Here is a 144,179-nt window from a genome sequence, read left to right on the forward strand (position 1 = left end):
TGTTCAGATTGACTTCCGTGGTGTCAGGGTCGTTGTTTCTAATTTTTTCCAAAGCATCCTCGATCACCGTGGGGTTTCCGCAAGGGTGGATGGCCGCCGGCGACTCTGCGTTCCTTCCGCTGTGGCCATTGGTCAAACTTATGTTTTCTATTTGGCTTTTAAAGGTCTTTGGCCTGGAATTGTCAGAATTGACACTTTCATAATTTACAGTTCCATTAATACCTTTCTCGTTGTCGATGGCTCTTTCCTCTTCATCGCTGTCCTCGTCCTCGTCCTCGTCCTCGTCCTCCTCCTCCTGCTCGTCCTCGTGCTCGTCCTCCCCCTCCTCTTCCGTGTACACCTCCTCAGAAACCTCACTGTTACTTTCCGTAAAGATCAGCTCTTCCTCACTCTCCTCTTTGTCTTCTTCTGCAACCTAAAGAGCATACCATCATCATTAAGTTTCTCACATATATATGTACACATCACATCATTATGTTGTATACCTGAAGCTAATACAGTGTTATATGTCAATTATAATCTCAATAAACTTTTAAAAAAAGAAAACATTAAACATTTTGTATGGCAAGCAATACAAAACTTTATAAGGAAAATAGAGAATCTGCTGTGTAACCAAAGTTAACATTTCACGGCGAAACTTTCAACAGCTTTTTCTACAAACATTTCTCTGGTATTCTGCAGAATACATATCCAGAATTCAATTGATTGAGTTAAAATTTCCTATCATTTTGCCACTTTGGATAAGCAAGTTAAACCTTCAACTTTGGAAAACTTTGATAAATTTTTAGTCTCTTAACTATCGAGTCAGAATGACTTGCCTCCCAGTGTACTTACAATTCAGCAAATTCAACCCTCCCTTCTAGAATCACCCCTCTGACCTGCTTAATTCTCCATCCCAAACAAGGGCAACTAACATGTACATGTTAACAGGTTCCCTTCTTTAATGTTCCAAACTCTTCCCCAAATTTGTCTCCTGTAGCAGATGTGACAGGGGCCAAGTGCTCTCAGCTTCACCTGTCTCAGTGTAGACAGAGGGAGGAGAATTATTTGCTCCTCCAGCATTTATCTACCTCTACCGGTAGAGCCCGGCTCGGGGTCTGGGAGAGCCCACACCACCTGGGAGCCGCTGCTGCCCCTGCCCTGGCTCTGGGGAAGGAAGTTGAGTGGCAGGGCTGCTGTTCAGGGTGCAACAGATGAATGCCCAGCTCCAGGCAGGAAAACATTGAGTCGCCCTTTGCAGCAAATCAGCTTGAAATCTCACTCTAGCATAGGGTTAAATGAGACGGACAAGGTGGGAAAGGTAATCGCCCTTGGCTCTACCTAGATTCTCAGCGTAATGTGGAACAGCAGAGAACAGTAGAAAATCTTGAAGGAAGACATTGCCTCAGCCTGATGGTCTTAAATTATTTAGCATGCATCAATTATGAAAGACTTTCAGGCAAACACAATTCCATTCTATCTCTGTCTTTCCTGTTTACTAAGACTCTATACTAAGGAACCCAACTGACCTCTTCTTTCTTTTTTTCCTTGCTATCTTATAAAAAAGCTTTTCTTTTTTTTTTTTTTTTTTGGAAATTTATGACAGTTAAATTTTCTCTAATGCTATCTTTTCTGTCCTTTATCTTCTCTAAAGCCAGTTGTCCCTCCCTCTCCTCAAAGCCTCTACACTGGCAACTTTTTATGTTTTTGTTGTTTTTGTTGTTGTTGTTGTTGTTTTTCACCCTGAGGGCTCCTGCTGCCTGAGGCATGTGGAATGAGCTTTGGAAAACAGTGTTTGTCTCCAGGTTTGTTTGCCCAGTTGCTATCACAAAATAGCCTCCAGTTATCCACTTGTTTGGAGTGGCAGGCACCAAGTGATGGCCTGGGGAAGGGGTCAGCCACTCCTGGGATGGCTTGTCCAGTCTTAATTTAATCACTTCTTCAGGATCAGGATGGTGTGTGTGTGTGTATGTGTGTGTGTGTGTGTGTGTGTGTGTGTGTGTGTTTAGCTGTTTCCATATTTGGAGGAAAGGGGCGTCTCAAAATCCAAGGTATACAGCCTGTGATGCCACCATTAAATTTTATCCCTTTTTATTTTTAAAAGACCTTTATGCTTTATCTGCAGGAGATGTTTTCCCCTCGGCATGTACCTGGAGAGATAATATGTGAAACTGTTGTCTAGCAATGAGTTATCATGTAATAACTAAGTGACACTTCTTCCAGAAAGCCCCCTCAAATTATCCTTTTGATGCATTTCCACATCTTGTACTTCCCCCAGTTAAGCACCTATTTTAATAACCTGTCATTTTCCCCAAAAGACTGTTAGCAGGGTGAGGACAGGGATGGTGTCTGTTTTGTTCACCTAGCACTGTGCTCAGCATGTAGCAGGAACTCAATATATATTCGTTTAGTGAATGGGCGGATGTAGAATGACCTTGGCTAAGAGTCACTGAGTCAGGACGACGCCCAGGAGAAAAGTACTGACTGGGCTGGGTGGGGGTAAGGTGACCAACTGTCCTGGTTTGCCTGAGACTGAAAGCTATCCCAGGAAGCAGGATTTTTAGTTCTAAAATCTGGATAGTCCCAGGTAATCTGAGATGGGTGGTCACCCTAGGTGGGGACATCTAGCAGAAGAATATCAGAAGGGAGAAAGGTGCCTAGAGAGGAGAAGGAGGCAGGAGGATGCGACACTCAATCTTCGTCTACTTTCTAAATTGCTCTGGCACCAGGATGCACTACACCTTTCCAGATGTCCTCTCTGCCACTGCTCTGGAGTTAACCCTAATCGCTGTGAGAACGGGGGGTGGGAAGGTGGGGATAGGGCCAGGCAGTGAGGTGTGCAGTGCTGAGGGGGCTACAGGAGAAGATGAATATTGGGACACTTAGAGAATAAATAAGGCCACAAGAAGGGGTGGCCATCCATTTCTCCTGATCACCTCCCTGGCATCATTCCCTGAACAACAAGGCCAGAGACTTGGTTTTTAGTTCTGGTTCTGGGTCTACCCATGAAGAGCTAGTTGACTTTAGACGAGTCCCCTCTGAGGGTTCTTAAAGACACTAGTGTAGTTGAGTGGTTCTAACACTGCAGAGTGTCATAATCACCCGTAGGCTTGTGAGACCACTGAATGCTGGGCCCCGCCCCCAGAATTCCTCATTCAGCAGGTCTGGGGGAGCCTAGAATGAGCAGTTCTAAGAAGCTCCCAGGTGATGATGGTGGGTGGGCACCCCCATTTTGAGAATCGTGGTCTTTGTGCCAACAGGGCTTAGTCTGAATTTCAGCTCTACTTTAAAACTATTCATCTCAAATGAGTTTCTTCATCTCTCCTAGTCTCCGTTCTCATGTGCAGAAGGTAAGAATTCAATGAAATAATGTGAGCGGCCCCTACGCCCAGGGCCCAGCAGAGATACAAGCTAGGGGAGCTAGAGCCTTGGTGTCCCAGGCCCCCTGGAACTATTTCGTGGAGCATAACTTTGTGTGAACCCACGGGGGCAGAGGCTGTCATTCAACAGGAGTGGAAGGTGATTTCCATAAGCCGTGACAGAGCCAGTAGCCTGATAACAGAGAGCCCATCTCCTTTTCATGGGCCACACTGGGCTACTCTTCACTTAACGCTGCCATCCCCCAGCCACCCCTCAGCTGCTTGAGTTTTTTTCCTGGGGTGGGAATGGATTTACACCCTTCACCAGCAAGCTTCTGCTCGGCACTCCTTGTGACTACAGAGACAGCTGGCCAGCGGGCAAAATGTAGTGAGAGAAATGTTAACCAGCCGAGAAAGGAATCAAAGTTCGTCAACACAGCAGCCTCTCTAATTGAGCTGATAAGCCACTGGCAGGGATCACCAGAACCTTTGGCAGGATCCGGTGGGTTTCATCAACAGCTGACAACAGGCTTTGCCCTTTGTTTCCCGCCCATCTCAAGACCTCATGACATTAAAATGCCTTTGTTGCATTATTGCTACAATGGCTGTCTGTCCTGGATCTTCTGAGACAATTTTAATCATTTTATGAAGGAAATTCTTTAATAACTGCAAAGAAAAAATGTCGTGTGTATTTTTAAATCAGATTTCTGACACATATTCCCACATCAAAAAAAAAAAACACAAAAAAAAATAAATAAAAAAACAAAACCTCTAAAAATCATGGTTGTGGAGGAATTGACCAGCCCAAATCCTGGCCTGTCATGCGTGTCCTTCCTTCTCAGCTCCCCTTCCAGTCCCTCAATTCAGGCAGCCACCGTGGCCTTGGCAGACCCTGGTCTGATCCCAGTGACCCTTCTCAATGATTGACATGGACAAAGCTCACACATGTCTTGCTGCAAATGTGGCCCACACACCCTACCACCGAGATCATCTAACAGAGCCTAGATTAGTACCTGGAACTCTTACCACTGGCTCCAGGCCATTTTGATTTTAGATGATTCCAGTGGAGCACAGAGGTTTTTCAACTCTTGCTCCTGACCTGTGTTCTTTCACAAATTCATAAATTTGTTATATTAACGTTCTATTTTCCCAGAGCATAGTCTTTTGAACTTCCTTTTGTTGATGATTCATTTGGCATATTTAGAGTAACTGTTTACTGGGCAGAGAACAAGCGCTTAATGGACCTGAGCTCTCATAGAAGTACATTTCCTGGCCTCAGTATCACCATTATAAGTAGGAAGGAACCTCAGAGATCATGTACACAGGTTTGCTTAACCTGGGTCCGCAGGTGGGTTCAGGACATGTATCGTCATTCTGACCTTCTATGTAAAAGTTTGTGTATATATGCACAGCGCACGGGCATTTTCTTAAGGTCCATAACTTACCAAAATCTCAAAGGGGTTTTTGATTCACATACACACACACAACAAACTAAACCCAAAAAAACAAACAAACAGAAAAACCACTGGCTCCCACTCCCTCCATGGACAGATGGGAAAGAGAACCATGCAGAAGTGACTGGTGAAAGTCTAACAACTTAGGGACAGAGCAGGGACTAGAAAGAAGCTCTCCTCATTGTCACTCCCATGTATCTCCTACCACCCCACACTCCTTGGAGTGGGAGGAAAGAATTGTTTTTACTGTAGCCACCATCACAATCAAAGCAACCAGAGTATGCACTTTTGCCTTTATAGACAAAAATAAATTTACTTAACTGCCATGTATATGTACAGATACTATGCCACATCATCCCCAACTTATAACTCAAATTGGACTTACATTTCACAAAATATCTAACCCCATGCCTTACTTGTGAATTATTTTCCTCTTGAAAATTCCATCATTAGTCAATCATAGAACCCCAGCCAATCATTTTACATATTATGATCCATTTGGTGGCCATAGAAGTTACAGGACTATCTCAACCCGAGTAATTTTTCAGTAGCAGATTATAAGAAAAGAAAAGAGATGAGTTCTGCAAAGTTAGAGAAAACAGGTTCCTGTTTTGGGGTGGGATGGTGGGGGCTGGGAGTAGCCAAGGAAAAGTTCCCAAAGCCTACCTTTCCACACTCCCCCAGCCTCTCCTTCTCCAGGAGTTTCTGGGACTCCTTTTCCCAATAGGCCATCAGTGCCTCTCTGCTGAATGTCCCAGTAGGGGTTTTCTCGGTCAGGCTCTTTTGCCTTAGCCCCACAGGAAGGTTGCGATCAGGTTCAATGTCTTCCAACTCCCTCTCTAGCTCCTTCAGCTCCTCAGCTGACAGGGAAGCGAGGAGTTCATCCTCATCGATGGATTCATATTTGCTAAGTCCTCTCCTGTAGCCGAAGGTAGACATGGTCCCTGCTTTGTCAGACCCCCAAGGAGCTTGAAGAACCAGGCATTCAAAGCAGCCAGACGCAGGCAGGGAGGTGCGTGGGAGGCTGGTCAGCAACTGGTGCTAGGAATGGCTGCGATAGCCTTTTAAGAGCGGTGATACAGGCTGTGACAATGCAGAGAAGAGTGAAAGCATAGGCTGTTTTAAGCATCAGACGTCAGCTAGACATTTGAACACAAAGAATGTCACATCGGTGGTGGATGGAGGTCTCAGAACCAGTGGGGATTATTAACATACTGGCCAGGGACAGATTTAGCCAAGCCTGATAGCTCGGCAGAGAGGACAGGCAGAGAGTGTTTCAGATAGGGAGGGACACTGTTTTTACTTTGTATTCAAGCAACAGGCGAATCAACTTTATTTTGAAAATGACTCGCTGCCACCACCATGGCCATTAAAAGTTTCTTTCATTATGATCTTGGAGGTTGAGAGCTGACTATACATCACTCTACAAGTAGTTATTCAGGTTCTTCTAAAAACATATTGTGGGTGGCATAGATGGAAACAGAAGGCTAGAATAATAGAGTACTTCATATTTTTGTTGTACTTTGCAGTTTACAAAGCACTTTGATATAATTTTCCTCATCATAACAAGTCCTGTGAAATGACTAACGTAATCCTCCTTTACAGATTTTGGCAACAAAGCTCTGAGAGATTAAGTGAAAAATTTGGAGTCCGACAGCCAGAAGTGCAGAAGTGCTTTCTCCACTGCACAAAATGGCTTCCTTCTCCTCAGTTGTTGTTAGTCAACAACTGGATTTACAAATAAAATGCCAAAAAAAAAATGAAAGTACTGGGTATGATTTATTAAGAAATGATACTGTGCCAGTCTAGTGCTAAGCATTTTATATATCATATCTCATTTAATCTTACAGTTCTGTAAGGTCTATAGCATTACCCTTATTTTACTAATATGGACTCAGAGAGGTCAAGTAACTAGCCTAGGACCACAACTAAGACGTGGTGGAGCCAGGGTTTGAACCCAGATTTGTGGCTGGATTGAAAACTGAAGAGGTGCTAAATTGAAATTATATGTGCTCGTATTCTTATGAATGTGATAAAATATACACATAGTTTACAGCGCTTCATAAATGTATAATTTTAGCATACAGATATATAAAAATCTGTTCAAATGTGTATGCATTGAAACATACATTTATCAATACCTGTATAATACTATATTTTGTTTATCCTTTCAGCAGCTGGCGAATATTTAGGTTGTTTTCAGGTTTGGGTTACTATAAGTAATGCTACTATGAACATTCACATGTAAGTCTTCGTGTGGCTATGTATTTTCATTTCTCTTAAGTAGATATGTTAGAGTGGAACTGCTGAGTTATATGGTAAACTTACATTTGACTTTTCAAGAAACTGACAAGCTATTTTCCAAAATGGCTGAACCAATTTGCAATCCCATCAACAATGATGAGATTTCCAGTTTCTCCACATCCTAATTTGTTATTGCTTGTGTTTCTAATTATAGACATTTTAGTGCATATGAATGGCATCTCGTTGGAGATTTAATTCTCATTCCTCTAATAATCAATGATATTGAGCATCATTTCATGTGTTTATTGGACATCTTTGATCTACGTTGGTAAAATATGTATTCAAATCTAATCTATGCTCATTTTTAAATTGGGTTGTCTTCTTGTTGTGTTGCAAAAATTCTTTATATATTCTGGACTTTATCAGCTATATGATTTGCAGATGTTTTCTCCCATTCTGTGGCTTGTCTATTGGTACCTTTTGAAGAGGGAATGTTTTTAATTGGATGAAGTCCAATTTATCAATTTTTGTCTTCTATTGCTTGAGCTTTCGGTTTATAACTAAGAAATTTTTTCTTAGCTCAAGGTCAGAGAAAATTACTTCTATGTTTTCTTCTAAGAGTTTCAGGTTTTTATATGTAGGTCTGTTACCCATTTTGACTTAATATTTGCATATGTGGAAGGTAAGAGTCTAAATTCATCTTTTTGCATGTAGGTATTCGATTGTCTTAGCACCTTTCTTTGAAAACACCATGGTTTTCCCTATTGAATTGTATTGTGCCTTTGTGGAAAACTAATTGTCCATAAACCTAAGAGTTTCTGGAGAGTCAAATCTGTTCTAAGGGTCTATGTGTCTATTTTCCTGTGCCAATACCATAAAGTCTTAATTACTATAGCTCTGTAGTATATTTTGAAATCAGAAAATGTAAGTCCTCCAACTTTTTTCTTTTGCAAGAATGTTTGGATAAGTATGTTTATCTTAACTCATTCTGGTATGAGTTACCGCCTCCAAAATAACTATGACTCTTTTCAATGATACCAATGAGTGAGATGATTATGAAATTAGAAATGATGAGTTCATTGTTTTTTTCTGGCCTGTCATATATATTTTGTGTAGCATCAGTGATAACACATCTTTTTTTAATGTGATTTGGAAATGATATCAAATCATTATAGCCAAATCTGGTGAATAAGTTATTCAGCAGTATAATGACATTTTAGGTAAAACAATGAACTATAGTTACAATTATATAAAAACCTATGTGTGTTTTGAAAAAAAACAAGATGAGAAGAAAATACATAAAAATGATAGCACAAGTTCATTTCTTCAACAATTATGTATTGACCCATATGATAAGTTGACCACTGTGCAAATTTTGGATATATAATTATGTACAAAAAAATAGTGGACCTGTGCTTTACTCTCCTCTATTTTTCTCCCTCATTTGTAATTTTTCTGTAACATTTTAATATTATTTTTATTTGACAATTTATTGAACACTACATGTCAGATTCTAATTTAGGTGCTGGGGTTAGAACAGTGAAGAAAACCAACAAAGTCCCTTCCTTCATGCTTACATTCTAGTTGAGGGAGACAAACAATATATACATGAACAGGTAAACAGCTCACATTCTAGTTGAGGGAGACAAACAATATATACATGAACAGGTAAATTTAGAACATATCAGATAGAAACTCTATGGAAAGAAATGGCGCAAGGTATGTTTCAGAAGATCTCTATAATAAGATTACATTGGAGCATAGACCTGGAGAAGTAAGTGCTTGATGAGTGCAGATTATAATACTACACATGTTGTGTGATTATTAAATAATTTCTCAGGTATTCTTGGAATCACAGATTCTCAGATTTCAAAAAGACTTTGAAAAACATTAACCCTCTTTTTATCAGTTCTGTAAGTGGTCACCTAGTGTGTTCGCTTGAACACTTTCAGTGAAAAATTTCCATTACCAAAAACTCATTTCATTGTTGGATGGCTCAAATCATTAGACAAAACTTCTTTTTATTGTGTTGAAACTGATCTCTTGCAAAACCAGCCCATATATTTTAGTTTTCTCATTGGAACAAACCAGAATATAGTGTCATGTGAGTTTCTTCTCACAAATCTTGGGTGGTCCTTGAATGATTCTTAAAATGACTCCAAAAGAGACATTAAAGAGTTTTGCCGTGTGGCAGTATCACTGGGGGGAAAATGACCTCTCAAGGATACTACCTTAAGAAGAGTGGTCAGTTAGATATCTTAATATATATGTTACAAATCATTGCGATTATGGTAATAATCACAACTCATAAGAGATCTCATCTCACTGGATCCCCTGTAAGTATTCTCCTTAAAATTGACGTCCATGGAGTGACCAAATACCACCACCTATTAGACTTAACTATAGTGAATAATTTACATTCCCCCACAACCTTGTCTACGTTGAAGGAAAAAAAATCTAATCATATCTTTTCCAAGCATCAGCATTTTCTATTTTGGGGATTTTTATTTGATCACATTGTGTTTTTAAGGAGAATTGCTTTTAGAGTCAACAACACTACAACCCTTTTCAAAATTAGCATCTTTTGTTAAAAAAAAAAAATCTCTACCCTGGGGAGATTATTTTTATGGTTCTTGATTGGGAATCAGATCCACACTCTTTCCCAGGATATTGGCAATTCCCTTTTTAGTGAAAACAGAGTTTCTTCTTTCAATCTTATTTTTGGTTTCCTTTGGTTGCCTCTTGAAAATGCTATTATTTCTTTGTTGAGCACACATTTACCAAGTACCTGCTGTGTGCAAGCTAGGATTACAACCAGAAAAATAGAAGTTGATCTAGTTCCTGCCCTCAGGAGCTCATACTCCTGGGAGAAAGGCAGGCAGCTGACAGTAACACAAGGCAGTGACAGCTCGGCCAGGGTGCCAACAAAAGAGCTGGGGACTGCAGATGAAGAGGCAAGGCATTCCACGTGGGTGGAGCCTGAGAAGGCCCAGAAGTCGATAAAGAGCTTTCCAGGCAGAGAGAGAAACCTCGAGCAAATGCACCAGAGTATGAAAACAAAAACAAAAATGGAATATTATTCGGGGTAGCAGTGGGGGGTAGGTGGAGATGGGCAGAAACTGACCCCGGTTCTTGTACTATTTCAAATAGAATTTTGGTATCTGGACCCCCATCACGCCTGGCACATGGTAGATGCATATAGATGTTGAATATTTTTGTCTGACGGGTCATGTCAAGGTGTTCTGGACTTTATTATCATCTACTGTTAAGTGGAAATCTCTAACGTTATCCTATAGCCACCATCCATAGCCATAGTTTGCCTTCTTAAATGTAGACAACTGTTATTCTCAGCAAGTGTCGGGATGGTAAGGGAGACTCAAGAAGAACAAAACTCATCGGCACCTCCAAAAATCAGCAGGACCAGCCTTCCCAGCAAATCTGGTATTTCAATAAATAGTATTTATAGGCAGCGATCAGAGGCCTCCTAACTCCACTTGTAATGACTTCCGCCGACCTAACTACCACTCGTTGGGTGGGAGACTCCCCCTGCCTTCAGGCTAAGAGTTACTTTGCTTGTGGCAGATGTATTTTAGATTATGTTTGTAAGTGTTACTAGGCCCTGCCAACTGTTTCTTTAATACCCCCAAATTTCAGGAAGAATTTGGTAATTTGGGGAATTGTTCATATTACATAATGTTGTATAGGGATTCCTATTGATAATCACAAAACAGAGTTAAATGAATTTTATTATATAAATGCATTCAATAAAAATCTCATTCCCCCTGACCCTCTGCTTTATTCTACAATAGGCCCTTGTTCACTCACAGATTTAATATGTGTCATTTCAATGATTGAAAGGACCCCAAAGGTCCAAGATTTACAATTACATGTCATTTCACTGAGCTAAAGTTCATATCCTCAAGCTCCAGAATGCTTCGTGAAAGTACCTGGAAAATCTCCACCTGGGTGTCTCACTAGCACCTAAAACCCATCCTGCTCCACGCCAGTGACTTGATTTACCTCTTTCTGCCCGCCACCCCCACCTCAATACTCAGGTGCTGGAGCTTGAGTGTTACCTTTGGCTCTTTCTCTCACCAGCATTGTCATATTCAATCACGAGCTCTTGAATACTACTTCATGTCTGACTACTCCCCCTTGTCTCAAAAATCTAAGCTGCTGATTTTTTGATTTTCTTCAGTGACGCCTTGATCCATTGTGGCTGGACACTTTCTCCTTTCCCACAACACAGCCAGAGTAACTTTTGGCAAATACACATCCCGTCGGGTCACTCCTTGCCTAAAACCCTTACAGGGCCTCCACTGTGCTTCACACGGACTTTGTCACCATGCCTTCCGGCCCCTCAGGGTCAGGCCCTGCTCACCTCTCAGCCTCTCCTTGGCTCACGTCCTCCAACGCTCCTACCAGAGCCGCACTGGGCTTCTGAGCCCCAGGCTTGCTCCATCCCGAAACCTCTGCACATGCTCCTCACTCGGCCTGGAATGCGCTCGCCTCTCCCTTTGCTCAGGTCTTCAGTCACAGTCCTGCAGGGAGGCCTCCGGGATTGCGAGGCTCCTAACAAACCCCCCTCTCCGTGGCCGCAGCCCGCTCGGGATCGCTTGTTTTGAGTTGGTTTTCACAGGAAAGGTGTTTTTGCCAAAAGTAAGGGTCACGTCTGGATCATTCACTGTCCCCAGGGCCTAGTACAGTGACTGGGTGTCCAGGAATTATGTTTTTTTAAAAAATATCAAAACCAGATGAATTGCAGTGTAGGCGGGGGTAGATCCAGGAGCCTGAAGATTACGTGGTGTTGGGACCTCTTTAAGAATAATAACACAAATTACAAATAAAAAAATGTTAAGAAAGGAAGATTGCATTTAAGACACTAATAGAACCACAACAGACTACGTACGAGGCCTGAGATGATTTGAGCTACTTTCTTCTGAGATCTTTCAAAGTTTACCAGAAATAATTATAGAGAAATGCTACCTAATTGTAATCTGTCTTCTCTCCCACCCCGCAACTGTCCACTACTCCTGGGAACCCCAACATTCACAGGGGCCCAGAAGCTCCTGCTTCACAGTCAGTCTTCCTCTGAGTGTGGCCCCAAAACTAATGAACGAGCCCAACTGGCCCCTGCGTGTTCATATCTCATGATGGCATTTTTGTTCTTTTCATGGATGCCTTTCTTATCTAAATTGTCCCCAATTTACTGATGAGGAAACATGGACAGCATACACTACAGTTTCATTTGCAAAGTGGGGGAACTGGAAATTCTCTTATTCTCACAAGTGTCAAGGCTCTATCACCTGTTAACAAGCTGGTCCCAACTTTTACCCTCCCTCTACCCCCGACTTTCCTTTTGTTTTAACGCTTGTATAATCTCTTTCACTAGTCAGGTTCAAGATTGCTTCCTGGTCTAGATCTACCACATTTCCCACTGACAGAAGGATTTGGGTTTTCAGCATTGCCTACGATGGTCTGGCAATAAGGCCGCTGAACTAAAGTAATGACCCCGAAGGAAGTTAAGCTTCCGACTTCACTCAGTCTATCTGAGGAGCTTCTCAGCTAGCTGGAGAGCGGCTCCCAGGGGGAATGTCAGGCTAAGGTCAGGCTCTGGACACACAACAACCGAGCAGGCCATGGGGATCAGATGAGAACTGGCAATAATACCCTTATCCAGTCTTCACCCTCAGGCTTGGCAGCCAAGCAAACCTCCCAGCTCTGCCAGCTTGTAGGGGTGAGCATGAGTCAAATTTAAAATTATTAGGGCTATTTATAACAATCATTTCTTGCAATTGTGTAACATTTGTAGCTTACAAAATGCTTTTGCTTACAATATGCCAAACAGCCTATCACAGTAATGTCGTCTCCATTTAATTATTGTGTGTAGGCACCACTGACTGCCTGTGAGGCAACACTTAATGTAACAGACAGTATTCCTTCCATTTTCCAAAGGACGTAATTGGGTTCTGAGAGTTTAAAAAAAATCTCTAACATTTTTGCTGCGACGTTCATCTGTAATCAAATGGTAGTTTCATGCCACCGACTGTGGCTCAACTTTACCCCACGAGCTCAGTGTTCCAGACAGGAAGTTTAGGAAAGCAGATGTATGTTTTTCTATATTTTTGTGTTTTTCAAGAATGAATAACAGTAGGAAATTTTTATACTTTAAAGTAGTTGTTTAGCAAAATGTAGCACCTTAACTGTATTTACTTAAAAATATAAATACTGTAATTATTTTCTGTGGATTTTTGACACAGTTTGGAGAACAAACTTGAAATCAACTAACGCAGTGAAAAGGTTATTAAGTCTGCCTAGCTAGTAAGCAGTAAACGGAGTCATGTCCCATAAGTCCAAGCTGCTTATGTTGAGATTTACTAGCTTATCATTTCAAAAATGTACCAAAATGAAAGATAAATGGGATGAAAGACAGACAATTTTAACAGAGCATCTAATGCTTTGCCTTATGTGTAGTGGATTCAGTTATCTTTTGTTGAGCTAATTCAACCATTTCCAAATGAGTCCCATGCAAGAAATGGAAAGATATACTGATAATGTTAAATCTATAAAGACCAAAAAAAAAAAAAAAATGATTTCCAGAAAAAATTCAAAAGTGAGGAAAGAAGAGCTGCATTTCACGCATCAGGTCTTTGATCGTATGCTGCAGAATTCCACACATGAAACAGGGAGCAGATCTGATATGTATCATATGAAGTCCTAATGAGGGAAATTTTCTTTGGGGTGTATGAAAGGTCTGAGGCGTTCATTCACTTCTGCAACTCATTTCCTTGTAACCCGACTGTTGGTATTACAGTTTGGGATAGATTAGCTCACTGTGGTTCTGGAGGAACGATGAGGGGGTCAGCACCCAAGACACGGCTCTTTCCCCGGGAACCCTCCCTCCTCAGGTGCAGCACAACTGTCACATTAGAAAACTCCAAGTCCGGCAAGGAGGTGGTAACTTAAAGGGCAGAAAAGCCGAGCCCCTGCGGTGAAGAGAGGCTGGAAAGGTAAACTTGGTGTCAAAGTACAGGAATGGGGGGACAGACTCGGTGTGCCCAATAATGGGACAGACAGTGCGTGAGAGCTGGTCTCTGGTTACCGAGCTTTTTCATTTGCAATTTTATCCTGAAAATCGAAGGGCCTGTCTTTTCACAGAGACAAAGTTCCTCACTGACCTTTACTGCCTTAGTTTCCCTGTGTTCTGGAAATCCGTAGCCTTTTGAATGTTTGCCTTCTCTGGTTTTCCCTTGGCACTCATTTCCGAATGCTGCCTCCCCACTTCTTGTTTTCCTTTCTACTGCACTCAGAGAATCAGAGCCAGTTGTCAAGGGGGTTACAAAAGACCCATCTGACTGGTAACATGACTCCTTGCCAATTCATGCCCTCAGTAGGACAGGAAAGCTTCATTTTCAGCTCTCCGTCTGTATGGTTTTGTGTATTTGTAAATAATAATAATAATAATAATAATAATAATAATAATAATAATACAGGAAAGTCATATTACAACCAGCATGAAAATGTCAGAGGTTGGCAGAGAAGGCTGCATTTGTCTGGGGTGGAGGCCAGTAAGACAGGTGAAAGCAACATGTGTGGTGCTGCCCTTGGAAGCTGTCTCATCATCTGCTTTTAAGGGTCCTATCAGCAGAGCAAAACCAGCACATCATGTGCTGCGAGCACCAGGACCAAGAGCTTTCCTCTGAGCCAGATGATTCCAGTGTTTAGTTGGGCTCCCTCAGTGAGGGTGTAAACATGACATTAGCGGTCAAGGAGAGACATACTCCTTCTCTTTTATTTTTTTAAAAAAGTGATGTTATTCGACGTAGTTTACATACCATCAAATTCACCCACCTCATGTGTAAGGTTCAAAGTTTTTTTTTCAGTACATTTACCAGTTTGTGCAACCAATCTCCACAAACCAATTTTACAACATTTCCAATACCCTCCAAAAATCCCTGTGCCCATTTGCAGTCAACTTTTGTTCCTTATTCCCCCAGTCCCAGGCAACCACTAAGCTGCTTTCTGTGTCTATATATGTGCTTTGTCTGGACATTTTGTGTACATGGAATTATAATGGTCTTTTGCATCTGGCTTCTTCCACTTAGCCTAATAACCTAATAATGAGATTCATCCATGTTGTTTGTTACTTAGAAAGGCTTTAGTATCATTCCACCTCTCTTAAATTTACTTGTATTCTAAACCTTACTTTTGATTGTCAAGTAAAAGGCTTTGCTTCCTGTTGAAGAGTGGGTCTTCAGATACCCTAGAACAGAGGTGTCCAGACTTTTTTCAATATTTACCAAGGGCCATCTGCGGTAAAATACACAAACAGCCGGGCCACTCACTCGAGGTGAAGTACGTATTGCCTCACCTGGTTTATTTAAGTAAACTAAATGTATTTTTGGAATTTGCTGCGGGCCAGTTAACAATGGATCGCGGGCTGCAGTTGGCCCACGGGCCGCAGTTTGAACACCCCAGCCCTAGAATCACTGTAGGAAGTCAGACTTAGTCCAGGTAAGTTCAGATTTAATCAGGGCATCTTTCAAACCCATAGGTTCAAGTTAGCCTCTTGGGTGCCTCAGGTGATTGTGAAGGGCAAAGAAGGGTCTGGGGGCAAAGTTGAGCCCAGATCCAGGAGCTTCCAATGAGTCAAACCTAAACAACTGTTAACATCGTCCAATCCAAGGTGATTAAACTTGTCACTTCATTGAAACAGTATTAAACCAATTGGGATTACTAGATCTTTAGGGATATTTAGACATTCACAAACATAGATTGTTGACCACTGAATGTCATGTCTAATTATCTGACTTCCAAGGAAGCATAAAAAATAGCTTCCTTGAGAAGCCAGTGCAGACTTCACTTCATATGAAAAGAACCTGATACTGGTATCTCACACCTGCTCAATCCCAGAGCAAGTATCACATTCAGCGCCCTGCACACCTGCTACCTCATCCAACACTGTGGGCTGCTTCCAAGTTTTACCTTAAATCTCACTGGGAGTCCTGGGATGGAAGAATTCCAAGGCAAGAGAAATGGCTGCTGCCAGTTTACCTGAATCTGAAGCACACAATGCTAGTGTCCATCCAGTGCCTCTGGTGGACTCACTGGCCAATCCAACCTTAGAACTCGGGTGCTCCCCGTGCCCAGATTCAAATTACTAGGCTGTCGCCTTCCAAAAACAGCAAATCCCCAGACGTCTCTAGCACTCTCAGAGGTTACAAAACACAGGCCACCGAGGTCAAGTAAGTCTATTCCTTCTACACATCTTCTCCCCTGAGAAGCCCTTGCGTCCCTTTTCAACAGTTGATGATTGGGGCTTTACGAAGCAAAAGTGAACGTGAGGGGTTACGTGCTAAGGATCATTCTCTGCTGTTTTTATTATGAAACTTATTTATAGATGAGAGTGAGTTTATATGATAGTGAGAATTATTTATAGATGATCTCTAACATTATTTTTCATATTTTCACATCTAAGCACGGCAGTCTGCAGACTCGTACCATGAGAGCAAGATTCTTTTGCATCTCTGGCATTGTCACTACGTAATAATAATGAGCGCTCATGTTTCACATGTACTTACTTACTCTATGTTAGACAATGTGTTTATACATTTATCATGTGTCTTATTCAAATTCAAGCAGCTAATAATTGTTGGAGGCTGGTTCAAACTCAAGTCTGTTTGACTACAAAGTATGTACCTATGGCACTATATTGCACTGCTAACATGCCATACTGTGATGCATGTATGTATGTGTATGTGTCTATGTCCTATATATGTAACTGTGTATGCATGATGGAGATATACCAGGGGTGCCAAAAAGATGTATACAAGTGGACACTTTGGTCAACATTGCTCAAGCAGTAGTTCGCTGTAATCAGAAGTGTCTGGACACTGATGGTAACCACTTTGAGCACCTCTTGTCATTGCAGAAGTCAAACGTGACTTGTATTCATCTTTTGTTATTGGTATATATTGAGTATTACACTTTTAACACAGTTTTCCTTTCTTAAAATGTGTATACATTTCATTTTGTCCCATAAATAACTTGACGCAGCTTAGAGTTTTTATATGTCCTAAATAATTTCTGATTTGGAAGGTGACAATATATATAAGAGTAATGTGACTTGAAACCAAAATTTGGATAGGAATGTCTGGTAAAAGGTCAACGAAGAGGCTTAAGTGTGTTCTCCGTGTCATAAAACCCTCTTTTTTTTCTTTGTAGTTTCCTTGCTGTCTGACCCATATGTACTGATTTTTCAAAAGCCTGCATCTAAGGGGGTGTTACCTATGAATATTTGCTGTTCAACATTTACACAATTGTTTTCACATCTTCTGCACTATTGCCTGGAAACATGTCCTGTGACTGACGAAAATGATTGAACCATATTCCTCCAGAGGCACTTGGTTTCAATGTGCTTCTGAAATTATTTTAGGTTGGAAATGGAAATGCTATTTAAAGATCACCTACTGAAAAGCTAAGCAAACTACATATAAGAGGTCAACCTCTAAACTCACATAAGAGGTCATAGCTGCTTCTTTCCACCCTGGCTTTCTGTACAACACAAAATAAAATCCATAGTCACCAAAACAGCCACGACATCGTGGCAGCATGGGAAGAAGTCATCAAAACTCTCTCATGTCGATTCCACAGTGGTTCAATAGGCAGCACTGCAGAGCGTTGGGCTTCTCCACAGGGTCACTGGGGAGAAGCAGCTGTTACCCTTTCCCAGATCAAGTTACATATTCCAGGAGAAACCGAATCCTAATTAGATAGAAATTCATTCCCCTTACCATCCAGCCCACTCAAAAACAAAAACAGTGCTAGGAAAGTTCAAAATGTGATAGGGAAAAAAATCAAATCCATTTTGGATACAGTGGTGGCGTCAGTTTCACAGAACACATTTCTTCCTGCTTTACAAACACCAAAAGAAGAATTTTCAAAACCTATAGCATGTGCAGTCATGCTTTGTATTCAAGTATTTCCTGAATATATTTGCATAAAATACATTAAAGAAAATGTTAAAGCGTAAGTTTATCTAATACCTGAAGTGTCATATGGCAAACTTACATCCTCATTCTTATTATTTTATTTATTTAGTGCACTATTTACAGGTAACAGTGCATTTTAGCCATAAGTAAGAGAGCAACAGAGGAATCATGAAATCCTACACCTACAACATTAGAGTTCTAAGGATGTTGCAGTTTAATTTATGTCAGAATATATCCTCTAGGGAATACAAGGAGTTAAAACTACAGCTCTAGTTGTACAGTTATTTTTAATACTTATCGTCTCACAAAGATAACTAAAGCTAAGTATAATTTCAAAAATTCACAAACCAGTGAGGCATTACTATTGAAAGAATACAGTAACTCTTAAGATACAAATAAATATGAGAAAAACACATTCAAATCTAAGAATAATACTTTTAAATAATTACATTGTTAAAGCTAAACAGCCAATTCAGATATTTAAAACTACCAATTTACTATGCAGTCACTAGTTATTTTTTTCTGGGTCTTGTATAACATTCATTCATTCAATATATTCAGCAAATAATTTTTGAACTCTCTGTGCTCTAGGGAATGTATTTGGCCTTAAGAAAACACTGGAAAACAAAGCAGATGTGGACCCTGCCCTCATAGAGCTTACAGTCTCATGGGGCAGACAAATGAGAACATAGGCACCTACGTAGAATACAGCATGAGAAGGCTGTGCTGGAGCGTCCCTTCCTAGAGGAAGCACCATTCAAGCTGAGACCTGTAGGATAAGGGGTGGAGAGGGACAGCAGGACGTGGAAAGAGGATTTCAGGCTGAGGAAGATGAAAATGCAAAGACCCCTTGGTGTAAGAGAGCCTGGTCTATTCTATAGCTTCCCAACAAAGAACCTCAGATACTTGTCGGGCCAGAATGAAATGTTCACCCATCGATGGGGAAATGAAGACAGTGTGCTAAGTCTTTTCAAAGCTAAAGTCATTGGATTTTTAATCATTGAACTTAAGGCCACCTTATTTTCTGGCATTAAAATGGTGCCTCTTTTATGAACTGATAGTGACAATAGATGATATATAGACATATATATTTAACAAATGACCCTATTTTAAAAATTAATAAAATAAAAGCTACCAGTGTATAGATTGCAATTAAGCCTGGGAATCACTATTCAAAGAATAAACTTCTAAAAGGTATTTAATATGGTTAAAAGGGAGGGGTGAGGGAGACGTCAAGAGATGAGGCTACGGAGGAAGGCATGGAGAGCCATGAAAAAATTTGGATTTTATCCTTAGAGCAAGGGGAATGATTTTAAGCAAGGGACTGGAACTCTACTTACCTTTGTAAAAAAGTCACTCCAGGAATTTGTGTGTAGAATGCATGTTGAATGGGGCAAGACAACAGGAAGGAAGGCCAGGTAGGTGGCATTACAGTATCCCAGGAAAAAGAGATAATAGCTGGCATGAGGACCAAATCAGTGAGCCTGAGTGGAAGATCACTTCCAGAGATACACTTACCAGGATTTGGCCGTCCGCTATATTGGGTAAGGAAAATGGGATGGCCAACGCTGATGTCCAGGTTTTTGACTTGGGAAAATGAATTGATAACTCTGCTAACTGTTGAGCTAGAGAATGTAAGAGAAGGAGTCTTTTTGCAGAGGAAGATGGTGTGTTCATTTAGAACAGGGTGAGTCTGAGGTCTTTGTGTTCAAATTCCATTTGGCCAGTGGTCTACACATGTCTCAAGCACATGAAAAAAGGAGCTGAACTTTGGATGTAAATTTTATAGTCAATAGCACATAGGTAGTAATTGAAACTGTGGACAGGGATGAAATTTCCCAGAGAACACAGCATAAGAAGAGGGCTTAAGGTATATTACTAAAGGGTTGGCAGGAGGTGAGCAACGCAGAAAGAAGCCAGAAACAGAGCAGTCTGGGAGGTGGGAGGAGAGCCAAGAGAGCAAGATATTGTGAAAACCAAGTGAAGACCTTCTCAAGGAGGGGGCAGGCAACAGTATCAGATGCTGCAGGAATCATTTTAGAGGACTGAAGAAGAATGCACATTGAAATTAGCAAGAGGAAGAGATTAAGGACCTTGAGAAGGGCAGTGGAGAAAGGAGAAGCCAGATTATAATGTGTGAATCTGTCGGCAGGAAGGACCTCTGTCACACAGCATAACTGTGAAAGAGAGGAGAGGAATAGGCCAGCAACTGGCTGAAGGTGTGCGTTTGAGAGAGTGGTTCTTTGTTTTATAAACATAGGCGAGACTTTCTCATGGATAGTGTAGAAGCACTTGATAGAGTTTGAAGACTTGTTGCAAGGGAAGATAATAGAAATTCAAATACAAAATAGTAACTTGCTCAAAAAAAAATCACAATGTAACCAAAGGGATGGTTACCAGAAGGGGGGAATGGATAAAAAAGGTGAAGGGAAATACAGTCAATAATATTGTGATCACTTTGCATGGTGACAGATGAGCACGAGAATTAGTGGATTGTAAGGCGTACAAATGTTGAATCACTATATTGCACACCGGAAACTAATACAACTAATGCAATATCATATATTAACTAAACTTAAATTTAAAAAATCACAATGTAAAGGTCTTTAAAGATGTAAAATGCAGTGTTCCCAGGAGAACACGGGATCCCATTATAAAACTGTCAATGGATTTAAATACACTGAAAGATGTAAGCCGATTCCAAGAAATTCTCTGAGGGAATCCCATTTTAAAATATTTTTAGATCAGGTTTAGCTCCTGTCCATAGAGATCATACTCTTTGAATAATATGTATCTTTGAATAATTGGTGGTAGAGGAAGCTTCTCCATTGAGGCGGGCTGGCAGAGTCGTTGGAGTCCCACAAGTCTTCGAATTTTTAATCGACACAAATGCTTTAGTGAGCAAGGGTTCTCTAAAATGAATGGGAAAAACAAGCAAAAAATAAAAACAGTATTAGTGGAGTGACCTGTAAGATACAGACTGTTTTAGAATAACATTAACTGGTGACTTGAAGCAAAATTCAAATTGCAATTAAATTTTCCAGACTGTGCCCCTAGAAGGGAAGCTCCAGGGAGGCAGACATTTAGTCTGTCTCTGTGTCTGGAGGAGTCTGGCTCACAATGGGTGTTCAGCTAGGATATGTTAAATGAAAGAATACACTTGATTTAAGAAAGCAAGAGCTCACATCTCTTACTTGTTTTTTAGAATTGAGTGTCACAGAGATATATTTCTTTACTTTCTCTCTCTTCTCCCGCTCTTTCTGATGAATAATTATCCAGGAAACATCTGATGCAAATGATTCCATATGTCCATTTTTCAATCTTAGGTTGATTTCAGTGAAATCTACTAAGGTTCCTTCAACAGCTGATTTAGTCTTTATTTGGAACTCTGACTTTATATTATAGTTACAGTACTGACACGTCATCCAGCAATATGAACAAGTGGAAGGGCAGCATAGCACAGGCTCAGCGATAGGCTCTGGACTCAGTCAGCTTGGGTTAAAATCTTGGCTCTGCCACTTAGTATTTGTGTGACCTTGGACGAGTTACTTAGCCTCTGTGAACTCAGTATTCTCACCTGTGAAATGTGGATGAGAATGGGACCTACCTCTTAGGGTTGCTTGAAGATCAAACACATTAATTCATGTAAAGTATTAGAAAAATACTTGGTACCTGGTAGCCTAACCATTTAATATGAACTATCACGCAATTAAAAGATATCATATTTCTGTTACATTTGCGATTATAAACATTCCAATTATCTTTTTTAAAAAAATAAAAACTATGTTTTTCAAAAACTATTGAGGCAAAATAATTGTTACCAAAATAGGCAGAATAAACCCATCTTAAAAAAAAAAAAAAAAGAAATCACCCTTTTCTTTTCTTCTCTAACAAATAGACTGCCTTACATATACCTGGAGGAATCCTGACATCCAGTGGTTAGCTGTACTCATAGCAATCAACTGACAGGTGAAATAATGGATGACTGAAAGAACAACAAAAAAACCTTCCTCATCTTATTCTTACTTGGATTTCCCTTCTAAAGTTATAATAATTGGTGATTGTTTTGTAAAACAAACACATGGACAATTAACTACCAATTAGACGCAAAATCTGTGCCATGCCACTCTGCGTGGCATTGGAGAAAGAGCCGGTGTTTTGATGTGACGCGGACAAAGGTTCAAATCATTGCTTTGTTCTTTTCTGTGTCTATAGCTTCGGGACATGAACTTATCTAAGCCTTAGGGTTTTTGTCCTTACAAGCTCAAAAAGGTTTTAACCTTTTTATTGTAAAATAAAATATAGATAGAGCAACTATACAAATGTATAGTTTCTTAAGTTATTATAAATGGTGATTAGGTGAACATCTTTGATCACCTCCCAGGTCATGAACAGAACTTCCTCAGTTACCCCAGAATTTCCTACACAGTCCATCCCACACTTCATTACGTCCTCCCCTATAAGGAACCACCATTCTGACTTTTTTATTAACCACTTCCTGTAGCGCTTCATCATCTCAGTGTGCTAACCATCATTGTAGTATCAATAATATAGTTTAAACTTTGATATGTCTATTTCTATTTTTTCTTATAATAAATTTGTGTGGGATTTGACTGTGATAATTTCCTGTTGCTCATTGTTATGTGAATTTAGTTTTCCTGAATTTCTAGAAGAATGCTAGGTTCAAGATAGCTCTTCTAAGTTTACAGAGCTTCCTATTCTGTTGTCTTCTTGCAATGACCCAAAATGTGGTGGCTTGATCCCCGAGTTTTCCTGGTTTTGTTTGGTCACACCCCCACTTTTATGTGGGCTCTCTCTTGTCTCTGTTTTGCTTGATTTTGATTTTACTCCCAATGTGGGCCTCAGTTCAGAAAGAGAGTGCTGACAGTCCAGTTTCATGAATTCCTAGGGTTCAGACCCTTTTGTAATTCCCCTTAGCTTTAGTTTCTTATTGATAAAAATTTGCATGATAACACCCAACTCTACAAGTTGTGAGGATTTTGTGACATGCTTTACATATACATTTCATATTTCACATAAACTTACCAAGTAATAAAAATAATATAAAACACTAGTATTTTAGTTTTTAAAATAGCTAAATTTATTGAGAGTTTTTAATGTGTTAGACAGTGCTAAGAACCTTGCACATACCATCTCTTTAAATTCCCACAACAAATGTATGAGGTAACTACTACCCTAGCCCCATTTTGCAGTGGGAAAACCTTGGCGTAAAAAGGGTAAGTAATTTTCTCAAAGTCACATAGCTAGTATTACTATCTTGGTCTTTTTGCAGGAAATAAAAAATTCTCCTCTCCTTAATGAAACAAAAATGATACAATAAATTGTTGCTTGTTTCCATGAAAACATCAGCCTTGAATAATACATACACTATATAGCCCAGCAATTCCACTCCTAGGTGAGGCCAGAATTCCATCCAACCTAGGTCCATCTCATACCAGAGGTCAATTTCTGGGCTCTAAGATTCCTGTTTTAGTTGCCACAAGTCTCTTCTATTGTAGAACTCTTTCCAGGAGAAGAGCCATTTGAGGAAAATCCAAGGTTCCCTCCAAATCTGCATTGGGTTGAACTATCACTCTTTCTAGCTAACCAGCCTCCATCTTTCTCACCAATCTACATCTCTTGTTGCCGTGGTCCAAATAGCCCAAATTCAGATGAATTAATTTAATGTAGAAGACTGAAACTAAATGCTTAAATGAAGACCACTATGTCACTTATATTTCTTTTTATAGAACTTTATACCTAACAAATTTGGTATGTGAATCAGCTCAACATTTCAGTTTCACCAGTTGGCTGTAAAATATAATCTAGCTAATTTTCATAAAATTTGCCTGATCCTAAAGAACAGGCTGTTGAGGTTTTGTTATCCCATTCAAGGCCTATTTGGTGTATTAAAAGGTGTATTAAAAGTGCCAGAATATTTCAATGTAATGTAAAGTTGTATCATGCTTCTTTAGACTCCATGAAATTGATGTCCAAGTAGGTTTGAAAGTTCATTTTTCCAAACTCATATTTTGAAAGAGAAAACCTCTCTAGTCTAATTTTTTCTGCTTTCTATTTGTATTTGGAGTAATTTAGATGCAATTTTATTGAAACTTTTGTGATATGATTCACTTTTATGATTATAACTAAACTTTAACCTGGATAATACAAAATAGCCTGACAATAATACAAACTTTTGATGGTAGGAATTTGTCAATGAAGACCTGAGAGAAAGCGTATCAAAAAGGATAATTCTAATTCACTTCATTTATTTATTTACTCAGTACTTACTGAGTATTTACCACTTAGTAGGCATTACGCTAAGTCTTGAGAATACAAAAAAATAAACAAAACAGATCCCTGCCCACGTGGAGATTAAGTCTACATACATTATATTATAGAAATCAAGTTAACTTTTAAAAAATGAGTTCTAGTCAGAATGTTAATATAGTTATAACATTACCCACTATACAATTAAAGATTTGGAAAATATCAAGAAAAGCAAGAAATTGGTATCTTACATTAGAGGAAGTATTAAGGATGATTTTAAAAAACAGGTAATTCTGAAAATAAGTAGCATTGAAAAAGTACCAAAGGTGACAATAAGAAACTTCCCCAGTATACATTCTTCATTAAAAATTTTTGTAGGCAAAATTTTTTTTTTACCTAGTATTCGGCGGATTTCTGGCCATTCTCTCTGTGCTTCCAGTGCAGACTTCAGTTTAGCACACAAAGGGACATAATCCATGTAATCTATTAATATGCGGATAACGCTGCCTACCAAGTGTTTCATCCAAGGAACTGTAATAAACTCACAGAACTGAGAGAATTGATAAAAAATTTAATTTAGTTGTACTTTTCATATATCATATAATTAAACATTTTTGTTATGACAATTACTATCTTTGTCTTTTTTACAGGCAATAAAAGATCCCTCCTTGTAATGAACAAAAAAGAAAAAAATCGTTTTCTTGTTTCTGTGAAAATATGAGCCCTGGAGTTACGTATGTGGCTCTGATGTGATTGTAGTCAACAAAACGTGGAAGAATCATGCTTCTTTCCATGATTCTTCTTTCCATGCTCCTAGCCCAAATATTCTACTGAATAAGCCTAAGTTATTAACTGCACACACCTTCACATTCTTCTACATTCAGTTTCCACTTCAAGAAAAACAGACACCATCTTTTTGCCTCATTTTACACTTACAGCCCCATATTATCGCCAACAAAAAATCCAAGAACGATAAAAATGTAAAAAGTAGAGTTGATTTCTCTTTTCCTGTTACATCTCTAAGTCAGGATGGTGACTCAACATGCAGAATAAAAGGATGTAACTCACCGGGTTATCTTTTATTACACAAGATGTCCATCCTGGCAGTACCTCTTCCTCTATCTCTGACCACACAAACGAATTTCCAAAGATGTCCCCATGCATGCACTCAAAGCACATCTCCACTTGGTAGCCGTTGTTCAGCAGCAGCCTCAGCATTGCCTCATCGTTTAGGGCATACTGAATGGCACTGGGGAACCGAGTATCATTTACATGCATGAAATAACAATTGACATTAGCTCCATGGGAGAGAAGCAGCCGGACAATTTCATGATTATTGGCCCGCACTGCCACAAGTAGACAGTTGAGGGGATCTAAGTTTGGGTCGGCACCTGCATTCAGAAGGACTTCTGTGCAATGGATGTCATTATTAGAAACCGCAAAATAGAGCGCAGTCTTCCTTTCGTCGTCATAGCTCTCGGAAATGTGGTCAGCAAGCAGAGAATTGACGTCAAACCCACTTTCAAGGAGCAGTTCTAGGCACTGTACGTTTTGTCCATCTGCTGCGGAGTGAATTGGTGTAAGTCCACTTTTCCATATTGCATTTTTGGATGTTACTGGGATAAGACATTTCAGTGCACTGAAACAAAAACAAACAAAACAAAACAGCCACCTGGCATGAAGAAAACCAAGAAATGAAATTAAACCAGCTTTCTCACTAGACAAATGAATGCTGTTTCCTTAGTTTCCTTTATTTTTGCTAGATAACCTTATAGGAAGACATTTAACCTTTGTCCATTGACTTACTATTTAATATAATTTAGTTTAGTTTTGATTTAGCTTCCCATTCCAAATAGTCCTGGGGATCATGCTGATCATCTTATATATTTGGTCCTCGAATTTTGGAATTCAGGAACCTTCCTCATCTTCCAGTTCTTTTCTGAACAACATAATATTTATCACTAACCAATGCTACTTAGTGAAAAAGATAAGAGTAAGCACATCTGATGCCATAGAGGAATGCTTCAGAGTCTTGACCATTAGAATCATGAAGTCACAGGAAGTTAGGGCTGGAAGTGACGTTGGATATCACTTAGTCCAACACCTCCATTTAACAGAAGAGCAATATGAAGTCTGCAGAAATGACTTGTCCAAGGTCAAATGGATATGGAGCAAGGACTAGAATTTAGGCCTCTTGAGTTCTCATTCATTACTCCTCTTTCTTCCTGAGCAATCTATGCTTTAATATTGGCCATGTCACTTCAATATATGGCATGTCTGCTTCAATATAACTTGAAATTGAATTGCTAGCCACAAGAAGGGTCTTTATGATTTTTATCATCCTTACATCAGTCCAATGGAGATAACTAACTGCAGCTTATGGTTCTAAGAACTTGAGATAGTTGTACATTTCACAGGTGACTACCAACCAGAAACATGTGAGAGCCACCAGCAAGTATAACTTGATCTCTTGTGCCTAATTCAGAGCTACCAAGTGTGAATTTATGAACACTGGGAATAAAGCCAGGTAAACTTTGACAACGTGTCACTTAGCGTCAATTACGTGTCATTGGCCACTTAACTTAGCTAATGTGGCCAATGAAAGTGATAAAGCCTAACTAGTTCAATCTTTTTGAACTTATAAAATATATTTAATTGCCTAAAACCACCCTCTCAGGGTGGGTAGTGTAGTATAGTGATTACAGACTTCTATTGATGAGTGAATTATGGCACATTTTGCGATTGAAAAACCTATCCAACCATTTTTTTCAGAATAAAGATATCTAAACTTATAATTAAACCGTTTTGCTCATATTTTATATTATATTTGTATAATATTGTATAATATTTTGCAATATTTTACATTATGCAATAATAGCCATATATGGTAATAAATAACCCAAGTAATAGTGAGAGTAGTTTTACAAATTTTAATTCTTTGCCAAGGGCAAAATTTTTAGAAAGTCTGTAGCCTTTTGTTAAACACTTAACAAACAAACAAAAAAACAGAAAGGCACATTTGGGTGGCTTGTGCAGAATTCTCACGTGTAACTTCTTTCTAAAAGAGAAACTCCTTTCATTATAAAAGTAGTGTACATTCAATGTGGAAATTTTATAAAGTACACTAATATATTTAAAAAAGAGGAAATCAGACAAATATTTAGAAAAACAGAACTCGTGAACATTTTGCCTATTTCTTTTTGGATTTGGGGTATTATTAAATAGAGACATGATTATACTATATGTGCACATTTGTATTTTTCAACTTAAAATGATCATCCTATGAGTCACTACTCACAGATAATGCCCCTCGTAAGCAGCTCGGTGTATCGGAAGATGCCCTGCTCTGTTAGGTATGTTTCCACTTCCTCCATATTCCAGGAGGAGGGAAATGCAGTCAGGATTGCCCCCTCCTGCTGCCTCAAACAACACTGACGCTCCATCATCCGCCAAAGCAAACACATCACCGCCTGGCCAAATAAAACACAAAATACGTGGCATAGTGGTAACTGGGTAGATTGCCAAGAGAGTCTCCTTAAAAATAACCCATTGTTTTCCTTTCTGGTTAAGACTTACAATTAAAAGCATAGAATTAAGAACATCTATGTTTTCGATGTTTTCAATAGGCAATCATGCAGCATGTTTCCTTTTATTAGTAAAATCTTTGCATCACAAGAACATCTGAGAAACCAACAAATCAATTTCTATGATAGACCAATGCTCCTAGGAAAAGGGATAGTTACACTTTGAAGTTTTCAGACAACAGTTAACACTATTTCATTTCAACAAATATTTATCAACTGCTCTCTGTGTGCAAACACTGTGTGTGATCTTTAACAGAAGATACTAAGATGAGTTGATCTGACTATTTTAAGAAGCTGAGAGGGACGATGAAACAAAATATCATCAAAGAACACAAACTGTAACATTCAGGTGACAATCAGGACTAGGAGGCCTGACATAGGGGAAAGAGTCTGTGTTTGAATGATGGCGCTGCCGTCGTCTGGGAGTTAGGGGCAAGCTCTGTACTTCTATGAACCTCCATCTCCTCATCTGTAAACGAGGGTGACACAGCTTATGGCATAGGGCCTATTTGATCATTGAATGAGGTTGCACTTTAGGGGCCCCCAAAATGTTAGTCTTTCCCCCATAGACGATTCTGGGGGGGATCAAGCCTTTATTTACAGATGAGGAAACTGAGGACCAGGTGTTTAGGTATCTAGGCTAGATTCAGACAACCCGTACGTGGCAGAAACCATTTTCAGAATTTGCCCTCTTCATGCCTCGTTTTGTAGTTGTATAAAGCACCTGAAGGTTTCCAAAGAGGGGCGACATCACAGTCTGTTGGGCAGAATGGGGGAAGGCTTCAGGGAGAAGTTGACTTTGAATTTTGTTGGCCAGGATTCCAAATGAGGGCAAAGACCTGGCCCAAACCCACACAGCGGGAACGTGAGGAACGTTTGGGAGCCCTGCTCCTGTGACCCGCCTGGAACACAGGATGCAAGTCGGGGGCAGGAGGGCTATACCTGCTGAAGCAGTCAGGATGGTGCAGAGGGTCCCGTGCGAGACTCAGGGCGGCAGGAAGCCACTGAGCGTCTGCAGCTTTGTAGCTGCTCTTTAGAAGGAGGAGCTGAGCTCAGCAGGTAGCGTGTATTCTTTGATGGGGAGACTGGAAGCCTGGAGAGCAGTTAAGAAATGATTGCATTGGTCCAGGGAAGATGTGAGTGGAATGACCAGGATGCAAACCAGAGGGACTGCCAAGGTGAGCACAGGTGAGGAAGACCCTGTCGCACGTGGCAACTGGCTAGATTTGGAAAAGGAGGTGACAGAAGAATCCGAGGTAAACCTATGCTTTCGGTCTTGGTTGAGAGAAGGGATTAAATCAAAAGCGTGAAAGAAGGGAAAGTCAGTTGAGGAGATGAGTGTGAAACCTTGGTGAGCCTTCTATGTGAAAATTGGGCTGTCTCTGGAGCGAGCAAGCGGGGATGGGCAGGCAGATATGCAGGGTGTCACCGAGAGGAGGACTAGAGGGCTATTGAGGTTATCCAGGACAGGGCACCAAAGTCCGGTGCCCAGTTACGTTCAGGAGAGGAGCAGGAGCCAGTGAGGAATGGAGGACAGGACATCCGAGAGGCAGGACAGAGTCAGGACCGCGCAATTGCCTTTCCCGTACCTTTGTGGATTAGGTGTTCCAACACCTCGCAGTGGCCGAACTCCGCAGCAACACCTAGCGGTGTGATGCCAAAGCCGTCCCGCAGGTGCACGTTGCCGCCGTGCTTCAGCAGCAGGGCTATGAGGTCGTTGCGGCCTTGTTTGGCGGCTTCGTGCATTGCCGACCAGCGCTTGGCACACGGCTGGTCAAGGATGGAGTTGTGTTTGAGGAGAGCAGACACCATATCGTAGGAGCCGTTTCTTACAGCTTGAAGATGGTTTTCCAAAGAACAATCGACAGGAGGCATATTAACACGGATATCTTAGATGGCATGAAACGAGTCACCCAATTTAATACCAAAGGAGATGTTAGCTATTCCCGCCTGCCAGAGGATATTGTGTTTTTCCTACGCCTTCTATTTCTTATACGCAGATTTCTCTTGTGGAGTGGAAGCATGCAAGATGAGACTGCCTTTTCTTAGAGAGCTTGACCTACTGAGAGATTCAAGAGTTTCATAGAAAACAGTGCCCATCACTAAGGCAGAGTGTTGTGTGTAATCCTTCCAAACCTTGCTTTCTTCATTAACAAAATGAAAACAGCATCCACTATTGGGTTGTATAAATTAAATAATGTATGCAAAAGCTTTAGTATACAGTAGGAGCTCAATAAGTGATAACTTATTATTAATATTATTTCGTTACTTCTAGGACCCTAAAGCCACATATGTAAGTAATTTTTATCAAGTTTGCCCCTCCTCTAGAAAGCGTCTTCCCCCGCCCTCCCGCCCCAACAAACAACAATATGGAACGAGCTTCTCTTTCCCATGCTCTTACTGGGAGATTAGCAACAGGAATGTTTAGAATCTAGGTAGGTCGGTTGTTCTGAACAGAAAAAGTGTGTGACAGCGAATGCACTACAGTTTCAGAGGTTGGCTGAATCAGATGTCTCTCTCCCCCTCTGCTGTTTCTCATAGCTGAAATTACACTATTTAAAAGTGTTTTCCCCCTTAGCTTATTAAGAGATTGTCCCAATTTAGACATATTTCTGAAAGATGCAATGCATTTTTCTCTTATCAGTAAGTAAAATCTTATTAAGAAACAGCAGGATGAATGATACTGTCTGCAAATGGAGATGAATACAGTTTCTTGCATTCATTCATTCATTCATTCATTCATTCATTCAATCTGTGCCGGCCATATGAAAGGTGCTAAATTAGGAAAAAGACAGAGGTGGTTCTCATGTGTGGAATTTACAGTCTAGGGAAGCCTATACTGTCTTCAGTTTGAAGAGAGACTCAGAGTCTGGGCTTTTGTTGAGAAAGGCAGGAGGAGATGTGGGGTCACGTACATCCCAGGCAGCCAGGAATCCCAGGAAGAATGCGAACAGGATGTCAGGTCACGGCAAGCGAGAGGGCTCCAGAAGTCATAAACAGAGGACAGAGACAAACTTTGCCTGCCACACTTGGAGGCAGGCAAGCCATCACTGCGGTGAGATTTCACTTTTTCCCTCCTCACTGTCTAAATTAGAGTCTGTGGACAAATGCCTTTCTCTGAATCACCCACCTGCCACTGGCAGCTCTAATTGCAGTGAATTACCTCATCCAGCTGGTGTTACTGCAGAGCAAACATCAAGTCGTTAAACAAACTGAGAGCTGTGTCCTCATTTATCTTCTTGCTCCTCCTATTGCATTTTTTTCTACTTAGAAATAATGTGTTAAATAATGAACCTCTTCTCTCATTACCTGTTTTCCTTTTGTTGGACTCAGAGAACATATCGATTAGAGATATTATTAGTCTTTCTTCATGAAAATCGCAACATATAGGTCATATTCAACTGAAAGTAATTTTAAAACTAGAACTACTGGAATTTTTTTTTGGAACTAAGAATATATTTTATTTCCCATAAATAATAATGCAAATTGCGGGGGAGCTCCTCTCATAACCCATAAAGCCATTCCTAACCAATACATGGCTGAAATAATGAAAACTAATAAGGCACAGTATTTGTGTAACATAACTAAGTAAAATACACGTTAAGTAATTTATGAAATAAAAAATACATCTATATATACCTTCAATAATAATGCTTGAAGAGAACCACGTTTCAGTTGAGGAGTTAGGGAATTAGAGATTTTTGTGTAGTTTATGGGCACTTTTGAACACTTCATAGTCTGCTGTCACTTTTCCTTTTTATTTTACATTTCTGTCATTTTCTTTCTGGGTATATGTGTTTTGTTCATGCAATTTACTAATCAGCAGTAGATTATTTTCTGAGTCATATGACATACGAATAGAGAAAGTTTTTCTGATGTATCTTGACGGATTGGAAGATTGAAAGAGGAGATGGTATATACAGGATATATATGAATTTGTGAGAAAGAAAATGTCTGAAGTAAAATTAATTGGCTTCTTCTGTGGCGTGGGCCACACTGGCCTGGACAATCCTGTGGCTATCTGACTGGACAAAGGTGACACCAACTTCAGAGGGGAGTCTGAGTGCAAAAACCCTTAATAAGTGTCATAAAATCACCAATCAGATACACACTACTCGCAAATCACTGTGTAACGTGACTGTACCACATCAAAGTACCATGGTCAGGTCAGATGGCTGATGGACAAGAGAGGTCTGGGAGGACAAAAGGTGTGATTTTTTTTTTTGGGGGGGCGGGTATCTAAGGATATTCCATAAAGAAAAAAGGATGATAGGATTGGGTTAAGAAAAATAAAAATGGCATTGCACCGAAAAATAAAAAGAACAGCACTTTTTTTTCTCTTAGCTCTCCTTTATAAGCTAATGGACTATGACTAGCAAATTTCAAAGTAGCCCATAGAATCAGGAAGAAAACTGAGGAAGTGTCATGGGTGATCCATTTTTCCATGACCCAAAAAGACCTAATGTGTTTTCCACAATGAAGGTCCTAAAGAAGGTAACCCAAGAAAACTTCTTATTCTCCAGAAATGTGGATGATGGGGACATAAGTGAATACCTCCTGAATATTTCCTTCATGAAACTTTTATCTTCTCCTTGCTATTACCATTTGGCTTTTAAAATTTATTATTTCCAAATGTTCACTTTATTTTGACTTTGCTAACTCAAGATCAAGTTCTTTTCCCACACTTCAGATACTGCTAGAATAGAGAAACCAACAAACAAAACTTTGAAATGCATATAAATGCTTAATGCTCTGTTGTGGGCATTAAGCATTAAAGAAAATTTTAAGTAAAGTAAAAAGAGACAAATGAGTGACAATCATGACTTATTTGTCCCTTAAGAAATAAGTGGGTTGAGAATAGAAGTAGAGCCTAATTCTAAATTTGCAATTTGAGATGGTATAAGAACTCTGGAGGAGTGACTTTTGTTTTCCTCTGTTTTGAAGAAATCAAAGACTATCTATAAAACAACAACAAATACATGGATGTCACTGCAGATACTCCATGGTATATGTCTTTACAAAAATAATATAAAAAATAATATAAAAAATATAATCACATTAATAGTGGCACAGCAACCTATAGGTGTAATTGCGGCTTGAAAGGTTAAAAATCATTGTAAAAACCCCAGTTATTTTTGCACCTACCTAATAGTTAGTGCCTGTAGTGCCAGCTCAAGAAAAGAGCTTTGGTTTATTTATGAAAATCACCATGTTATGGTGATATAAGGCTGGTTAACATGGAGAGACCACTATCTGTTCCCCTCTACTCATGTTTCCCCTTTTCCTTTTAGCAACAGAAGCCCCCAGGTTTTAGCTGGGCACAGTCAATCCAGGTAGAGACTACATCGCCAGGTCTGCCTTGCACCTAAGTGTGGCTACGTGACAAAATCTGCACTCACAGTGTAGAAATGAAAATGCTGGGGGCAATGCCCAGGTCATGTTCTTAAACGTGAAGATGTTTTTTCAAGGCTGCCTATTTCCTCCTTCCTGCTGGCTGGGAAATGGTGACATCTGAAACCCTGCCATCCTTGGGCCACTCGCTCTGAAATGTTGTGTGTGAGAGAAATGAACTTCTTTTTAAGTTGTTGTTTGTTGGTTTTTTTGTATCTGGGTTTGTTTTTTATTTGTTACAGAAGCTTTGCCAATACCCTAACTCTAATAATTAGATTGTTTGTCCCATCTAATCTGAATTCGGGAAGGCTGGAAGCTCTGACATGGGACAAGGGGAAGCAAGAAGAAATCATATCGGAATGACCGCAGGCTGTGGTGACACTATTCATTTAACAAGTTATGTCCAGAGGCAGAAGGCTGCCCAGCTCTCCCTCCCCTGTCTGCTGGTGACCTGTCTACACCCCAAGTCACAACTTAAGAGCAACTATCTCTTTGGAGGCGTCACAGATTCACTGCCTTCTTAGTTCCCTAATTTACTTTGAATACACACCTTTATTATAGTATTTCTATTTGCATCATATCGAGCTTTCCCACGAGATTCTTTGAGAGGAGGAAGATTATCCCACTCATCTTTGTATTCATTTGCCCATCACGGCATCTGGCTGACCATGAACCTCCAGAAATGTTAGTTGCACTGATGTTGAATTAATGTGGTCGAGTGTAAATATTTTACTCTTGTTCATGACTTGTCTAAGTTTTCTGTTAACAATATTCAGGTTGTTTTTAACATCAGCGATTTCTCTGTGAACAGGAACTGTGGTAGGTAAACTAGCTGTGACTACAACTCATTATGTTTTATTTTCTTTCTCTGTCAGTGCTGATAAAAAATCTTAGGTAATAATCCTCTTACACACACACACACACACCCACGGACACGCAATTTCATAATGGCTCTCTCTCCGGAGCATCTACCATGGGACAAGGGTTTAATATATTTATATTTTCTCTAATTTTATAACAATTCTGCATGGTAGGAGGTGTATTTCCATCTTACACATGAGGAAACTGAGGCCCATGATTGCAGTCTCATAGATAGGATTTAAATCTACATAACAGTACTGCTAAGAAAGATCTTAAAAGCTCTCAGCATAAGAAAAAAATTGTAGCTATGTGAAGTGAGGTAAGTTAACTACATGTATTGTAGTGATTATTGTGCAATATATACGCGTATCAATCACGTCCTATACCTTAAACTAACACAATGTTATATGTCAATTATATCTCAACAGAACTGGGAAAAAAATAAATCCACGAATCTCAGGTACCTAAGTCCAAATCCTTACTCCATTGACACTATCTCCTAAGAGAAAGGAAATGTTATCTCTGGTCATTTGGAGTTAATCTCATCTCTCTCTGCTTCTGCAAACAGACCTGCCAATTCTCATAGGTCACCAAATAGCAGGATACGCACGACTGAGAAGAAGCTGATAAATGACACCTTTAGGTTTATCATTACTTCTTTGTCGTGTCACAGTGGTGAACCGTTTGTAGGTGCTCGGTGCTGCATCTGAGTACTTGGAATCTGCTCCTCCTCTTCCTGTCCCTTTGGCTTCATTGTTCTTCTATAGACCTGGCATCTCTCTTTGGAATCCCATTTCTGCCTCTTTCCTCTGGCTCTGTACCACAATGCAGCCCTCCTTACAGCTGGGACCCGCCTAGAGAATATTCCTTTAGAACTAGCACTTCTGGGCTCATAAAACTCCTAATTCAGATCCCTCCCAGTCAGTTGGTGCTGAAGGGTTTGTCACATTTGATCTTTTTGTGGGACAGAAAGACGAAATCATCAGACAGATGAGATGGGGGTGAGGGGAGGAACTCAGGGAAAGGAAGGAGATGAGGTCACATAATTTTAGCCAAAACATAGTGGTTTCCAATAAATACGTATTAAATATTTATTTGTCTCAAACTATAATAGTTCTAGAAAAAAAAAGGTCACTTACCAATCAGAAGGGGCGTCTCTCCTTTGTCATTTTTGGTGTTTGGCCATACTCCCTTTTCTAGTAAAGTTCTTACATTTTCCACCAGCTCAGCTTTCACTGCCAAAGTCAAGGGTGTTTCTCCATCAGCGGTCTTGAACTCCCAGAGTGTCTTATAGGATGCTGAGATATGAAAGCATTGTGTAAAGTTAAAAATCTTTACTTAAAGATATCACATAAGTCAGAAGAATGCACTGTTATATACATTAGATTGAGCAAAGTCAATTGGTGAAAAAGGGAAGACCAAAAGGAGGTGTGAGTGACGTTGATCAAATGATGGTCAGTATAAATTGAGCGGGGACTTGCTAACCAAGTTAACAGCTAAAAAACCAACATCTAGTTTCAAGGTGCTCTTTTTTTTTTTTAATGGGTTGTGAATTCTCATTTCTTGGTAAATGGTAATCTAATTCCCTAATCCTTAGTATTACTATTTAAATTTTATCTGAAATTGGTTTTTGTCAAATGAAGTCTGTGAATGTGGAAATGAGGAAGCATTTGAATGAATGTATCCTGTCAGAAAGTGTTAGAAATACTATACTTAACACCATCTTCTCTATCAGTCTGTCTATCAGTCTAGCTCTCTATTTTCTTTAGCTGGCTAGCGCGCTGGATACTTAATTATCAAGTGTCTATCATTACCTCCCAGAACATAGAACCAGGGAGCAACACCGAAGGTTGAACGATAGGGCACTCACAACGTGTTCTGTAAGATGCCGAGATGTGAAAAATACTGTGTTAGAACATGGAAATTATTAATATTTAACCCTGGGTCAATTTACCATGATATTTATTCATGTTTACACTATGAAAAAATTAATATAATATGAGGAAAAATATAGGAAGTACTACTTGTACTACATAATTATTTTTGGAAACTGTTAAGAGATGTTCAAGATGAAAAATTAAAAACCAACTTCCAAAAGCAACAAGATTTATATTCTAATCAATTAATTCATGATATGTACAAACTTTTATCACTTTTAGGAGATAAGCACATCTTCCTGCCAACCTGTGTCCTTAGAAGGATGCAAAGGTGAACGCTGAATCTCATGAAATATGCTAATTTTTGTACCCTAAGTTTAAAACATGGGTATTGCCTTTTCCCAATTTCAATTAATCTTTTATTCCGTCTCTTCTTTTTCCTTGTTATGTTCATTGAGAACGCTCCCAACTTCTACATTCTTGTTTCAATGTGGTCTAAAGTATCTATGTTCTCTTACCATCCAGAACGATTTCAAGTACTTGCTGAACAGGCTGAACAACAGCTTCATGCAGGGGAAACCATCCTTTTTCATCGGCTTCATCTAACGCATATTTACATTTCACATATTCCTGGAGCTCTAGAATGTGACCTAAATGAAACACATGGGCTGGTAACAAATCTCTGCCATGGCAAGATGGACTCTCCAGTTCATCCCTGTGCAGGCAATACCCTCATTTACCTTGTTTTATGGCCTCCACGAGTTTTCTGTTTTGATCACTTAGTGGTACAAATCTGCCAAGGAAAGGAAAACAAGCCCTGTGTATAAAAGTGGTATACTTCAAGGAACCCCAAATTTTCATTTATATTGAGTTTTTGTACATAATCTTAATAATGAGGATCTATAGGAAATGTACTCAACTGATTTTCTCCACTGTAAACAGGAAGTGTCTAAGAGTCAGGTACACAGTGTATTTGTGATACACGAGACCTCAGGAATATTCATGAAGATGACAAAATACAAGAGTATAACGCTGTCTCTGAAATGAGTTCTTAGCAACGAAAAAGGAGTAAGCAACTGAAATCAGAGTGAGAAGAGCTGGGTTCAGATTTTGTGACTTTGTAATCCTGGGAAGGCCAGTTGGCTTCTCTAACTGGTGGTTTCTTCATCTGTAAAGTGATGGGTATAAGTAGGAAGATCTCTAAGGCTTCTTCCCAACTTAAAAACTCTGTGCTTAATAAATGTTTGTCACTTCGAACTTAATAATTGCTAATTAATGGTTGCTTACTTGAGAGTGTATGAGCCACACTGCATGTGAGTCTTAATCACCTCATCCACAAGTGCAAACAGGCTGAGCATTTACTGAACAAACTTCCAGTCACCGGTGCATTAGCTCATGATTTCAATCCTTATGACAATTCTCTGGTGTGTGTGTTTATTCAAAGGAAACAGGCATGTATTTCATGAGAAACTGATTTAACTCTATCAAGAAACATTTGCTGGCATTCTAGGGTTGTGAATGCCATCATGGAACTCTAAACATCTAAAATCTGTTGAAGATAATGGGAAAATTAAAGAGACAGGAAAAATTTTAAAAGCTCAAAAGCAATAATTTTATAGCACTGACTCTATTCAAAAGCACCACTGAATTTCAGAATACCAGATTGTAAATAATATAACAGAATGTAAAGGTAAACTGAAGTTTATTTTTGTCAGAAGAATAATGGATGTTGTTCGAGAGAGAAATTTACTTTTGCAGTCTCAGACTTTAGAACCACTGATAACATAAAACATCAATTTTCAGTATAATTTATTAACTTCTGTTATTTGAATAGTAGACAACGAAATAGGCTCTGGTTGATACATTACTTTGTCATATATGACAAAAGCACTCAACTCTTTTCCCATTCACCGAACTTTTGGGCTATGTGGGTTAGCATTATTCTTCATATTTTAAAGATGCGAAAATGGAATCCATTACTTACAAAGGTTGCCTGAGTCAGGGGAAGAATGGGAACATACAAAACAAACCTCTGCATATCTATGTATACGTCAGTTGTATAAACTGTACTTGCAAAGTTGTTAAAGTTTATTGTCCTTTTTGATTCCATATTGATTTAGAAAATAGGCAATCGTGTGCAACTGAATTCAACTAGGAATTTCGCCTCCAGGTGACTTCCATCTTGCACTGGAGATGGGGATTTGTGGCAGGTCAGACTGCTAAACGTGTGCACAGTGACCCTTGTGGAGCTGTTCAATTCTCTTCCAGAAAAAAAGGGTGGGCACTTCGCTAGAGGAGGAGTCAGGAAATGTCATTCATTTCACCTTATACCAAAATGAATGGCATGAAGAAATTTTGTTGAGGACAGTCACTTTGTTACCTTTCAGGGTAAAATGTAGTCTTGCTGGCTTCAATCGATTCTTGAATACTGAGCTGAATATCATAACTTGTAAGATGATCTTCATCGGGGTCATCATTAGTATCCATGACTGAATAGAATTTTGAAAGAATTAATTTCTTATTATCAGCAAATGGCAAAGAACACCATACAGTTAACATGAAAGATGCAAAATGAAAAATCAAAATGCATTCACTTTTCTCTATTTAACGAACACAAATGCAGTTAACATTTTAATCTGTATTATATGTGAAGCCCGTTGTAACTTTTGAAGTCTTTAAATACCTGCCCTTTGGTATTTTCTAATTTTGATTTTTGTCTTTTCAGTAACAACTACAGTTGGGCTTACAAGAATTCACTTTTTCCACACTTCTGAGTTACAATAATTTTGGCCCTTGAGTTGCCTCAAAACACTGTTCTACACAGCACATTAGAAGTTTAAAACTCTACCTGAGAAGAAGTAAGACAGTGGCAAGAATAAAGAACAGTGAGCCTTTCACATTCTTTAGTCTTTATTCTGTCTGCTGTGTTTGCTAATATGCTGATTAATCCCTCTTCTCACACCAGCAATGCTGTGAGTTGGCTGCCTTGAATTGCAGTTATTTCTGTATTTGTGTTCAACTTCTTGTAACAGACGCTATGCTTTTCAAGGTGAAGGGTGTACCACACTTATCTCTGCATCCCCTACTGCTCTAGAAGGCACTTGGCACAGGGAAGCTCTTCAATGACTATACCGGGGGTGCCAAAAAAATGTATCCAACTGGACACTTTGGTCAATGTTGCTCAAGCAGTAGTTCGTGGTACTCAGAAGTGTCTGGATGCTGATGGTAACCACTTGGAGCACCTCTTGTAACTGCCGAAGTCCAGCGTGACTTGTGTTCATTTTTTTGTTATTGGTATAGATTGAGTATTACAATTTTAACACAGTTTTCCTTTCTTAAAATGTGTATACATTTTTTTTGACACCTCCAGTATTTGTTGAATTAAAGTAGAGAGAATGGAAAGTCACAAATGTAGTGGCCTTGCCCTCAGGAAATCTGAAGATTTCCTGAAATCTGAAGATGGTCCTTGACATAAGGACCATCTTAACTCCATCCCCAGACCAGAGACCACTTTCCTGTTCCTGCTCCCTGCACAGTTATACCCATTATGAGCCACTGCTCTTGACTGGCCCATCTCTTCTGATAACGAGCAAAGATATAAATTATTTCTCATTGGCTTGTTTCTTCCAATGATCAGATTAGAAGAGTGAGTGGCTCTCATTACTATTGGATCCATTGTTTTATCTTAGAAAATTGCTTAAGTGTAGAAATGCAAATAGTTCTACATCTGGATTGACTGACCAAAATAAAATGATTTTTGACTACTGGTACTTTTCAAGCCAAATGCATTATCTGTCTGAAATTATACACTGTGGTGTGTCTTTTCAAGGGGAAATAAACAAAGAGTACTCTGTGGGCAATTTCCAAAACACAGTTGACACTTGCATTACTTTTTCTCATTGTCAAGGTTAAATAAACTCAAATTTTAAGGACAGTTCTTTATATGGTTATAGCCAAGGTCACTGACCTGCGCACAGACTGCACACAAACTCTATGGCATCCTTATACCTTTTATTGTTCACTGCTCTGCACGAGTGGCCTTACTGTCCCCTTGAGACAGAAAGGAGAGAAGAGGGATAAAGTTTGGAGACTGTTCGTGAGTCAGTAACAGCAATCCACTAAGCATGTTTTCTCACACCACGATATCTCAGTCTACTCAGAGGCCAACATGTGCCCCAGGGAGTCTGTTCAACAAACAGATTTAAGTGGTATTTTATTTTGTTTTTTTTTATTGGTTACTGGTTCATTGTCTCTCTCCTGCCCCGAGCATGTAATCCAATAAGAGCAGAGAATTCGTCTGTGTCAGCAGTACCTACAGAAGCACCATCTCATGGTTTGTGGTCTCTGTGTGTTGAATGAATGAGTTAATAAATGAAGCCTAACATCTTCTAAGCTCTGCTTTAGCCTCAGAGCTAACTGTTCCTCAGGTATGCAGCCTTTCTTCCAACTAAACGAATGTGATTGCCCACTCTGGGCGTGGCTTTATTTCTCTCACTCCTGTGCTTGTATATCTCATTCCTCTTCATTCGCAAGGCCCTTCCAGCTGTTCCACACACATGGCCCACGCTGCCTCAAGCCTGGCTCACGACTTCCTTCCTATGGAAGCCCTTGCTGAAAGTCTCCAATCCTCTCTCGCCTTATTTATCTATGAATATCTCCTCTTACATAATATTTTTTTCCAACATCCAGATTTCTACTCCTTTTGTTTGTTTTGCAAATTCTTCACATATTTGTGTTTCGTATTCCCACTTGGACTATTAGTTTTCTGAGTGAAAAAAAACAAAACACAAAAAACACTTTCTTTTTCCTTTATGTCTTCTCTCTCTACTTCCATTCCTAGTGAGCTCTAGCTCAGGGCTGTTTTCAGTGGTCACTGGAAAATATGTGTTGACTCATTAGTAGCGGAAAAGCACTGAGTCCTTCCGACAGCACAATTAGATGATGAAGTTAAGCTTGTGGCATCGCCAGCTGCCTTTCCCACTGATATCTCTGTGGCGACAGGGGATTGCGTGGCTCTGGGATTAGTAACGGGATACAGAGCCTTTCACCTAGTTAAATCACCAGCTTAACTCCAAACCTGTTTGAAACTTGGGCTTCTAGTACATGAGAGATCACAGACCGTTTAGAGAACTGAGTTGGTCTGTGGAAAGTTGTTTTTCTTTCTTTTTTTTTTTTTTTAATGTCCTTTTAACTATCCTCCAGAGAGAAGTTATCTAAAACTCTTAACTATTTTGTATCCCTAATGACAGCAGGGTAGAAATGGTGAGAAAACTCCTACTACATGGAACAACACCCACCTGACACAAGCTGTCTCCAACCTGTTACTGAAAGCTGGGGATGAAGTGAAGATCTGTGTGCCGGGGCAGTAGGGCATCCGACAGACATTCAGGGGAGCATCACCGGAATAGACCTAGAGGCATCAAGGTGCTATGAGAAGGGCAGGAAAAGAGTTATTTATCTGTTCCTCAAATTTAAAATGAACAGGACTCAATCCCAGCAGAAGGTCGGCAACCTATTGCCAGCCTTTATTAAAAATTATCTGTAAGCACCAATCAGCTAGCTGAGGAAAGGCTGTGGGGACAGAGCCCCAAAAAGCAGTTTCCAGGCTCTCGGCCTCACATAGAAAGGTGCTGGCTCAGGTATTAAATGGCTATCGACTGTGATCAAATGGCCATCAGCTGAGGCTAGTTGGCCGTCAGCTGTAACCAGTGAGCCATTGGGCACTAATATAACTGCTGTGGCTAGGCTAGCAGAAAAAGGGGGCTAGCAAGGAGATGGTGGCTGAGCCTGCAAGCGGCGCAGTGAGGGTTGAGAATTGTGTGGCCCCTGTTTCCTGTGTCTCCAACCCAGCCGCCAACGAGACTGTAGTGGTATGACTCCCCTACCTATGGCTCCATGGGTGTTCCTTTTTGGCCTCACCATATCCTGCGTTCTTATGTGGGGAGCGGGACCAGAGACCCTGCGTGACTCCCTGCACGACAAAGGCCAAATAACATTTTGACACCCTTTAAGACCTATTCGCTGGTACCCTGCTTCTCAGTCTAGAAAAATTAATCGACCCTTTCTAAACAAGAATTTGCCAGTCTTGTTCTGGAGAAGCCCACTAGTGAGATTTATTTATTCTCCATATGCTGCTAATTTACAAAGTAATTGGGACCATCACATTGAATGGTTAGCCTTTTCATTTAATGCACTGAGTAGTTAAACTTGCTTTGGGCCAGAAACACGTTTGATGACAGCAATGGATTCTCTCTCCAAAGCGATGCATTCCTACTCAAAATTCTGCCTATAATTTTAGAGAATTCATGGATCCTCTGAGGCCCTTTCATGTGCCCCAGTTAAAGAATTGTTAAATACAGGATTTTCAAATGCTACCTGTATTATTCAGGTATCAATAATTATTAGTTCAAATACAGGCTAAGTAACATCCTAGATTTAGGTAATGGGGAAAGGAAAGTTTGGTGATCATGTAAGTTTTAGATTATCTTTGGTAATTACAAAACCAGTGATTATAATAATAGCTGTAAGTTATTGAGCAATCGCTTTGTTTCCAAGGCCGTGCAAAGCACTTTGCATTCACTGACTTGCTTCAAATCCTCCAATTCTGCTTTCAGGTACTACAGAGTCATCGTGTGTAGATGGAAACAGGCTTCAGGAGGTTAAAAAACCCACCCAACGCCACAGAGCTAATAAGTAGTGTCTGGACAGAACGTGAGTACCTTCGTTTTTACCGTCTTTCCGAAGCCACTGGAAAACATCCCACAGTCTGTTGCCCTTAAAACACTCTGACCTTGCTCTTCACAGCCCGCTCTCGATGACAATAACTTCCAAAAATAAAAAATAGCTTCCAGGGGCATATAAATCTTTATCTTTGGCTCTGGGCAGTAAGGCTTTGTGTTGCTTAGAGTGGTCTCAGGTGTCCTAAACCTGCCTGCGTTCTGTACTTTTTGTTTTCGAGTGTAAACATTGCTGTCTAAAAAAAATAGGATCAACATGCCAGTGGGTGCCTGACTGAACTGGTCAGGAGATTGGGGCGATGTTGCAAGGAGTGACACAGCAGTGAACCTGGGTACATGACACGTGTCTGCATCAGACGCTCTGAACCATCTCCAGTCCGTGATCCGCGCTAAACACTGTACTATTGTAAGTGTGTGAGGTCCCTCGGAGCTCCCAGCCCAGGATCGGCCAGGGTCTGCTGTTCCCTGAACCAAGGCTATACGACTCTGTTCCCTGTGAATTGTTTGGTTGGCTTACTTCCAATGACACCCAAGTCTGTTTACCCCACTCACCCTTACACTCTGTCCCGGGCAAAACAAAATTGAAACCACGTCTGTGGGTCTTAAACAGAGCTGGCGTTAAGTGTTCTCAGACTGAACAGTTGCTTCCACGGTGCAAGGAACGGCTTTGTGTCCATAAATATCACACGGCCCCCAGCACCTGTCACACCAGTGTAATTCTGCTACATCAGTGAGAGAGTCTGTGCTTTCGGGCTTATTGTTTCATCTTTTAGCGTCCCTTTTAAAATGCCCATAGCACCATACTGGCCGCCAGCGTAGAACAGGATTTCTTGGAGTAGTTACTGAGGGGAACCTGGGGTGGGGAAGATGGCAAAGGGTCTGAGACTGAGTCCAGTGGGAGGTGACAGAGGGCGTAGGGAAAGAGCAATGCAGTAAAATTTGGTTCTAGTCACAGTTTTATATAAGGCCAGCCCAAATCCAAATTCTGAGCTTCTGAAGGAGGTGCGGATTCTGTGTGTGGAAGGGGAAGCCTGATACCCCAAAGAAATTTTCTTTTACCTTGAAACTGCTATGGCTTTTAGGTGATGAGCTCATCTGCTGGAGGTCCCAGAGAAAATCACCAGGATCAGTCCTGTTAGAGGAATAACAATAGATACAGGGCATTGTCATTTCTCAGTTTTGGGAAGAAAATACAGTTATTCTATACAAAACAATGCTCATTCTCATTTTTCTTCATTTGGACCATTCATAGGGATAATTTTAAAGATATATTGAAATCAATATAAATAAAATTTTGTTGTAACTCCAGTTTTTATTTGGTGGCTACACACTTTTGTTTTTTCAGAATCCTGTAGCACAAAATAGCAAATCAGAGAAGTGGCTTCATTTGGCTGATTTCAGTGACCGAGCTGACTAGTCCCCAAGAAATTTCAAAGAGAGGTAAAACGGTGTCAGAATTGGGTAACTTTTATTTATAAGTCATAAGTTATACCAATTCCCTCTTTGTCGTATTTGTTTTTTCTATGAGAGAGAAATCCTGTGGATGACAGTGAGAACTAGACCAGTTGAAACAGCATCTTCCTTAACAGCATAACTTGTTGTGTTGATAAATTTAAAACACACACACACACAATCTTACTTCAGACAACGAATGCTACTTTTATGTTGCCTTACAGAAACAAAACTCATATCTTTAGAAAATATATAAAAAGACAAAATGGACATATTGGTCTCTAGACACTAAATATTATGATATCTGGTATGTGATAAGAATTCACTAAGTATTCCCTGAATGAATGACTAAATGGATGATCAAATATACACTACTCTTAAAAATTAGCAAAAGAATAGAATAACCTTGTACTCATACATATGTTTTGGCCAAGTTCACTTCCAATTTTGGGACTGTACTAACTGAGGCTTGATTTCTAAGTAAATACGAGTACACTAGAGATAAAACTTGTCATACTAGTTTTGCTTATCTCTAGTTTTATGTTACAAAATTAGACATTTTTTATTCTCTATTACTGATTTCCAAGTCAAATTCAATTATGACAGAGATATAGGAAGATGCAGGCTAGCTTTTGAAAATGACACACAGAATGGAAAGGAACTTTAGGTTCACAAGTATGTGGATTTCTAGGGTAATGTAAACGCAGAATAGAGAAGACTAGAGCAACCATGGCCCACGAAAAGGCAACTTATTAATAAATGTACCCTTATCACAAACTAGTATGATGATATGATTTTTAAAAAGCCTTACCCTTTGCCTGTAATTCTAAATCTAGGAATCTATCTTATAAAAATAATCAGATGTATGGAAAATGATTTGCACGTGAAAATGTTCATCTTAGTCATATTTAAACTGCCAAAATATTAAAAACAATATAAAATGTCAAACAAGAGGGAATGTGTATAAGACATTATTGTACACCCAAGCAATGAAAAACTACACAATTATTAAAGTTCATGTCCTTGAACAATATTTCATGCCATGCATAGAAGGTAATGTATGTTCAATCACACATGACGAGCCACTTTGAAGGCACTAAGAATAACCTCATGGAACCCACACTTACAAAGGCTTCCAGAAAACTGGCCAGGCCTCTGACTCCCAGGCTGAGCCTTACGGGTGGTGAGACAGGTCACTTTCCGGCAAGCCGGGGACCTTGGTGACATTGAGAAGAGAAGAAATTGCTGAAATTTATAGTCAAACAGGTGAAACCTGGCGGAGAGAGTTTCTTGGCTTGGGGAAGAGCAGAAATCTGACAGATGGATCCATGTACCCAACTCATCCAAGCCATGGCTTCATTATCTAAGTTTCTGTGTCTGTCTGCACAAGACAGTTTATTTTCTACTAATTAGTGAATGGCAGCTGCTGAGGAAGGTGACGCCAATTACAGACAGTAAAATGGCTGCATTTGGTTTACACAACTGAGTTGTAGGGTGAGTAAAAAATGTTTTGACTACATTAATTAGCTGCAATAACAATAAAAATTAACTATCTCTAGACCTTAATAAAAAGATACACATGCACACACACACACACACACACACACACACATATTTATAGAGCGAGAACAAGCCAAAAAAAATATAAACACATTTTAAGAAAGGAAAAAACTATTAAAATTACACTGATGGTAACCACTTTGAACACCTCTTATAATTGTAGAAGTCAAACATGACTTGTGTTCATCTTTTGTTGTCAGTATCTATTCAGTATTACAAGTTTAATACAGTTTTTTCCTTTCTTAAAATGTGTATACATTTTTTTGGCACCCTCTGTATATATACATACATATATCCTCTCTCAAAAAAATACTTGTTCCTGGGCATGGTGTATTCTGTTTGACATGTCAAAAGTTCCTGTCTGTTGCTCAAGTCAAGTCTTTTTCCATTTGAAACTTACTCAGACAATAATGAGCCATTGCATTTCTTCACCTCTTACTTTGAAATCCTACGCGGGCCATTGTAGTTGAACCTTCATTCAAATCCTGCCCTCCTGGATTAGCTGCCTCATTCACTGTGTCTGACGTATTGCATGTAGTAAATAAACATTACCTGTTATTATTCTGTGATTGAACTCTTCTGGAATGGGGAAGTAGAATTTTAAAGATTGTTTGACTGTTCTAGCTCTATTTCTTACCTTTGAACATTCACCCTCTGACATATTCATTATTTCCTTCTCCTTCCTTTTCTGTAGAATCACCAGACTTAAGAGTTAAAGACAATTAGGTAGCCTCGCTGGTTAAAAAAAAAAAGAAAGAAAGAAAAGCCTAGTGTATTTCCTATCCCTCCAAGTATTGTTCTATTTCCGGGTCTATCTGCATGTCTTCTATATATCTGCTCCATTAATAATGATAAATGTTGAACAGAAATTGGCACAGGACAGAGGCCTTCAGGTTGATATTGATCTATGATTTAGCACCCTTCAAGAAAACATGTTTATCCAGCTACAAATTCTCCCAAAGACACCAATATCTAGTATTAATGTCTCCTCTTTGATCACAAGACCGTCATCGAGAGATTCTTTGAAATACCTTGTTGAAATACACACAGTACACTCCCCTTTTCTACTTAAGTCAAAAAGACAAAGGAGTTGTCTAGTTCTCAGTGATTTTTATTTTCTTCCTAAGGAGTTTCAGAAGGTCCTATTCACTCATTCAAGATAGGTGCCCAGTGTCTCCTATGTTCCAGTCACAGTAGAGACACAAGACAATCGGATCCATGCCTCAGGGAGCTTGCTACCTTTAAATAACACATGCTAGACATTTCCCCAGAACCTCCCTTCCAGGGTACCCTGCAGGTCCTCAATAAATATTTGTTGTATTGAATTTTAATAATTATTATAAGTAACATCTATTAAGTGCTTACCTGTGACACGCATTATGTTAAGTTTGTTAAATACATTATGTTATTTAATTTCTACTACACCCTTTTCCCCATTTTACAGATGAGGAAACTGAGGCCCAGAGCTGTGAGGTAATTTTTAGGTAATTTGCTGAAGTACATACATGTCGTGAGCGGTGCAGGTGTGGATATAAATCCAGTCATTTGACATTAGAACCACACGGCCTTAACCACTGTGGCATATACTCTAACTAATGACACAGCTACTCTCGTGGAATTAATGAAAAGAGGGCTACAGGTTCTAATCCTAGTATTCATAAGCCTCAGAAAAAGTTTTCTAAAAGAATTTATGCAAACGACCAGCAAACCCATCCAACAACTCTGGTGGGAATATAAATATTTTAGGTAAATTTCATTTGAAAACAAGGTATACCTATAAAAACAAGAGAGGTCTAAAGTTATATTTTATGTCAATAATATAATGTTCTCAGTACAGAGCAGTGTTAGGATGTCCTGGTCCGTATCATTTCGTTTTAGATACAGTATCATTTTAGACATAGGTTGGTGCAAAAGTCATTGCGATTTTTGCAACTATTTCTAACCTTTTAAACCACAATCACTTTTGCACCAACCTAATAGGTTCCTTAGAAGTTATCTTTTTATTTAAGAACCAGATGAGTGACAGTATCAGATAAATTCTAAGGACTTTTCAACGTTAAGAGTCTATGATTTAATTTTCAGAAGCAACTTTCCAGTTCTATTGAGTTCCTTTTCTTTATCTGATTTAAAGGAATTTAAAGGAATCTTTTTCTCTGAACATAAAGCATCCATCTTTTGTTATCCATGATAAAAAGGGCTTAATAGAAATTTATTTTAATTATTGACAAGAATCACTTAATTTTTTTTTTTTCTCTTACAAACCAGGGCAAGCTAAAACCCTTCTGGGATTCCATAGTGTATATATTGACATTTCCTATAAGATATTTATTGTTGATCTGTTTTTCTCATGATACTATTTTTTATTATGTTTACTAACTATACACTTGAGTTAATATTCTACAAACAAACAAAACAACCCTGGTTTTATTCTGTAATTAGAAAGGCCCACAGATGCAGGCAAACCCACAGATGATCAACTGTAAAGAGAGTAATGAGAAACTACCACAATACGTATTTCAATTTGTTTAAAATATTCCCAATCCTAAATGACTTAATAAGCTAGTTGGTGAGGTACAGATCAAATATTTCATAATCTCACCTTTTGGAATGATCATCTTGTCATTCTTATCCAGGGCCTTGCCTTCCTAAACCAGAGGAAGTACCTTGGAGCCAATGTGCTCTTCTGTGTATCTAAAATTAAATACCCAGTTGGTGGTTAAATTAAGATCTGACCTTGTACAACTGAAACATAAGTGGTTCCTGGCACACAGTAAAGTATTACCCATGACTTCTCTAGACTCTCTTCAAAAGAAACACAAGCCCACAGAGGTATAATAAGATTATCCGTGTCCTGATTGGTTCAAAGAGATCTCATGAAAACAAATGATCTGCCAACCCAGCTGCAAGGAGGGTTCCTGCTGAAGGAACAAAGCAAAACCACTTAAATACAATTAAAAAATATTTCTAAATTAGCTATTCAAGAGACAAATCTGTGAGTGCCTAAAACTGCAGATCCAAAGGCACTTGTCATGAATTTTAACACACACTGTTTCTCTTTATCTTTTAGACTTATGTCAAATCTCATTAAATATAATCTTCTTGTTATACGAAATTACTGTCTTTCATTTGATTGGTGTTTAGTAGCTGCCAATCCAATAAACAGATGGGGATATGACATTCAGTGACATCTAATCTGATCAAGAAACTTGAGGTCAAGTTACAGAAAATATATAGTATTAAAAAAGTGAGCAGCAGATGTAAAATGAAGCAAGCAGAAAATCAGGACTTTAATTGGGAGGATTGTTTGGTTTCCAGTTAAAAAACCCAACAAAGTTTAGAGTCTTACTGATTTTCTACTGAAAATAACCTGCCTTAAACTTGTTCTGACCTGGTAATCCTTGGATTAACTCGCGCCACTCCACTGTCAGCGTTCACAAAGCCATCTGGCTTCTGTCCCTACCACTCTACTAAAACAACTCTTCTTAAGGGTCTCAGTGACTTCCTAGTGTCTAAGGTTGACTGACAATTTTCGTTTCTTATTTTTCATGCCCTCTGTTGGATCTGCTACCGTTGTTCTCTTCCTTTTCCCTGAAACACTCTACACCCTAGGTTTCGAGGAGCATTGTAGGCTTTCATCATGTCTCTGATCCATTCTTTTTACTTGGTGTTAATGAATAAACACATGGACCATAGTGAATTTACCTGTCTTCTTTCAAAATTTGGAAAGCCTTAATCAGAGGACCTAACTCATCTTTGTAATAAAAGAGGTTGTACTTCCATGATTCTTGGAGCAAACCTTGAAAAACACTTTGTGTTTATACCACTATTAACTGTGTCTTGAAGTAGTCAAGGTAAAACTTTAGAACACTGTAAGCATTTAATAGTTTTGAATTTTTTGGTAAAGAATTCTTATAAAAAGCAACCAGCATTGTGAAACATTTTAATTTTCATACAATGCTTTTTTTAAACTTACAATATTAAAAATTCATATGAAGGTTTAGAGTATAATATAATTTATGGAAAAATCTATACCCAGCATTTTAAAATGTGGTTTGGGGCGGGGAGTGATGTCATAAAAATGGCGGTGTGAGGTGAGCCTCTTGAAATCTCCCCTGGAATTTACAACAAATTGAAAAACTATAACTCCACAAAGGACTCCCTGCGCAATAGACAGGCAAGACTAAGAGGCATACTACAGAAATAACCTAAAGGTGGGCGAATTGCGCGAGCGGGGGGAGGTGGGAAGGGAGAAGTGCAGAGACAGGGAGAGCGGGCGCAGGACGCAGACCTAGCTCAGTGCTCCGAGCTCGCTGCCTCCCGGAGCTACCGCGGCTGCGGGAGAGGGAAGGACTCGGACTGCTAGGGCTCCGCTTATGGCCCACAGGGCTGAGGGGGCAGCATATAATACGGCTGAACCCAATGCTCATGGCAGAGACCTCGGAGCAAAGACTGAGGGAAGAAGGCTGAAAACGGTGGTTTGTGTCCTCACTGCTGAGGAGAGAACGGAAGCCTCAGGCACTGAGACTAGCCGCCCCCTCCCTCCCCTCCCAGAACTCTCCCGCCACCTCCTGCCTGGTGCTAGAAGCAGAACAGTAGCAGTATCAGATCAAAAGAACAGAATATTTGCAGTTCTGAGAACTGTGGTCCGCAGACACAGATTCGCAGCCCAACTAATTCTGGCAAAGGGGAGGGAGCTGTGGAAGCAGGACTGGCTGTGGTGGTGGTCGCCGCCATTGCTCTGGGCCACCTCTCACCACCCACCCTGCTCCTGTCCCCCCAATCTGGGCAGATCCCTGCAGGAGTAAACAGAACTGCTGAAACACCCAGGCTCTGAATCTGGTGCAAGAAGAGCTTTGGAACTTCAAAAGCTCTCTGCATCCCCACACAGACATGGCATCCTATCACCCAGGTGAACTGTTAACAGAGGAGAAGCCCGCCTTCCAGGGAATCCCCTACATTGTGAGAGGAGCTGGAATAGTGCAGAGAAAACATAACACTACAGTGTGAGAGAGAAAAAAAGGTTGCAGTTGGAGAGAAAATAAAACATTCTACCAACATGTAATGGAAAACAAAAGAAAGACCTCTTCCTATCAACCTGTTGGAAAGACCTCTTCCTATCAACCTGTTAGAAAGACCTCTTCCTATCAACCTGTTGCAGAACCCACTCCTGTAGATGTCTAGGAAGAGAAACAATAAGTCATTAATTGCCATGAATAACCAAGGCAACAAGACAGCTCAGAAAGAAAGTGAAAAGTCTCCAGAAAATGAACTTAAAGATATGGAAATATGTGACTTAAACAACAGAGAATTCAAGATTGCAGTTCTGAAAAAACTCAACGAGATGCAAGAAAACACAGAAAGGCAGTTTAATGAACTCAAAAATACAATCAAAGAACAACATGAACATTTTACCAAAGAGATTGAAATTTTAAAAAAGAACCAAATAGAATTTCTGGAGATTAAGAACTCAATAGAAGAAATGAAGACTGAAAGAGCCAGCTAAGGTAGTAGAGTTGAACAGATGGAGGAAAGAATCAGGGACATCGAAGATAGAAACCTGGAAATGACACAGATGGAAGAAGAAAGATACTTGAGACTTAAAAGAAATGAAAGAACTCTACAAGAACTTTCTGACTCCATCAGAAAGCAATATAAGAATAATGGGCATACCAGAAGGAGAAGAGAGAAGGGAACAGAGAGTATATTCAAACAAATAGTCAATGAGAACTTCCCAAACTTGTGGAAAGAACTGGATCCTTGAATCCAAGAAGAAAATAGAACACCTAATTACCTCAACCCCAAAAGGCCTTCTCCAAGGCACATTGTATTGAAACTGTCAAAAATCAATGACAAAGAAAGAATCCTCAAGGCAGCCAGGGAAAGAAGACAGTAAGCAACAAAGGAAAGCCCATTAGATTATCATCAGATTTCTCAGCAGAAACTTTACAAGCCAGGAGGAAGTGGAACCAAATATTCAAACTATTGAAAGAGAGAAATTATGAGCCAAGAATAATATACCCAGCAAAGATATCCTTTAGATATGAAGGAGGAATAAAGACTTTTCCAGACATACAGAAGCTGAGGGAATTTTCTAATACACGACCTGCACTACAAGAAATACTAAAGGAGGCTATTCGACCACCATCAACAGGGACAATTTGTGGCAACCAAAACATAAAAAGGGGAGAGTAAAGGCCTGAACTGGAATATGAGAATGGAGAAAGTAAGCATGCTGAAGAAAATGGAATACTCTAAATACCAAACTTTCTTTTACATAAACTTAAGGGTAACCACTCAAAAAAATTCCAGAACTGAAATATATACTGTAATAAAAGAAGAAACAGAGGGAAACATCATAGAATACCACCACACAGAAATAATAGACAACAACAAAAAGGCAAAGAAACAATGGAGACACAGTCTTACTAGAAAACTAAAGATAGAATGATAGGAAATCCTCACATATCAATAATCACCCTAAATGTAAATTGACTGAACTCGCCAATAAAAAGGCACAGAGCAGCAGATTGGATAAAAAAACTAAACCCAACCGTATGCTGTCTCCAAGAGATGCATCTCAACTACAAGGACAAGCATAGACTCAAAGTGAAAGGGTGGAAATTGACACTCCAAGCAAATGGTATCCAGAGAAAATCAGGTGTAGCTATACTGACATCAGATGAAACAGACTTCAGGGTGAAAAAGGTAACAAGAGACAAAGGTGGACATTTCATAATGGTAAAGGGGACTATACAACAAGAAGACATAACAGTCATCGATAGTTATGCCCCAATCAGGGAGCACCGAAATATACCAAGCAACTACTAACAGAACTAAAGGGAGAAATTGACCAAAACACACTTATACTAGGAGACTTAAATACATCATTGACAGCTATGGATAGATCATCCAAACAGACAATAAATAAAGAAATAGCAGCCCTAACTGACACCTTAGATGAAATGGATATAATTGACATTTATAGAGCACTTCATTCTAAAACATCAGACTATACATTTTTTTCTAGTGTACGTGGAACATTATCAAGGATAGACCATATACTGGATTATAAAACTAGCCTCAGCAAATTTAAGAAGATTGAAATCATACCAAGCATATTCTCTGATCACAAGGCTTTGAAATTGGATATCAACTGCAAAAAGAAAGCAGGAAAAACCACAAATACGTGGGGATTAAACAACATACTATTAAAGAACGACAGGGTCAAAGAAGAAATCAGAGGAGAGATCAAAAGATACATAGAAACAAATGAGAATGAAAACACATCCTACCAAAATTTTTGGGATGCAGTGAAAGCAGTTTTAAGGGGAAATTTATATCATTACAGGCCTACCTGAAGAAACAAGAAAAATCCCAAATAAATAACCTCATGTTACACCTTAAAAAACTAGAAAAAGAAGAACAAATGAAACCCAAGGTCAGCAGAAGAAAGGAAATAATAAAAATCAGAGCAGAACTAAATGAAATAGAGAACAAAAAGACAATAGAAAAAAATTAATGTGACAAAGAGGTGGTTCTTTGAAAAGATTAACAAACTTGACACACCCTTGGCTAGACTCACTAAGATACAAAGAGAAAAGACACTAATAAACAAAATCAGAAATGAAAAAGGGGAAGTTATCATGGATGCCACAGAAATACAAAGAATACTACGAAGGACTATATGCCACCAAATTCAATAACCTAGAAGAAATGAACAAGTTTTTAGAAACATATAGCCTTCCTAGGCTGAACCTTGAAGAACTGGAAAATCTAAATAGATCACCAGTAATGAAATTGAATCAGTCATACAAAACCTTCCCCAAAGCAAAAATCCAGTAACAGATGGCTTCACTAGTGAATTCTACCAAACCTTCTAAGAGGATCTAACACCAGTCCTGCTCAAACTCTTCCAAAAAATTGAAGAAGAGACAGTACTCCCTAACTCATTTTATAAGGCCAACATTACCTTGATACCAAAACCTGGTAAGGATAACACAAAAAAAGAAAACTACAGACCAATATCTCTGATGCATACAGATGCAAAAATCCTAAAAAAAAATTCTAGCAAATTGAATGCAGCGATACATTAAAAAGATTATTCATCACGACCAAGTGGGGTTTATACCAGGGGCACAAGGATGGTTCAACGTATGCAAATCCATCAATGTGATACATCACATAAACAAAATAAAGGACAAAAATCATACGATTATATCAATTGATGCAGAAAAAGCATTTGACAAGATACAACATCCATTTACGATTAAAACACTTAATAAAATAGGTATAGAAGGAAAATATCTTAACATAATAAAGGCCATATATGACAAACCCTCAGCTAATCTCATAATTAACAGTGAAAAACTGAAGCCCTTTGCTCTACGTTCAGGAACACAACAGGGCTGTCCCCTAACACCTCTGCTTGTCAACATAGTGTTGGAAGTCCTCACCAGAGCAATCAGGCAAGAGAAAGAAATAAAAGGCATCCAAATTGGGAATGGAGAATTTAAATTGTCACTCTTTGCAGATGACATGATGCTATACATTGAAAACCCTAAAGACTCCACCAAAAAGCTATTAGAAATGATCAACGAATACAGTAAAGTTGCCAGCTACAAAATCAACGTACAAAAGTCCATTGCATTCCTATATACTAACAATGAAATCTCAGAAAAAGAAATGAAAAAAACAATTCCTTTTGTAATTGCAGCAAAAAGAATAAAATACCTAGGAATAAACTTAACCAAGGATGTGAAAGACCTATATGCTGACAACTATAAGGACATTTTTAAAAGAAATTGAAGAAGACACAAAGAAATGGAAAGACATTCCATGCTCATGGATTGGAAGAATCAACAGAGGTAAAATGGCCATATTACCCAAAGCAGTATACAGATTTAATGCAATCCCCATCAAAATCCCAATGATATTTTTTAAAGAGATAGAAGAAAAATCATCAGATTTGTTTGGAAACACAGAAGACCCTGAATAGCCAAAGCAATCTTAAGAAAAAAGAACAATGCTGGAGGTATCACACTCTCTGACTTTAGCTTGTCCTACAAGGCCACAATATTCAAAACAGCATGGTATTAGCAGAAAAACAGACACGTAGACCAATGGAATAGAATTGAGAACCCAGAAATAAAACCACATAAATATGGACAGACAATTTTTGACAAAGAAGCAAAAAACATGCAATGGAGAAAAGACAACCTCTTCAATAAATGGTGCTGGCAGAATTGGAAAGCCACGTGCAAAAGAATGAAACTGGACTGCTATCAGTCACCACGTACCAAAATTAATTCAAAATGGATCAAAGACAAGCATAAGACCTGAAACAATAAACTGCATAGAAGAAAACATTGGTACTAAACTTATGGATCTTGGGTTCAAAGAGCATTTTATGAATTTGACTCCAAAGGCAAGGGAAGTAAAAGCTAAAATAAATTAATGGGACTATATCAAACTTAAAAGCTTCTGCACAGCAAAAGAAACCATCAACAAAATAAAGAGGCAACCAACTGAATAGGAGAAGATTTTTGCAAACAGTGTCTCCGATAAGGGGCTAATATCCAAAATATACAAAGAACTCATACAAGTCAGTAACAAAAAAGCAAACAACCCAATTGAAAAATGGGCAGACGACCTGAAGTGACATTTCTCCAAAAAGGACATACAAATGTCAAATAGACATACGAAAAAATGCTCAACATCACTAATCATCAGAGAAATGCAAATAAAAACTACAATGCGATATCACCTCACCCGAGTCAGAATGGCTATCATCAACAAGACAAACAGTAACAAATGTTGGAGAGTCTGTGGGAATGCAGATTGGTGCAGCCGCTATGGAAGGCAGTGTGGAGGTTCCTCAAAAAATTGCAAATAGAATTACCGTATGTCCCAGCAATCCTACTCCTAGGTGTCTACCCAAAAAATCTGAAAACATTTATACATAAAGACACGTGTGCTCCAATGTTCATTGCAGCTTTGTTTACGGTGGCCAAGACATGGAAACAACCAAAATGTCCTTCGAAGGATGAATGGATAAAGAAGTTGTGGTATGTATACACAATGGAATACTATTCGGCGGTAAGAAAAGATGAAACAGGACCGTTTGTGACAACGTGGATGGATCTTGAGATTATAATGCTAAGCGAAATAAGTCAGATTGAAAAAGCAGAGAACAATATGATTTCACTGATAGGGGGTATATAAAACAAAAACAACAAAAGAACAGGACAAACAAATGAGAAACAAAAACTCATAGACACAGACAATAGTTTAGTGGTTACCAGAGGGTAAGGGGGGAGGGAGGTGGTAGATGAGGGTAAAGGGGATCAAATATATGGTGATGGAAGGAGAACTGACTCTGGGTGGTGAACACACAATGGGATTTATAGATGATGTATTACAGAATTGTACACCTGAAATCTATGTAACTTTACTAACAATTGTCACACCAATAAACTTTAATTTAAAAAAAATGTGGTTTGGTACATTTCAGAGACATTTCTGCTCTTATACCAATCAATTTATACCTGTTTTATCCATTTATATAATAGTTATTATACATCTCCTTCCATGGTACAGTATTTAAAATAATGCTTAAAATAATTAAAAAAAGAGACTGTGGTAAACAAATGAAAATATGTTACTGATGACAGACCTATGAACAAGCCTTGTCTTCCTGCTTACTGTCTCTGTCACCTTAGATTTGCTATTTAAATTTTCTGAGACTCAATTTATTCATCTGTAATATGGGAATGATAATTCAAACACCTGGCTCTCCATGGCCTCTAGCAGCTCGGTTATACAGGGGGAAAATCATTAATCATGGTTGCTATGTGAGCTGGGCCCCAGGGCTCTACTGATTGGTCTGGACTGAGGCAGGGAGCCACTGATCATGGCTTCAGGTCCTGGTGTCAGTCGTGGCCTTGTTTGGTCCAGTTTCCAGGGGATGAGGTCTGTGGGGACGTTCCGCTCTCATGACTCCAGAGCTGGAACATAACTGAGGCCAAGGTGTTAGCTTTGTTTGATTGAAACCTTCTTCTAGTTTGAGGTTCAGTTATTATATCCTCATCATGGTTGATAAACCTGCAGCTTTATTCTTAAGTGAGTTTGACACTGACCAGAACCCAGTGTCCTAAAGGCTTAATGATTAGAAGGAGCGGACCTGCAGTATTAGCACAGGTTGGAGGGTCTGGGGAAAGAATGCAGGTGTCAGTTCTATCAGGCTAAACAGAGGGAGTTTGTGTTAAAGCAGAATGCATGCTGAAGAGATGAAGTACACGTATGGTTACATTTTTATAAGGTCTATTCCTCAAATAGTCAATCATTTATACACACACATGAAAGCATGCTTTGAGTAATTCAGATATTTAAAAGAATCTGTTCACAATGCTAATAATCACACCTACATTTGCCTGTTTTAGAAGTTGGCTTTTCCTGCTGGTTTTCTCATAGTGGAAACAATGTAAGATTTTTGAACAGTGTGTGCCTCTGGTTCCTCTGGTACCCTCTGTTTAGGGTCAGTTGCAGGGAGGGGTGTGATCAAGCAGTGAAGGACCACTGAACACTACTGTTGCTCTGAGGAAGGGACATATAGTGACACTGACATCCAAATACATGTCCCTTGTATCTATAGGTAGCAAGAAATGCCTGTCCTGTTTCAAGATGATAATTATAGCGACTGATATGAAGAGGCTTAGGTTGAAACGGTTGGAGCACAGTGTTAGAGAGACTGTCCCTGGAACCACCCCATTTTTTATTTTGGGAACAAAAGATTTCGGTAGCACTCTCCCTGAACTTCCAGGGAGGAATGAGGCAGCCTGGCCTTGTCCACGTAAGAAACATCCAAACCTGTAGAGAATTTTTATAGGAGTGTATTTGAGCCAAGCTGATGACATATGCTGGGGAGCAAGGTCTCAAAGGCTCCGGAAAATAATGGGTTTGCAGCTTCTTTAATGCATTTGAAATGAAGAAGGGGACCTAAAGAAGATTGGACAAAGCTAGGTGGGGATTGGACTATAGGACAGTGAAATTTATGTGCTCTCTTGAGGGTTAATACCCCCACGGAGAGGTATTACTTCTGGTATTTCAAAGGTGTGTTAACCTAGATGCATAAGAACAATGGACAGGGATGGTTTAAAACCTTTCACTAAAAAAGTCATCGGCCTGGGGTGTGACCACCCACCATGTCCTGACCATTTAGGAATTTGTGATAAGATCACCCTGGGAGGTTCCTTTCCAGAGATCCATTCCCCCCATTACTCTGTGTTCCTGAAAATACAGTGGGGCTTGCAAGCCTTCCTTTGACCGTGAATTATAAATACAGCTCTTGCTCTGACTAGTCATATAATCACATCCACTCCCCTCACCCGCCACAAAGCCATTTACCATATTCCTCTCTGATCCAGCTCATTCTCTATAAAAAGCCTTATAGGAACTGCAGCTTTGTCTTTGCCTGCTGGGCAAAGTGGTGTTGTTCAAACACGTTGGAGAATCCTACTTTGTTTTGTTCTCTAGTTTTGTTGTTCAGGAAGCAATACCTACCTACTTCTCACTTGGCTTCATCTTTGATATTGTTCAGATTTCCTCCTCTTCCATCCTCCCTTTCTACACTTGTTCATTATTTTGGCCTTGGAGATTGCGATCAAACAAAAATGCACATTTTATTTCAGTTGTGGATAAAACAGAGTAAAAAAATGTGAATAAAGAAAAAAAATCCTTTATTTCTAGTATGCTTCCCAGTACTCTGGTCATTATTTGCTTTGGCTGTGCTTTCCGCTGTTGTTTTTCCAGACTGAAAAACCAAACAACTGAAACTGTGAGTCAAATATATTAGCTGCACATTCCATCAGGAGTTCTGATGTCATAGCCCCCTGGAAGGACCTGCAGTGCTGACACTCTGGCCATTTGTTTCCATGCAGCAGCACAAAGCAAACTGACAAGAAGGTACTTTATACTGAGGCAGCGCTGTGGATAGCCCATTAAACCAGGGGTGAGCAAAAAGCTGGGCGTTTTCTGGACTGGCACTCAGCTACATGTACCACTTTACCACCAGTGTCTGCTAAAGTGCTTGCCACGTAGAAAGCACAAAATTCATAGGTGCTAAATATCTTGCTAAACACTGGTGACTTGTTCACATGGGTTAGCAGTTGCTTCCTATTTAATTTAACTAAAGGTTAACTCGATTAGAACTGAGTCATAGTAAATTTTAAGAAAGGCTGATGTTTCTTTTTCTTTCTTTTTTTAGAACACAGCTGTAAATTTTCACTACAGTGAGAGACATTTCAAGTGCATCTAAGAGAAAGGATCCTGGATTAAAAGAAGGTGGGGAATTTGTTAGTCTCAGATCTGTCTACATCTTTGTGAATTAAGGCAAATCATTTACATCTATGTGCCTCAGTTTCTGCCTCTGTCATAATACTGCTCTCTTTATTTTCCATTGTTCTGAGTATAATATAAGCATAACTGTGGAAGTTCATTGAAAAAATAGTTGTCATTATACAGACACAGGACTTATTAATGGTATCATACTCTCAGGACATAAAATGGACACAGAATTAACAATTCCATTTGGTTCCCTATTCCATGCATGCAGACATTTTAGTGTAGGCAGAACGTGATGCTAGACCATTTTGGGGTGTGCGTGCCGAGATGGGTGGGAAAGGCAGCTGTCATCTTGAAGAAGCTCACCATTGTGTACAGAACAAATAAGTAGAAAAGAGGCCAGAATTTGGTAAGATAAGATGCAAGGAGGCTGTGGAGGAGAGAATCATAGAAGAAAGACACACACAAACACACATGCACACACTCTTGAGTTTTAAAAAGAGAAAATGGTTTTACATTAATGGATCATCAGAGCACTTTGAGAGCCCTTTTCTTCCAGTCTTTTATAATTCTGACCTCTCACATATTTTAAATTGATAGTGCTAAGGCAAGGAGACTTTAACTATTTTTAATACCTTATTTAATGTAAACTAAACATAATCACAATCAAGATGATATGATAGAACTATATATTGGTAACCAGAGTAAAATCTGAATTATTTAAAATTCAGTATCATAGTCTGTTCTTTCGGAAAAGAATTGATCTTTTCATGTGTGCCTCTTACGTTTCAATTTTTTGAAGTTGCTAATGCATGATATTCCATCAATTAATATTTGATTTTTAAAAAGTGCATTTTAACATTAACTGTTACAGAAAAATTATATAAATTTGATGAAGAAAACTTACCATGCTAAATTCAAAATTTTCAATGTAAATCCAACTTTCCTACCACTCAAACATCCTGCTCTTGCCCCTCTTGCATTCAGATCTTTATATTTTACATTTCAAATTGGACACTCCATTTAGTGTACATTAAAACAGTTTCAATATAAAAGGTAAGCTTAGTAATTCTTTTAGGAAGCTAGAAAAATCTTGTTATTTCTGCTGGACTTAGATTTGTCTCTAGTAAATAGTGTCAGTACTGGGACAAATACACTGGATTTTCCAAAATGATATTTCTACTAAATATTTGGCTTAGTTGTAGCTTGATTTGAGGATCTTATGTAATTACTACATAAATAAGGCAAATTTTCCTTCACATGTGCTGTAATAGCAAAAGTATTAAAGTCAAGTCGAGTTATGAGGTTTTGTTAAGGTGTTTTTACGTAGCCTGGTATGTCTGGGTATCCAGTCCTGAAGCCCTGGGCCATCCAGTTAAGTGTAAGTGATTACTTTCAAGGGGTTCTGGGTGGGATGCCATCATGAACCCAATCGCTGGCTGTAGAGCATCCTACAAAATCAAGAATGGTAGGACCCAGAGAAGTAGATTGCTGGGACTGAGTCTGAGTTGTTCCAAGATTCGTGCCTGAATTCAAGTCCAAAGAACACCCCAGGTGGCTGAGTGCTGGATTAGGTTTATGGAGACTTACAGACCAGGCTGGGAGTGGCTCTGGTGGCAGCCGGATAAAGGGGGTAGGGCTCGGCCCTGAAGTGGAGAAGAAGCAAGGTATACAGCAAACAAAGAGCATTCTGTGGAGAAATCATCTGGCAGGCCCTCCCGGCCTGCTCTCATGCCCACAGCCGCCCACGAAGCTGGAGACCTTGACTCCGGCCAGCAACTAGAACTGGCTGTCTGATAAGCAGCGAGCGTTCCCACCAAGTGGGGAGACCCTGACTGCTTGCCAGCTCATCTGCTGTGGGCCCGGCCCCTACATAGATTAATGTGGGATTCTCACCAATGAGATATTGGACCAATACAGTGATTTACTGGGCAAGTACCATGCCAGATACTGCCATAGGCAGTAACGACCTACCAGGTCCCTACCCTGGAGGGATTTACGTTTAAATTAGTGAAGTGAAAGTAAATAACAAAATAAATTGTAGGACACTCTATGAAGAAAATAAGCATGGCGATAGTTGGTGACAGCTATACCGCACATGAATCTCCATGAGTGATGATGGATCAGCGTGGGGACTCTATCCCAGTGCTCCCTAAAACAGGATTTAGGGAATAGGGAGACCTTTCCTTTCCTGTTGGAATAAGTTTGTTTCTGCACCCATTTAACAAGGTTAAACCATTTATTTTCCAGAACGTTCAACTTGTAAAAGTGAATCCCTAAGAGGAGCATTGATACACATTTCCAATGAAAGCTTATTTGAGTACTTTGTTCAGATCATTAAACCCCACAACTGAAAAATGAAGTCGAAGTCAAGGACGTGAATATCCGTCTATTCCTTCACTAGTATCACCCTATATTGATTACCTATTTTCATTAGGTTTATGGAGACTTACAGACCAGGCTGGAAGTAGCTCTGGTGGTAGCCGGATGGAGAGGGTAGGGCTGACCACAGCTTCAGAGAATGATGTGATATTTGGGAGAGCAAGTCTTCCCTTATAATTTTTCTTTTTAAAATATTTTTATCTCACACATTATCTCTTTCAGATTACTTTTAGACTCGTCTAGTCAAAATGGAATTGTATTATATGCCAAACTAGATTCCTTTGGGAAGAATTGACATGTCTGAAATATTTAATCTCCCTACCCAGGAATATGGTATTTCTCAATTTATTCAAAAATTTTCTTTTGAACTTATATAAAATATTGTAGTTTTTAGTTTGTCCTCAGTATTTTGTAATTTTTATTTCTTTGTGAATAGAATTGTTTTTCCTCAGTACATTTGAATTGCTTATTTCTGGCAGATAGAAAGCTAACTCACTTTGTACATTTATTTTGATTCAGCTGCCTTTCAGACTCTTATTTGTTCTAATGATTTTAGGTTGATTTTCTTGCATTCTGAGTGGTTAGAAACCTTATGAGAAATATTACACTAGCTTGTTGGGGATGAAACAAACAAAGAGATTCTACTATGACACATTTAGACCAAATAATTAGTATGTAAACACGAAGTGTAATTTCTATAGAGCAATGATTCTCAGGCTTAGCTCTCATTGGAATCACCTAGAGAGTTATAGAAAACACTAATACCGGTCCATCCCCAAATACTCTGATTTAATTCTTGGGCATCAGGATACGGAAAACTCTGCAGGGATTCTAAAGTGTTGCCAAGCTTAGGAAACGTATCTCTAGAGTGATCTAAAATAAAAATTTTGCCTTCATACGAAAACCTATTTCTTTCATTCCTAATTGTTAGCTTTGGCCTTTGACTTTTCTAACTCTTAATTTTGAAGGAGAATATATATTTTTAACATGTATTCATTCTTACTGAGTCTCAAAATCATTCCTTCACTTAGCCAACAAGCATTTTCTGAACAGTGTTATATGCCAGACATACTGTTCGGGGTACTGAGGATGGAACCATGAATACAACACATCACCACCTAACGTGCAGGGGTTTTTCTCTGTTTAAAGGAAAAATTTACAGTCTTTGCCTTGGGTTGGACGTAGGGTTTGTGAGAGGGGAGACCAGGATGGAGCATAAGCAACCTGAAGGATAGTGTTGCCCGCCATTAACTGAGATGAAAAAGGTTCCAGAAGGAGAAGCTTTGAGAAGAGGAATAAGAGCTCAGCTTGGATCGTGGAAAGCTTGAAATACCTGTGAAAGTCAAAAAGGCAAGGTTAAGTAGACAGGTGAGTGTGAGTCCAAGTGTAGTTTCTTACCTGGTGAAAGAAATCAGCGATAATTAAAGCCGCGAGGCTACATGAACTCATCAAACGAGTCTGTGGAGATAGAAGACAAAAGGCTTTCGAGGGATGAGCCCTGGGGTTAACCCAAGCTCCGAGACAGAATACTGCAAGCTAAGGGAAGAAAAATATTTGCAGCAGCAGGCAGTGATCAACTGTATCAAATTCTGCTGCTAGATCAAGTAAGATGGGGACAAAGAACTGACCACTGGACTTGGCAAACTTGAGGTTTGTTTTCTATTCCAGAATCATCTCGCTAACTGCCCCTCTGCCCTGCTTCTCAGTATGAGGAAGAGAAACACAGTGTCCTTCTGTTTAGGGGATTGTAAGACCCACATACAAGTTCCCTGAGTCTAGGAATGGTACTTCCTTTTCTCCCTGAAAAATCTCTCTTTGCTCGTTTTGTTTGCCTTCTTTTAGGAGTAAGAGCCACTGATTTATACGAATCAGTTATTTTCAAGTTGATACTGCTTTAGAGGAAAAACAATATCATGTAACAGAAGTGTAAGTAGAATTTAAAATTGTTCTATTCTAATTCCTTGGAAAATCACCACAGACACAACCACAACAAGGGGTTGGGGTGGAGAGCAGGACTGTGGCAGGATAACCACGGTTCGGGAGGACTTAAGGAGCCACTCAGAATTGTCTGCATCTATGGTTCTCAATTACAGCTTCTGTTTGAGGCTCGTGTTCCCATGATCGCTCGTACTAGGACATAAGATCAACAGAAAGGAAAGTGCTCAGAAATAGTCTCTTACCTGTTTAGATTGTCCCTTTCTCAGCTGAAATATTAAAATTAGGCCTGGAATGAGATGAACTCTGATATCCTTTTCAATGGAAAGAAACTATGATGCTATCATGGGATGTCCCATGGCCTGAGTATTCCTTACTTTTAAAATTTCAGAATCTGCTCAAAGATTTCTGTTTGTGTTGCTAGCCATCGCTTTGCCTTTTTCTCTTAGATTTTAAAACAGAGGTTAGTAGGTTAAACCTTAAATAAGATTCACACCAGTTTCTTTCATGGCCCTAAGTTTTTTCTGAATAACCTAAATGAGGTGTGTTCCCCTATGAATAGAACTGCATTCACTTCTTTACCAGGCATGGGGTTTACTACCTACTAGGTGCCTGGTACAATGATACTATTAAACAAGGCAGTTCTGACTCTCAGTCAATGGAGGAGATGAAGAGATGACCAAAAGAAGGTGATATTTAGCTTCCAGGAGGGTGTGACAAAGAGTGTGTCACAGAGAAGGTAAAAGTATGAGGTGAGAATGGTGAGAAGAACTTTTCTGGATCATCTAAAAAACGACAGGCATTCCAGGCGAAGACAATGCACATAGGTCTGAGGGGAAATGGTACCTGTAGGGGGAATTATGAACACTTACTGTATTTGGTCACAGAATGCATTGGGGAGCCGCAGTAAACGTGCAGGAGATTTAGGCAGGAGTCAGAATATGGAGGATATTCTACATTCAACTAGGGAATTCAGGGTTTTATTTATTTCTTCCTCTAGGGCAGTGGAGGTAAGAGAAGGCTTTCTCCCCGGGGTGACCGAGAGTCAGTGGTATTTCTACCCTCAGAATCTCCAAAGGCTGTGTGTATAGCCTGGACATTTTGAACACATGTTCCTTTAGGGTATTCTAACATAACCCCACCTTCCTTGCTCACGCAGGCTTCCTTCTACAAAGACATAACCTTCAAAGGCGGTGGAATGAGTCTGTTCCTCAAGTGTTCTGTGCCTGAGAACCACTGCGGGAGATAAGAGGAAGCCATGGGGACATGACAGGCAAGAAAACATCGTGATTCCATCTAACAGCTTCTGTTCTCTCCTCATGCTGCTGCTGTTTTACCGGTAAAATTGAGATGTAGACTTCATTCCAAATTAACAGGACGTGGTCTGTCCACACATGGGCCTGGAGAGACAGCGGCACAGTTTCTGCCCCATTACTTCCCAGAATGCATGGCTGGGGCAGTCGGAAAGCTCTTTACAGTCTGGTAATCAATCCATTTGTTTCATCTAAAAAGTTCATTGATATTTTTTTAAATGTTTTGCGCAAATCTTTTTCAATATACCCTTGAGGTCTCATATTTTCTCCTCAAAGAGTGACAAGAGGGGAGAAAATATGCAAATATACGAGTATATGGCATATTCACAACGGGACTTAAATATCAAGAAAGGAAAATTTTCATTTTATGAAGAAATGTATTACATAATTTCTTTGAGTAGCACGTTATCCTAATAATTTGATGTATACAAGTTAATCAAAAGACTTCTCAAAAAATTATTTTTTCTGTAGGAAAGCTCCCAAGTTCTTTAGAACCACATACATTTTTTTTTTTTTAAATGATGATAGAAATAATGAAAATATAGACTTAGGACTTGAGTTGGGCTGGATCCTCTTCCTCTGGCACGGAGACTAGGTGTCTGGAGAATAACTCACACTCTTAATGCCAAAAGTGGTCAAATAGTAAAGTGATGCTGTTATTTGGTAATTTAATTATTGATGATATTCTGGTTTTGAAGTCAAAGTGTTAGGAAGTGAATGAAGCTTCTCTAGAGTGGCTTACTGACCTCTGCTATGTAGTGAGAATCTTTTCTTGGAGCAGTGTTTAAGGATACTGTGCAACACATGCTCTGAGAGAAGTGACACCTCCTCTCCTGCAGAGAGCTGAAGAAAGCCTGTGGGAGACAGACGCCACCTGGCTATTGATTGAGTTATTAGTAAACAAAAGCCATTTCTAAACAGAGGTCAGTTCTCCCCAAACAAGCTGAAGCTGTGCCCACAGGTAAGACAGCACCATCTAGTGGGAGGAGAGTCACACAGAAATGGACGCCCATTGGGTTGTTTTCCAATCCTGTACTTTGAACTCTTCTCTAAGACTTAGGTGTACATTTGAATACAAGGGTCTCATTTCATAACATATTTAACCAGATGTCTCTGCCTGAGCCTCCGCACTGTGTTTTGGAGTGGTTTGCCACCTAATAATTATAATGATGGCCGATATCTATTGAGTTCTCATTATAACCAAGCATTACGCTAAGCCCTTTCTCCAGGGCTTCTGTGTAAGTTGTGCAGGCTGTGCCCAGCATAAGGATGCTTCTGTAAAGGGGGGGACTGAAATCCACTGTCATCGCCACTCACTGATATGAGTGCCCTGGGGAAGGGCTGTATCTCCTGGAGCGGGTCAAAATGTTCTAAATTGCACAAATTGTTATATAACGCAGTCCTGATCCTGTACATGCGTAATGCACATTTAATCCTCACAACATCCCTGAAGAGTAGGTGTGATGCTATCATGGCCATTTTCCAAGGAGGAAGTAAGGCTTATGGGGGTAAGTAAACTGCTCGAGGTCATATAGCTAGTGAGAGGCAGAGCGAGGATTTTAACCCAGATAGGCTTGACCCTTATGCTAGAGGCCTCCTGAAGGGTGTGTGTGTGTGTGTGTGTGTGTGCGCACACACAGGTGCTTACATGTAGAATCACTGTCCTATTCCCATGCAGAAGTGAGAGACGTCGTGCCGTGTCTTCCCACTATAGAATAGTGCAAGTGGCCAGAGCAGAGCCATCTCAGCTGCCCCTGTGCCTGGCGAGTTTGACTGTGACGGCTGCTCTGCTCAATGATTACAGCAATTCAGCAAGAAGCCAAACCAGAGGCGTACGAAGCACTGCAGCCGAGAACCAGGGGTTCCATGCACCGCAGGACTTCACCTGTTACCTTAGCGTGACTTGTTTGCTCTGTGAACAGGCTGTGCATATTCTTCCCTCCGTGTCGTGTCCAACTGTCTCCTGTTTCACATGCTCTCCTTGCCACTCCCCATTCCTGTCTGTCAGAGTCCTTCTGCCCTGTACCTTTCATCTCCATCAATGAAGTTTCTACAATCCTGTCAGAACGCATCTCTTTTTCTCCTTTATTTTCCAAGTGTATATTTTCTCTTTGCCTTGTATTGTAATTATTCATGTACATTTCTTGCACCAGGTTTTTATTTGTAACCTCTGAGGCCACAGGGTGCGACCATGGGATTTGCACACTGAGGGCATTCGGTAAATGTGAATTGACCGGAGGCCTGTGGACTCAAACAACAGCAAGAGACACCTGCCTCAGCGTATGTTTAATGTTCTCACTTAAACAAAATGTCTGAATAGAAATTTCACAATACATGGAAAGACAAGCTGGGAGTCTTAAGGCGAATGCACAGTGCATTCTATAACATAATAGATTTGTTTTTAATAAAGGCCTAGGGAATAATTGAATTAGTGTGATTTGCCATAATTAGCTCAGCTCTCAGGAGCTGAGTGAGTTATAGATTTGCAAATGCCTTGGTACCAGGCAGGTTGCAAACAAGTTCTGAGTTAATTTTTAACTTTCATTTGGCTATGATTAGGTATCTATTAAGTCGTCAGGCTAAAGTCAGGCAGAGATTAAATAGAAGGAAAAAAATAGAAAAGACATTCAGGATACTTCAGAGAATATTTATAGAGTTTATTTTACATAGAAGCGAATTGGTAATAAAGAAGTCAGAGAACAAATGTAACTATTATAACCTCTACAGTTACTATATAGCACTGTAGAAATTTAACAGTAGCTATCTATTTAAAAAATAAATTTAAGATCCTTATTCTTCAATCCTAATAAGATATTTTTTTATCTAAGATTTTTCCCAATTAAACTTTGAAATTATCAAGGGGAAACATGTTGATATGAAATCAATATATTTAAATATCATTGGTAAAATAAATATGACTCACATTTTAATATATTAGATAACATTTACTATTAATACTGTTACTGGATTTTTACCTTTGCATATAAAATACCATGCAGATAAATTGTGTTATCATAGATCTATATTAATTAAAAACTCAAAACTGAATATTTCAGACAGGAAATAGGAGAAATAAGACTTCATGAAGTTCACAGATGGCAATGATTCAGCTGCCTGAATATCTATGAGAGGGAGGGGGTGAGCTATGAGACATAAATGTCTAACCATGCATACATAGGTTTCACTGAGAAAGAAAAGGGAGATACACTGAATGAAATCACTGCAGTTCATGGCAATCTCTCTCATGAGCTCAGCTGTTTGAAGGGCATATACAAAAGATGGCAAAGGTCCCTGTAATATGGATAAATATAAAGACTGGTGGCAATAGTGTTAGGAAAGCTAAAGCCTCAAATTAACTGAGCTTGCATGAATGAATGAATGAATGAACGAATGAATGAACGAACAAGTAAGTGCTAAAAATATAGAGAGAACTTTTCAAAGGTCTAGAAAAAGAAGTAGAAGGAGGAAAGAGGGGTATGTTCACAGTTTAGTTGAATTGCAAACAGTGTCTAAGTCTCTACTTCCTACAGATTGAAAAACATGCATTTCTGGTCACAGAAATACTGCTGGTAACATTTGAGCAAGATAGAGAGCAAAAGAGGCATCAGGAGGCTTTGGATGGGTAAATGACGTCATACTTTTCTTTTCCAACTGATATATAACATAAGCAGGTAGTTTGTGAGCAGTTGGGACAAAAATAGATAATCCAGTATGGATTGTGAATAACTTTTATCATTTGAACCTTATTTTACTATTCATGTATCCTTTTATTCATTCACTATTTTAAAAGTAATTTTAATGTTCAAGGTACTATGCTGGGTATTTTTTTTTCCCCAAGGGACACTAGTCTACTAAATAGAGATCATGATTTCTGCAATGCCTTGGACAGAAACTCTCCTAGCAGCCCTGGGGATAAGATAAAGAAACATGGATAAAGAAAAGTTCATGGGTTTAAGACTGAATAACCAGACCCAAAGAAAATCTTAGCTACTTTTACAACTACAATCTTATGAAGCACAGATATATCAGCCTACTTGATTCTGCCAAATTAAGACTAGGGAAAGAGAAATTCCTTAGGATCTTGTTTGCACTGTATCACTTGCAAATACTAACTGGTCTTCCAAAAGACTCTTGAGGACCAATCTGCTCAAGCCATAATCTGTCCAGGTGGGTTGGTTCAAACCTACTGGGAGAGGTGAGCATGCATAACTGCTGGAGTAAGTGAAGACCCTGGATGCCAGTTTCTCACGATATTCGGCTCTCCTTGCTCACACCAAGAATATCCCAGAAATAAAGGAGAGGCCATTCAAGGAGGTATCACATGGCTTCCGACCTGACTATTGTCCCAGCGGCAGCCTCTGCAGCCATCCACAAACGAGACAAGCTGGGAATGTGAGTGAGGTGAGATGGTCTGAAGAAAAGTGCTACCACCCACCACATAAGAATCGTGGCAATCGTTTGTATTGGTGACAAGGATTTAATCACACCCATCGTACTGCAGTTTTTCTTAGACAAAAACATCATAATCACAAATCGTTATTTGCTACTAATTTCTAATTGTCTAAGTTACCCATAGTAAGATATCTCCATCATACTCTTGTTCTCTTCTGTATCCTTTTTCTTGTAATTTATCAAATAAATCAATTATATTTAATGTGCCTGCCTCTGAGTTTCCTCAAGAGTTCCCTCAAGAGTTCCCACCGTGTCCTACAAACGTCACAGGCACACTGTGCTGTTAGGATATTATGTGAATTCCCCTTAGCTTCCCTTTCCCACCTTGTTTTCTGGCCCCGCGCTACCGTGGGTGTGCTGGTTTCACTACTGGTTCAGCTGGGTTTTAAACTTTATCTACCTTCCTTTTCCCTTTCCCGACTTACTCTCCTTCCTCTATGGGCTGACAGCACCTACCGACTGCCCCGCTCCCATCGTTTACTGCCCTTAAGTGCGTCTTACATCCTCCAACTATTAAAATGCAAGCAATAGCGTTTCCATGTCATAAGGCCACGTAATCAAGGCCTCCATGTCCCGTGTTTACTGTTGTTAGTAGTGACGTTTGAAATGGTAGGTTGGCTCCTCTTGGGTCCTAGCCATTCCTGGACTAAATTGTTTCCCTGCTGTCTACATGTATCTGAGATATTCCAGAACAAACGCCTTTATGCTGTACTCTTTATTATGTGTCTTGCCAAATGAATTTGCAGGAATATCTTTAAAAAAAAAATGACTTTCTTCTTCATCCCTCCAATGGTATAAGGTTGCCCAGGTTGCCATTAGTATACATATGTCCATTTCTCATCTCCTGGCGGACTGACTGCATGGCTTATGGAGTTGTCTTAACTGGATTTCTATGGAAAACAGAGGCAATTGGGGATATTTTATAGTGTCTCTATATGATAGGATTACCTTATAATGGAGAAGGAGCAAGTTGCCTGAATGTTTAATAAGATCCCTGGAACTATCTCTTACTACATTATACATTACATATCGTATATTGTATAATATGACGTGTTGCAAATAAAGGAGCTTTGGGGAATTAAAGCTGTGACTATGAAGTTTAGATCAAAAGTTTCTATGATTAAAGTGTTTTCTCAGCTTTTTAAAGCATATCAATTCATATGCAGGATCCTGACAGAATATTTAAAGGAAGGTTTGAAATTTAGAAACCAAACCTGAAAGACATTTTTAAAATTCCACTGTGATACCTTTATAATAATAACTTCTATAGTTTTAATCAGGATTTTGGGAAGTCCCTGCCAATCTTTCTTCCTCCGTAGTAGTTACTGTAAGTTGCTCATGTTCATTTCCCTTCTGTCAGTACTGCGTGTAAGTATCTCCTTAAATTTATTCTTCCACTACTCTCTTTGATTACTCTCTGAGAGTGGTGCCCAGTGCTCTCAGTAAAACATGACCAATTCCAAGTTTGCTTTCCTCTGGAGGGATCTTCTGTGTAAGTAGACTGCAGAATTCGAGGGTAGGAGGGAAAAGTGGCTGGAACAACCTGGCACTATTGCTTTATATTGATCAAAAATGGCCTCCTCTGGTCAAATGTATTTAGTCCTGAAATCACTGAGAACCTTAGGTTCCCATGCATCTTAATATAGTGAATTGTTCCTTAGGAAGCGAACAAGTGGGGTGTCTCTTGGGTACTGATAGCTGCTTTAGCCCAAAGATCTTTGTTTCACTTTGTGTGAGGGCGTTAAATATTAGGCTCCTTGACTTCCAGTATTCTTTTTTTTGTTTTAATCTCATTTGTTGGATTTGCTATCTTATTTCTCTAGTCTATAATTTGGGTAATATTTGTTTACTTTAAGCTTTTGAGATGTATTTTTTAACTCTGCTGGATGAATTTTTCCCTGCCTTGTCGCCAAAGCCAGAAACCTAGGAACCATTCCTTCATTCTACCCTTTCCTTCACCACTCACACCAATCTAGCTATGGCTCTTGTTGGTTTTATTTTCAAATTAGATGATGCATCTACTCACTTCCGCTGCCAACAATTTAATTGAAGCGATTATCATTCTTGTCCAGATTACGGCAATGGTCTCCAAACCATTTCTTTCTTCTATTCTTTCCCTGCTCCAATCCATTCTCCCAGTATCAGCTGGAGTAGTCTTTTAAAAGTGTATATCAGATCAGTCACACCAAATTTAAACCATTCCCATTGCAAGATCTTTTCAACTCAGTTCCTACTATTCTCCCTGCTACCTCAGCCACCCTTCTGTCACAGAATTTCCCTCCTCATACTTTTGCCCCTACTGTTCCCTGTGTCTGGAACACTCATTAGCTAGTTTTTGTGTGACTGGGTCCTTCTCTTTTTTCAGGTCTCAGAATAAATGTGACTTCCTCAGAAATGTTTTCCTGCACTCTTAACTAACAAAGCACATTGCTCATTCCTTTTTGAAAAGAATTGCATTTGGTCATTTTATTTATTAATTGGTTTAGTTGTTTACTGTGCGTCCAGCCATTACAGGAGAAGGAAATTTCTTGATGACCGAGACCTGTGAATATGGCTTACTCACAGACCCCTAGTACCTACTGCAGTTTCTGATACAGAGCAAATCAATGTACATTTGCTTAATGAATGATTATTTTAGTTTTTCTGCTGTTTATCTAGTTTTTAAAAAAATAATCATGTTTCATCTCACATTTCTGAAGTTCCTTCTCTACTTTAGCGATTGTCTCCCCTGCTCCCCAATTTTATCTCAGTTATTTTATTTCACTTAATTTGTCATTTTATGTTGGATGAGACTAGTTAAAAATACAATATTGACATTTATGATATCTTTTCACCATTTTCAACTTTTTCTTATACTTAATTTTATCTTCCTATTTCTAAATGCTGTTAAGGTAGTCATTTTTAAAATAATTATTGTTTCATTCTCATTTTATTAGAATATTCTTACTATCATTTATGTTAATAAGTACTTATTTACTTTTGTCTCAAAATAGTTTTCATTTTCTTAAACAGACTTCCTGCCTTTCATCACTTCTTTATTATTTCCTTGCTTTTAAATGGGGAGCAACAGCGTTTGCTACACAAAAATGGAGTTAGATATGGCCCTACTGGCATCTTTAGCATTCGATTTTCTCATAGGTTCTCTCTATTTTTCAATAGAGATACCTGTGTTTAACCTCAGTGTTAAACTTACTCCAAATCTGGTTAGGAGTGTTGGAGATCCCCATTTCCACACACTAGGTAACTCAAATACATGGACACCAATAGCCACTAAGACAAAACTGGGTGATGGCCTTTACCTGAGTTATAGTCCAATATAGAATGAGGTGCTAAAAGCCACCATATCTGAAACACACAATTATCTGGTTATGGACACTTTTTAGAAGTATGCAGCGCACAGAGAGAGAAGATAGGAAAAAAAAATCCAAACTGTTTTGAACATGCCTGATATGAATGGAGGCACAAGAGATGGATAACATCCAAACTATTAGAATTTTAATGTCTGTTCTAAGAATAATTATGTATTTTCTTTGTTGCCAAGTTTGGGAGAGGAAAGAATACTCCAAGTGCAGATTATTTTCACCTCTGTCCCCTGATCATGAAAACTAAGAGGAAACGGGCCAAGACAGTACCTGTCCCTCTGGATTTTCAGAAACGAGCCCCTCATGCCCTGAAAATTGGGATGCTTTCTTCCTTTTCAGTCATTTGGTCTCATGTCTCCCTCATATTAGCTTCCTCAGCATAGCCCTAGGGGTCAGTACATTCCTGGGAAACATCTTAACGGCCTAACTTTGGTAAGATCCAGCCCTCCACATAAGTCTTGTGTCATTAAGAAGCAGTGTAGGAAGCCCTAACTCTTCTGGTTACTTGATTTGGGAGAAACAAGACCTCCTTAATTGGGTAGGCTAGAGGTCCTGCAGAGCAAATTGTGTAAAATGTGAGATCCAGATTTTAGCTCTAAGTCATCTGGCCTGCTCACTTTATTTACAGAACTTCCCAACATCTATCTGCTTCCTGACTAATTGACCATGTACCCCTCTGGGAATTCTCTTCCAACAGAGAATATAGTGAATTTGATGCCTCTGCTATTGGCATTAAGGCATTCTCAAATCCGCTTCTGAAACCACAGATGACAAGGCTGATTTGTCTTTGTAGCTAATTCTACTGTCGTTAGCCATAGGACACCGCTATCAAGCCACCTCCGTACACAGCCCCACACGTCTGCAAAGGATTGGCTCAGGAAACCTACTCATTTTCCCACTCCATAGAACTGGTTACCTATGCAGAACCTTAACCAGGATCAGCTAGGTCTGTTAGCCATGGTGTCTTTAGCAAATATGTATGGGAGAAGCCTGAACCCAAAGTTATACAAAATGAAAACACATGCATCTTTTATAATCACCTGGTTCTAGATTCCAGAACATATCCCACAATGCTTAAAATTCTTAGAATCTGGAGGGATAGGGAAAGACTGTGACCTCATAAACCTCCATTCATCTAAGCTCCAGTGACTGTATCAGCATCATCTGGTTTGAAAAATAAGAGTATATCCTCCCAATCCTAATGTGGTTTCCTGAATCTAATCTAGTGTGTGCAAATAAATATGTCACCTTTGTAGGAGCAATTGGATGTGTCAGAGAGTTTATTCCAATTCAATCGTTTCTTTATATTCATGTATCTCTATACATCCATGCACATGCATGTGCATATCTTTAAAATGCCGTTAATACATGCTTATTTGTTAATATATATCCTCTGTCCTGAATTGTAACTGTGGATAATTTAAACACTAGAAATTAGAAATTATGATGGAAGTTGTGGTAAAGCCTAATTCTTGGGTAATCTGATCTGGAAAGATTATGTCCCATGGCTCATGTTTCTAGGGACAGCTAGCCTAATGGAAGAGACGAGCATATGATCAAACTAATCTATTACTCAGTGTTAGTTTTTAGGGTTGTTGTAACAAAATACCACAGAGTGCCTTAAATAGCATAAAAGTATTAGTTCATCCGCCTGGAGGCTAGAAGTCCAAGATTCAAGTGTGAGCAGGGTTGATTTCTTCTAAGGGCTAAGAGTGAGAACCTGTTCCATGCCTCTCCCCTAACTTGTAATCATTTTCTGGCAGTTTTTGTTCCTTGGCTTGTGGAAGCATCATCCCAATCTCTGCCTTCATCTTTGCATGGCGTTCTCCTATGTGCTTCTCTCTGTGTCCAAATTTCCCGTTTTATAAGTGTATCAGTCCTATTGGACAAGGCCCCCTCTAATAACCAAACCTTAACTACTTTCATCTGCAATGACCCTATTTCCATATACGAGTGAGGTCACATTCTGAGGTAATGGGGATTAGGACTTCAACATATGTATTTTGAGGAGAGGGCATCATTCAACTCATTAACACTGCTATAGGTTTTCATGTCTTCAACTATTGTAAAATTATTACCCAAAGTGATTACACCAATTCACTCCCACCAGCAGTGTATGGGTGTTCCTGTTGCTTCACATCCTTGCTAACATTTGGTATTGTCCTTTATTTTTGTCAATAAGATGGCAGTAAAATTGTAATTAATTTGCATTTCCTTGATTATTATAGAGGTTGAGTGTTTTTGATATTTAGTGACTGTTCCTGTTTCTAGTTCTATCAATTGCCTTTGAATTTATTTTGCCAGTTTTTGTATTGTATCCACTAAAAATATATTTATTGAGTGCCTATTATGTACAAGTTAGGCACTTGGGGTATGGTCAGAAAAAAACTTCCAACCAGATGTGGCTTATATTCTAGAAAGGATGATACACAAAAACAATATAAGTAAAATAAGTAGATAACATATTAGAAGGTGATAAGGGCTGTGAAGAAAACTGAAGCAGTGAAGGGGGTAAGAGGTGTCTTCATGGTGACTTGCAAATTTAAATCTCATGGCCAGGGCAGGCCACATTGAGAAGGTAATATTTGCACAAAGACTTTAAAGAGTTGAGAGAGCCAGCCAAGTGCCTATCTGGCAGAAGGGTTCTCCATGAGAAGGCTAAGAAGAGCAGCTACCTGAGCGGGGAGAGGGGAAGGAAATAGGAGGTTAGGTCTCAGAGGTGAGACCTCTGAGGAGGCAGGACGCACAGGCAGATGTAAGGATTCTGGCTTTTATACCTCAAGTGAAAAATTACTGGAGAATTTAAAGCAAAGTGCTTTTTAAAGGATTATTCTAGGTACTAAGTTGAAAATAATAGCAACATTAAAAATTAGTGACAATCAAGTGTATGGTGCTGTGTTCCATGCACCGAGCCAGGCACTTTACATATATTTTAACTCATTTCACATATTCCAGAGGAGGAGGCAAGAATGGAAGCTGGGACATCTGCTCTGGTTATTAGTTCTTTTCTTATTGATTTATAGAAGTTCCTTATCTATTAGGCACCTTATCTTTTGGTGATTACATGTGGTTACAAATGTCTTCTCCCAATTCTGTGGGTTGTTTTACTATTTAAATGATGCCTTTTTCTATTATATATATTATATAATTATATATATATAATTTCTTTGTACATGTGTTCTCTCAATTTGTTGTGCTTTTCTCCTGTTGACTTTTTAGCAAATATCTTTTAAACTCCAGTCACTCCCAATTTGGGGTTAGTTACTTCCTCTTCCCTGCTACCAACACACTTGGCACAAACGTCTTGCAGAAGAATACTTACCAAATTACTTATTAATGCATGTCTTCATCATTGCTGTTAAATCCAGGATGTGAGATCCTGTCTTACAAATTATGTCCCAGTAACTAAGACATAATGGGTGCTTACTGAGTGTAGACATAAGTGGGAACAGTGGTATGGTCTGCTATTACTTCCCCTGGGAACACGAGAAAATGGATCATGTACTTCAGTGAGTGATGAGGGAAAGAAAGGGGTTGCCATAGGAAACGCAACCACACACTACATACTGCTTTGGCTCATAAGACCAAGAATACTGATATCGTGTGGTATGAATTAACCTTTGCAGCTAAGAGATCATTTAGATGATAGCTCCAGCGATCACTCTTATTTTACTCCAGACTACGGGTACACGGTGGAAGGCAGGTTGAGGAATTCGCCAAAGGCTAAGGAGAGTGCAGATTCCTAGAACGACTGCGTCGGAATTTTGGGTAGTTTGGAAAACTCTCAACCTTCGGGCAGTCGGTCAACAGTGGGCGGGTCAGGAATCGACACGTAAAACACCCCACGCAAACCCCTTCCGCCAAGCGCCCGGCGTGGAGGCCGGGGTCCTCACTGCGCATGCGTCAAGGTTCTCTTTAGGAATGGCGGGGGCAGAGCCTTTGCCCGTGGAGCTCCTACGGGGGAGGGGCCACGCTGTTTCCAAGGTGACTGACAGGCCGCCTCGGTGGTGGATTGAGCGGGTCTGAGCGAGGTTCCCAGAGGGCTGCGCGTGCTGCGCTAGCCGGCGCTGTCATGGCGGGCGTGCTGAAGAAGGTGAGGCGAGTGGAGGTCACCGGTGGGGTTTAGACCGTGGCGGTAGCGGCAGCTCGCCAGGCTTGGCCCTGCGGGTGGTGGCCGGCACTCGCGCGGGCGTGGCGGTGCTTTGACACTCGTTTTGCTCTGCCCTCAGGGGTGATTCAGTTTGGTGGCTCCGCTCGGGGAGGCAGGAAAGAAAGCTCCGCACTAACGGCATTCAGAACGGTAGCTGGTTTCCGCGAGGGGTTGCTGGTTGTGCTTTTCCTTAGCGAGGTGCACGCGCCGACGGGTGAACAGCACTAATCGCGCTTTGTTTTTCAACAGACCACTGGCCTTGTGGGATTGGCTGTATGTGAGAGTCCACACGACGTAAGTACCTCTTTGCAGTCTTCATTCCTTAATTTCCAAGGAAGACTAGAACTCTGTCTCTTTGTTTGTTAAAAGGCTAACGGGATATGGATATGTCCACGCCTAGCATTCCAGTTCAGCTGAGCTCCTGAGACAAGAGCGATATCTAATCGATCTGATGGCCTTTTTTTTTGTCATGACCTCGTTCTTCAGCCATTGTGTTGTTGTGGACTCTTCCCGTGGCATCCTCGTGGCTTTAATGGCTTTTGTGAGTGTCCTCCTAAAGCTACCTCTGCGTTTTCCACCTTTACCCCCCGCCTCCCCTTTTCTGCTTCCATTCCCTCGATTCCGTACACTTGGGCTTGGTGAAGGCACCGCTCTAGCAGTTGCCCCTTTTGTCGTCAGTTTTCCCTTCTAGTAGGTCTTTCCCATCAGTATTGAGACATGCTTTCATCTAGAAAATCCCCGAAGACCTCCCTGGATCCTCTCTCTCCAGTCACCACTCTACTGCTGTCCTTCCCTTTATAGATGGGAAGTCAAAGGAGTTCTCTGTACTTAGCTGTCGCCAGCTGGTTTATTCCCCTTGGAACACAACTCCAGTCAGGCTTGACCTGACTGCTCTTCTGGTTCAAGGTCACTGCAGTATCGGTGCTGCTGAATCCAATTCTCATCTCCCTTTTCTCATCTTATTTGGCCCAGTAGCAGCATTTCAAACGTGTGGCACTGTTTCCATCAAGCACTTTCTTGACAAAGCTCCAGGACATCGCGATCTCCTGTCTTTCCCCTGCTCTTTTTGCCTTCTCCCTTTCTGGTTGTTCCTCGTGTTCCGACTTGTAAATTTTGGAGTCCTAAGACTTAGTTCTTGGATCTTTTCTCTATTTATATTTGCTCTCTGGTGGGGTCTGGACACAGTCTAATGGTTTTCAGTACTGCCTTATACCCTGATGTTCTTAGATTTTCATAGCAAGCACTGACCTCTCCCTTTACGCAATGTTTGTGTATGTAATTGTTTAGTGGACATCTCCACTTGGATGTCAGGCAACCCAAACTTAACATGTCCAAAATTGGGTTCCTGATCTCCATAAAACCTGCTCTTTTAGGCTTGCTCGTCTTAGTGAACGTCAGTTCCATTCTTCTAATCATTTAGGTCAAAAACCTTGAAATCATCTTTAATTCCTTTCTTTCGCTCACACCCCACATTGGTTCTGCCTTCAAAATATATCCCGATTTTGAATACTGCTCACCACCTCTTTTGTTGCTATCCTGTTTTCAGCCACCATCATCACTGCTGTGAATAATTTCATTTGTTTCCTAACTGCCCCTCCCTTCTTGTCACTGCCTCAGTTTGATCATTTTTCAACCAACTAAGTCAGCCTGCTAAAATGTAAGTCAAGTCATGGCAATCGTTTCCTCACAACCCTCCGTTGGCTCTCCATCTTACTCTAAATAAAAGATTCCTTCCTATGGCCCTTCAGATCACTAGTCAACAAACTGTATTGTATTGATTTATCTTGTTTGTAGTCTCTCTCTATTTAGAATGTAGGTTTTCATGAAGGGAAGGATTTTTTTATTCTTTTATTCGCTGCTAGTACTATGACTAGCACGTGGTATGTGCTCAGTAAATGTTTGTTGAGTGAATAGCTTATACTCATGAGTTCATAATGACTTTAGATGCATTATTGTCTAAAACTGAACGCATGGTTTTCTTTTCTAAATCTGTTTCTTCCACTGTGGACTCTATTTTTCTTGATAGTGTCAGTTTTTCTATTCCGCAGGCTGGGAATTTAGACATCATGGTTGATACTTCTCTTGCTCTTGCATCTTCATGTTCATTTCAGCGATGAGTTCTATTGACCCTGTTCTATAACAGCTCTCCAGTCTGACCTCTCTTTCCTTTCCCTACTATTACCACAGTTTAGTCCCTTGCTCTTATTTAGACAATTGCAGCAACCTTGTTACTGGCCTTTCTGTCTGATTTCTCCATTTAACTCGTTATTGCCAGGTAATTTTCTTGAAACACAGATCTAATTATACAACTTCCCGAAATCTTTTCATTGCCCACAGAATATAGTCCCAATGCTTTAACGTGGCATACCAGACCACTGGTAATCTGACTCGGTTTTTCTCCAGCCTTGTCTCCTAACCATTTCCTATGTGTCCTATATTCTAGCCATGTGCTGTCCAATGAAAATATAACACGAGTAATAAATGTAAGCCATGTTTGTAATTTTAAATTTCCTAGCAGTCACTTTTTTTTAATAAAGAGAAAGGTGAAAGTTAATAATTTATTTTATTTAATATATCCAAAAATTATCATTTCACTGTATAATCAGTATAAAAATTAATGATATTTTATAGTCTTTTTTTATACTAACTATTGAAAATCCCAGTGACTGTTTACACTTATAGCACATCTAAGTTCAGACTAGCCACATTTCAAGTGCTCAATGGCCAGATTTGGCTAGTGGCTCCTACCGTGTTTCCCTGAAAATAAGACCTAGTCGGACAATCAGCGCTAATGTGTCGTTTGGAGCAAAAATTAATACAAGACCCCATCTTATTTTTACTATAATATATAATATAATACCAGGTCTTATATTAATTTTTGCTCCAAGTGACGCATTAGCGCTGATTGTCCAGCTAGGTCTTATATTCGGGGAAACATGATGTATTGAATAACACAGTTTAAGGAAAATAAAACTACATACTGATTACTTTATGTTCCCTGTGTTTTCTGCCCTTCAATCCTATACATGTATTCTTTGTATAAATTGCCTTTTCCAACATCTTTAATTGTCCAAGCCCTATCATCCCTCCAGGTCTATATCAGATGCTGTCTTTTCTATGACCCCTTCTCTGATATCTGCTGAAATGACTCTTTTACCTATAGAATAATAAAGCTAACATTTATTGAAACTTAATGTGTGCCAGGTACTATTTATTGTCAGTTATATAACACTCTGTGAAGCAGATATTATTAACACCCCATTTTAGAAAGAGGCCTTTCTATTTTCATATCCTTTGCTAAAATTAAGAAGAAAGGAGTCTAAAAACCCCCCACACATTTTGGATTACATGTTCTCGGACAAGCTCTACATTAGTATAGTAAAATAGCCTCTATTATAGAAATCATGTTCAGATACATAAATAATGTCTAATTATGCAGACTGCTTTTGTAAAATGACTTTTAGAAGCCCTCAAGTTTGGTTTGTTTATTCATATATAGTGAAAATATATATATATATATGTATATATATGTTAATAGGCACTAATACCTAGTTTTATTCATATATATACATGAACATATATGTATATTCATGTATATATATGAATATATGTGTATATGTATATATACATACATACGTATATACATGAATATATATATATTCATATATATATATATATGAATAAAACTAGGTACTAGTACCTATTGATTTTATACAATTAAACTAAACAAATTTCAAATTAAATGTGAAGAAATAAGAAAAATTCATTCCTAAGTTGTAAAGGAGATCGGGCATAGATATGAAGAAATTACAGAAAGGACAACTTGAATATTTATTTTAAAAAACAGTTCTTATTTTTTTCTTTTTTAACCTGTGAGACTTTTTAGTGTTCAATTAAATCTTTGGTTACTTTTAAAATGGAAATTTGTATGATTTGTTTTTTCAGAGGCTAAGAATATTGTACGCAAAGATTCTTGATGTTCTTGAGCAAGTCCCTAAAACTGCTGCCTACAGAAAGTATACAGAACAGATTACAAATGAGAGGCTGGGTATGGTTAAAGCGGTAAGTAACTGACTTGATTTTGTATTCTTGGATTTAATTATTCAATGCAACATTTAACAAAAAAATCCAATTGCTTGTTTTGCATATTCTACCCATTTATTTATATTCTCTTTCCTTCCGTGCTTTTCATCCTTTCTCCCTTTTATTTAGCAAACTCCTATTTACTGAGTGCTTTCTATATGCAAGGCGCTATTGAATACTGGAGTGAAAGAATAAGATTAAGTCTGTTTCCTGAGTTAATACTAGCTGTTTCTTTTGCCTCTCTTTCCTATCCAGTCTTTTATTGATTTTTTTACATTTTATCTATAGATATATCAATCTTAATCTCTCTTTTCTAATATCAGAGTAGAGAAAAAAGAAAGCAAAACAAAAAATGTGTGTTGTGTTTAAAATTGTCAGAAATAACTTCTAAAAAGTGCTTTGTTGTAAAAATAAGAGGACCAAGTTAGTCACTTAACTACCAAAAAATTTATTGAGCATTATTAAGGACTGAATGTTTGTGTTCTCCTAGAATTGATATGGTAAAGCGCTTCCCCCTCTATGGAAGTAATTAAGGTTAATGAGGGCATTAGAGTGGTGTCCTGATCCAGTAGGATTAGTGTTTTTATAAGAAGAGACACCAGAGAGCTCAGCTTCTCTAGGCCATATGAGGACACAGTGAGAAGGTGACTATCTACAAGCCAGAAAGATAGCTCTCACCAGGAAGCTACCCTGCTGGACCTTGATCTTGGACTTGCAGTCTACAGAACTGTGAGAAAATAAAAATAAATTTTCTGTTTTTTAAGCCACCCAGTCTATGGTATTTTCTTAGGGCAGCCAAGCTGACTAATACAAGCATTTTACAGCTTCCAAATTAAAGGCCTTAGACAAGCACACAACAGTCTGCTGCTAGTTGTTTTATACCAAACTATATTGCACTATTGTTAAATTTCCACACTAGCAGTTATTCCATGGACTTTTGTAATTATCCAAAATAGTATTCATAAACTCCAAAAATTATTGACATCTATGCAATAAGTGGTCTAATGTGGTGGTCTTATTATGAGATTACCAAACTCGAGTACAAAGAGAATTCTTATCTTTTCCTTAGGTATATAGCAAAACAATGCAATTTGATTTGGAACTTTTATTCTGAACTTGGAAATTCTGGAAGTAATTTACAGAGTAAAGTCTCTAAAGGGGAAATTAACATTTCTTTTGATTGTGTGTTTCCCTTAAGGAAAATGGGCTAAGTCATCTTTTCCCATCAAAGAATAAGAAAGTTTCCTTTTTCTTTTCATGAGTTGAATCTCTTCAGCTGTGTCTTTGATTATTTTTCTGCTTTCCTTCTCCATAACCTTGTTCCCCTTTAATCATTTCTTCTCTATTTCCCTTTTTTGCCTCCCATTTTGTCATCTTTCAGAAAGCCTCGAAATGTATTTAACTTGTTCCTATTTTAAAAGAAAAAAAAAACTACATTTCCCTTTATTTTTGACCTAATTCTCTCTTCTCTCCTAGCCAATGTCAACCAAAGAGAAGTTCACTGTCATTACTTTCACTTATTAGTTGTAAAATCCTTTTTTCTAACCTGTGCTATTTCAATTGCTTTATAAGTGATTGGTCTGTGTATACTTTCATCATACTTCATTTTATGTCCCGCAGTGCCAAAAGAGTGAGGTGTTTCTTTTTTCTTTTCAATACATAAATCATGGTGTTTTTCTACTTAAAAACCTTGCTATGGTTTCCTGTTCAGTGTTTCTCAAAGACTGAATTTAAGGATTTATGTTGCACTGGCTGTGTGAAACTCAGCTAGCTATCTTTTATCTGCATGATTTTGATGTACAGCCAACTTTGGGAACCACCCATGTACATGATAAAGTCCTTAGCATGGATGGAAGGCCCTCCAATGTCTGGCTCTAGGTTATCTTATTAATCTTGTCACTTCCTAATTTGTACCCTATAGTCAGCAATACGGAACTGCTGGCAGTTATGTGAATTCCATGCAATTTTAGTTTTGTGCTTCTTTGTATTTTCTCCTCTCTCTTCCTGAATGCCCTTACTTATCTGTCTGGCAGTTCTTTTCATTCAGCATTTATCACTTCCTCTGTGAAAACTTTTCTTTCCTCCATAAGTAGAGATTGACAACTTCCTTGCTTCTCTTCTATTGCACCTATCACACTGTGTTTTATCACACATAAGTCTGCTCTACTAGTTCCGAAGCTACTTGAAAATAATGATTGCATTCATCTTTGCATCCCAAGGATCTTGTGTAACACCTGGCACTTATATAAGGTCCCTTAGAAATGTTTGTTTATGCAAAAGGCTAAATATAAATGGATTTTAACCACCCCAAGCGCTACATAATAGTTCTATTGCTGCTTTATGTTTTTTTGTTAAATTATCGGATTTTTAACCCCCCCCATAGAGCCACACACAAAGTCTTCAGTGAATATTGCTATGATTTTAAAGTATGTATTTACTAAGCCTGAAATGGAAATAAAAGTAAATACTTTATAGATTATACCAGGGAGATAGTAATAGCACATTGAGGAAAAGCACTGGTTTGTTAGCCTGTTCAAAGTCTTCATGTCAGCTCTAATACTTATTTAAATAACGGTTGGCATCTTGCCCATATTTTCTGTCTCAGTTTCCTCATCTATTCCTTGGGTATACTAATACCTACCTTGAACACTTACTGTTAGGAGTGAATGAGGTAATTTACATGAAGTGCTTATTAACACAGTTGCAAGCATATGGCAAGCATGAAGTATATGGTACCTTATTGAGCTTAATGGTATTATGCCATTGGTTAATAAAAATCACATTATTGACTCACCATCAGTAAGACAAATTTTAAATTGTTTTCCTATCACAGGCTTTTCCTAGGATGAAAATCCTTGCCTTTTTAAAATCTTTATTAAATTTATCAGTGGCCTGTTAGCTCAGTTGGTTAGAGCGTAGTGCTGATAACACCAAGGTTGCTGGTTCGATCCCTGCATGGGCCACTGTGAGCTGCACCTTCTTAAAAAAGAAAAAAAAAATTACTGGGGTGACATTGGTTAGTAAAATTATATAGGTTTCAAGTGTACTTCTGTAATACATCATTTATATATTGCAGTGTGTGTTCACCACCCAGAGTCAGTTCTCCTTCCATCACCATATATTTGAGCTCTTTTACCCCTCTCCATCTTTATCCCTCTTTACCACCCCTTCTCCCCCCCTTACTCTCTGGTAACCACTAAACTGTTGTGTGTCTATGAGTTTTTGTTTGTCTTGTTCATTTGTTGCTTTCAGTTTTATATTCCACATATGAGTGAAATTATAATGGTTCTCTACTTTTTCTGTCTGACTTATTTCCCTTAGCATGATAATCTCAAGATCCATTCATGTTGTCACAAATGGCAGTATTTCATCTTTTCTTATGGCAGAATAGTATTCCATCTTCTTTATTCATGCACCACATCTTCTTTATTCAATCATCTATTGAAGCACACTTTGGTTGTTTCCATGTCTTGACCACCATGAGAAATGCTGAGGTGAACATAGGGATACACATATCGGTACAGATAAATGTTTTCAGAGTTTTTGGGTAGATACCCAGAAAAGGGATTGCTGGGTCACATGGTAACTCTATTTTTAATGTTTTGAGGACTCTCCATACTGTTTTCCATAGTGGCTGTACCAATTTACATTTCCCACCAGCAGTGTATGAGGGTTCATTTTTCTCCACAACCTCTCCAACACTTGTCTTGTTGATAATAGCCATTTTAATGCGGTGGTATCTCATTGTGGTTTTGATTTGCATTTCTCTGATAGCTAGTGAAGTTGAGCATTTTTTCATGCATCTGTTTGTATGTCTTCTTGGGAGAAGTGTCTGTTCAGGTCCTCTGCCCATCTTTTAATTGGATTGTTCTTTTGTTGTTGAGTTGTACAAGTTAGATATTAGCCCCTTATTAGAAGTATTGTTTGCAAATATCTTAGAAGTGGTGTTTGCAAATATCTTCTCTCATTTGGTTGGTTGCCTCTTTGTTTTGTTGGTGGTTTCTTTTACTGTGCAGAAGCTTTTAAGTTTGATATAGTCTCATTCATTTATTTTCTGCTGTTATTTCCCTTGTCTTTGAGGTCAAATTCATAAAATCCTCTCTGAATCTAAGGTCCATAAGTTTAGTACATACAAAGCTTTCTTCTGTGCAATTTATTGTTTCACATTTTTGAAAATTTATATTTAGGTCTTTGATCCATTTTGAGTTAATTTTGGTATATGGTGATAGCAGTCTAATTTAATTCTTCTGCACATGGCTTTCCAGTTTTTCCAGCACCATTTATTGAAGACACTTTTTTTCTCTCCATTGTATGTTTTTGGCTCCTTTGTCAAAATTATCTGCCCATATACTTTATTTCTGGGTTTTCAATTTTATTCCATTGATCTGTGTGTCTGTTCTTCTGCTAGTACTATGCTGTTTTGATTGTTAGCGTTTTGTAGTGTAAGTTGAAGTTGGGGAGTGTGATACCTCCCTGGTCTTGTTTTCTTAGTATTGCTTTGGCTATTCTGGGTCTTTTGTGACTCCATACAAATGTGATGATTTTTTGTTCTATTTCCTTAAAAAAAAAAAAATGCTATTGGCATTTTAGTTCCGTTAGTAGTTGCTTTATATATTTTGGTGCTCCCTGATTGGGAGCCTATATATTGATAAGTGTTATATATCTTGTTGTAATGTCTTTTGTCATTATGAAATGTCCATCTTTGTCTCATTACCTTTTTTATCCTCAAGTCTGCTTCATCAGATACAAGTATGGCTATATCCACTGGATACCGTTTGCTTGGAGTATTGTTTTGCACGTATTTGTTTTGAATCTGTATGTGTCCTTGTAGCTCAGATGTGTCTCTTGGAGGCAGCATATGGATGGGTTTTGATTTTTGATCCAGTCTGCTACTCTGTGCCTTTTTATTGGTGATATACAAGTGAAGACTTAGATGGAAGTAAAGGAACAAGCCATACAGATATCCTGGGTCAGCCAGAAGATGCCCTGAGGCAGGAACATGCCAGTTCCTATAGAGAATGTCTCTATTTTTGTTTGTTTGTTTTCTTTTTCTCCCTCTTTCATTCTACTTATGGGCTAGAAACCAGCCTGTTTACACCTTATTTACACATGCATATGTATGTATAGGACATGGTTTATGGCTCTCAACAAGCTCATTATATTAGAAAATAAATGTCATTGAATGTTTAGGTAACTGTATTAGCATTTCTTTTTTTAAAACTTTTATTGAAGAATAATGTACACAAAGAAATGTGCTGAAATCATAGCGAGCTTGATGAATTTTCACAAAGTAGTCATACCCACGTTAACACCAAACCAAAAGAGAGGACATTTCCAGAACACCAAATCCTCTCTTGTTTCCCTCCAAGTTACTACCCTCCTAAAGATAATTACTCTTCTGACCTCTAACACCACAGATTCATTTTGCCTTGGTTTTGAACTTTTTTATAAATGGAATCATCAGTTTGTACTTTTTCGTGTCTGTTTTTTTCACTTAATAATTATGTTCGAGAGAAACATCTATGTTTTGTATAGTTGTAGTTCGTTCTCATTTCTGTGTAGTATTTTATTATATGTAAATACTATAGTTTATTCATTCTGTTGTATGTGGTCATTTGGATTGTTCCTATTTTGGGGCTATAATTTGTGATGCTGTGAACATTCTTGAACATGTCATTTGATTAACTTACTATGCATTTCTGTTTGGTTTATACCTAGGAGTAAAATTGTAGGCCATAGGGCAGCAATTATTTTTAATGCTAGTACTGTCAGAGGAAATACTAAGAAAATAAAGTGGTATTTTAAAATGTGTATTTTAGGAAGACTGAATTAGGCATCATAGTTCTTACCTTTGGTAGACATGTCAGTAAACATTTAATACTTTTTAATATTAAGACAGAAAAGCAATAAAATAGTAGAGAGATGAAATGAGTTTCCACCAAATATTTGGTAAAAATCAGTGTAGATACAGTGGAAGAAAAATTAATTATATTTGTTATATTAAGTGCTTTTTTATATATGGGTTTTTAAAATATAGGGTATTAAAACATTCAGATATTGTGTTCCTTTGTTTTATACATATATATATGTATATACATATATACATATATGTTTTTTGTTTTTTTTTTCCCCTTAAATTATAGGAACCAGATGTTAAAAAATTAGAAGACCAACTCCAGGGTGGCCAAATAGAAGAGGTGATTCTTCAGGTAAAGAAAAAGTTGAATATTTAGATGTTTGGCTTCAAATGTTCAAAGGCACAATGTATAGAGGCACAAAACTGACATTCCAGGAAGAAAGGAAAACTCAGTTTCTTTGCTTATATCAACTCATCAAATATAAGACTAATCACACATAGAAAATACTTCTAATTTGTATGTCAGTTAAATATTTATCATTGATTATAACTTGAATTATGAGGCTTCTGTTGGTAAGTTTGATACTCTGAATTTAATAAGCATGTTCTTATTAGTCTCACCGTAGTTCATATTAGTAACACAATATTACTGTTATTTGAATAATTTTTACTTATTAGATACAAGTACTTGTAGGTTTTAAAGGCTTGGTAAGAATACTATAGTTTTTAATTAAACTAGGGGAAATGACGCCTTTCTTTTTTGTTGTGCATTTTTCCCCCAATTACCAGTAAAGTTAAACTTTTAAAATATGTTCTTATATTTCATGTTTTATTAATTATTAGTATTTTTACTCTTCATTTGTTTAGTGTTTTTCTTACAGATTTCTTTGAGTGTTTTTTTTAAAATAAATGATGTTAACCTTAATCTTTTGCACTTTTGCAAAAAATGCCTGACTGTTTTTTTTTTTTAGTCTGTTTTTGCCTTTTGATTTTAATTGAATATTTTCTCCAATATGTAGAGGTTTTTAAATTTTTTATTTGGTCAAATTACCTCCCCCTGCACACTTTCTCCACCCCTCCATACCTTCCCCGTATATGGGTCTGATAAATACTCAGTTCTGTTTCATTTAATTTTTACACTTTTTGATATTTTTCAAAAACGTAACTGTTCTTAGATTTTTTTTGCCTTTTATCAAAGACAGACAAAAGGAAATACTGGATAGTATTAGGGACTAGGGAGGTATTTTACCAGCAGACATGATACTCGGAGGCATTGGTAGATGGCTGTTAAAAGAGGAATAGGGCATTCAGACAGCTGTCAATGCGTGTACACTGTTTCAGTCGTTCAAATGCCTGTTTTCATGGCCTTTTTATTTATTTGCCAGGTTGACTATAGTACTAGATGTAGTGTTATGGGAACTTGCTGCAGACTTTAATTGTCCTCGTCCTATTTCTCTTTCTTTTCTACCTGATTTCACTTTGATCATGACTTAGTTTAGTTGATATATTAATTTATCATGTAATTATATATCTAAAATATTATTGAAACATAATATAAAATATTGAGCTATTTTTCATTCTTTTTTAATACTAAGTCTTTAAAATCTGGTGTGCATTTGATACTAGCAGCACATCTGAATTTGAACTAGCTACATTTCAAGGGCTTACTCTGTAGTCACATGTAGGTAGTGGCTATCATCTTGGACAGCACATTTCTAGAGGGATACCGTGAGAATGAGGAAAGGACAGTGTATTAGAAGCTTGAGAAGAGGGAGGGAGTGGGCAGCGGGTCATATGCAGCTGGGTCCAGCTCCTGGACGACCTCAGTGACGTTCAGGGCTAGATCCCCTCCCAACACTGGGCAAGGGCTTGGGGCATAGAGAAAGCATGACCGTTCAGGAAATCCAGGGCAAAGGGCAATCAGACAAACGGCCATCCTAAGGGATATTTTAAATCAGTATTTATGCAGTTTTCTCATGTCAGTTTTAGTAAATACTTCTACCCCCAGATTTCCATTAATCTACTCTTTTGATTATATACATTTTAGACTGTTACTGCTAAACTTAGATTGGCTGTTTCGCACCAGTGGCATAAATGAGGCATTGCCTTTTAACTTTACAGACTCTGATAGAACCTCAGCATTTATTTTGTGTTTGAATTCCTTTCCTGACATCCTGACAAGTATTCAACAGTGTCTTAAGTTGGCCAGAGTTGTCACCATAGGTCTTTTTGTTCTAAGAAAAAATGAGAAATAAAAAGATACCTAAAAATATATTTGTTAAAGGTGTTGTAAAATTGTGTTTGAAAGGAAAAATTGAATGTAACATAATCTGATTAAAAAAACTAATTCAAACAATAAATATATTTTTTTTGTGCACCTATTTTGTTCTACATTCTATACAGCACAGTTTTACAAATTGTGGTCTCCAGTGACGATGGGTTATGAAATCAGTTAGGTGGTTTGTAACTAGCATTTAAAAACTACAATAGAAAATAGTGTATTTCAGCTATATAGTAAAGGTAATGATATTTTTAGTTTTGTTTGAGTTATATGTGCGAATTGTGGATCCCTTAGTAAAATGTATTTCTTTTCTTTTTTTAATTGTGGGCCAGGGTAAAATAAAGTTGGAGAGCTATTGATAAAGATGAAGAGACATACTTTTGATCCTCCAGAATTTGTGTTCTGATGGTGAAACAGACAATTAAGATTCAAAACTCACCAACTAAACTTTTGAACACTCTTATAGTAAATTTTAAACAAATAGAAGAAATCTAAAGCTGTCCTTCCTTTTTTATGGTGATTGCGTAGCTGTGAGAATTACAGTAATTTAATTAATGTTCAACATTTGATGATGGAGTAGCTTATTTAGGTTTTAATGTGAAAGTAGGAGCTCTATATAGTTACATTTCAGTTATTATCTATGATAATTATCTATTAAACAGTATAATCAAATGATCTTTTTAAAAAAATTTTATTAACAGGCTGAAAATGAACTAAGTCTGGCAAGAAAAATGCTACAATGGAAACCATGGGAGCCTTTAGTGGAAGAGCCTCCTGCCAACCAGTGGAAATGGCCAATATAATCATGATTAAATGACTTGTGTGTTGACAGGAAAATGATATAATTAAATGTTCTGTTGTATCAAAAATGTTTCCATGTTATTGACATCTTATAATCAAAAAAATTGATATAAACATATTTAGGAGACTTGTTAAAATTGATGATTATGTAATAGGAACTTACGAATCAGTTTTGGTTTATAGAGCATTCATTCAAATTATTTCAAAGATGATATTTTTTTCAAACAGATGTGGGAGATTTGGAGGTTAATTAGAAAAATTCCTGTAGATTTCAACACAGAGGCCATGTTTGAAGTCTGAAGTATTTTTAGTATTCAGCACATCATTTAGTGTTTTTTATTCTGAAAAAAAAAACAGAAAGGTACTTATTAGTAGTAGTAGTAGTATCATTATTATTATTATCATTATTATTGCTTATATAGGTCATTGTTTAAAGTGAAGTAGTAAGAGTAAAAACCGTTAAATTAAGAGTGCATTGTACAGTTGAGGAAATTGGTATTTGAAAGATTGCTTATTTATAGTGGTACCGTGTTTCCCTGAAAATAGGACTGGGTCTTATGCTGATATTTGCTGCAAAAGATGCATTAGGGCTTATGTTCAGGGGAGGTCATCCTGAAAAGTCACGCTAGGGCTTGCTTTCCAGTGAGGTCTTATTTTCGGGGAAACACGGGAGTTGGAAAAACTTTTGTCTCATTTAAGAAGTTAGCTTTCTGACCCTCGCCTTTTAGTTTTCTTTATTAACCAAACTACATCAAGATAGAAAATTTCTGTAAAAGAGGAGATATTAAAAGTTTCTAAAGTTTATCTGGCATACAGATAGACTTACATTCAAAACATTTTTGTATAGTTATAACTTGAAAGTGGAAGCACTAACTAGTTTTCACTAAGTTTCCAGTATAAGTGCACCTGGATATCAAAAAAGATAAAAGCTGTTCAAGGAAAGAAGCAGTTGACAAACAAAAATAAAATTACTTCTTGTGTGTTCTCACCTTTTCTTCCTAGCCCCCTATGATTTCTAAGTATTCTGCTAAATTTGGTATTTCTTACCTTCAAAAATAGTACTTTTGGCCGGGTGAGGGGGGCGTGCACGCACGCATGTGTATCCTGCTATTTCTTGTGGCAAGGCAGAATCTTTCAGAATGAGAAAAATAATTGTATTTTCCCCAGTATATTTCTCCCCGTATAAAGTTGTAAATTAAATGCTAAATAAATATTAAATGAAGTGGGTTTAGTTAACTTTTTAGCAGTCAGACTATAAGAGAAGGCTTACGTGGGGGAAGTGGGAAAAGCATTGGAGGGAGAGTTGGAAGGCCAGGGGTTCTCATTCCCATGGTTCTGGCACCGTCATGAACTCCATGACTAAGTGGAGGTAAGTTGTCAACCTCTCAGAATGCCTATTTCTTTCTCTGTAAAAGAAGTAGAATTTGTGATTTTTAACTTTCTTTTTGGTTATAAATATTCGTTTTAAGACATAATTCATTAGATTTATTAAGAAAATAATATCCTAAAGCATGTTTGCATAGATGCTTTCAAGCTAATTTTCTAATCATTTCTTTCAGTCCTTTGGGCACATAAAAACAAAGCTGGCTTGATGTGTCTTTGTCAGTACTTTCAGCCCACTTCTCCCATTATTCTCGGGCATCTTATATAGAGCGTCAGTGGCTGTTAATAAAAGGGGACCTTATTGATGTCTGCATTAGAAATGCTAGTTATAGAATAGGAGGAGTATTAGCAATAAAATAATAGCCAATGTTTGTTAATGTTTGTCAGGCAGTGTTCTAAGTACTTGACTAATGTTACTCATTAAATCTGCACTCCAGCTCTAAGACTGCGATCCTGCAAATTATCTCCATTTTCCAGATAAGGAAACCAGAATCCAGTGTGAGTAGTGCTCCCCTGCAACTGTGCAGCATGGGGATCTTGGAGAAACTAAAGCACAGAGATGGTATAACAACGTACCCAAGGTCACATAGCTATTAAGATGTGGAGCTACATTTTGAACTTGACAGTCTTGCTCCAGAACTCATCCTTCTCACCCTTACATTTTGCCTTGTGAATACTTGGGATGCTGGCGGTCCTGCCTGTACTGTGTGAGCTGCACCAAAACAACCTAGATCCTGCTCTCCTGACTATCAAAAAGAACACATATGAGCAGGCGTAGTAAACTGGACTTCATCTCGTGCGAACATCTTCACCTGGATCACAGGCAGCCAGTGGTGTGTCTGAAGGGCATTATGGTCCATCCTTTTACATTTACTGACTGCCATTCTAACTGCCCATACATCCGGACCCCTTCAAATGCTTTCCGGTTGCTTCCTGTAAACTTCCCGATTAAGCTTTCCTGATTAATTGGAGATGATTCTTCTATTTAAAGGTCTTTAGTGTTGTTAAGTGGCTTGTAGACTAATTTGAGTAATTTTCAGAATGGCCCATTTCAGCTCTCCCTAGGTCCATATGTTTTATTCAAGTTAATTACATTAATTACCATACTCCAGATAGTTTAAAAGAAAAAGCTAATGCATTTGAGCTTTGTAAACAAAGAAAATGGCAGCAAAATAGATACCCCCTTTCTTCTAGCTGTGGATTGAGTGCAGAATATTCAAATTTCTGAGTATTCTGTTCTTTGGGATGAAAATGACTTGTATCTGAATAACCATAAGACTTTTCATTTAAACTGTAATGATTTCGATTGTGAAGGGAAGTGATAATTTCATAAGGATAACAGGTTTGATGTTATCCTGTCAAAGTACCTATAAAGAACAAATACGAACAGAAGTAGTAAACTGGATTGAGACACCAACTTGGAGTAAGGTTCAGCTCTGAGGGTTGCCATCCTTTATACCAGGCGAAGTTGGAGTAGTCTGTCACCTGAATAGAATGAATATGATGCCATTAGTGGCAGCCATCATGTGCCACCAGGCCTCCGGTTTCACTGGGCCCCATCACTGTTATTCTCCTTGCCTTTTCCTCAGATTTGAGTGATGGAAGACGCTTATTCTGATTGTCTTACTTCTTTTTCTAATCCTAAAGCGCAGTTAGCAAGGTGAAGCTGAGCTTTTTGTTACAATGCAAAGCAGGTTTATTTGCACGCAGAACAATGAGGATTAGGATACCAGATAAAAAGGAAAGCAGTCTTTCATCAAATGGAGATCAAGATTCTTAAGTAGCTGACTTAGTACAGTGGAAACTTGCCCTGTTGCCTTTAGAAGTTACGTTTCCTCACCTGATGCTTCAGCAAGCATTTCAAAGAGGTCTTCCCACTGTTCCAGTTCTTCTAATTCCATCTGACAGCCACAGTGGTATTCCAGTCAATCTGTGTTCTTCCATTTTCCCAGGAGTTCTTCTATGAAGACACGAGTTCAGTTTCACTATTCTGAGAAACCAAGACCTCCAATCTTGCAAGACCTTCCTTAACATGTTCTCCAACAGGAGTTGACTTTGGAGCTTGTATGCCATTTCCCCAGTTACCTATATCAGGCCTCATGCTTTCTTTTTCAAAGGGAGAAAACCAACAATATTCTGTATGAGAAAACTCGCACATATAGGCTAATACCAGCTTTTTCTTCCCAGCCTCCATAGTTAATATAAAGAAACAGAAGTTAAAGAACCCTCCCATACAAGTGTATTATAAGGATCTAGGGTAAAGTGCTAAGTTGCTGAACCATGAATGCTTTTTGCATCTGAGGGCAGAATTTCCTTTCAAACTTGGCTCTCAATGGGATTACAACCTGTGCTCCAATAATAGTAATACTCTGAGGAAAAAAGTAAATGAGAAGATAGGAGTTTGGAAGAGGATGAAGAGGTTTATTTTAAAAAGAATTCACAAGAAATGAAAGTGGGGATGTGACACGGGATTTGAATTATTGATGGGTACTGGAGAAATTTACTCCATTCTTTATTTAGAGGTAACAAGCGAAACCTAGTTAGTAAAAAAAGTAGTGAGAAAAGTAATGAGTTGGCATAGGCTACCTGCAAATCCCACAGTCTTAACACAAAGAAAGCTTGTTTCTTACTCATAGGAGTGTACATGTCTAATGAGGGTTGACAGTGTTCAAAAGAGTCACAAGGGATCTGGGCTGAGGATGGCGCCATGTCAACATGTCATGGGCTACAAACACGGGCAGGAGAAAGGGAACGTGACACATCACACACAGAAACAAAAAAGAAAACCAAGTTTAAAAAAATTTTGAATGTGCTGTAGAACTCAAATTTATCTTGCCATGCATTGCTAATAATGAATTTTCAGAGATCTTTAGGTTTATATTACCAGCTAATTTTTTGCAGTGTGTTTAAATGTAATTTAGGTGGAATAGGTTTTTTCTGTATATGACTCTGTAAATGAAAAGCATTGCAGAGATTCTTTTTTGGGATTTCTCATGATCTTCAAATATTTTTTCCAGATAAACATTTTAGGCATTTATAAAGATAAACATTACTATTTTATGACAGAATATTTCGTTTTACTCTTTTGTTTTTCTTTTCCTGTAACAGGAGAGTTGGTTCTTTTACTCAGGGTAAAACAGATTGAAAATTTCCTATTTAATTTCCAAACTCCAAATATGTTGAAAACAGAATATTTTTTCATAACTCATTGGATGTAAAGTCTGACCAGAATTGTCATAAGGCTATTAGTAGTCTTTATCCTACTTTAATGTGAATATGAATATATTTTGCCACATAACTACTAATGTATTTGATTCTGCTTCTCTGATTCTACTTCTCCAGACTCACTGAATGTGTGACAGAATACACCTTTTAAAAATGGGAAAAATCCCAATTTTCAAACACATCTGTCCCTATGATTTCAGAAAAGGGACTATGGATATACTGGCTATTTCCAGTCTCTTAACAAGCTCCTGATCCAAATTTATGATCCAAATTTAATACATATAGATAATTTCCAAAGCATAATTTTAAGTCCTTGGTTTTCTAAATTCTAATATTTTTTCCTAATTCATTTACATCAAAATACATTTTAGTCTGAAGTAACAATGGGAAATACTTTGATATGCTTGATTTCATAAAGCCACTAGGTAGCATCTTTGTAAAAATAAAATCACATTAAGAGAAATGTTTATTTTGTAAATAAGTGCTGAGATAAATAAAGACATGTTTCGTGAGAAACATAACTTATTTGGGGCAATAAATCCTGAGAAAATGTACAGGTTTATTGTGAAAAGTAAATGGAAAGTGATATAAAATTACGTTTCCACTTTTAGAATGGAGAGTTTTTCCCATTGGTTGTTTTCAGCTTGCATTTACATTCATTTTATGTAACCAATTAACTACAGTATATATTTGTGTGTGTGTATGATTTTGATGTGCTACAGTAATAACCAGAATGGACTATCTGGGAAGCCTACCAATTAAGTTAGGCTCAAGTGGTTGTTTAAAATCATCTCCACAGAAAACTATACATAAAACGTGAACATATCGTGGGTATCTAGTCACATTTAACACTTTGAAGTACTTAAATTTCTTTACCACCTTGTTTTCTTCCTTTCATCTTCTGCCTCTATGCCTAAACCTAGTTTTTTTCATACTGTCCCTAACGTGGAAGGCAGTGGATGATAAATTTTAAAGAGGAGACCCAGAAAGGTGAATGTTTAAAACCAATGGAATTCTCATTACTAGTAAAATTAAGATATATTGTGGTTTTGGAGATGGGGGTGGGGGTGTGTTTGGAAGCACTTGTCTGCACACCTCTGATCACACCTGCTTTACCCATAAAGGACTAAACCTAGTGTTTATCTGAATGGTCCTTTCCCTCCTTTTGTCTGGTCTTCATAAATATGGATTCATGCAGTGATTTAAATACATTTGCTTTATTTAAAATCATTATTAAAGCCAGTTTTATCTGAATATAATATGTATTTTTCTAGTAGTATATTTTAAAGTAGGATGAAGACTGAAAAAATGACATTGGACATTAGGAAGTTACTGGGAGATGAGAACGCAATTTCAGTAGAATTGATACAAAGGAGGGAAGACATTGAACATTATGAAGGAGGGATGGAACTGTACTATATATAACAACATTTTTAATTTTATTATTTAATCTTACAACCTTTTTAAATAGCAAAGGATGTTAACCAAGGAAGCACAGAATAGTGGTTTAAAATTGAGGCTCTGAATTCAGACTGCTGGGTTTAATCCTGGCTCCCTCACTAAACCTCTAAACCTTTTCCTCATTAGTAATGTGGGGCTGATTAGTTTTCCTTAAAATCATTGTAAGGATTAAATTAGAAATATAAAGTGCTTAGTAACAAATAATAAATGTTAGCTATTATTATGAAATAGACACTACGTTTGTTACTACATTTGCAATAGGAATATAACTTTCCCCCAATAGTTTAAAAACTTCAAGTTGAATAATTTATAGTGATAGGAAAATAAAAAAGCCTTTATAATTTAGTGATTAACAAAAGCTATGCTTCTCCTGACTTAAAAGAGGAATTTAGTAGCTCCTGTCTCCCTTTTCTCTTTGGATGCCAGGAAGCCAAGAGACAAGTTCTAAATTTAACAAAAATACGTAGGTACCTACTGTTGTGTTGTGTTTTCCTTTGTCAGTCTTCACTCTCATTACATATTTATATTTTCTGTAATCCTGATTTTTTTATATCTGTAAGGGCAAATACAGTGTTTGGCTCGGAGAACTGTGCCCTTTCACAAGTGTTAAAAGGGATCTCGCAGAGTGGTTAGAGTCCAATAATTGAGGTCTAACAAGTAACAACACTCCCCGCCTCTTGCCCCGCCCCACCCTCCCTCTCTCGCCGCCTGGCTCCGCCCCTCGCCGCCTGGCTCCGCCCTCCCTACCATTCCAGCTCGGGAAACGCCTATTCTCGCGGGAGCGGTGCGGAGGCGGGAGGAGGTGGTGCCACGGTCGTTGCTGGGATACCGCCGGCAACAGACTCGGAGTGCGGACGCTGCTTTCTAGGAGCTTGAGGAAGCCCTGCGACCGGCGTAGCTGCGTGTCTTGGTCAGGTAGGAGGACAGAGCCTGGCTGCCCTCTGCTGGCTCGGCCTAGACCGGCCTGGAGTCAGTGACTGCAGCAGTGGACGCCGAGGACCGTGTGCCGGGCGCTTGTCCCGCCCGGACTCGGGACTGCTTGGCTCGTCGGGAATGTGCCACTTGTACTTTAAAATCCGTGCACAGCATCCCTTCTTTCTTGGTTCCATTTCTGGCTCCGCAGCTCTGATTTGGGATTCGGAAGCAGAAGCAGCAGCAGCAAGCTAGGAGGCGTACCTCCCCTCTCACCCCTGGGGCTTTTCACCTTCATAGTGTAGCAACAAGATGTGTGTGTAACCCAGACCTGGCATTAGACAATGTTCAGCCTTCCATGGTGACCGTTTTCATTCTTTAGTAACTAGAGGGCTTACAGACGTGCCTCACTGGCTCTCTCTCCCTCCTCTCCTCCCGTGGTCTTTGCTGTGCCGCTTAAAACACTTTAAAACTCACGCCTTTTTTTGGTAGAAGGCAGAACTGGATCCCTGCCTTCCTACTTACACTAACATTCTAGATCTGCCAGTGACATCATGCTTTGTTGGTGAAAGGGGGACTTTTCTGTATGCAATCATCATAGAGACTGCTTTGCCTTTTTAAACAATTTTTAAAGATGAAAACATTTATTTTTGAATAGATGATACATAAACCTGACAAAAAGTGAAACAGTAAAAGGAATGAACAGTGAAGATCTGCTTTCCACCCAAGCACTCCCCCACCGCGTCGTCCTCCAGTTCACCTTCTAGAGAAAGTCTGTGCATGTACGAATATGTCCTACTGGTGCCTGTAACACTGTGTTATACATGCCGGCCTGTGCTGTTGGAGGCCATCAAGAGGATGGGACTGGGTTGACCCTGGAACTGGACGGAGCATTTGGAGGTTCCTTACCCCCTCCACTGCCCTTGGAGGTTCTGCCCACGGGTCCCGTCCTGTAGTAGCAGGTGCTTCAAGGATGAAAATAGTCCTTGAGAGAGTAATGTGCTGTTGAGACCATCTGGTCTGTATTCAACTCAGCCTGGTTAAGGCCTCTATATAAACTCTTAAGATTTTGGTGGGGATTGCAGAGATCTACTTACTCCTTTTGCAGCTGCCCAAGACAAGCCTCCTACGTAAATTCGGTAGCTTATTAAAACTGCCACTTACTAACTGGAGTGGTCTGCCTCTTTTTTCAGTTTCTCCTTCTCTTACACGGGGGCAAGGGGCAGTTTCTGTTTTTTCACCCCAGGAGCGCTGGCGGTTGCTCACCAACAGCTTTGCTCCTTCACTTAATTGAATCAGATGGTATGTAGCCTTTAGAATTGGCTTCTTAGCATAATTCAAGATTCATCCATGTTGTTGTGTGTATCAGTTTATTTCTTTTTATTGTTGAGTAATATTCCTTTAAAAAAAATAAGTTTCTTGGATACTTTTTTTGGGGGGGAACATTGGGGAACTGTGTTTCTCCAGGGCCCATCAGCTCCAAGTCAAGTTGTTGTCCTTCAATCTAGTTGTGGAGGGCGCAGCTCACTGGCCCATGTGGGAATCGAACCGGCAACCTTGTTGTTAAAAGCTCGCGCTCTAACCAACTGAGCCATCCAGCCTCCCCAAATAGTATTCCATTTTATGAATGCATCACAGTATGTGTATCCATTCATCAGTTCAGGATCATTTGTGTTTCAAGTCTTTGGTGATTAAGAATAAAGCCTTTATAAACTTTTGTGTACAGGTTTTATGTGAATGTAGTTTTTCATTCCACTTGGGTAACGACACAGATTGCTGAGTAATATGAAGTGTATGTTTAATTTTATAAGAAAACTGACAAACAGTTACCCCAAATCCTATGCCAATTTTCATTTTCACCATCAAGGTATAAAAGCTACTTGTCTTCGTACTCACTAGCTGTGGGGATAGAATCCCAGAGAGCAGTTTCCAGGCTCTCGGCCTCACATGGAATGGGTGAGGTGGCCAACAGCTGGGTGTCCATCAGCTGTTACTGGTTAGCCATTAGCCACTGATATAACTGCCGTGGGTAAGCTAGCAGGGGTGGATTGCAGTAGCAAGGGGTTGGTTGGTTGGCAGAGAAGCAGGCGGCGGGTTGCGGCTAGTAAGTGGGGTTAGCAAGCATGGATGGTGGATTACACATCGTGTGGATCCTACTTCCTGTGTCTTGCCCGGCCGCCAGCGAGACTGGGGTGCAGGAAGACCCCGTGTTGGGGCGCTGGCAGATGTTTGCTTTTGTGTCTCTACCAGCCGCCAGCAGGAATATAGTGGTATGAACCCCCATCCATGGCTCCGTTGGTGTTCCTTTTTGACCTCACCATATCCTGCGTTCTTGTGCGGGGAGTGGGACCAGAGTCCCTGGATGAGCCCTTGATATTGTTGGACTGAAAAAATATATTAACTATTGTAATAGGTGTGTAATGGATTCTCATTGTGATTTACGTTGTCTTTCTCTAATGTCTAATGACATTGAGCATATTTGTTCTCTGGGCCAGGACTAGAGTAAGGCAATTGAGGCAACTAGGTCCAAAATTTTAGGAGGCATTTCTTCTCAGTGCAGCACCACTCTTGCCTAGATCTGGCCTTGCTTATTTGCCTTCTGTGTATATTCTTCGGTGACGTGTCTTATTGAAATCTTTTATTTTTTTAAAAAAAAACTTTTATTGAGTTTGAGAGTTTTGTATATATTCTGATTATAGGTCCTTTATCAGATGAGTTTTGCAAATATATCTCCTACTCTATGGCTTGTCTTTTTCGTTTAGTTGTGTCTTTTGAGCAGAAGTTCTGATTTTGTTGCTGTTGCTGATTTAGAAGATTCCATCTTTGCCATTTTAGAGGGATGATGGCTCGGCAGATAGAGCCAAACAAGAGCATTACTCCAAAAAAGGGCAGATGAATCCGTTGCTAGGAGTTAGGGCTTCTTTACGATACTCTCTTTCTAATCAGGCCGTAATCTCTGTTATGGGAGAAAATAACAAAAAGGAACATTTTTTTTGTGGGTGAAGGCTTAAGAGCTTTCTTGAATTTTTTTAAAAATTGAATTTTTGTTCAGTTTTATCTTATTTCACTTTTTTCCTTCTTTATTGTCTTGGAATTTTAAAACTTTATTTCAGTTATTTTGTTTGTTGTACTTGAAATTTAACTATGCATATTTAATTTAACAAAGTCTAGGGTTAAGAATATCATATCCCCCAATTTTGTAAACAGTATAAGGATTTGAGAACTGTTTATTCTGATCTTTCTCTTCCCAATTACATATTTTGTCTAATATTTTAATTTTCTACTATTATTTTGTGTTGACAATATTTGTTTGGGTTTATCCATATATTTATGATTTATTTGTTCACCTTTCCTTTTTGCTCTTCGGATTTCCTTTGGGCCTATTTACCTCCTCCTTCAAGTGTATCCTTTAGAAGTTCCTTTACAGCAGATATCTTGGTGGTAAGTTATTATACCGTTTCTATTTCTTTCTTGAAAGATAGTTTTGTTGGGTACACTATTTTAGGTTGATAGTTGTCTTATTCACATTGTTGCCTTGGCTTCTGTTTTTCTGATGAGAAATCTGCAGTGATTTTACTTTTCTTTGCTCTGTATTAATGTCAGCAAATTAATATAATTCAAAACAGTAGGTGGTATGTGCTTTATCACTGTTTGCTTTCTGGACCTCCTCTTTGTTATTCTGTAATTTAATTACAATGTATATGGCTATGAATTATTTTTATTTATCCTGTTAGGTATAGATTTATGTTGTGCTTCCTGAATCTGTGGTTCTACATTTCTCATCAGTTTTAAAAAATTCTCAGCCATTACTGTTTTAAATATCTCTTTTCTTCCATCTTTCTGTTTCCTTCTGGGACTTTAATTTGACATATGCTCGATTAGGGCCTGGTAGACTTTTTCTGTAAAGGACTACACAGGCCACATGCAGTCTCTGTTGCATATTCTTTGTTTTCTTTATTTTAGCAATATAAACCCATTCTTAGCTCACAATAAGATATATGCTTAGCAGAAAAATATACTGCACTTTTTCTCTTTTCAATGGCTTCTAATCTCTCATATTTTCAACATCCTTATCTCTTTGAAACATTCTCTATAAAAATCTCTTTATTTATCTTCCAGTTTACTCATTCTCTCTTCGACTCAATTCATTGAATTCAACACCTATATATTTTTATTCCATATACTCTCTTTTTTTTTGGTAGTCTGTCATCTAGTAGCCAGAGAACTTCACTGACTAAGGTTAATTTTTTTTTCCATAAGGATTTGTGCTTAAAGTAGAAGCCCCAAACACAGCTTCCCACCTCCCCCCCCAACTACTGTTCCAAGTTTTCATCTTCCCCCCTGCTGGTTGCCACAGAAATCAGCCTGGAGGCCACTCCCTCTGTACCCCCTTCCTGGCTGCTAGCTTCTGCTGGTAGCTGCCTGCTGACTGCCTCCTCACTCCTCTGAACTGCTCCTGCCTCTGCAGCTTGGTTCTGGGCTGCCCTGGGCCACCCTGACCCCAGCCCTTGGACGCTCACTGTCACACTGTTTCCTGAGCCACAGCTCTTGGTTGCAGGAGCTCAGACCCCAGTCAGCTCTAAGATCAGCGCGCATTTGTTTGTTGGTATATTTGTTTTGGGGGGGACAGAGGTCATTGGAGACCTCTGCTACCACTCGTGCGAGCAAAGCTACTTCAGGGAGTGTGTACTGCCTAGGATATAGTTGCTGTGTGAACTGGCACGTTCCCTGAGCTTCCAATCAACTGTAATGCCAGAGCATAAATCCTGTGCTAGTTTTGTAGTCAGAAAACAGTTATTCGAAAAGTCCTTCTTTCACAAACATTTACTGAATAAGGAAGAGATGACAATATATTTTAAAATAGCTTTCAGTATGTCCTTCACAGAAGAGTTCTCTCAAATTGTGCTTTGAATTTCTCTTTTTGGTGTATTTTTTTTACTTTCTGTCGTGTTCTTATTAAAAATTCACTGATGTTTTTACCTGATGACATTACTAAGATAATCAATATTAAAAAAAATAATGAGCACCATTATAGTATATTATGAACATTACTGTATGCCAGCATTGAATTTGATATTTGGTGTAGAAGTTTTTATGTACAGTAAAAATTATGTTTCTCAATTCAGGAAAATGTCTGATCAGGAGGAAGAATTTACTGCTCAGAATATTCCTGATGCGCCAGGAAAAAGAGATGGTGTTTATGAGACGATCACTATTCCAGTTCCCTCAGAAGACCTTCCCGAGTCAGATCAAACTGAAGACAATGAGTCTGAACCAGAAGAAAATGAGCCTGAACCAGAAGACAGTGAGCCTGAACCAGAACCATCTGGTGGGGGCCACGAAGTGCGTTCAGAGGCGCAGAGTGACCAGAGCGCTTCAAACCTGGAGATAAATGAGGAAGAACAGCTTCTGGAAGAGATTATGTTACCTGAACAAGCTCTGGATTCTCCAGTATATTCTGAAAAGCACAGTCTGACTCAGTTGGATAATGCAATACAGTCAACCAAGCAGCAATCAGACGATTACCATCTGACATTTCTGGATAAAATAAAGGCTGTAAAGGAATCTCTGAAAACATCAATGCAACAGGCCTTAGCAACAGGTATTACCTAGGGAAGACAGGGTAAAGCTATTTGTTTCCCTCATTTTGAAGAATGGTTGCTTTTTCTTGTTTGTTTTTGCTTAACGATTGGTTTTATGTTTGATGTTGCTTTCCTTTTCTCTATCCACCAAACTTCTCCAGCTGTACCACTTGAATCTCTTCACTGTGTGGGAAGCTTGTCTATTCTCCAGTATCTACTCTCCTTAAATAAGTGAGCATCTTTAAATTTTAAATGGATATTCATCTGTTTTTCCCAAATAACGTAGGTTTTAAAAATGTGTAGGGAGCTTGGGAAAAGGTGGACAAATTCTTGAGTATAATAGTAATTTTTTTGCATGCCAGTTTGGAATTAATTGGACCCAGCTAGCAAGTGGTAGGATAGGAACTTCAGACTTCCTAGTTTCCTGTCCAGTGCTCATTCCACAAACCATGTTGCTTGTACATAGTTCCAAATTTGTGTGTAATGTTACCTTATATTTATCTTCAGAAAAGCTACTGTCTTTCATTAGAGGTTCGTTTTCAGGATATGATGTTGATGGCATGTAGCAGTTACTACTACATTGCTGGTAAAGCTTCAGGGGGAGCTGCAAGAAGGCAATTGGTTACACAGGGAACCATCCTATGTGCATGGTTATCTGACTGCTCCTACCCCTTGCCCTCAAGTTTTGAGAGAGTTTCCATTCACAGGGTGGAGAACATGGGCCATCGGTTCACAGCAGTAACAGCAGCTTAATTTGGTAAAATGTCGCTTTTGAATCCAGTGGGGTAGTTTACCCTGGTGTGATGTGTGCACATAAATAAAGCGTCAAAAGGAGGAAGGAGAAGAAATTAATCAAGCTCAGTTATACATAACTGAAGCTGTTAATCTTCAATTTCTCATAATTATTCAGAGTCAATTTGGACTCCATTTTTTGATATTTCTGTGATTCCCTGATATTATAGCTTGTATCAGACACTTGGTGGTTTAAAAAGTTGTGTTGGTCCTGTAGTTCCTGAGACTCACACATTCCCTAATCCCCTGCCCCTTCCCAAAGCTTAGGAAGCCACTGCTATGAAAATTTTAAAATATATTTATCATCGAATTTTGAATCCAAAAAACAGTTAAAGTAGCATTTTGATAGTGTAACCTCTGTGAAGGTATTCTTTCTGTTGACAGGGAACTATGAAACAAGTTTTAACAACTTTGAAGTACCTTAGCATCAACCATGCCTATTTGAATATCATCCTGGGACTACCGATAAATGTCTCGTTTAGCTTGATGAAAATTGTCATGTCAGGCATCTAGAAATACACAACACTTTTTTGGCCTACAGTGTGTACTCTATACTCCATCTTACTAATTGCTTCTTCTCCATTAAAATTTGAAGTCTGCAAGATCTAAAAGAAAAGCTTACCCCATAAGAATTAGTTTTCACATACTATATTTCCTTCCTATAATTTGTGAACAGATAATCTTTCTACAATAGCAGTTTTTCTTTGTTTTTAATGTGTCTTGATTTCCTGTTTCATAAAGTGGGGAGTGCACAGGTCATGCACATTTCTAAGTTCAGGGGCCCTCCAGGTGTCAGGGTCTCCTTTTCTAGTACACACTACACAAACATGCTTGGTTTTCTGCGATGTTTTCTATGTTTGTATCTGAGTAATATGTAGCAGATATCGGGGATCCTTCAAAGCAGTGTAGCTTTATTTTCTATTTCTTGTGGTAGTCTGAATGAGGAGGTAATCCTGAATATGCACCGATCCTCATGCCAGGGAATTAGAAGAGAGATCTGAACTTGGAGCCAGAGTTGGGGCAGCAGGTGTTCAGTTCTTGAGATTTGAAATCAATTTTCAAAGCCAAAGGTTGCAACTGAATGTTTGTCACTTCTCATTATGGAAAATGAAAAGTAACTCTTGCCATGGAAGTGGGGTAGGAGAGCGTGGCAGAAACAACTGCATTCTATGTGATTAAAAATTGTCCCATAATTTTTTATCTGCTTGTGGGCTGTAGGTTGCTGACCTTTGACTATGATTCTTTTTTCCTTTTTTTCCTGCAGTAAAAGTTGTACTTCTTCCTGTGGGCCAGGAAATTGTAATGCGTTTTAGAATTGACACTATTTTAAAACACCTCAAGGATCATTTTGCAAACCAACTAAGTGTCCCAGCTGACGTACTGCAGATAAGATGTGCAGGTAAGCTTGGAGGCTGATAAAACTTATCAAGACCTCTTTAGTTTTACGTGTAAATTTGATTTCATTAAACTGTCTTGATGTTTACTGTTTGAACATTATGTTGTGGTTATGCATGCATTCATTCAATACATTGTTATCGGGGACGTACTTTGTTCTTGATACTTTGCTAAGAATTGAAGATATAAAGAAGCATGAAACAAAATCCCTGTACTCATGTTGTTTAACTAACTAGTAAGGAACAAGATGCACGCAATAGTTGCCACACAGTGTGTAAATGTTTTAATGGAGATACGCACAGGGAGCTGTGTGAACAGGGAGGAAACTGGAAGATCCTAGAAAGCTTCATTTAGCAAAAGTGGTAAGCCCCAGCGAGGTGAGAAAAACTGGGACTTTAGGGAAGTGGTAAGAAATTTAGTGTGGCTGGAAGAAGACTACCTGTGGGGAATGGGAGGAAATGAGGTAGAAAAAAGTAGAGGATAAATAAGCACGTATAGAATAAGAAGAGGACTGAAAATGGGTTATCTTATCAGTCTCTTCCATACGTTAAGTTCAATTGACATATCCATGAGATTCAAGTTTATATTTTGCGGGTAGTATTTAGCAGCCCACTTTGTATTAGCTTTCTTCATGAGAGGATGTAGTCTCTGTACCACTGATAGACTTAATCAGACTAACATAGCTAAATAAATGTTTCTACAGAATGATTGCACAAATACTAATATTTTAATTTAAAAAGTTCTGGTATTAACTTATAAAGGTGCCACAAAACATTTCCAGGGAAATAACTTTGTGTGTGTGTGTGTGAAAATCCTAAGCACTCAATAAAATGTAGTAACCCATTACTTACCAAGGCCCTCCTCCTTGTCAAATCAGAGAAAAACAATCGGTTTAATTTCAAAATTATTTTCCGAAAACCATTATAATGAATATGCTCTAATAGTATAATATCTGTGTACTCAAACAACTGATTATTAAATCTTGGTTGGGGAACCAAAGCTAGAATTTAAATAGTGAGAATGATAATATGATGCTGATGATCTTGTTGATGGTGATGGTTAATTTATTGAGCATTTGCTGTGTGCTCGTCCGTCTGCAAAAGGCTGTGCCTATGTTACCATGTTACCACGTTCTCATTCAATCCATACAACAACCCTGTGAGGTAGGTATTATTTTTATGAACTTTTTTTTTTTTTTTTAAGATTTTATTGGGGAAGGGGAACAGGACTTTATTGGGGAACAGTGTGTACTTCCAGGACTTTTTTCCAAGTCAGGTTGTTGTCCTTTCAGTCTTAGTTGTGGAGGGTGCGGTTCAGCTTCAAGTTGTTGTCCTTTCAGTCTTAGTTGTGGAGGGCGCAGCTCAGCTCCTGGTCTAGTTGCCATTTTCTAGTTGCAGGATGCGCAGCCCACCATCCCGCTGCAGGAGTCGAACCGGCAACCTTGTGGTTGAGAGGATGCACTCCAACCAACTGAGCCATTCGGGAGCTCAGCGGCAGCTCAGCTCAAGGTGCCGTGTTCAATCTTAGTTGCAGGGGGCGCTGCCCACCATCCCTGGTGGGACTCCAGGAGTTGAACTGGCAACCTTGTGGTTGAGAGCCCACTGGCCCATGTGGGAATTGAACCGGCAGCCTTCGGAGTTAGGAGCATGGAGCTTTAACTGCCTGAGCCCCTGGGCCGGCCCCTTTATGAACTTTACTTGAGAGAAGGAAACTAAAGCTCAGGGAACTTGTGCAAATTCACATAGCTAATAAGTGGCAGAGTCTGAACTTAAATATAGGTATGATTCCAAAGAGGGAGTTTGAAACTGCTTGGCATTAAGTATAAGGTGAAGTTCTAAACTGGAGAAGAAAGCACTTTGAGACGGGAGTAGCTGGCCAGTGGTACCTAGGCACCTCTTCCTTTGCATTTGATGGTCTTTGTTCTGTGTGTGTAAGTACTGGCTATCACCACTGTGTGACAGGCTTCTGTCTGTAGCAACAATGAAAGCTGGATCCTCTGTCAGCCACCCTCTAAGAGAGGTGCTTTCTTCTGGTACTAGAACTGGAGTTCAGGTTTGATGGAACTGAGCCTCCTGTGGACACCAGCAGAGGAATGAAGAGGGCTCTGGGAATTGTATTAGATTCCTATGACTGTTGTAACCATTAGCCACAGGTTTAGTAGCTTAAAGCAACACAGTATTTCTCTTATGGTTCTGGAGGCCAGAAATCCTAAATCAGTTTCCCGCAGAGTGAAACCTCCTTCTGAAGGTTGGTGGGAGGAGTCGGTGTCCTTGCAGTTTCCAGCTTCTAGAGTTGCAGTCCTTGCATTTGTTGGCTCCGGGCTCCTCCTCTGTCTTCACAGCAAGCAGCATAGCGTCTTCAAATCTCTCTGCTTCTGGCATATCATCTCTTCTGTAGTCACATCTCTCTCTTTCTTTCTCTCATAAGGACACTTGTGATTACACTTAGGGCTCATCTGGATAGTCCAGGATAACCTCTCCGTCTCAAAATCCTTAATAAAATCTATAGTCACTCTTGTTGTATAAGGTAAGTCATAGGATTTGGGGATTAGGACATGAATATATTGTAAGGCCATTATTTCAACCTATCACAAAACCTGTATAACATTCATGTCAATTGTTTGAATTAAGAATTTAGGGCGTGAACATGGATGGACCTGGAGGGTATTATGCTAAGTGAAATAAGTCAGACAGAGAAAGACAAATACCATATGATCTCACTTATATGTGGATTCTAAAGAACAAAATAAACAAACAAAACAGAAAAAAAAGAATTTACGGTATATTGAAACTCAAAAGATCTTTGTACTTTCTTGAATGTAGTTTAAAAGGGCTAGTGGTATTTGCTATATTTCTAAAAATGAGTATAACAAAACCGTTGCTATGTTCAATTCTTAATTGTACTTTAGGGAGCCCATACTTTAGAAGATTGATATAGATTCTATCAGTAAAGCTTCTATGACCCAAAACAGCAGCCAGCACCATACATCTTGTGGTACACCTTGAAATAGAGAAACAAAATTAGAGTCCTTTTATAGAATAAACCAACAGGGCAGAGGTAGAAGTTGAAGGAATACAATATAAAAATAAAGTGATTTTATTCTAGCACAAAACTGAGGCTTAGCTCCACCTTGGCATGAATTAATTTACATGAGTTTCTGATTATAGAAACATAAAGGAAGGGATTCTTTGGAATTCTGCTTATATACTTTTTTGCTGGAGAGAGGACTGGATAGTAATATAATTGGGTTTTCCCTGATACAGATATGTCCTGTGCTTACATATGACACATTGTTATATTTTAGAGAGTCAGTGTGTAGAATATGATTTTGCTCATAAATGTCTTAAAATTTTTTTTGAATATATATAGAGTTGCGTGGTTATTATATATTTGCATTTCTGATGAGTTGAGAGTTGTAGCTTTACTTATAATGCCGAATTCTTGCTCAGGAGTACCACTTGAACTTTTCCATTGTGGAGTTTTCTGTATTAACATTATGGCAAGAGGCGGACACTGTCCATCAATACTTTGATACCAATCAATATTTGGTAATTAAACAATATGTGTTTATGTGAGCGCCTTTGATGTTTTCTACCTCCTTAAAATGAGTGCATACAGTTACGTCTTTGTTATGACACTTCTTACAATTTTATCTCATTTTTAGGAACGATTCTTAAAAATAATGAGACCCTGCTACAACATGGAATTAATGCACAAGATATTGTCCAAGTGGAAATCTTTTCCTTACTTCCAGATCTCTATCCAATCAGAGGAATACATGAATTAAATGATGCCTCTCAAGTCATAAATGTCAGAGTGCAAACTGGTTAGTTGTTTGATGTCTTGTAGGTAAAGTATTTTGGAGTCATTTTGGAGTTGAACTTCCATTCACTCTTGGTTTTCTGTCCTCAGGCATTGATCAGTACGAGCAGGTAGCTGTTGAGATTATGAAATCCAACTTACACAAACCATTTCTTGGTGGATTCAGACATAAAATAACAGGAATAGAATATCACAATGCCGGCACACAAACCGTACCTAAGAAGACTCTTGAAAAATGCAATGTATTTTGTAGGGACACCCAGGTAATAGTTTTATTTTTCAATGTAATTTTTTGAAGCTACAGAATCAACACATGTTATGCTGTGTACCTCTCTAAAATAAAAAACCTTCTAAGGAATTACATGGCAATTAAAATAATAAAGAAAATTCACTTAAATATGTAGCAAAATATGCTCTTTACTCATGTGTATAGTATATATTTATTTAAACTTTTTCTGTTTGTATTTTAGACAGTTTTTCAGAGAAAGAAGCTCCAACAAACTACAAATACAACATCCACACAGATGACTAAGATTGGTGTGTATGTATCAAATATGACTGATAAACTGGTAACACCAGGAAAATATTTTTCAGCAGCAGAATACCATGCTCAAAGATTAGCGGCGGTAAGGTAACTGTTATTATGGGTGAATACTAAAAATTAAATGTCTGAATCAATCGTTCTGTGGGTGTCTGTGTGTGTTTCCCTGGCTTGAGGAAGAGCCCACATGAATGTTGTTACAAAAACTTATTCATAACATTTATTAAAGATGGTAAGGCAGACTTGATTCAAGAGGGGCTACTATGGAGTTTTGTGATACAGGAGAGAGATTGGGCTCAACTGAATCCAACAGGAAAAGTGGGAATTTGTAGCCAAGGAGGAGGGTAGGGGTCTGTGGATGGACAGTTGCTGAGAGGAAACACGAGGCGTAAAGGGAGAGTCTGGCTAAACCAGTCTCACAGGATTTTTGCTGAAGGAGGGCCAGAGTGATTGGGCATCTTCTGGGGGTTGGTGGCAGATGAGGAACCTGATCAAATGTTGAGAGCGATCAGATCTCGAGCCTGGAGATTCTGGTAAACTGAGTTAGCAACGATGAATGAACACAGACGCCCAAACGTCGAGGTATAGTTGAAAAAGAACTCAGAGGAGCCTGATTAGAGTTTGGTTAAGGAGAGAATCGTTGTCAGTGAGAATCGTATTTTATTGGTAGTACAAGCAAGTCGTGGTCGCCAGTCTCTCCTCAGTATCAGGAACCAGCATCCGAAATGCTCCTCATCCTTCCCTTTCTCTCAGGGAATCCCAAGCTTCGTGTGGTTCCTTTGTGTCCTCTGTCCCTTCCCTGCTCCTTGTGACAGTAGCATCACCGAGGGAGGTCGCGAGACTAATTGAAACTAAAAGGATATTGAAATTCGTTTTCTCTGATATTAATCTAGTCACTCCAACTCTTTTATGTTATTGCTTCCATGGTCATGTTTCCATCCTTTTAATAACCTATTTGAGACTTTGAATCCAGAGGATATCTCTCATAGGCAGCCCGTATTTGGATCTTGTCTTTTTATCCAGTCTAACAAACTGCCTTTTGAACGGAGGGTTAAATATATATATATTTAATAATTACTGATAAAGTTGGATTCTATCTGCCACTTTGCTATTGTTTGCTAGATATCGTGTTCCTCTTTTCTCCCTTTACTGCCTTCTTTTATGTTAAGTACTTTCTAGTATGCCAATTTAATTCTTTTGTTGTTTTTGTCAATTTAAAACATATATTTTCAGTACAATGTATACGTTGTTTTTTTCAATTTTATTGGGAAACATTGGGGGACTATAGTCACACAACAGCCTAGCCAACTGTCCCCTCGTGTCTTTCCTTAAGGAAAGAAGAGTCTGTGAGACTGTGCCTTTCTGGGACTCTGTTCCATCCTTGTGTTTACACTTTATGTCTCCCTGTCTGGTCCCCAAAAGATGGTTTGCAGCCAAAGACTCATGGGAGATACAATCTAAGCCAGGCAAAACCAAATGGGGACCCCCCAATGAGCTGCCTTAGAAAAGTCATGAGACGTGTTTGTGAGAGAAGTCATGAAGACAATAAAGATCAGTTCTCTCCACTTATCTCAACAGAGCTGTTACAATATGAGAGACTTGACCTGAGAGGGTACATACCTTAATTAAGACATCATGGGACCTTGTGCTTCGGCTGTTTACAGCCAAAGGGTGATTGGAATAAACATTTTTCTGCTATGATGTATGAGTCTCACAGACTGTGTAAAAAACAATGTTATTTTCTTGTATTTGTATACCTATCAATAAAAACCTTCAGTCGGCCTTATTCTGGGCTCCAGTCCTCTGAGACTGAGAGACCCCTAGCCTTCGGAGAGATTTAACTACATTAAGTCTCTGTCTATTTCTTTCTTAAAAACAACCCAAGCTGCCCCTTCTCTCACCCTCACTGCCCGTGTTGCGCTGGATGCGACAGGACAGTGTGTTTCTCCAGGCAGTTGTCCTTCGATCTAGTTGTGGATGGCGCAGCTCAGCTCCAAGTCCAGTCGCCGTTTTCAATCTTTAGTTGCAAGGGACGCAGCCCACCATCCCATGCTGGAATTGAACTGGCAACCTTGTTGTTGAGAGCTCACGCTCTAACCAACTGAGCCATCCAGCTGACCCTCCGGCAGCTCAGCAGCAGCTCATTGTCTTCAATCTAGTTGTGGAGGGTGCAGCTCACTGGCCCCATGTGGGAATTGAACCAGCAACCCTGTTGTTCAGGGCTCGTGCTCCTACCAGCTGAGCCATCTGGTCACCCCACAATGCACAATTCAAAGATTTTTCCTATAGAAACAGAGTTGTGCTACCATTATTATCACAGTCAATTTTAAAACATTCTCATCATCCCAGAAAGAAATTCTGCACCTAGTAGTAGTCACTCCCTGTTTCCCTCCAATCCTTTCTGTCTTAGGCGACCACTAACCTGCTTTCTGCTGCTACTGATTTGCGTATTCATTTCACATACGTGGACTCATACAATATGTAGTCTTTTGTTACTGACTTCTTTTACTTAGCATAATGTTTTCTAGGCTCATCTGTGTCGTAACATTTAGCACTACTTCATTGCTTTGTACTACAGACTAATACCACGTTGTATATATCCAATATTGCTTTTATAATCATTGTTTTATGCAACTGTCTTTCAAATAAGGTGAGCAGGAAAGAAGAAAATGTAGTTATATTGTCTTTTATCTTTTCTGGTGGTCTTTATTTCTTCATTTTCTAACATCTAGTGTAATCTTTCAGTCTGAAGAGCTCCCTTTTGTGTTTCTTATGTATGCTTGTTTGCTTCATGGTGTTGTGAAGTTCTTTGAGTCTCTGTTCATTTATCTTCTTTTTTCCCCCTCTTCTTCAGAATGAAAAATTTCTAATGATATATTATCAAGTTCATTATTTTTTCTTTTGCCATTCAGATCTGCTTTTGAGCCTGTTTAGTGATTTTCCATTTGAGTTTTGTCCTGTTAACCCCCCAAATTTCCATTTGGTTCTCTTTTTATCATTTCTATCTCTTTATTGATACTCTCTATTTGATGAATCATTGTCATCTTACTTTCTTTTAACTCTTACTCATTGTTTCCTTTAGCTCTTTGAAGTCTTTGGTAAGTCCGAAATCTGGGACCCCTCTGAGGCTGTTTCTACTGACTTTTTTTTTTTTAATTCTATATTGGTCATACCGTCTTCTTTCTTTGCATGTCTCATAATTCTTTTGTTTTTGTTGTTGAAAACTGGACATTTTTGATACTATATTGTAACAACTCTTTATCTTGTCCCTTATAACAGCTCTTTATCCTGTCCCCATTCACTCCAAGGATTGGTATTATATCTGTTTAATGTTTATTTGTTTAGTTTATTTGTTTGACTTGCTTGAATTAGTTAACTAGAACAGTGGTTCTCAACTGGGAGTGAGTGATTTTGCCTCCCAGGGGACATTTGCACTGTTCAGAGACATTTTTGATTATGACAACTTGGGGGGTGGTGCTTCTGTCATCTAGTGGGTAGATGCCAGGGTTGCTATCTTCTGTATCCTACAATGTGTAGGAAACTCCACCCACACTGCAACAAATAATTATCTGGTCCAAAATATCAGTAGTGCCATTGCAGAGAAACCCTTCTTTAGAATCTGTCTCTGTCACAGTATGCAGCCGCTTACATCTCTGCTCATTTTTAAGTTTTTTGATTGTTTTCTTTTTTATTTGTAAGTCTGGCTTCCTAAGTGTTGCCCTAATTTAGCATAGTTTAATGGTCAGGCAATGATTAATCAGAAGTTGTGCTCAAATTCCCTAAGCTAAAAAAGCTGCCACTCTTTGCTAATGGATCCAGATGTGGATTGGAGAATGCATTCCAAGTTCAGGCAAGTTCAGTTTTTTTCCTATTAACTTTGTAGCAGACTTTGTTAGTACCTGTTGTTCCAGCCAGATAGATTTTTATTTACTCAGTCTAAACTTTCAGGTGTGATAAAAAACTATGGTGAATGTTTAAATAAAAGAAAATTTATTACAGTAAAAAACACATTGCCATTAATCCCCCTCAAAATACTCCCCCTTGCTTTGAACACACTTATCCCATGGTTCTTGCCACTTTCTGAAGCAGTTCTGGAAGTCCTCTTTTGTGAGTGTCTTTAGTTGTGCTGTCGTGGCTGCCTTGATAGCCTGAATGATTTTGACTTTGGGGAAGAGCCAGATCCAGTGAATAAGGTGGATGAGGATGCACAGTAATGTTTTTGTTTGACAGAAATTGCTGTACTAGAAGTGACATGTGACAGGGAGCATTGTCATGATGGAGGATGAAGTAAAGACACTCATGAAAGAGGACTTCCAGAACTGCTTCAGAAAGAACGATGGGATAAGCGTGTTCAAAGCGAGGGGGAGTATTTTGAAGCGGATTAATGGCAGTGTGTCTTTTGCTGTAATAAATTTTTTTTATTTAAACATTCACTGTATCTTTTGATCACACCTTGTAATGTTTACTTCTTTATTTTGCAAGGCTTGGATGGTGGCTCTGTGATGTCAGCAGGAACCTAAATTCCTTTTACCTTTCCATTCCATTCATCTTCTTATGAGCTTGCTACCATTTGATGGCAAAATGGTTAATTAACCTTCAGCATAATGTCTGCATCCTATGTAGGAAGAAGGGAGAAGTCAGGGGAGTATGTCCCATGTGTGCCACCTTCTCGAGTTTTCCCTGAAAGCCCCACCCAGTGACTTCCACTTACGTCTCTTTGACCTGGACTGTGTCATGTGACTATCCCTGCTGTGGGTGTGTGATAAATACATTTTTGAAGTTTTATATTGTTGCTCCTCAATGAGAATGAGGTTTTCAAAATAAGGAAGTAGGAAAGAATAGAGACCAGGTGGGGAAATGAAAGTCTCTACAACACTTTCCAAGCCCCAATCAAATGATATTAAAAGAATTTTTTAAAAAGTATAAAAATACAGGAACAGAGAAGATATGAGAAGAGAGAAGACTAAATGTCAGTCAATTTTTTTAAAGTTGTAAAGCAGATGGAGAAGTGTTAACTGACTTCCTTGAGTAGAAGAAGTGAAAATCTAAATGCCTGCCAAGGACCAGATCAATGTACCCCATAGAATCTTGAAAAGTGGGAGAGGTTTTGTGGGAGACAGAAGTGAGATGTGAGCTGTAAACAGAAAGACGGGTTAAAAGCCAGTAAAAGGAGTAAATTTCCATTTAATAATTTCTTTTTATCTTCATTGATTCCTTTCTACTTAGGTTTATTTTATCCTTGAGCTTCTTGAGTTCAATGCTTAGTATTTATTTTAAATCTTTCTTGTTTTAAGCAAGATTATATTATTATGTGTGACTACTGTTATTTTTGTACTCATTCCTACCATCTCATTTTGTTTTTTATTATTAATTCTTGTTGTTTGTTTATTCTTTCACTAACTTTTCCTTCTTTTTGTTGGTTTGAGTAAACATTTCTTTTTCCTTTTTTTGTTCTTATGTAGTTCAGAAGTAGGTAGTTTATTACCTTTTTTCTAGTGGTTACTCATAAGAATTTTTAATGCCCCTACATTTTTTATACCAAGTGTATATTTAATCAGGCTCTGTCTTTTCCATGAACAAGTCAAGGACCTTAGCAGGCCCTTCTTTTCTTCATTTCCTTCTCCTCCTTCCTCATTCCTCGTATCCAGTGAGGATTTGATCTAGAATTACAATTTTATATAAATATATGTATATATATATGATATAATTATAATTTACTATAGAATTATAACCAGGTTGTTTTTATATATTTACATTGATATATATGAATTTTTTTCAAATAAGATGTATTTAACTTAATAACTTTTTTGAAAAGTTTTGCTCATTTCTTTAATTTTTCCCCTTATTGTTTTTGCTGCAACATATCCTCTAGTATTTCTTTCAGATTTCGCGTGGGAGGTAATCCATCTAAGTCCTATTGGATGAACTTCATTCTTGGGTTTTAGTTTGAATGGCTGTAGAAGATTAGATTTAAACTTTTTTTTTTTTTAAGATTTTTTTTTTTTTAAATTGGGTAAGGGGAATAGGACTTTATTGGAGAATAGTGTGTACTTCCAGGACGTTTTTCCAAGTCAAGTTGTTGTCCTTTCAGTCTTAGTTGTGGAGGGCGCAGCTCAGCTCCAGGTCCAGTTGCCGTTGCTAGTTGCATGGGGCGCAGCCCACCATCCCTTGTGGGAGTCGAACTGGCAACCTTGTGGTTGAGAGCCCACTGGCCCATGTGGGAATCAAACTGGCAGCCTTCGGAGTTAGGAGCATGGAGCTCTAACCGCCTGAGCCACCGGGCTGGCCCCAAACTTATTTTCAAAGTTATTTTCCTTTATAACTTCAAATTATATATGATTAAAAGTCTGATGTCAATCGCATTGTCAGCTTTTTGTTTCCTCTTTCTGGAAGCTTTTAGGATTTTCACTTTATCCTTACTAATGTTGTTGTGATAACACTTGAAACTTGGTGATGGACTCTTTCTACCTGGGAGCTCATGTCTTCCTCAGTTTTGGGAAATATCCTTCTATTTAAATTTTTTATTTATTTTTTTGTTAAAGTATAGCTGTCATACAATATTATATTAGTTTCAGGTGTACAATATGATTCAACATTTATATACCTTACAATGTGATCATGGTAAGTCTAGTAACTGTCTGGCACCCTGAAAAGTTATTATATTATTTACTCTATTCCCTGTGCTGTACACTACATCCTCATGGCTTATTTATTTTATACCTGGAAGTTTGTCCCTCTTATTCTTCCTTCACTTTTTCACCTACACCCTCCACCCCACTCCCCTCTGGCAACCATGAGTTTGTTCTCTGTTATCTATGAGTCCATTTCTGTTTTGTTCATTTTTTTGTTTTTAGATTCTACATATAAGTGAAATCATACAGTATTTATCTTTCTTTGTCTGACTTAACTTAGCTATATTGTGAGTAATTTCTATCATGAACGTTCTTCATTCTGTCTGGAATGTGTATCAGATATATTTTGGAATGTCTGTACGTGTCTTCCATGTGTATTTATATCCCTTCATTCTTTCTAATTTTTATGACCTTTTAGCCTGCATTCTAAAAGAGTGTCTTGGCTAAGTTTCTTGCTTACTAATTCCCTCCTTGGCACTGCACATTCTGCAGATCAGCTTATAATGAACTTCTAGTTCTTGGCCAATATCCAGTCTTCCCATCGTAGTAAAGCTTTAGCTGGGCTCATGGCTGCACCGCGGAAGACCTCGTTTCATTGACTCTTTTGTATATTGATGACCCAAGTAACTAAGGCCTGGAAAATGAAATGGGAGGGGAAATGACGTGTGCCACTTCTGGATATCGCTCTTAGTGACTGAGTGGCAATTGTTTTGTTCTCTTCCCCTTCCTACTGGCTGGAAGGTGATGAGAAGTGGACCAGCCACCCAGGGCACACATATTTGTAGAATATGGGATAGCTTCCAACCATATCATATGGATTATGATGTGAGAAGGGAAAAAAGTTCTATATTGTTTAAACAACTGTGTTTTAGTGTCTTTAATAAGTTCAACAAATTTAATAGCACCCAAGCTAAACATATCTACTGATATTTTTTTCATATTTCAAAAATAAAAATATTGTCATAGACTTTGTTGGTTCTTTTTTTTTGTCTTTTTTATTATTAGTTTCATTTACTAAACAACATAATGATTAGACATTTACATCCATCACAAAGTGATAAACCCCATCTGACACCATACATAGCTATTCCAGTACTGTTGAGTATGTTCCCTATGCTGTACTTTATATCCCGTGAACATATATATAAATTATAGTTGACATTCAATATTATATTAGTTTCAGGTTGGTTCTTTTATATTGATTCAATATACCTTCCTTTCTCTCTGAAAAGGTTAACTCTAATCTGGTCTTGTTTTTTTGTTGTGTTTTGTTTAGTAGAATGGTTCTAAACTTTGGCATTTATCAGAAACACATGGAGAATTTATGAACATAGAATCCATGCCCCACCCAGACTTTCTGATTCAGTAGCTGTGGGGCGGGTCCTGAGAATTTGCATTTCTAGCTGTTTTCCAGATGCTGTGGATGCGGGTGGTCTAGCCATGATGCTGTGAGAATCACTGATTTAGTAATTCTGTTTCATACCGAGGTAAATTCTTCATTGTTGAAGGAGGCGCCTTTTATTTTGTTGGCTCTTCTCAAATGTTTGGTTATTCTTGGTGTGTCCTCAGAGCCGCTGAGATTTCCGATGTTCCCTGTGTTGCAGCATATTGGTTTGCTACGGCCTCTCTGCAGTGGTTTCGGCGGGGCGGGGTGGGGGGGGGGACCTGCTGAGTTCCAGAGAGAGCTGGTTCCTTGGAGAGGGGGCTTCTCTTCATCCTGGGTGTCAACAGCCTCCTGGGACACCACTCCTCCTGCCTGGAAGCAGACCTCTCTGTTGCTCTTCCCCTAAGTTGTTTTAGAGAAGCCTGTCCCTTTCGCATTTCTCAAGCAGTCACCTTGTTAGTTGCCCTAAGGCTCACAGGATCCAGTTTTGTGTTGGAAGCAGATTTAGTTGGTTCTGTATTTTCTGGCTTTGTGTCTCCAGTGTGTGATCAGGCTATGAATTCCATCTTCGACTCACTCCACCTGTCTCCTTTCTTGAGGAGATTGTTCAAAGTCTCTCTTCCTTTGGAGGATTCCTCCAGAATGATGCAATAGCTTTACTGATTTCAGCTTATATAATTTTATTTAGTTATTAGGGATTAGGATGTGTCAATATGTTCTCTGTCCTCAATCTTGATCCAACCTCTCCACATTTTATTTATGTTTATGAGTTTAGGAACTAAAAATATAAACTCTCAGCTATACTGCAAGCTTTTTGAGGATCTAGTACTACACTGGACCCTCAGACACATTTATATTTCTCACAATTTAATAAATACTTTTTTGCTTAAGTCTCCCTTTTATCTAACCTGCCTTTGGTGGTTTCTACCGTATAACTTACCTGCTGTCCATTTAGGAGATAAAATTTTGTTTTCAATATGAGCCTAAGCTAATGACAATTTAGATAAACTGGAGATAATTAATATTCATAACAATAATAGTATTTACTGAGACTTGCAATGAACCAGGTTAAAGCTAAGACCTTTATATGCATTCTTTTATTATCACTGTTTTATAGATGAGTTGTCAGAACACAGAGATAGCAAGTAACTAACTCAAAGCCAGTCAAGTAGTGAGGAGCAGAGGGAAGATTTAAACTAAGTTTCACCCAGAGCCTGTGCTCCTAACGCATTGTACCGACTGACTCCTATGAAGGTATATGTGCTGGATTTCAAAGTCAAGGAGCTGTTGTGCTTTACCCATGACTGCTGTGTTACAGTGTATGTGAGAATACCCTGTTTCCCCGAAAATAAGACCTAGCTGGACCGTCAGCTCTAATGCGTGTTTTGGAGCAAAAATTTATACAAGACCCGGTCTTATATAATATAATACAAGACCGGGTCTTATATAACACAATATAAGACCCGGTCTTATTTTACTATAAGAATTTACTTATAGTAAAATAAGACCGGGTCTTATATTAATTTTTGCTCCAAAACACTCATTAGAGCTGATGGTCCAGCTATGTCTTATTTTCGGGGAAGCAGGGTATCTGGCATAGAGCTAAAACTAGACTTAGTATTTGTTAGTGCTCATTGAATTGGAATAGAAATAATCATTGTTGCCTTTCGCTTTTGTCTGATAAAGTTGATGATAGACACTTTGTATTTCCTTTTAATTTAACTCCAGGTAATAGTGTTACAGACTTACTACAGACAATGGCATGCTAAAATCGTGGTAGAAAATATAAGAAGACAAAAAATGTTAAGGCTGAAGTGGGAAGAAGAAGAAAAATTAAGAAAAATAAGAGAAAAAGAAGAATGGATGAAATTGGACTATTACCGGAGGCATAATCCTAAGACAAAAGAAGATTTTGAACTTCTTTATAATGCACTGGAATGTAAGTTTGAAATAGGGTTTGCATAAAATATTTTATAATTTTTCTTTAGTAGGACAAACATGTTTGCTAAAACAAAAGGAAAACCTTATATTTTAGAAAAATATCTTGGGAATCTGGATTAGACAATTAAAAAAGATGAATAATAATAAAAGATACGTTTGGGACAAAAATTAAGGCTGGAATGAAATTGGATATGCTTTTATATTAACAGTGGGTAAATTATGTAGTTTTAGTCTAGTATCTCGTTTGGTCCTCATCCCTGTAAAATAAAGAGAGAAAGCACTGTCCAGTATGGTTCTTTGAGGGTCTTGGACATTTGTGAACTCAGAGTCGAACTGTCTCCAGTTCCTGCATATGGCATCCCGTCTCTGATTCTGCTCTTTAGAGGAGGGCCTTGGCAGTGCATTTTAATCCCTTTCAATAATGATGATGACACAAAGTGTACATAGTCTGCACATTTGACTTGACCGCCTCAGTGCTTCCACAGGATGTGTGCTAGTCACTGACACAATGAAAAGCTTCAGTTACTTGAACAAGCCAAGCTCTCCACTCAGGGCGGTGGACACACTGTTCTTTGAGCCTTTTCCCCGTCTACCTTCCAGTCTTAGCTAAATGTCACCTACTCAAAGGCTGTTGTGACTGACAATTCAGCGTGTACATCCTATTGTCATCTCACGGTTCTCATTGCACCCCTGACTTTTCACTTATATCACATAATTTGTAATAATACCTCTTTTAATATTAATTTTCACCACTGGAATGTAAGCTCCAAGGGAGAAAAACTGATTTTGTTTTTGATGATCTCTCTTTTTCTTTGCTTAGCTCACCTCCTGACAAATATTGGTAGAATGAATGAATGAATGAATGAATGAATGAAGGGGAAACCGAGGAATGTAGTAATCCAGCTGTCTTCCGCTTCTGCTTTCCCAGGTGTACCTGCTAAAGTGGAAGTAACTGACACAGAAGAGTTATTTTTATTACCTTAGATGCCGGAAAGTGCAGTTTGGGTCTTGTGATGACATAGAAGAATTGTAAAAATTAAAAATAGCCTAAATATGTATTTTTCAGTTGAACGGGATCTTTTTAGCCAAAGAAATAACATAATAGTCTTTGACTTCTCTCTGATGATTTATAACATTAACTTTAAGGGGATTTATTTTTTACTATAACTTTGTTTCTTTATATGCTATTTGTGGATATTATTATGTGTTCTATTACTCGAGTCATTGTTCTCTAATTGAGTACAATTTTAGGTGTCAGATTGTGTCTATTTAAATAGCTATCTGATAATATGCTGTTTACTGAAGATGATACAGTCAAACACTAGGTCCAACACATAAACAATATTAATAAATGTATCTCTTTGGTAACGTGCACCATTGAGTGGCTTTTGGAATATAGCAACGTTTGAAGTAAACTGTTCCTCCTGCTCCCCAGGCTTGGATGTCTGCTTCCCCTTTCTCCTAGTCGTTGATCTCTTCAAAATACTTTCTGTTGTACTTTAAATTTTACTTCAATTTACCTTTTCTCTGTCAGAGGAAAACAGAGATTATTTCTAAGTGTCAGTAGTTAAACAGAGAGCACTGTTAGCAAAGTGTCTATGAAAGATCTTATTGACAAGTATAAAACTGAAGCTCTATTAGAGCAGAACTGTATTCACATAACATTCCAAATTCATATGTGAATACACCAAAGGTTTGGTTATTTTGTTTGGCTAACAGGCAGCTGTGCAAAGTAATAGGAAATATGCTGAATGAGGTTCTACCTTTTCTATTTATTAGTGGTGTTAACTTTTGCAAATTACTCACTTTTCCTAAGCCTCAGTTTCTTCATTTATAAAAGAACTTAATTTCTGGCACATATACTTCAGAGGGCTTTATAAAGTGAAAAATACAAAATATTACATTTATCAAAGTACTTAGAAAAATACAAAGACCTATGCATATATAAGTTACTGTTATGTGGTAAATAATTTTATACAGATTTCCTGTATTAAAGTAGAACAAAGATATTTTATATGTCAACATGTGATTTATATGGAAAAAATGAAATTTCTTACATAAAAGAGACATCCCTCAGTTTTCTTCTAGTCCTAAAGTTCTAAATTTAAATTCTCAGTATAATAATTATTAAATCTCTTTTGTGTAGTTAAAATTTCTGGTACACAGGCTCAGTAATTTATATCGCTCCTCTATTTAATTTAATACGATTTTCAGTCCATCTTCTTAACTCCAATATTTGAAACTGCTGCCCTCTTGTGGCTAATAGTGATAATTGCATCGTTTGAATTACAGCTCCTAATAGGAAGTGTAACATTTTCTCCAGATAATCTGTCCCTCAGGAATAAAAGCAAAGCAAAAGGGTATCAATTTAAGCAAATGAATTTAACTATGTAAGATAATATAGTGTTATCAAAGACAAGACTGTATACAGGCAACAATGTTTCATTTTTATGTCCTTTTAGAAATTTATTTACAGCAGTATGTTGAGGGTGACTTCTTTTCATTTATCTGGATTGTCAGTCACTCTTACCTCAGATTCAGCACAGAGGTCCCATCTTTAGGGACCCTCTCTTGACAGCGTGGATTCAGCTCAGAGCCTCTTTTCCTTGCCCCGTGCTTTTCTGTACACACCACTCTCGTAAATGTCCACCTTTGTGCCTATGGCAACTGATGGGACCTTCTTCAGTGTGTCCAGTCAGTGTTTGCTGAATTGGATCCTCTAAGCCTTTGCCTTGTTTTGACTTATGTTAACTGTGTTTTCTGGCTGTTCTGTAATTATTACCTCTTGATCTCAAGGTACCTTGACTTCTAGCTTCTGGGCCCAATCCGTTGACATATTTGGCCCTGCGCTTTCAATCTGAATTTTTCCTGGTTCTCACTCTTCAAGCTTCCAGTCTGTGAAGAGAATTTTAAAAAGCATATGCATATAAGCTGCCAGTGGTGGAAAAAAATATTGTATTTTCTGCTATTTCTTGTTTGGACATTACAAGTTTAGATCTCAGAAATTTTATAGTTGAACTTCAGACTCTGGAAATTAGGTCATTCATCCAATTAGGAAAGTAGAGATAAATGTGTTTCTCCAAATGAGCCAATTCTTTTAATATATTTTTCTTTAAAAAATATCGGTGGCTATTGACGTCTGTTATGGACCGAACTGGGTTCCCTCCAAATTGCTATGTTGAAATCCCAGTCCTCAGTACCTCAGAATGGAACTGTATATGGAGACAGGTCTTTAAAGGAGTACGTAAGAAAAAATTGAGGTCCTAGGAGTGGATTGTAAGCCAGTGACTGGTGTTCTTATAAGAAGAGGTGATTAGGACACAGATGCCCATAGAGAGAGAATCATCTGAAGACCCCAGAGGAAGAGAGTGGTCCTCAGAAGCTAATCCTGCCTTCACTTTGATCTTGCACTCCTCTCCTCCAGAACCGTGAGGAAATAAATTTCTGTTGTTTATTAAGCCCCCCAGTCTGTGATGCTTTGTTCTGGCAGCCATAGCAAATTAACATAGCATCCCCAATTTTTTTTTATCATTTCTAGGGAACATATATTTTATGAAAGGGGGAAGAATCTGTCTTGTTTCCCTCAATGTCTTCTATATATGTAGTTCTGATATAAAATTAGTTTTGTCCAGCTGTCCTGATTCCTGTGGTTTTCTATGAGTAGTTGGGACGTGGTGTTTCTCTGACGCCACGTTGCGTCCCGTATGATATACTGACAGGGAGGTTGTTCATCTCATGGAGAATTTTATTGGAATGAAGGCCCATTATGTTTTTCTAATGAGCTTCATTGGGTTGGTTTTTTTTTTTTTTAAGTCGCACTAATAATTTAAGCAAAATGTAAAATTTGAATAAATGTGAATAGCTGTATTTGAAAGCACATATGTTTTTACCCAGACTCACTCAGGACTGGGAGTCATCTAGCAGGGCAGTATCTTGTGCTTTGAGATTGGCAGAAAAGCTTAAATAATATCCTAGTGGCCTCAGTTTATTATTGGTCTCAAAGGTTTCTGATGTAAAACTGGTAAGTAAAATAGGCTTACTAGTATCATTCAATTTTTATTTGCTTTCTAGGAACATCCATATAATACTATGAGATCTCAGTTATTCCACAAGCACACAGTTTTTCTCTTCATATACTACCATTTGGCATATGGATTTTGTCAAATTTTTAAAAGTTCTTTCAGCTGGTAAAACTACTCTTAAACGATAAACACATCAATCATGGATTTCCTGGACTTTCATAACATGATTTAGCCCTTAAATTTACAAATCCTGTTGTTGGACAGAGCAAGCGATATAGTGTCTGAATAACGTATTCCTGGTAAGGGACAAAGTGGATTCTTATAAAGCACTCGACTGGCAAGTTTTTGATCTGATCAGGATGATTTCAATTTGAAATTTAAGAGGAAGAAGAAATAGTCGATATAACTGTAAAACCTGCTGTCGTGAAAGGCAGTGGTTATAATAAGAGGGCCACAAACAGCATTACGGCTTCAGACATCTACCTTTCACTGCAGAGACTGATGTCAAAGTAAATCTGACGTTCGAATAGAAGGGAAATATAATTTCTAATTATATATAAATGTAATATATTCTGCACTGTCCCCGTAACGCAATGACGAAGTAATCATATCTGGGATATAACAAAGGAAGAGTGCAGTTTACTTGATTGAATCATATCTAATAGAAGATACGGAGAAGTAACCTTATGTCAAGACGAGATCTACCCACAGGAAGTCAGTCTTTAAACCAGTGGTGGGAAAGGAACATGTCAGTTCCTTCAAGAGGGCCTTCATTAATTACGTCTTTCTCACTTTTGTATGTACCATTGAACTCTATAGACTTCCTTTCACGTAATAATTGCTCAAAAATTGGTGAGCGTTTTACCTAGCAAAGAAGTGACAGCATTTTGGCAGGTGTAATTACCAGATCAGTGAACCAAGTTTGTAAAAGTTCAGAGAAAAAATAGGTTTGATCCGACGACCAGAATACAGTTCATGAGACTGAAACGTCGTCATTCTGACAGTAAATAATAATTCATTGTCTCCAGGTAAGAGAGAAGAGTTAGCTGGCTAAGTAAGTAAATATGGCTCTCCAGCGTAAACCAGCTCATAAGTTCACATTGAAAAGGACTGACTGAAAGAAGGACGTGTTTTTGAAAGGTGGGGAGCATTGAAGGGTGTGGACTATGGTGCTAGACCGCCAGCATTTGACTCCTGGCTACAACTTGGGCAAGTTACAGTCTCTCTCTCTGTTTCCTTTTCTGTAAAATAGAGGATATTTGTAGCATGTGGCCATTGGTTTGTCAGGAGATAAATGAGCTCATGTACTGCAGCACTTGGGGCAGAGCCTGGCACAGACTCAGCGACACTACGTGGTGTTTGCTGTCATTTTTATGGTCTTGTCTGATTAGAAAGAGGGGACTAGGAATTGGGAGGAAAACAGGAGATGAAGTAAATCGGATGGTTAAAAAACAAAGATATTGTTCAGTGCAGCCATAAAAATAGGAAGCAAGTTAAGTCAAGGTCTAACTACACGTTGAAACCGCGGTTCCTGGGTTCATGAGGGGAGAAGAGAGTTAGACGTCTGTAAGGAAAGGCTGAGGTCGTGGGGCCAGAGCACAGCCGATCCTGGTGTGTTCTGGGGTCAGGTGTCCTGAGCGAAGATAAAGCTGTGTGAACCTGCATGGATGGAAGTCAGGCCAGCTGCCGACGAGGAGGCACCCACGGGCAAGCTCATAGAGGCACAGGTCAACGTGACCGTACGATTTCCTTTGGCTTCTCTTTGTTTGCCTACTTTTATGGCTTTAAGGCTCAGCTTCTATTCTGTCCTGTTTTTCTCATGTATCAGAGCTATGCTGTGAATGACTCTATTCATACATCATTTTTATTTAAATTGATACAAAAATAAAATATTGTTGGTCAGGACGTGATGGTAAAAATGCTTTGTAAAGATGTGGGATGCTAAAAACTCAAGAGGCTTTCATGTTGTTTCTCTAGTGTGGCGGCAAGAAGAACTGGAATGCATTAACCAAACTTTCACCGGAGCTGAAAGGAAAGCTGCTTTGTGTGAACTTCTGGAAAAAGAGACCCAATTAATTGCTTCCATTGGGAGACATAGACATAACGCTTACATGGAAAACCAGGAAGCATTAATACAAGCGTTTTTGGATAAGGTCAGTGAAGTAACAATTTTTTAAAATATGGATGTATCCCGAGTTTAAAAATGTAAAATGGTGAATTAAAAGAGATGTACATTGTAAGAATTTGCATGAATTTTGTTTAGCATTTTGATGATGTATTTCTTTAAATTCTTTATATTTTTTCCTTCGGATACAGGTTTAGATTTTAACTGCCACCTAGAATAATGATTGACAAGTAATACAAAATTAACATGCTCTCAACAAAAGGGATTTGGCCATGAATGAAAAAATGGAGACTCTTTCCTTGTGATTCTTTTCATTTAGATTTAGGCCGGCTGTAGAAATTAGATGACTTGTACACCTTGACAAAATGGAGTATTGAAGTCACAAAATGTCTGGTCTGGGGTGCCCCATAGTAAGCGACCTGGGGAAAATAGCTACAGATTAGTGTTTTTGCTCTTGCTCATCAGGGCACTAACCGATTGAAAATTTCTGACGAAAAGGATATGTGATTAGTGAAAACCATGGAAACATACAATTAAGGAAAAAGCTAAAGTAATTACACTTTCATGGTGAAACTGCCTGTTTGATTTCAATAGCCTGTTTCCATAGTGACCAATTTCCTTTTATAAACCTGATCTGTCCAAACAAGTAAAAGCCAACCAACCATAAGAAGAAAAGGGACGGAATGAATTCTTCAAGATATTTGCCTGTAGTGATTCTAGTTGTATGATTCTTGTTATTTGGGAATCTTTGTTCTCAAAAACCATATATATTCTTTTATTCTACAAATGCCCTCATCTTCCTTGTCCATCGCTCCTGTTTGATGTCAGTTTTTCCTGTGGCTTTTGTTGCTACCTGAATCCTGGAATTCCCGACAGTTCCAGGCCGGACCTCTCGCAGGAGCTTCCAGAACCCCACGTCCAGTTGCCTACTTTGAATGACCCAAGAGTCCACCTCAAGCTGACATGTCTACCCCTAAGTCCTGTCATCTCACCATTCCTTCAGCCCTCACCTCCAAACTGCTCGTGTTCCGTAGCACTCACGTAGTTGATCCCTGTGAATGTTTCGTCATGTACTGAGTTGCTTTCAGTCCTGGTGAGGGGCCTGGGGACCCTGTAGCAACACGGAAGGACAGGAGGGAGGCTTCTGAGGAGATGCTCTGGGCAGCTCCTCTCGCTTCCCTTTCCCCCTGGGAGGCTGGCACGAGACAGGGGTGTGTGAGCTGGACACTGACTCCATTGGCCCTGGATCGCCTCCTCCTCTGATGGCTTCCTGTGTCCACATTAGCCCTGGGCCTCCAGTCTTATTGCTCATTCAGCTCCCTGCTCCATCCTCCACACGGCTGCCTGCCCGACCTCCCTAAACACCACGCTGCCCTGCCCCTCCTCCCTGCCCTCAGGGCACGAGGATGTCCATAAGGGATCCTCAGCACACCTCCCCGTCCTGCTGTGTGTCACTGTCGCCTCTCCTCGGCGCACACTGCATCCACACTGCCCCAGCCACGCACAGTGACTCGTGCATCCTCCGCAAGAGCACGTGCTTTTGCATCCAATGTTGCCTCTACTTGGAACATCCCGTCCTTCCCTCCTCAGTAGCCATCTGCTCCGCCTTCAAAACAAGCTCAGATGCCCTTGTTCCAGACAGGATCCACTGATCCTCCTATTTTTAGCCTGTACTGTGTGCTTTTTAAAATTTTTTTATTTAAGTTTCAGGTGTACAAAAAAATGTAATAGTTAGACATTTACAACCATCTAAACCCCTCACAAAGTGATAACCCCCCCAATCTACTATCCCTCTGACATCATATACAGCTGTTACGAGTCCATTGGCTCTATTCCCTATGCTGTACTCCACCTCTCGTGACCGTATATATATATATATGTATTTATATATACACACAGACATACCTATATAGTCACGAGAGGTGACATACCTATATATACACATACCTCTATAGTCACACATACATATATATATAATATATATATATATATATATATATATATATATATATATATATATATAAAATTATAGTTGACATTCAATATTATTCTCCTTCAGCTTCAGGTGTATAGTGTATTGGTCAGGCATCTACACAGTCTATGAAGTGATCCCCCTGGTAAGTCCAGGACCCATCTGGCACCCTACGTAACGTTTACATTATTGATTATACTCCCCAAACTGTGTTTCATGTCCCCATGGCTATATTGTGACTACTGATCTGTACTTTCTGACCCCTTTACCTTCTCTCCCATCCCCACCCGCCTCCCACCTAGCAACTGTCAGCTCTTTTTCCCCCCATATTTCTGAGTCTATTTCTATTCATTTATTCTGTTTTTTAGATTCCACATACAAGTGAGATCGTATGGTATTTGTCTTTCTCCGTCTGACTTATTTTACGTAGCGTAATACCCTCTAGGTCTATCCATGTTGTTGCAAATGGTAAGATTTCATTCTTCTTCATGGTAGAGTAATACTCCATTGTATAAATTTACCATAGTTTTTTAATCCAGTTGTCTATCGTTGATCATTTCAGTTGTTTCCATACCTTGGCTCTCGTGAATAGTGCTGCAGTAAATATAGGGATACATATATTGTTTTTGAATTAGTGTTTTGGATTTCTTTGGGTAAATAAATACCCAGGAGTGGAATTGCTGGGTCATAAGGTAATTCTATTTTTAATTTTTTGAGTACTATGTGCTTTCATGAGACTGTTTCACTTCTCTCTTAGTATATTATGGTCAGTTTTTATTATATCTATTTACATGTCTGAATCCTTCCTAGATTCTGAGCTTCTGAAGGCAAGATCTATCTTTTATCTCGGTATCCTTATATCTTAGCACAGAATATCAACAAATGCTTGTGGAGGTAGGTAAGGAGGGAAAATAAGGGACAGAAATAATTGCTGTTTAATTTTATATCTTAGGTGTCATCCAGGAATTATGCAATGTAGGTACTGTCATTTCAAATTCTTGAATATCTTCATTTTATTATAGAAAAGATGAGTCTACCGTATGGAAGCCATAATATTTCTACTTCTCTAGAGTCCTATTTTGAACAAACTTATTCCTTTAGCACGTAGCTTTATCTTGAATCTGGCTCCATCACTGGGAGCTGTGTTCATTATGTGTCTGATTTTTAACGTGACCAGGAGGACAGGGTGGACCCAGGGCACGAGGGTGTGTGAAGCAGCTGGGGGCCTCTGAGGGGCCAGCCAACAGGGAAGACAGCGCACCTGCTTTAGGTTACACTTGTGTCTTCTCTGCTGCTTCGTTTCCTATAAACTATTTTGAATTCTTGGAAATACTTATACAATGTCTATTCTTCTTTATGCCTTTACACCCGCCCCGCCACCCCTACCCCAAGCCTCGTCTCCAGCATCGTCTCTAAGCATTTTTTAAAATATAGAGAGTCCCAAAGTAGATCGAGTCCCAACATAGAAGAGCGACTCTGGAGCTAGTTGAAGACCATTGGGAAGTATAGCACTTTCTCAGGAAGTATAGCACTCTAAGAAGGGCTTTAAGTCCCACCAAAAAGAGATGAGATAGGGAAGTTTTGTTCACAAGAATTCCTGTGAGGAAGGAAATTTGTTTTTTGTTTTTGTTTTTTAATAAATACTTTGATAGGTTGTTGGGGTTGAATGTGAGACCCTGGAGGGTCCTCAGTGTAGGAAGAATTGCTCTGTGCCAGTAAAAGGGAGGTTTTTGAGTATTGTCAGGAGAGAAAGAAAGAGACGCCACGTCAGGAGACAGCTGGAAGGCAATTTGAGTACAACATGGCTTCTTGTGACTTCTGGAGTTGCGTTACTAAATAGATGAAATATTAAGTGCAAGATGGTACTTTTTTGGTAAGAGGAGAGGGAATGAGAGAAATGACCAGGTCTTAATATCCAGACTGATTCAGGAGAGCTCACACTGATCCCAGACCAGAAGACTGAAGGAAGGGTGGAAAAGTTAGCCACAGGACGTTGTAGGTATCAAGGGAAAGGCTTTTGGTAGGTCATAGATTTTAGAATTGGAGTTCTAGATCTGCGGTCACCCCAGATGATAAACCAGTTAATCTCACCAACCCCTAGGCTAAGATTAAGAGGAAATGGACACTTTAGCTAATACAAAGGAATTTTCCCTCAGTTTTGACCAAAGTGTTGTATAGCGCAAAAAAAATAACCACAAAATGGAGCAACTACACTCGAGGTCAATTCCATAGCCTAATTAGTCCAGTTTTCAACCCTATCGACTAACGGTGACTTTTGGCCTGCTTTTCACCTGTGATAGTAAATTATAAAATCTTTATTATTGGAATACAAAATCATTTTAATCACCTTTTAGTATATAATGCCATACTAAACATCTTAGAAAACAATTAAGATAGCGTTCGTGGCTATTTTTTTGCTGTAAATAGCTCTACAATGTTTGTTCCTCCTGATGCCTGCCACCTTCCCACCTCCCACCCCCCGTGCCTGGCATTGTCTCTACTGTGCGGGAGGAGTCAGTGTCGATTTTGTAAAACGTGAAGTAACTTTTTAATCTACAACTTTTGTTTTGATTGTTAAGAAAAAATAGCTTCTAATTAGTCCCTGAAGCTAGACAAGGTTAGAGTTTTTCCAAATGTGAAAATTAACAACCAGAGCCATAATGCAGATTTTAAGGTCCACATTTAGCACCATAATATACAGATATGTGAAGAGACTATTTACTTTCCTATAATTTGCAAATAACTTTGGAGGATAAAATTTTAGGTTTTGGTTTTAGTTTAGCTTCATTTAATCTAAATAATATATGGGTTATTGAACTAATATTTTATTTTTTATCTTTTTATCCTGAACATAGAATTTATCTGAGTAATGAATGATATAATTTAAAATTAGTTCAATCAAGGCTCTGAACCAATCAGTTGTTATGGATTCTGTACTAAGCCTTCATTCTCTATGAAAGTTTCATCTGAAGATTTTTTTAAAGGATTAGTTAAAAAAATTTATACATTTAAAACATCAAACATTGACCTCCACAGGCTATCAATTATTAAAAACTCACAAGTTAGGGAGGTGAAGAAAATCACGTCAAGAAATTTGAATGAAAAATCATCAGCCATTTTCTAACATATCTTGGGTGCTTTTTACCCACACTGTGTACAGAGACCATTTGGATTTCTGTAAGAAGCTTTCCCTAGAGTCAAGGCCATTTATTTCTTTGATTCGCACACTACTTCTCATCACCACAGGCCAAAAACCTGAAACCCACGTTAGCTGTGTCATTAAATGTTTTTTCTCAGTACTTAGGTGGCAAACAACTAATGGGACAGAAAAATGCAACCGACTTGCCTCTCTCTGAGCACCCCAGTACACTGGGGTGTCCTCTGTGGGCGAACAAAACTCCTTTGCTGTGTAAAAGAAAAGTTGATCACTACCCAGTAGCTTTTGGGGGGTTAGGGTTATTCTTAATTTTTGTCCTTAGGGACTTGAGTGTTAATTTAGGAGAAGAAAAGCCCTCCTCTCACAGCACAGTTGTTTCTTCTCTTATGTGGAAGCCTGCTGTTCTCAAGGTTTTTGTTATCTCTCTACCTTCTCTTCCCTGAAATGTGTCTTCCTGCTGTTCTTCTGTTTCTCTCCTCCAGAGTCCACGCTGCTTCATTCGTTGGCAGCTAAATGGAATTTATTATGCTCCTGTTTTCTAAACCAATCTGAGACCATGATTGTTGTACATCTCTCAGTATAGCCAAGGCATTCAAAGAAAAAAAGGAAAATAGGAAAGAGAAATCAGCAAAGTTGACATTTTTCTGCATCAGAGTTAAAAAAACACCTTAAGGCCTGAAATCAAAGAATCGTAGGTTTGAAGACAGCGTTATGTTGTGGTCAGAAATATTTCCAAATAGAAAAAAGCTTTGCCAAACAGATTTTTAATATCTTCTCAGTGCCAACATTAGGGGAACTTGAACTTCAAATCTAGGATTCTTTGTATCACTCAGTTCCCTTTACTCTAGCTAATTCCTAGTTTTTCTTCAGGTTTCATCTTAGATACTATTTTCTTTTCTCTAAGTGCTTCATAGCAACCTATATAGTTAACTATGTACCTGCAATCATCAATCATAATCACCCTTTATTTTAGTTACTCGTCGTATTTCTGTCCTATTGGATTTGAGAGTTTTTGAAATCAGGATAGTATTTTATCTATGGTTCCTAGTACACTGACTAATATAGTAAACAATAAATGTTAGTTGATTGAATGAATAAGTACTGTAGACCCTGTGAGATATGCAGAACTACCTGAGAAATTTATTCTTATAATCTTTTGAGAGAAATAAAATTAACAAACCTGAAATAATTATAGAACAATTTGAACCCAAATTTTATTGTTTTGAGTGATTGAAATAGAAACATGACATACTTGTGTGTGTGTGTGTGTGTGTGTGTGTGTGCGTTTACAAGTACTGTAGAATTTCAGATACTGGTGATTTTATGGGTTCATACCATAGTAGTTAGGAACCTTTATGGAAAAGGTATGGTTTGAGTTAACAATGAAAGGATGGGAAGGTTTGGGATGTTGAATATATTGGGAAAAATCCAAAATATTACCATATCATACTGTATTAGACAGGGCTAGAAACTTGGAGGGCAGGTAGAGTTAAATCAATCCATCATCTGAAAAAAATATACTGAAATAGATGAACTAGACATTTCATTAAAAGGTTATTATACTTGGATTATTACAAATGAAATAAGTTAGCAGCCTAGAGACCAAAAGATATTGTCCACATTAGTGGAAGAAAGGAAATTACATTTAATGGAGCCATCCTGAGGAAAATTGCAAAATTAGACTTTAGAATATTGCAATAAGAAACTTAGCCTCCGATTGCTTATTTCTTAAAACTTTAAAAAAAGAGCTCTGAAACAAGCATTAAACTTCAGTAACACACTGAGACCAACTCCAAACAAGGCTGTATTCATTTAAAACAAATAGTTTTTATTACTAAGTGATAATTATTAAATGATAAAATGCTTTATTATTCAGCTATGTCCCTTTTATGATGCTGAATAAAGTTTACTTCATTCTCTCCACCCACTAATTAACAGAACATTGTTTAATACTAGATTTATGCTCTTAAATATTAATTATAGGGCTGTAACTTCTCATTTGCTGAATTAAAACTAGAACTAATAATCTAGTTTCTGGTTCATTTTGGCTTTGATCAGAAAATGATGCCATATCTTTGAAAGCATATCAAATATAGTTGTTTCTAAGGTAACTTTGTAGTTCTCAATGTAATTCAGCTAATATGAAATGTAAAAAAATTAAAGGTAAATTGACATAATAACTGAAAAATCTTCATAATATTGGCATAATAAATACAGTCTTATATCATTTCTTTATTTGGCTAGTCTACATTCCTGATTATAAGTTTCAATATATGGGCTTCTATTTACACTTTAAATTATATCAAATCTAAGATTTCAGTGGTTTCACGTACGGCATACATTGGACTACAGGTCTCCAAAGCAATTGCCAGTCAGCCTGCGCAAACATCCGACATTTGAACAGTTAACAGTTAACAGCCGTGTTTCTGATAGATTATAATCAGGGAAGGAGACTGAGCAGCTTTACGCTGTAGAGGAGAAAAGCAAATAAACAGTGAGTTGTCACTGTGCAATTTCCAGGTGAGTGAATCGTAAAGGAGGCGGCAGAAGCAGTGGCAGACTTGGACTTATTAATAATAATGGGCATGAAAGATTGTGCTGGTGGCCCGAGCCTGCGAGGACTGGCTCCACCTTCTGTCTCTGGCCTCTGAATTCTTAGCCTGGGAGAACCCAGATGAGTTTCAGGGCACGTGAACTCCATCCTACCAAAGTTGTCTTCGATCGGCAAGAAATGATCAAGACACGTGTATACAGCTCAATATAATTGAACCGAGCAGATAATGTTTAAAAACATTCTAAGTAGCATGCTTTTTTTATCCCAAGGGGGTAATGAGTTACTTCATGTACCCTTCCAGCCATCCAATGGACTAGCTAGTACAAATTAGTAGCAAATTCTAAATCCTGTAGAAACGTTTGTACTTCTGTAGACTGAATAGCGCTCTCATAGTTTTTACCTAAAATGTTTTACTTTTCCATGGTCTACAATTCTTCAGTTAATTTTCTTAAGTTTTAGTGATACTTCTATCCATAAAGCACATGACTTTTAGTAGAAGAAACAAAATTATTTTTTTAGGCTTTAATTAACTGATAATTATAAACATAATATTATTTTCAAGTGTTCAGCTCCAAAGGCATGGAAAGCATTTGATGGCAAAATAACGGAGATGGATACACAGTTCACCATCAGAGCCAGAGAGCTGCAAAACATCTATCAATGCATTATGCTGAAAAATATCTCTCAGGATGAGAGGCTGGATGTACTCTTAACACTTAAACATACTGTGAAGGTACGCTGACTTTCCTTTAGTTTCGGGGTATCACTCTCAATAAAAAAAATGAATACTAAAATAAGCAAAGTGTTTTGTATTAATTATAAAGATGATTAATAAATGTTTATATGTGTGAATTTTCTCAACAACTATATTGGTTTTGTGTAATTTGGGGACGATCTGGTTTATGTATTACTATTTATCTAAAAGAATCTCAAACTTGATGACAAGGTCAGTTACCTCTGCAGGCATGCGACAACCCAGGCGTTAGTTGTAGCTTAAAGTCTAACAGTGGTCTTGATATGTCCACTGCTAAAAGCATTGTCCCTCCAGGAATTAGGACTTCTAAAGTTGAAGAGTACAGAGTTGCAGGGACAGGAAGCAAAAATTCCCCGCATAGTAAGTGGGGCCATCTCTACTTCCACCCCTTTGGTTTCCGTAGTAGAGCAGTTTCAGGGCCTCCTGCTTAGTCTTCTCCATCACATTCCCTGAAGAAATCAGGGGTCAAGGGCCTACGCCAACTACCAAGTATTCCCTTCCAATGACATATTCAAGGGCCAAGGAAAGGAGCACTCAGTGGACTGGGTGGGTCTGTGACCCAGGGGATCCATTGTGAGCTGGACCTGGGTTGGCACTCCATTCTTTAAAAATGTCCCCATATATCTTGATTCAGGGTCCGGGCCTTTATAAACCCACATTGATTAGTCATTTGATTCGGGATGTTTCAGGGAAGAAAGCGTGACCTTGGATGAGACAGTTCTTTTAAGTTGATGGCAGGTATTTTCAATCTGTATGGTTTCTTCCACGGAGGAAAATCCAGAGGAAGGCTCAACTGAGAGTTGCCAGCTGCCAACCTTATCAGCAGCTGGGAGAATGGGTGCTTCGGTTCTGAAGTGGGGTAATCCAGGCAGCAGGGCACAGCAGTCACTGTAATGGATATGTTTTGTATATTCCCAATTAAATGGGAAAGCCCAGGTTTTATTAGGACCATTGGTATAGCTCTTATGTTTTCTAGCTCAAATGGAAGGTGATATTGGGCATACGTTATTGTCAATATAGATTAAGTTAGATGGGCAATTTGGCTAAAAATATTTGGCTTCTGAAAAATGATTTTGAGTTTGCTAAATTTGTAAGACACTTGTCAGATGCCAAATTTAGTTTATGGCATAAAGATATAAATTGTTTCTGAATCGTCATCTGTATGAACTATTTTAAAGCTTGTACATAGGCAGTGTGGATAACGCTGTATGGTGAGTCTATTTTGGTCATCAATATGAGCCAAATTGCCGGAGCATATAGATACAGATAGCTAAATTGTAGTCGTTCACTATAAGTAACAACTGAAAAAATGTCAGCCACATTTAGATGTATCTAGGCCAGCCATGTGATGACAACCTAAGAATTTCACGAGTATAACTCTTAGATACCTCATATGGATTCTTTGCTTCCTACTTGAAAACACCCATTTTGTTGAGCAGAAGCAAGACCAAGACACGCAAAGTTCTTAAGACACATTAGGTAATTGAGTAATGGTTCTTGTTGGGAGATAAGTGTCCGTAGGTCTCTCGCATTTCTACCCATCCTGAGAACAGAAGCACTGAGTGCTTTTGTTCTGGACTGCCTTTTCAAAGACGTTTGCGTACTGACAAACCCTGGAAGGTAGAGATAGGAAGAAAGGGAAAAACAGTAGGCCCAGAAGTGGGAAATAAGGTTGCTATCCATAGAGGGCAACAAAAAGACCGAATTGGAAAACAGGGAGTGCAGGAGGGGAATACAGGAGAAATCCTCTTACCTGGCAGAGGTAGGATCACAGTCGGGTTAATTACAAAAGACAAAGGATGGTTCATACAAGAAAAATTGTGTATCTCTTAAACGATGTGTTTAACCTAATATATCCACATGTACATTTATTTAACAATATTTTGATGGAAGATTGAGGCTTTTAAGCATGACTCATTCTGGCTCTATTCATTTATGGCTGTGCAACCTTAGGTAAGTTATTTAATATTTCTGAAAATCAGTCTCAATTAGTTTGTAAAATTGGTTGCTTTGATGATAGAAGTATATGTATGTGTGTATATATAGGTATATATATATAATATAAAATATAATCTCTATGTCTCAGTTCTTACAAATAGCAATCCCCAATAAATAATAGGTACTAATTTTTTAAAAAATTTTTGTTGGGGGATATTGGGGAACAGTGTGTTTCTCCAGGGCCCATCAGCTCCAAGTTGTTGTCCTACAATCTAGTTGTGGAGGGCGCAGCTCAGCTCCAAGTCCAGTCGCCGTTTTCAATCTTTAGTTGCAGGGGGCGCAGCCCACCATCCCATGTGGGAATTGAACCGGCAACTTTGTTGAGAGCTCGTGCTCTAACCAACTGAGCCATCTGGTCACCCCTCCAAAAGCTCAGCGGCAGCTCATTGTCTTCAATCTAGTTGTGGAGGGCGCAGCTCACTGGCCCAGGTGGGAATCGAACCAGCAACCCTGTTGTTCAGAGCTCGTGCTCTAACCAACTGAGCCATCCGGCAGCCCCAATAGGTACTATTTTGATGACAATTATTAATATAGACCAGTGAATCTTAAACCTGAGTACACATTAGAACACATTAGAATCATCTGGAGAGCTTGAGAGAGAGAGAGAGAGAGAATATGAGAATAAATGCATAGGAATAATACGTAGGCCCCATTTCAGAGCAGTTAGGTTAGATCCTCAAGTGTGAGGGCAATGTTAAAATTTTTTAAAAGCTCCCCAAGGTCCTTCTGATGTGCCTTCAGGGTCAAGGACCACTGATGCAGACTCAAGTATTAGCTATGCCGAGTATGTGTATTAGAAAGTACAGAGGAGATTATTTTACAGTTACTGACTCACCCTCTGATTCATTCATTCAAACTAGGTTTCTTATGGTCCTCTCTTGGGCAGTTGGAGCAACTTGTCTTTTGCTCCTTACAAATCCTTCTACCTTAATCACTTAACTCTTACCTGGGGCTTTCTTATTCAACCACCCTCATTTCTATTACTTTATTAAAAATGATTGTGAATTATGTAAACATGCAGACAATATGTTTAAAATATGTATGTACAGGTTAGCAAGTATGAAGCCACCCATCATGGCTCCAAAATGGGATGTTGGCGACTTTGCCAGTGTCCTGCTTTCTTTTCGTAATGGAGATTCACCCTCATCCCCTAGGAGTACCTGCCATGCTGACGTGCATGGTAGTCATTTCTTTGATTGTTTTTTTTTAGTTTTACCTCTTCTCTATACATCTCTAAATAGTGTGATTCGTGTTGCTTCATTTGGGGTTTTATTTAAATGGAATAATGCTATATATATTATTTTGTGCCTTGTTTCTTTGGCTCACCATTAATGTGTAAGATTTAAACTTGCAATTATATATAGCTGCAGTTCATTCATTTCTTTATACTGGATAATATTCTAGAATATAAATGAGCCATCAGTTATTTATGTAATCAATTTACTTATGGCTATTTGGCTGTTCCTAATTTGGGGCTTACCGTGAACAATGACTGCACATGCGCATTTCTCTAACGCACTGAGGAGTAGGATTTCTGAGTGGTAGATTATGCATATCTTAAACTCTACTAGATAATGTCAAGTTTTTTCCATATTAGTTGTGCCAATTTATACTCCTGTCAGTGATGTTTCATTTCTTCTGGAATCTAGTGTTACTTTCTGTGGGTAGTAATTTAAAAAAACTGACAGTGATTTAAAAAATGGTATACGGAATACTTTCGTGTTTTATATAGGAACATGAATGTACTCTGACTCAGGAAATTCTAGAATTGATTGACAGAGAGGTTGACCTGATGATGAGAGGCGTCAAGCATCATAACCTGGAAGGACTCAGAAAAAGAATTTCAACACTCTTTCTTCATTACCTCAAAACACCTTTGTTTAATCCAGAAGTTGTGAGACACCTTAAGGTACTCTATCTTTTCCCCCTGTATTCCTTTCTCAGAATTCTAAGATGTGCTGTAGTAAATGGGCGTATTATCAAATTTTGCCGGAACACTTTACTTGAGGTCCATGTAGAAGACCATCTTACTGGTGAAATTTCTTTTGAATGATTATTTTTTATGTTGACAAATTAAACTTACTCATGTAACTTCTTCTGCATCTGTGTTTCTAACCTTGAATTCTTTCCTAATCTCTGGACCAACTTTCTAATTGAATATTGCACTATGTTGAGTGCATCCTGGCCTCTCAACACCTTCATGCTTTTGCTCTGACAGTTGCTTCCACCTGGAATGCTGTCCCCTACTTCATCCCAGCAACTCCTGTTCATTTTCTAAGACTCAATTCACAATGTCCCCTCCTTCATGAGGCCTCAGAGAGAGTTAAACTCTTGCATCTCTGAGAGTCTACGTGTATCTTGTTTGTGTTCCCTCAGAATACTTACCACATAGTTAGAATTAGTACTGAACAGATCCATGTGGATATCCAGAGAGAACTTCAAATGTAATAAGTATTTGAATTAAACCTCCTCCAACCCCAACATGTTTAGGCTTCAGTGGGGATTTTGGTCTCTGAAGCCAAGGTAAGTGGTTTATTGCTTTCCCACTGTGCAAAACTATTGAAAACACTTTTAGTAAAGTTTGGGATAATGGTTTACTGAAGAATTCTAAAGAGTGTTTTATTCCAGTGATAAAATGTTTAGAGTTATAATTTATTTACGAAGCTGACTGAATTACCTATTTTGCTTTTTTGACAAACAGAAGTCCCAATATTTGGTCAGAACTTTTAGAAAAATAAAAATCATTTAACTTTATAATCTTTCTTTTTTAATGAATCTTAAAAATTTCATGGTATTGCAAGAGAATGTTAAAACATAACAAAAGTCCAAAAGAAAAGTTTTCCATGATGTTATTCCTTATTCAAATCAATGTTTCATTTGTCCAGAATGTCCAAGCTACTTTCTAATCCTTCTCTATAGACTTACTCAGTTTTTAGGTTTCCAGTAATATAAGAAAATTTTATATTCTACACATTCACATAACATTACACCATTTTATTCACCTTTTAAATTTAGCTTTGGCAAAATTCACTACTTTTGGTGAGTTTTGACAAATGCAGAGTCACGTAACCAACAGATAAAGTCTTATTACCTCCCCAAATCCCCTCATGCTGCTACGTTGTAGTCAGCCCTACCCTTGGCCCCCTAACCTTTGGAAAACACTGATTTGCTCTCTATTTTTATAGTTTCACCTAACCAGAATGTCATATAAATGGAATCATACTATATGTAGTCTTTTGAGCCTGGTTTCCTTCATTTAGCATACTGCATTTGAGATTCACCCATGTTTGTGAGTGTGTCAGTCAGTAATTTGTATTATTATTGTCTGGATGTACCAGAGTTTGTTTATCCACTCATACTTTTAGAACATTGAGTTGTTTAGAGTTTTGGGTTTTTATGAATAAAGTCACTAGAAACACTTGATAATGAGTTTTTGTGTAAATTGATTGTTTTGCATTAAATACCTAAGAAGTGGGATTTTTGAGTAAATGCATATTTAGCTTTATAAGATTACCACACTTTTTTCCAAACTGGCTGTAGTGTATTCCCATCTGCAATGCATGAGCATTCCAGTTACTCTGCATCCTTGTTAGCACTTGGTATTGTCAGGTTTTATTTTAATTTTGGAATTCTAATAGGTGTGTAGTAGTATCCCATTATATTTTCATCCCCGTTTTCTTAATGACAAATAAGCATCTTCTTTATGTACTTTTCGTCATTCATGTATCTTTGGCGAACTGTCTGTACATATCTTTTGCTACCACCTTCACCTTTTTTTTATTTGGGCTATTTATTTTCTAGTTAGTTATAAAGGATTTTGAGAATTCTTTATATTTTTCACTCACATGGCCTTTGTAAGATATTTGATTTGCAAATATTTCTTCAATTTGAGGCTTTTCTTTTCATTCTCTTAACAGTATCTCTAACAGAGTAGAAGTTTTTGACTTTGATGAAGTTGAATTTATCCATTTTGAAAATGAATCAATCTTTTGGTGTTTGCTTTATATTTAAGAAATATTTTTGGATGAATTAATATTGTTAAAATGTCCATACTCCCCAAACTAACCTACAGATTCAGTGTAATCCATATCAAAAGTCCAATGACATTTTTCACAGAAATAGAAAAAAATCATAAATTTGTATGCAACCACAAAAGATCCTTAGTAGCCAAAGCACTCTGGAGAAAGAACAAAGGTAGAGGCATCATTCTTCCTGATTTCAAACTGTATTCCAAAGCCATAGAAATCAAAACAGTATGATATGGGCATAAAAAGAGACACATAGTTCAATGGAACAGAATAGAGAGCTCAGAAATAAACCCCCACATATATGGTCAACTAATACTTGACAAAAGAGCTATGAACACACAACAGAGGAAGGATAGTCTTTTCAATAAATGGAACTGGGGAAAATGACAGGCAAAAAAAATGAAATTGGAGAAAAATCAATACAAAGTAAGTTAACGACTTAAATGTAGGACCTGAAACTGTAAAACTACTAGAAGGAAACAGGAAAGAAAGCTTTTTGACATTGGTCTTGGCAGTGATTTCTTGACACCAAAGCATCAAGTCATGACACCAAAGCAAAGGCAACTAAAGCAAAAATAGACAAATGGGATTGCATCAAACAAAAAAGCTTCTGCACAGCAAAAAAAAAACAACAAAATGAAAGGCAACCTACAAAATGGGGAAAAAAAAAACATTTGTAAACCATATACACTATGAGTTAATATCCAAAAAAATAATAAGGAATTCTTATCACTCAATAGCAAAATAATTTTAACCGAGTTTAAAAATGGACAAAGGACCTGAATAGACATTTTCCCAAAGAATAGCAAATGGCCAACAGGTACATGAAAAAGTACTTACCATCACTAATCATCAGGGAAGCACAAATCAAAACTACAGAGGTAATGCCTCACAAACATTAGAATGGCTATTACCAAAAAGACAAAAGGTAAATGTTGGTGAGGATGTGGAGAAAAGGGAATCCTTGTGCACTGTTGGTGGACGAGTAAATTGGTGCAGCCATTATGGAAAACGGTATGGAGATTCCTCAAGAATTAAAACTAGAACATGCAGAGTCTCAAATTTTGAAAATTGATCATGGAACCAATCTAAATTTATTGTTGAGATGAATGAATGAGAACACTTGGTGTAGTGGGCTTTTATTTATATGTTAGTCTAGCTATTGCCTGTGGGAATAATTAATGTAGCATAGCACCAGAAGTTTTAATTCTTTTAAAATATAAGTGCCAAAGCACTTAGGTTTTCTTACTGTATTGCAGCTGAAAGTCTTTACCTACTAATTTTTTTTCCAATCAATTAATTTTCTAAGTGATTTTACCACGTATATCTAAGGGTTGATGAATAATATAGTTTTTTTATGTTTTGGCTGAGTAAATGAATACTGCTTGAAATTTAAATTTTGTGTAGAATAGGAAGTTAAAGGAAAAATATGACTTAAAAATTAACCAACTTTTTGTTTCATTCTAAGAACGTAGCCCTAGGTGCTTATCTTGGTTAGTGTTTGGCTGAGCTTTTATATATATTTATATATATATGTGTGTGTGTGTGTGTGTGTGTGTGTGTGTGTGTATATATATGTAGATAGATAGATAGACATATATAAATTTATGAAATATATATATCTGTAGATATATGTAGAAAGGTATATATATATTTCTACATACATTTATTTTTCTGTATATATTTTTTCCATATACATAGAAATGTATATATATATATTTTATAGATGTATATAGAAAAGTATATATAAATATGTTTTTTTCTCTATATAGAAGGTATATATATATTTTCTCATATATATAGAAAGGTACATATAAAAATATACATACACACACATTTTTTTTTTTTTTTATGTACTATTTAGGTCCCTCAAGACCCATTGAAGTTTTATAAGAAGATTCACTTTTGCCACTGTTGCCAGCTGTATTTGCCTTCTACGGAGTTTGCTGTATCATCCACCGCACACCACGTATACCGGTGTCGAAACTGCGTTAGCCTTGACAATGAGACTCGAAAACGAGAATCATTTTTGAAGTACAAATGTATGCTTCAGCGTCTCTTCTATTCAGAAGTTGATTATGAAGATGATTCGAAAATTGCTTTCCTGATGCAGGTATGATCAGTAAGGCTTGCCAATCATGGATGAAATTTGTCCTCTGATTTTTCAGAGGAGATTCCTGTTTTCCCACCCAAACCTTTTAAAACAATGGATTTTCTTTCCCTAGACTTTGTGCAGTTTGCTTGTGTGGTAATTTTAAGTTTATATATAGAGACCTCTTGATAAAAAGTTGTTTTAAGAGTTTTAGCTAATATAATTTAAATAAAAAAAGTTTTTAAACAGTTATCTCATTTTCCCTTCCCTCTTTTTTTCATTAAAACAAAAAAGTCTTTTTAATAACAGTAAGTGAATTGCTTGTTTTTTATTAAATCTCAATTACCTCATTTATAAAATGGGAATCAAATGACCTGCAATAACCCTGATGACCAGATGCTAGTTACTGCTCCATTTTGAAAAGTACTGAATACCATACAAATGTAAGCGAAGAAACGCATACAGCTTACTTGGGGTCCAAGATGCAGTCACGACTGTGAGACTGGTAACAGTTTGGGCTGAATAAACAGAGATTTGATGAAAAATAAGGTGCTGTATGCTAATGACAACCTCACGAATAGTGTTTCTCTCTTAAAAAAATACTCAATGTAATTTAACTATTTCCTCAAGCAATACAATGATCTTAAAGAATTCTTATGTTTAGAGGAGAATGTTCTGTTTCAAACCTGTTTTGACCTGCAGCTGGAGGATATCCAGTACCTGACGGAGAACATCTGGTCGGGCCAGTCAGTGCTCAGCGCCTGGAAGGACCTCGGTGACCTTGTCCTTGTCAGGTGGGAGAAGTCCTTGCAGTGGTCCCCCTGGAACTGCATCCTGCTCACCAAAGACGAAGGTGCTGCTCATCTCAAGCTAACGAGTATTGAAGAGGTAAGAAAGTTGAATTTTGGGGGGAACACTGACCTAATCATTGGAATTATTAGAGAGAGGTTGACTGCCTTTTCATTACATTCCATGCATAATTTACGTACTTCCACTGGATTCAGAGACAGAGAACATAGATAATAGTCACAAAATATGTGGATGGCATGTATGGCAGAGATTAAAATGAGAAAGCAGCTGAGGCACATAGACGGTAAGGGTAAGCGATCTGAAGGTCTGCACAAGTACCTGAACAGGATACTACTACTCCTTGTAGTAATAGCAACTTCAAACACACTGGTTCTACAGTAAGTTCCGCAAGGGCAGGGATTTTGTTCGCTCATTTGTGTCTCTCTCTCTAGTACCTATGACATTGCCTGACAGAGACTAGGGGTTTGACACGTATTTGTTGAATGAATAAATGACTATTACCACCAGATAGGTATTATGGAACCTAAAATCGGTCCTTCTTTGATTAATCATCATGAAGCTGCCTAAAAGTGCACTAAATTCTCAAATTTTGTTCATAATTCTGTGCTCTCAATGGCAGTCATACTGATGGGATATAGTTTTGAGGCTCCGTTTTTCATTTGTTTCCCGCTAACTGGGAGTGGGGAATAGAGCACTGTAAGAATGGAAAACCATTTAATTTCACTAACTCACAAGGCGTGATCTGTAAAGCGTTTTGGTGAACAGAATTGAGGAGCCCGAGGAGCTCCCAGAGAACTCCATTTACACTGAGCAAGCCTCGGATCGCTACTGCTGATAATGATTCTCTGCCTTCTGTTGATTAAGTTGCTGCATTTAATTCCATGGAAGAGGTCAGCTAAGAGAAAATAAAGTATAACAGTCATTTTGAATAGTACGACTCCCTGCCTGTGTTATTAATGAGGAGAGGGAAGATGGCAAGGGGAGGAACTAGTTACATTTTTAGCTGTTTTGAATAATTTTCCGGTAGAAGCCAAGCTAAGAAACATTTTATTTTAGGTATTGAAAAAAAGAGCAGCAAGAAATTGAAGCTGTGTTAAATATTGTGTTTAGTAAACTAAGCTGCCTCATAAATTTTTAATCACTGGAAGCATAGCCAAAACTAGCAATATCATTTCATCTAGCACCCAGAGTGGGATTCAAGTTCATTCCCAAGGCTGATATTCCACTGCTTCTTCAATTAATCCTTACAACTCCCTTTGTCTGTTTAATTAAATTACTGCAACCTCAAATTAATTGTCCTCTTCAGATTCAGGATGCTGAGCTTATTGAATTTCTGTAAATAGAGCTAAGGTTCTCAACCAGACAAACTCAAAACAAAATTGCCTTCTTTATGGTTTTGGGCTGGTGTAATCTTTTAAGGTATTAATATTCAGCCTGGTGTAATCTTTCAAGGTATTAATATCCAGCCTGGTGTAATCTTTTACATATTGATATTCAGCCTAGTTAAAGAATAGTTTATATCTTGCAGCAAGTTAAAGCATTTCCAGAATTTCTTTAATACACAGAGATATTTGCTTTCTCAATAAGTAAACCAACAATAATAAACCTCAAAAGTTAAAATAAGCTTGACTCCCTGAAGTCATGACACGAGTTAAAACATGGAAACAGACTTCTGTTCTCTGAACTATAAATGAGGCAGATCAGTTTCTCGTAATGTGCACATTGGCCGAAGTAGGAACAACAGTGATTTAAGGTGAAGAGACCTGCCCCAGTATTTCCCCGGTCCTGTCACTAACAATCTTAACGACATTACGGCCTGCCCTCTTTGCTTCATCAATTTCTGTAAAAGTTAAACAGAAACATGAAACCAGTGTGGGGATCAGA

The 144,179-nt window shown here is 38.5% G+C and overlaps 4 protein-coding genes, 1 long non-coding RNA gene and 1 other non-coding gene across 8 annotated transcripts in view; 4 read left to right on the forward strand and 2 right to left on the reverse strand.

Moving 5' to 3' along the window:
* The window catches only part of LMOD2 (leiomodin 2), an 8,433-nt gene extending 2,588 nt beyond the window's left edge, over positions 1–5,845 (reverse strand). Inside the window, exons 1-2 of the mRNA XM_033098608.1 lie at positions 5,459–5,845; positions 1–415 (exon numbers count right to left, since the gene is read on the reverse strand). The exon at positions 1–415 is cut by the window's left edge and continues 935 nt beyond it. Of these exons, the coding sequence (XP_032954499.1) occupies positions 1–415; positions 5,459–5,731 (688 nt within the window). The 5' untranslated portion in view covers positions 5,732–5,845. The remainder of the gene's footprint in view (positions 416–5,458) is intronic.
* Positions 5,846–18,257: 12,412 nt separating this feature from the next.
* On the reverse strand, positions 18,258–43,881 carry ASB15 (ankyrin repeat and SOCS box containing 15). 2 transcript variants are annotated; one of them, XM_033098667.1, is made up of 11 exons: positions 43,807–43,881; positions 41,308–41,420; positions 38,391–38,499; positions 36,751–36,803; positions 36,529–36,660; positions 35,273–35,431; positions 29,471–29,716; positions 27,596–27,767; positions 25,366–25,936; positions 24,694–24,847; positions 18,258–20,939 (listed from the first exon to the last, which is right to left on the reverse strand). In XM_033098667.1, exons 2-11 carry the CDS (start codon positions 41,393–41,395, stop codon positions 20,767–20,769), a joined length of 1,857 nt encoding a protein of 618 aa, XP_032954558.1. In that variant the 5' UTR covers positions 41,396–41,420; positions 43,807–43,881; the 3' UTR covers positions 18,258–20,766. The 2 variants fall into 2 exon arrangements, with proteins under 2 accessions (XP_032954558.1, XP_032954559.1); XM_033098668.1 differs by lacking the exons at positions 41,308–41,420; positions 43,807–43,881 and adding an exon at positions 39,978–40,046.
* Positions 42,630–64,942, forward strand: LOC117018011 (uncharacterized). The gene is made up of 5 exons (XR_004422154.1): positions 42,630–42,721; positions 58,567–58,719; positions 59,021–59,097; positions 63,322–63,405; positions 64,574–64,942. It is a non-coding gene; the product is annotated as an uncharacterized LOC117018011 (long non-coding RNA).
* Positions 64,943–76,521: 11,579 nt separating this feature from the next.
* On the forward strand, positions 76,522–90,067 carry NDUFA5 (NADH:ubiquinone oxidoreductase subunit A5). The gene is made up of 5 exons (XM_033099221.1): positions 76,522–76,634; positions 76,941–76,985; positions 80,637–80,753; positions 86,918–86,983; positions 89,614–90,067. Exons 1-5 carry the CDS (start codon positions 76,614–76,616, stop codon positions 89,713–89,715), a joined length of 351 nt encoding a protein of 116 aa, XP_032955112.1. The 5' UTR covers positions 76,522–76,613; the 3' UTR covers positions 89,716–90,067.
* On the forward strand, positions 83,664–83,737 carry TRNAI-GAU (transfer RNA isoleucine (anticodon GAU)). The gene has a single exon. It is a non-coding gene; the product is annotated as a tRNA-Ile (tRNA).
* Positions 90,068–96,614: 6,547 nt separating the features above from the next.
* Positions 96,615–144,179, forward strand: part of IQUB (IQ motif and ubiquitin domain containing) — a 50,808-nt gene continuing 3,243 nt past the window's right edge. The window contains exons 1-12 of one of the 2 annotated variants that reach the window (XM_033098705.1): positions 96,615–96,697; positions 101,821–102,296; positions 104,333–104,467; positions 108,128–108,289; positions 108,376–108,548; positions 108,756–108,911; positions 118,571–118,781; positions 124,783–124,958; positions 133,176–133,346; positions 137,098–137,274; positions 141,258–141,506; positions 142,188–142,373. In XM_033098705.1, the coding sequence (XP_032954596.1) occupies positions 101,825–102,296; positions 104,333–104,467; positions 108,128–108,289; positions 108,376–108,548; positions 108,756–108,911; positions 118,571–118,781; positions 124,783–124,958; positions 133,176–133,346; positions 137,098–137,274; positions 141,258–141,506; positions 142,188–142,373 (2,268 nt within the window). In that variant the 5' untranslated portion in view covers positions 96,615–96,697; positions 101,821–101,824. The remainder of the gene's footprint in view (positions 96,698–101,820; positions 102,297–104,332; positions 104,468–108,127; positions 108,290–108,375; positions 108,549–108,755; positions 108,912–118,570; positions 118,782–124,782; positions 124,959–133,175; positions 133,347–137,097; positions 137,275–141,257; positions 141,507–142,187; positions 142,374–144,179) is intronic. The other variant, XM_033098706.1, reaches the window with a different exon arrangement.

This window comes from Rhinolophus ferrumequinum, chromosome 26 (genome assembly GCF_004115265.2).
Source record: "Rhinolophus ferrumequinum isolate MPI-CBG mRhiFer1 chromosome 26, mRhiFer1_v1.p, whole genome shotgun sequence".
Lineage (NCBI taxonomy): Eukaryota > Metazoa > Chordata > Mammalia > Chiroptera > Rhinolophidae > Rhinolophus > Rhinolophus ferrumequinum.

Bases quoted from the DNA above. Each gene is read 5' to 3' on its own strand.
- NDUFA5 (XM_033099221.1), top strand. From the start codon at position 76,614: ATGGCGGGCGTGCTGAAGAAG. The intron at 76,635-76,940 runs GTGAGGCGAGTG...GTTTTTCAACAG, and splicing joins TGGCGGGCGTGCTGAAGAAG to ACCACTGGCCTTGTGGGATT. The intron at 86,984-89,613 runs GTAAAGAAAAAG...TTTTATTAACAG, and splicing joins TAGAAGAGGTGATTCTTCAG to GCTGAAAATGAACTAAGTCT.
- ASB15 (XM_033098667.1), bottom strand. From the start codon at position 41,395: ATGTCTGTCGGATGCCCTACTGCCCCGGCACACAGATCTTCACTTCAT. The intron at 25,937-27,595 runs GTGAGTAGTGAC...TTTTTGTTTCAG, and splicing joins GCTTACGAGGGGCATTATCT to TGCACTGAAATGTCTTATCC. The intron at 24,848-25,365 runs GTGAGTTACATC...CAATTCTCTCAG, and splicing joins GTGTAATAAAAGATAACCCG to TTCTGTGAGTTTATTACAGT.